Source organism: Salvelinus namaycush, chromosome 16 (genome assembly GCF_016432855.1).
Source record: "Salvelinus namaycush isolate Seneca chromosome 16, SaNama_1.0, whole genome shotgun sequence".
NCBI lineage: Eukaryota > Metazoa > Chordata > Actinopteri > Salmoniformes > Salmonidae > Salvelinus > Salvelinus namaycush.
Window position 1 is genome coordinate 6,957,474 of NC_052322.1, and position 121,896 is coordinate 7,079,369.

Genomic DNA, 121,896 nt, shown 5'->3' on the forward strand with positions numbered 1-121,896 from the left:
TTCAATTGTGAAAGTGTCTGACAGGCCATTCAAATGATGGCCATGCAAACACACACTTCACACTCTCAAACACACATAGACACACACACTTCACACGTTTCACACACACGCGGACACGCACCACACACACACATATGTAGTCTACACACACACTTGCATATACACAGCTTTGAAAAGCAGTACCTAAATAGAAAGATAATCTCTTTGCTTTGGGGCAAGTGCAGTGCAGTGCAGCCAAGCACAAAATGTAGATAGGAGCTGAGATACGCGACCAAGCTTAGGTAATGGAGAAACAAACACATTAACTTTTTATGGCTGCAGGGGCAGTATTGAGTAGCTCTGATTAAAGGTGCCCATTTCAAACGGCCTCGTACTCAATTCTTGCTCGTACAATATGCATATTATTATTACTATTGGATAGAAAACACTCTCTAGTTTCTAAAACCGTTTGAATTATATCTGTGAGTCAAACAGAACTCATTTGGCACAAACTTCCTGACCAGGAAGTGGAAAGTCTGAAATCGAGGCTCTGTTCTTCTTCCTGCCTATACATGGGCATGATACGTAAGAGTCTACGTGCACTTCATAGACCTTCCCCTGGATGTCAAGAGGCTGTGAGAGAAGAAATTTAGTGTTTATCTTGGTCTGAAGTGGAATACAAGCTCTTTGTATGACGTGTCCCTCATTTCCGGTACTCTTGGGAGCGTGAGGTGGACAGTGGGATTGCCTTCTGTTTAGCTGCCGTTATGGACGACTACTATCTCCGGCTTTGATTTTATTTGATACATGTGACCATATCATCGTAAAGTATGTTTTTTCAATATAGTTTAATCAGATTATTGAAATTTTTTCGGGAGTTTTGCCGTGTTCCGTTCTCTGACTTTGTTGACGATGGAGAGATCCGTGGCACTTGGCTAGTGCGCGTGCTAAATGAAGAGGGAAAGTTGCCATTCTAAATCCAAACAACGACTGTTCTGGACAAAGGACCCCTTGTCCAACATTCTGATGAAAGATCAGCAAAAGTAAGAAACATTTTATGATGCTATTTCATATATCTGTCGTACATGTGAACTAGTCGTGGGCGCCCAACGTTTGGGTACTCTAGCTATACCGAAGCTGGATGTCGTAATGAAGTTATTTTTTAGAATTCTAACACTGCGATTTCATTAAGAACTAATGGATCTATCATTTCCTATACAACATGTATTTTTTAGTTATGTTTATGAATAGCTATTTGGTCAGAATATGTGTGTCAGAAAAAGTGTCAGGAAAAATCCGGACGTAGTGGGAAAAAGTAGCTAAGTTAGCACAATGTGTAACCATTGATTTCAGCTCTAAATATGCACATTTTCGAACAAAACATAAGTGTATGTATAACCTGATGTTATAGGACTGTCATCTGAGGAAGAAAATCAAGGTTAGTCAAAAATTATATATCTTTTGCTTGTTTGTTACGATCGCTTACTTTTGCTACTGGGAAATTGCTTGTGTTTTTGGCTATTGTGGTACGCTAATATAACGCTATATTGTGTTTTCGCTGTAAAACACTTGATAAATCGGAAATATTGTCTGGAATCACAAGATGCCTGTCTTTCAATTGCTGTACACTATGTATTTTTCAGAAATGTTTTATGATGAGTATTTAGTTATTTGGCGTTGGTGTCTGTAATTATTCTGTCTGCTTTCGGTGCAATTTCTGATTGTAGCTGCAATGTAAACTATGATTTATACCTGAAATATGCACATTTTTCTAACAAAACATATGCTATACAATAAATATGTTATCAGACTGTCATCTGATGAAGTTGTTTCTTGGTTAGTGGCTATTTATATCTTTATTTGGTCGAATTTGTGATAGCTACTGATGGAGTAAAAAACTGGTGGAGTAAAAAAAGTGGTGTCTTTTGCTAACGTGGTTAGCTAATAGATTTACATATTGTGTCTTCCCTGTAAAACATTTTAAAAATCGGACATGTTGGCTGGATTCACAAGATGTGTACCTTTCATATGCTGTATTGGACTTGTTAATGTGTGAAAGTTAAATATTTAAAAAATATATATTTTGAATTTCGCGCCCTGCACTTGAGCTGGCTGTTGTCATAAGTGTACCGACGTCGGGCTTGCAGCCATAAGAAGTTTTTAACACCCATAACCACATTTATTTGAACAGAAGTGCTGATTGTCACAAACGCAACACGTACAGAAGAAAATGAATCGTGATCATCATTACTGATCACCATTACTGAATGACTGATGCAGATCGCACAGCTCCAGTATGTACGTGTAGTGGAGGTGATTTGGAATCATGCTGTTCTGATGAGGTAACCCTGCATGAAGTCCTCAGCCAAAGAGGACATTTGGTGTAATGGTTAAGACATTGGATATCCAAGAGGGAGACCAGAGTTCACATCCCACCAGAAACACAGACATAATGTGACAGCATTCTGCTACTTCATTCTGTATTAACAAACAAGTAAGAGTCTTTGGTGTCACACTGTGAAAGCCACCTTACCAGACACACCTCTCTGTCTCTCACTACTTGTACCACAACAGACAACTACCATCATCCCACTTTTTTTGCTGTCTCTTTCCCCCTCTATGCAGTGCAGTGTTTCAGATCCTTAAGGGAACACAAGCCTCTATAAATAACCTTGTTTACCCCTCTGTGCTGTTTTGTGTCTGTCTGTGTCCTGCTGTGACTTACTGTGCCAACCCTCTGTTTTGCTTTGGTGGAGTGTCACACTCTAGAAGAGCACGCCAAGAAACAAAGGAAAGCAAGTTGAGAAAGAGAGACTACAGAAGACGAGGAGGAGAAGAATGGCAAAAAGATGGAGAGGGTAGGAGAATGGAGGTGAGGTGAATCGAAGGGACTGCTGCTCGTGTGAGAGTGGCTGACCTGCATGGTAATGTCATCCCACTCAGTGGCCTGTTAATGACACAGAAGTAAGATGTAGTCACTTTATTACCATGGACTAACATGGCCTGTGCCTTTGCCTGTCCTGCTCCTTCTCTCATCTCTCTACGGTTCGTAACTCACTGACTAATTGATCCTTGAGACAGGCTTTTGTGTCCCTGCCTGGATAGATGAACAACGAGACAAACGAACAGATAGAAACGACTAGAAATTAGAATGTCTGTGAGCCTGGATAACTGTATGGCAGCAGGGCTATAATGGTTTCACAACCCTATTGTCCTGGACAAAAGTCAACTACTTCTCGCTCATGAATTCATTTGTGTGAAAATATAGAATTTAGTTTTGCTTGCGTGCCTGGTGTTATATCAAGGCCTTGACATACTCTTGTCCATATCCACTCGTACTAAACTGAGGGCGTACAGCTGAGGTAGTAACCCATCAATGAAGCTCAAACATCACAGATAACATCTATACTCTAGTGACTGGTGTCCTTCACATCACATCTCCTCTACAACAACATGAATTCATCTGGCTGCCTTTTTCCTGACCACATTCACAATTGACTCTGAGGACAAAAAGCGAGGAGAACGACAAGAGAAACAAGATTTCCGTACACAGCTGATAAAATGGAGAGAAGCTTTGAATAAGAGAGAAGGATGAGAGCCTACATATATACAGTTAATATACAGTACCAGTCAAAAGTTTGGACACACCTACTCATTCAAGGTTTTTTCTTTAATTTGATTGTTTTATACATTGTAGAATAGTATTGAAGACATAAAATGATGAACTAACACACATAGAACAATGTAGTAACCAAATAAGTGCCGCCCTTTGCCTTGATGACAGCTTTGCACACTCTTGGCATTATCTCAACCAGCTTCACCTGGAATGCTTTTCCAACAGTCTATGATTTCATATGTGTTATTTCTTAGTTTTGATGTCTTCTCTATTATTCTACAATGTAGAAAATAGTAAAAAAAATTATAAAAACCGTTGAATGAGTAGGTGTGTCCAAACTTTTAACTGGTACTGTATATGGTGTAACCATGTAACAGAAACAATGATAGCAGAAGATAGAACGAGTGTCTTGTCTCCCAACACCTCTGTCATTGCAGAACACGGTTATGCTATGAGACGCAGGCAGGGGTCAGCGCACCAGCGTGGGTATTCGAATATACCACTACACCAGGGCTATGATAAGAATAGAGCTCTGACTCAGATCTGACTGTACTGTACTGACCTCTTCAACCCCAGTCCTGAGGGGCCGAAACACTTCAGCCCTTTCTTTCTATCTGCTAGGTAACTGCACTCACCTGGTGTCCCAGGTCTGAATCGGTCTCTAATTAGAAGAAGATTATTAAAAAACGTAAATGTTCTAGCCCTCCAGGACTGGAGTTGAAGAGCTCTGCTTGTTGTTTCAATGGATAGGGCATTTCATAGATGAGTAGCTAGAGCAACAGAAAACCATCAAAGCATGATTCAGACTCTTCACAGTTGAATTGTTGAGTCACTGCCATTGGAGGAGTCACACTAATTCAACATTGGCTTCCTTCCTTGTCTCCTTGCCTCCTGTCCTTAGTGGCCATGGAGCTATAGTAGCTAGGTGTTGCAGTCAGTTGGCAAACGGGAGTTAAAATGACTAAAACAATTAGTCTTGTAGCTAACATAGTTATATCAAGCACTGTAAAGGCCATCCAATCATTTGATCGCAGAGTGTTGCATTGCATGGCAATACCTATTGTGTAATACTGTAGTAACCACTTATTGTCAAACCATGACTTTTGAGGAATACAAAGCCACAAAATCACTATTGTAGCTGTAGTGCCACTCTCGAAAACTTTAAGGCTGAATTATTTCAACATCATTCTCTCACAATCTTTTTTCCCACCATTCTGTCATAGCATCCACCATCAGACCACTCACCTTCGCCCAATTCCCCCACTCCTTCCGTCCTCTGTCTCACACAACCACATTTTTGAGATTTTAGAAAAATATCTTTCCACTCCCAGTGGAGAAGCTGCTGTTTTCACCACTGTATCTGATTGATGACATGCAGACACCATCTCACACCCCGATGTCTTTTATAGGCCCCACTGTTAATCGCCGTTCAGCTGCTTTTTATGGCAAATAACAACAAGAGATGTAATGGCTGGCCCCTGTGAGCTCAGAGGCAGTGGTGGTCTGGTCAATGGAGACAAATTGAGGACGGCTGAGAGTCAATCGGTTAGGTCCACCTAAGGTTCACAGCCATTTACTGGATGTAGAAAGAAAACAAAACTGAAATCTCCCCTCATCTCACTCCAGATCACTTAGTACCAACTTATAACATACCAAAATATTCAAAGACCAAGGTAATGGGCAGAAATAGATAAGTAGCTAGGACAAAGGAAATGAGGACTCCCCTCACGTCTAACTTCCCTCCAACTCCCATTAGCAACCAGGGTAAAGGGAGCAAGACCAGACTAACCTCCTTAGGGAGCAGCTCTCCACATGGTTAAACTGCTGTCAAGTTAATCGATACAGGCTTCTACACCAGTGCACGAAGACAGGCTGCTACTGCCTGCTGGCCCTGCTTTAAACACTCCATTCCATGGCCAGATACTGAACTCTCCAATGCGCCAATACGAACCCTCTGTCTTCACAGTTAACCACTTGAAAGAGGCAAGTAGAGGGGATAGGAGCCCTAAAGGCAGCAACTGTGAAGTGAAAGTTGTTACGAGAACAGCAAGGAGGAGATCATTGGACAATGACCATATTAGCCAGCCCACTTTTTGATTTAACCAGCATACAAGTGCAGGGATGAATCGACATTTAATTTCCTTGATTACGCATGTCCTCTGGCCTCCATGGTCAGGTACTTCACCTTCCATCGTTTAGGAGGCATTGTCTCCCGATGACTATCATTCGTCATCATTGACTGACTAGATGCTTGGCCATCTCCACACACAGTAAACAGCCAAATCCCCCCCGATCGATGGAGCCCATTTGATTTCAGCTATTGACTCACGGCCCCTCAACAGACAGAGACGCTGAAAAAATACAAAACACTTAAATGGAGAGGCGGCCTGAAAACTCCGCTTCTCACTAATGATCTTTGCAGAGAGAAAACCCACTGGGCACAAACTGGTTGAATCAACATTGTTTCAACGTAATTTGTCAACAACATATTGTGGCATGGAATCAAAGTGGAAAACACGTTGGATTTGAAAAAAGTCATTTACTGTTGTTTTGAGGGTGGAATTTCAATAACATGAGTATGTCATCTGTTGCAACTTAGTGCTGAAGGTAGTTAGGAGTCCAGCGCAGGAGAGCAGAGATGTCAAAGTAGCGTCTTTAATAGGCAAGTCCACAATGGGTCAGGTACAATACCAATAAACGCCCAAGACATAGGAACACACAGTCACTCCCGGAAGGAGAAAAACACTGCTCCTTACTTATCCTATAACACGGCACACACGTGAATAAACTGAGGACAACCTCAACGAGCAACATGAAAATAATCCCGCACAAACCTAACCGGGAAACAGGGGTGAATATACACACAGAAATAAAGCAAATGAAAACCAGGTGTGAATTAACCAAAGACAAAACAACCCGAAAAAGAAAAATGGATCGGTGGATCTAGTAGGGCCGGCGACGCCGAGCACCGAGCACCGCCCGAACAAGGAGAGGAACCACCTCCGGTGGAAGTCGTGACATCATCATTGTAACCAATTGTCAACATAGACAAACCTTTTGTAAAACATGTTGATTTGTACCTTTGAAACAACAACAGATCTTCAACATTATATCCACTATCAGAAAGAACTATAGGCTGGGAAGCACATCCTACTCGAGAGATGCTCTTTCTACAGCTGTTTCTATGGTCTCAACTTCCAGGGTTTTAAACATGCCCTGCTCAGCTTTGCTGTTCGTCACTGACTACTACCAATGTGTTATCGGGATAATGATTATTGAGAGATCTCTGAATTAAATAAATATTCCATAGAATTAGGAATTAGAATACTAGAATGGACATGAACCTGTTATGATGGGATAAAGGGCAGCCATTTTGGTCAGGGAGTTGGTCAACCATTATTGCCAGTGCTGTAATAAGATATTGTGTAAAATAATTAATTTAAATTAAATGATCTGCACTGTGGGTTTGTTAGCTAGCTAGCCAGACAGTTTTAGATGAATGATTCCATAAATTATTCAAATTATCTGTCAATATGCCAACATTCCGTTCAAACAATGCAGTCAATCAACAGCCACACACTGACTGAAATCAGTTGATGATAGGACTTAGACAAGTTGCAAATGCAACAAGTACTGATGTTGTATCTTATAATAGCACTCACAGTTTTACAAGAAAACTAAAATTGAGACATGATTTGGTCTGTTTCCAGGCTATTATTACAGAAAATTGGTATGCAACCCATATAAACTGTATTTATAATTATATAATATTTTAGGATGACAATATTAAGATTTCGGATATATCACATGCCTTGGTTTTCTTTTCCTTCATAAGTAGAATGAGGAGTATGACTCTACTGCAATTAATTCCAATTAGACTGGTTTGGATTGGCTGCCATTTTCACCCCATTCCGGAATTTTTAGGGTTTATGATTCCCCTCTAAGTGAATTTAATGTTTGATTTGATTTGAGTCCCATTCTATTTTAGTCCTATTCTTTAACCTTGATTTTTGTTTGCAATGGAGACGTGACTCCAACATATCAATTATTATTTTGTAGACAAACTGGATATTGAATTGTGTTTGGTTGTCGATGCAACCAAATATCACCATTTGAAGGAGATGTATCTTCTGTTTGGAAAGTTCCATCTGTGCCACGGACTTAGTCTAGCTTTAATTACACTTTGTCTACAAATGAATAATTGATATGTTACATTCACATCTCCTTCTCAACCAAAAAGAAAAGTTAAAGAATAGGATCAAATCAAACTAGGGTTTATGACATACCCCCGCTAAGTGAATTTAAAGTTAGATTTAGTCCTATTCTTTAACTTTGATTATTGGTTGAGATGAAGACGTGAATCCAACATATCAATTATTAATTTGTAGTCAAACTGGAATTACCACCAGACTAAGTCAGGAGCACAAAAGTTGCGTTGACAACAAAATACAATTCAATATCACTTTTCCAATACAGTAAACAGCTTACAAACTTGTCAACCAGTTAACACATTATATGTTGGATTCACGTCTCCAACTAAACCAAAAATAAAACTTACATAATAGGATTAACCCAGTGGCTCAGAAGAAAATATCCAAGCATTAGATATACTGTACTTTAAATGTTGATATTTGGTTGCATTGTCAAGATCTTCACAAGTTCTATAATAATCTTTTCAGAATATTGAACAGCATTGATCACTTGCACTAAGTACTTTTAACTTCTTGAGGGCAGGGGGCAGCTTTTTCACTTTCGGGAAAAATAGCATGCCAAAATTCAACTGCTTGCTACTCATCCCCAGAATATTGCTGTCCCCAGTCCACCTGGCCTTGCTGCTGTCCCAGTTTCAACTGTTCTGCCTGCGGTTATGGAACCCCTACCTGTCCCAGACCTGCTGTTTTCAACTCTTAATTATCGGCTATGAAAAGCCAACTGACATTTATTCCTGATTATTATTTGACCATGCTTGTCATTTATGAACATTTTGAACATTTTGGCCATGTTCTGTTATAATCTCCACCCGGCACAGCCAGAAGAGGACTGGCCACCCCTCATAGCCTGGTTCCTCTCTAGGTTTCTTCCTAGGTTTTGGCCTTTCTAGGGAGTTTTTCCTAGCCACCGTGCTTCTACACCTGCATTGCTTGCTGTTTGGGGTTTTAGGCTGGGTTTCTGTACAGCACTTCGAGATATTAGCTGATGTACGAAGGGCTATATAAAATAAACTTGATTGAATATAAGATATGCATATTATTAGTAGATTTGGATAGAAAACACTCTGAAGTTTCTAAAACTGTTTGAATCATGTCTGTGAGAATAACATAACTTATGTAGCAGGCAAAACCCTGAGGACAAACCATTCAGAATTTGTATTTCTTTGATGTTTTTTGATTTTTTTCAATTAGGTTTTTTAGAGACACCAGATTTCTAATGGACTTGCTTTCAGTTCCTACCGCTTCCACTGGATGTCACCAGTCCTTGGAAATCGGTTGAGGTTATTCCTTTGTGTAGTGAAGAAGTAGGGCTATCGTAAATGAGGGTCACATTAAGTACATTTTTGGAGAGAGTCACGTTATGAAAAAAGTTGCGTCAGTTTGGTTTGGTTTTGTATTGAACACAGATCATCCCGTCTTCAAATTGATCGATTACTAACGTTTAAAAATACCTAACGTTGTATGACAAAAGTAGTTTGAAATGTTTTGGTAAATTTACATGTAACTTTTGATATATTCTGTATTGACTTGGTGAAAGTTGGAAGCTGTGTTTTTCTGGATGAAACGGTCCAAATAAATTGACATTTTGGATATATATCGACGTAATTAATCGAACAAAAGGACCATTTGTGATGTTTATGGGACATATTGGAGTGCCAACAAAATAATTTTGTCAAAGGTAAGGCATGATTTATATTTTATTTCTGCGTTTTGTGTCGTGCTTGCAGTGTTGAAATATGCTACTCTGTTTGTTTACTGATGTGCTATCATCAGATAATAGCATCTTATGCTTTCGCCGAAAAGCTTTTTTGAAATCTGACATGCTGGCTGGATCCCTTTACACTTGTGTGTATAAGGTAGTAGTTGTGGAATTGTTAGGTTAGATTACTTGTTGGTTATTACTGCATTGTCGGAACTAGAAGCACAAGCAATTCGCTACACTCGCATTAACATCTGCTAACCATGTGTATGTGACAAATAAAAGTTGATTTGATTTGATGATTTGATTTGATTCACAACGAGTGTAGCTTTAATTTGGTATCTTACATGTGTGATTTAATGAAAGTTTGATTTTTATATCATGTTATTTGAATATGGCTCGCTGTATTTTCCCTGGCTATTGGCCGGTGGGACGTTTGCGTCCCACCTGCCCCAGAGAAGTTAATGTAATCTCAACTGCAATCCAGGTCATTTGGTTGTGCTATTAGATGAAACACATTAAGTTGTTGTATAAATACAAAATACCTGACATTGTATTCTCATTTGAACTTTGTTGTGCTTTTAGATGGTTGAAAGTGCAGTGAAAACACATTTAGATGGTTGAAAGTGCAGTGAAAACACATTTAGATGGTTGAAAGTGCAGTGAAAACACATTTAGATGGTTGAAAGTGCAGTGAAAACACATTTAGATGGTTGAAAGTGCAGTGAAAACACATTTAGATGACCAGTAAAGGAAACATCTGACAATGATTTTCCATTGGAATTTGGTTGTGCTTTTAGATGGTTGAAAGCAGTGATAACACATTGGAAATTCAACAAACTTTCGGCTGTTTTTTTGGAGTCGGTGAATAAGGGTTGAAATCTCATATTTAACTAGGCATTGATCAACCTCTCAAACAAATGTTACCCAAATGTCCACGTTGAAATGACGTGGTGTGCCCAATGGGAAGGAGAGAGAGAACACAGAAGAGGAATCGAACACCGCAAGCAGAAAATCTAGGGCTCTGCCCCAATGTGCAAATGGGTGACATTGCAAGGGTGGTACACCAGGGAAGAGATCAATCGGCTGCTTTTTGTTGTTCTGTAATGCATAACTATCTATAGGTAATCAACCTTTAGAGTAGAACCAGGGAATGAATTAATAAAAAAGAGAGAAAGAGAGAAACGCCACACCTGATCTTCATGAGTGCTTGTTTCCTTTGAAATGTGGTCTGTTTGACTAGACTAAAATGAACAGCTTTGTATGAGTTAAAAACACATGGCATTCTAGCTCTACCCTGGTGGTGCAGTGAACTAATTATATGGATAGAGAACAGAAGATCATAGTTTTGAATCTCACTGACGCTGTGCTACAATTAAAAAAAATATGTTTGCATGGATAATGCCGAAGCAAATGAATTTCCATGTGTCCTATCTGTGCTTGGAGTTCAAAACAGTTAACCCATACTAAGCTAGCAGTGTTATTAAAATGATTCTCAGAAAGTTAATTAAACCTCCCAGGAAAACTTTCAGGAAACCATAGTAAAAAGTTCTCAATCCCTGCAACCTAAAAATGAACGTTCCCAGAACAGGCAGAATTTTCACTTCCGTTCTCAGAACGGTAAAATATAACTTTTTTTAAACGGTCAGGAAACGTTTGACTTCGTTCCCAGATCCAATGGGAAACCAAAAACATACATTACCACAATTTCTAAGGAACCAAATTATATACAGTATACAGTATTATACGGTATTACAGTATTATATACAGTATTACAGTATACAGTATTATATACGGTGTTAGTATACAGTATTATATACAGTATTACAGCATACAGTATTATATACGGTATTACAGTATACAGTATTATATATGGTATTACAGCATACAGTATTATATACAGTATTACTTGTATTACAGTATACAGTATTATATACAGTATTACTTGTATTACATTATACAGTATTATATACAGTATTGCAGTGTACAGTATTATATACAGTATTACATCATACAGTATTATATACAGTATTACAGTATACCGTATTATATACAGTATTACAGTATACAGTATTATATACCGTATTACTTGTATTACAGTATACAGTATTATATACAGTATTACACTATACCATATTCTATACAGTATTACAGTATGCAGTATTATATAGAGTATTACTTGCATACCTTTTCATTTTAGAATCCCTCCTCACGTCAGCTCTAAAAATGTTTTACTGTTAGAACAGTTTCTGCAGAGGTGCTCCTCATATGGACAGAGCTGGAGTGCCATCTGTAGGTGGGATTGCTTCACTGTTCTCCTGAAGATTCTGCACATGCATAGTAGCACATAATTCAAAGGCAATGACCGTCTAAGTCCACAAACATGAATAGCAATATATATTCAGACAATGTTACAGAGCACAAGACACTTACCAATAGATCTTTACACAATATATTGGCATAGAAAAATGCTTACATTATTATCACGATCTTAAATCAAATACCCCCATTCAATAATGTTTAAGTCAGTAAAAGGCATGGAGTATGTTATTCATATAATATTCATACAGTCACATTAACACCCAATAATACAACGGACTAGTGAGCTCTATGTAGCACATTCTCCAGTTTTAACTTAGAATGCATTCGCATTATGGCAATGACAACAACATAATGGGCAGCACTTCCTCTTACAGCCAGTGCCTTGAGCAATAAGCACCAGCAAATAACCAGGCTGTTACCTTAGCTGTTAACTTTACATGGTAATACATTCTGGGATTTAATGCTTAATGAGTCATTACTGAGAACTAAAGATTTCATTATCGGAGGCTTCTTCTTTACTTTTTTTGTTTTAAATCAACGCTTCTGAGTTCAGTTGCTCAATCTTTGAATATACACATATCAGTGAACCAAATTAGAAGCACTTTAGCTAAGTCAATGTAAAACGCTTGACACTAATGTCAGCATGGCATCATTTGATAAAGCGCTTTGGACATTAAACTCCTCCGCCACTTATCAGTCGTGGACCATCTCTCATGACTTCACCATTTAAATACATGCCGGAGTTACTTAGTAAGTTCATGGTTACTCGATAAAAACGGGCTGTGTAAAAGGAAGTGTGGCCACAAGTTGGATCGACAATTGGATCGCCATTGTAGCTCCTCCACCAAAATGCACACCTGGGGATAGAAAAACAGTACAAGCTCAGTGGCCATTGTTTAAAACTTTCCCAACGTAGCCCACCTAAAGTTTTCCCAACTAAAAGACTGGTTTGTAGCCTGGGTGCCCGTCTGATCCTGCTTTAGGCAACTTGTAGTTGTCTTGCCAAACAGCAAGGCAGTGCCAAAGCATTGTTGAATGCAGAATTAGTCGGGCACCCAGGCTAAGCTAATTGATGCTAACGGTAAATTATCATAATATAGGCTAGTGGCAAGGCCCCCAAAGTGTTGAGATACCCCTACCCGAGGTATAACAGGGGGTGTGTAAAAATATATTACTGAAAAAGTGGTTAAATGTATAGATATTGTGACACACCCCCTTAACTCAAACAGTGCAGAAGAATGCCTGGCTCGAAGGGGGGTGGGCAACATAAGCTTGTGTAACCCAATAATGCAAGCTCTGATATTGCAAAAATGTGAAATACAAGTAGTCAATTGTCTGCCCTATATACAGAAACAAGCAACATTCGGATATCTTAAGCATTTTGGAAGTATAGACCTGTAAATAAACCGATACAATAGGCCGAAATGCAGCACCACAGCACTGTGGTGTATGATCCTGCCTGACAAAAATGCATGCATTTTTTAAAATTTTGTGGCCATTGTAATCGTTTCTAAGGAAAACAAGTTGACTCAGACATCGAAATTAAAAATGTTGGGGGTCCACGGCTCCTTAGGATTTTGTATCTTTAGCCCCTAGTCTTGCAATTAAGTAAGGGGGCCTCAAATCTAATATGGCTGCCATAACAACATTCAATGTTATGAATGAAACACAACCAAACAATTAAGAGCACTGATGGTATAGGTGACCTGAAGAAGTGCTATTCTAACATCAGGTGTGCTATTTATTTCTTTATGTACTACTGTAGGTTCACCAGCTGACATCTATCAAGACACCCTTGTTGACTGGATTCCCACAGTGAAGGTGAGCAATGCTTTAGCAGCATCAGTTTCTACTTCTACTACTTTGCCCTTTTCCACGAAAGGAGACATCCCTCAATTACTGTGGCGATATTGGCATATAAATCTTGGTGGTGCATACTCATCCAATCTTTTTGTTGTTTCATGCCAGAAAAGCCATTACACAACACTAAACAATACATTACTTTCACTATAACGGTGACAAACGGTGCCCACAAAATGTTAGAGCCTACATAAAACTGTCCCAACAGCAGTCTCAATACCTTACCACTGCTACAGCTGGCTATCAGCGGAGTCTTGTCTGGCAGCGAAACAGTTCATTCAGGCTCATTTACTGAAAAAAACATAGCTGATATGGCTGACTTGCTAAAAACAAATGTGGTTTCTACTGACAATTGAGATGTACAAACTATGGCATAAGGGGACGATGAACGAGTAAAAGGCAATCCGTAATTTCGATAAAGACATTAATGAGCGAGCTAGGACGGACGTAGTCAATATAACTATTTGTTCAGCTCTTTCAAATGTACAGCGACATAAAGGGGGCATACTGTGCATTCCGAAAGTATTCAGACCCCTTGACTTCAATTTTTTTTTACATTACAGCCTTATTCTAAAATTGATTAAATTGCTTTTTTCCCTCATCAATCTACACACAATACCCCATAAGGAACAAGCAAAAACACATGTTTTTAGACATTTTTTCACATTTATTGAAAATATAAAACTGAAATATAAATATATAAGTATTCAGTACTTTGTTGAAGCACCTTCGGCAGCGATTACAGCCTTGAGTTTTCTTGGGTATGACGCGACAAGCTTGGGACACCTATGTTTGGGGAGTTTCTCCCATTCTTCTCTGCCATTCTTCTCTGTTAGGTTGGATGCCCAGCTATTTTCAGGTATCTCCAGAGATGTTCGATCGGGTTCAAATCCGGGCTCTGGCTGGGCAACTCAAGGATATTTAGAGACGTGTCCCGAAGCCACTCCTGCGTTGTCTTGGCTGTGTGCTTAGGGTCGTTGTCCCAGTCCCTGCCGCTGAAATAAATTGCCACAGCATGATGCTGCCATGCTTCAGCATAGGGATGGTGCCAGGTTTCCTCCATTCGTGACGCTTGGCTTTCAGGCCAAAGAGTTCAATCTTGGTTTCATCAGACCAGAGAATCTTGTTTTTCATGGTCTGAGAGTCCTTTAGAAGCCTTTCGGCAAACTCCAAGCGGGCTGTCATGTGCCTATTACAGGCTTCAGTCTGGCCACTAAGTCCTGATTGGTGGAGTGCTGCAGAGATGGTTGTCCTTCTGGAAGGTTCTCCCATCTCCACAGAGGAACAGACCATTGGGTTCCTGGTCACCTCCCTGACCAAGGCCCATACACTACCCACCACTGCAACCTGTAAGCTCTCGTTGGTTGGCCCTCGCTTCATACTTGTCGCCAAACCCACTGGCTACAGGTTATCTACAAGTCTCTGCTAGGTAAAGCCCTGCCTTATCTCAGCTCACTGGTCACCATAGCACCACCCACTCGTAGCACGCGCTCCAGCAGGTATATCTCACTGGTCACCCCCAAATCCAATTCCTCCTTTGGTCGCCTTTCCTTCCAGTTCTCTGCTGCCAATGACTGGAATGAACTGCAAAAATCACTGAAGCTGGAGACTCATATCTTCCTTTACTAGCTTTAAGCACCAGCTGTCAGAGCAGCTCACAGATAACTGCACCTGTACATAGCTCATCTGTAAACAGCCCATCTATCTACCTCATCCCCTTACTGTATTTATTTTATTTATCTTGCTCCTTTGCACCCCAGTATCTCTACTTGCACATTCATCTTCTGCACATCTACCATTCCAGTGTTTAATTGCTATATTGTAATTACTTCGCCACCATGGCCTATTTATTGCCTTGTCTCCCTTATCTTACCTCATTTGCACTCACTGTATATAGACTTTTTGTTTTCTTTTTTTCTACTGTATTATTGACTGTATGTTTAGTTTATAGTTTGAACCATTTAACATGCAACGGATGAGAAACAGGTACAGGGAGTGAACCATTTAACATGCAACGGATGAGAAACAGGTACAGGGAGTGAACCATTTAACATGCAACGGATGAGAAACAGGTACAGGGAGTGAACCATTTAACATGCAACGGATGAGAAACAGGTACAGGGAGTGAACCATTTAACATGCAACGGGTGAGAAACAGGTACAGAGAATGAACCATTTAACATGCAACGGGTGAGAAACAGGTACAGGGAGTGAACCATTTAACATGCAACGGATGAGGAACAGCGTCTGGACATAAACACGACAAACAATGCTACTACAGGGAACAACACAGAGGAGGAGACATGCAGTTGAAGTCGGAAGTTTACATACACCTTAGCCAAATACATTTAAACCCAGTTTTTCACAATTCCTGACATTTAATCATAGTAGAAATTCCCTGTCTTATGTCAGTTAGGATCACCATTTTATTTTAAGAATGTGAAATGTCAGAATAATAGTAGAGAGAATGATTACTTTCAGCTTTTATTTCCTTCATCACATTCCCAGTGGGTCAGAAGTTTACATACACTCAATTAGTATTTGGTAGCATTGTCTTTAAATTGTTTAACTTGGGTCAAACGTTTCGGGTAGCCTTCCACAAGCATCCCACAATAAGTTGGGTGAATTTTGGCCCCTTCCTCCTGACAAAGCTGGTGTAACTGAGCCAGGTTTGTAGGCCTCCTTGCTCGCACACTCTTTTTCAGTTCTGTCCACACATTTTCTATAGGATTGAGGTCAGGGCTTTGTGATGGTCACTCCAATACCTTGACTTTGTTGTCCTTAAGCCCTTTTGCTACAACTTTGGAAGTATGCTTGGTGTCATTGTCCATTTAAAAGACCCATTTGCGACCAAGCTTTAACTTCCTGACTGATGTCTTGAGATGTTGCTTCAATATATCCACATAATATTCTTTCCTTACGATGCCATCTATTTTGTCAAGTGCACCAGTCCCTCCTCCAGCAAAGCACCCCACAACATGATGCTGCCAACCCCGTCCTTCACGGTTGGGATGGTGTTCTTCGACTTGCAAGCCTCCCCCTTTTTCCTCCAAACATAACAATGGTCATTATGGCCAAACAGTTCTATTTTTGTTTCATCAGACCAGAGGACATTTCTCCAAAAAGTATGAGCTTTGTCCCCATGTGCAGTTGCAAACCGTAGTTTCTTTAGATTTTCCCATGATGTACAAAAAAAAAAGGCACTTCCCACTTTTCCCATTTAGAGCTGGGACACCAAGTGTATGCAATTAATGACCAGGTAGAACAGAAAACCAGCAGGCTCCGAACATCGTAGGTTAAGAGTTGAATACCCCTGTACTAGCGTATCTTAGCATATGATAGCATATGATAGCATTTATAATTACATGTGTAGTGAAAGACTTACCCGTCAGTTTGTCTTGTACTCTGTTGATAATCCGGATAGCCTTTTTGTTCAGGGCCTCAGGCTACACAGTGCCATCTCCAACTAATGGGAAAGGAACACAGAGTGATGACTTAGTGCCAACATTGAGGCAATATTTGGGCCAACAACAAGGAAAGATAGTACTTCCACATACTGATATCCTCCACAACCCTTGGTTGAGGAAAGAGAAAGCTATACAGTAGAATCTCCAACTTACAATAGCATGCCACTTAGCTTGTTAACTTGTTTTAACAAACAAAAGTACCATAGAAACTACTAAGAATGTTAGCCTTAACTAATGCATTTTTACAGTTTTGGCTTGAGCCAAAGACTCATGGATTCAGGCATGTGGTTCCTGGTTTCTATTGTGTGGTCTATCCCCTCCAGTTCTTTTGCAGTGGACAACAAACGCAGTACAGAAAGATACATTTAGTCGGACACACTCAAAATGTTGTTAGTGGCACAAAACGGCCATCTTGTTTCACACTTACCGACTGATTCTCCAGCAGAGTCACAGTTAGTGTTAGCTGTGGATCACAAAAGAGAGCGGGTTCAATTGGTAGCTGGGTCATTGTTCACTTTTTGTTTGAATGTTTTTTTGGCTGAAATGTAGATGTATGGGAGTGTCATGACTACACTTGAGAATCCAGCGGCTCAGATCAGCTTGGCACTGGTTGACAAATTACCAGGCCCTCTCTCACCCACTGAAGGGGGGAGGTGGGTGCTGTGCCGCTCTTTGACTCCTCCACACACTGGTGGTATATTTTATGCAGCAGAGGACTCTCTGGCTCTCTAGTATTGAAATCGGAATGTCTTTGTCCCCAGAAGACTTCCACCAGCCCACAACTCTCACGTCCAAAAAGCAACAATATTTCTAACATCCGAATGTGGGAAATGCTCAATGAGGAGACGTATAAAACTAATGTCTTATTGCTTTTCATTTTGTGATGTTATTAAAAACTGTATAAATCAAATACTGTAACTTAGGAAGGTTCCTCCTGTTACCTGTCAAGTTCCCATCCAATATGTTGTCTATGTAATATGAAATTGGATGAAACTATTTTTGTTAAGGTAGGAATGTGATTTTAGTTTTCTAACGAGATCATCGTTTTTGATGATGCTTTGCACCAGTAGGTAGCCATGCCTGAGGGAGCTCAGAGAGCGTATCAGCATGACGGAAACACCCCCTTTTTACCAGAGTGTATAAGGGATGAGTTGAGAATGAACATATCAGACTAGAAAAGTGTGGAGCGTTAGCTACATGTGGGTTTGCGCTTAGTGGGACTATCATTTGTTTTTCTACCGGACAACGACCCAAAACACACCTCCAGGCTGTGTTAGGGATATTTGACCAAGAAGGAGAGTGATGGAGTGCTGCATCAGATGACCTGGCCTCCACAATCACCCGACCTCAACCCAATTGAGATGGTTTGGGATGAGTTGGACCGCAGAGTGAAGGAAAAACAGCCAACAAGTGCTGAGCATATGTGGGACTGTTGGAAAAGCATTCCTCATGAAGCTGGTTGAGAGAATGCCAAGTGTGCAAAGCTGTCATCAAGGCAAAGGGTGGCTACTTTGAAGAATCTAAAATCTAAAATATATTTTGCTTTGTTTAACACTTCTTTGGTTACTACATGATTCCATATGTGTTATTTAATAAATAGTAAAAAAAAATATGAAAAACCCTGGAATGAGTAGCTGTGTCCAAACTTTTGACTGGTACTGTATATAGCTGTACTGTGAGGTGGAGTATTGTGCACTGACGAGCATCACATACCATGATGGGTTGCTGGACCGGGGTGTTGCAGTTCTCACACATGTTCTCGAGGATCCTGTTAGCAGCGTTGTGGCGGGCAGTGGTGGTAGACTTGGAGGCCACGGTCAACGGATAGCTCAAAGACTAGAAGAAAAGAGGGAGAGATAGAACATGGCACGATCATTCAATGAAGTTGGAAAGAGAGCAGAAATAGGCTTTCCATCAAGGCTAGCTAGCTCCAGCAGCAGTATGTCAATCGTTACCTGGGGGTGTTACCGTATAATGTCAGTGTGCAGCTGGTGGATGAGGCGGCCCACAAGAGCGCGGGGAGTGTCAATGTGGGCAATCCCCTACGGGCAAGGGGGCAAGAGGGAGACATAACATAGTTCTCCCCCCTTGGAAATGCAATGTGGCTTTCCTATTCTGTTACTGTCCTATGAGACTTTGTTGAATGACTGTTATGGGTGATTCATGGCCCAAAACCAACCTTGCCCATGGGAATAATTCCGTTTCTAGTACTTTTATCACAATGGACATAACAATAAAATAAAATTGAAAATGAGCATGTGAGATCCAGGTGTCCATCTGAATGGTTTTGATGCCCTCCACCAGTGCCTTGTTGACTTCAGGCCAGTGCCCGTAGTCAAACCAGAGGGTCAGCACCCTGGAGAAAATTAACAAGAGCATCAAGTCTTGTGCCCATTGCATATTTATTGACAGGTTCACACACAACAACAAAAAGGTTTCCCTGAAAAGCTGAATTTCAACACACATTCAAACCAAAGCAAATCGACACCAAGGCATCAAGTCCATGAAGCAGCACAAATGATTCTCTCTGCCACCAGAGGGCTCCCTCTCAACATATTTCAATCCGGGGTCTATCAATGTTGTCCGTTTGGGCTTTCAGAGTTCTGGGCATCTCAGAGTAGGATAGCTGATCTAGGTTCAGGTCTCCCCCATCCTTATAATCTTATTAATTTTGATCGAAAAGAAAATAATTATCCTAGATCAGCACTCCTACTCGAAGACTTTTTGTGACTACTGGCCCTGGCCCCGTGTGGAGACTCACCTGAGGGTGTCCTGGAAGGTGTTCCCCCTGGAGAGGGAGTGGAAGAAACCCTGGACAGCAGGAACCACATAGAGAAGTAACGTTGTGGAGAGGTCCTGTGCTTGCCAAACAATAGGGAGAATGAAGGAGAGAAAGAATTGTGATTGATTGTACTTTGAATTCAGTGAGGCATTCATTCATAGACAGAAGACCTAAATTGCTCCCTTTGAAATTAATAGATTTGTCTGAATTATCTTACCACAAACAAACAAACAGTTTGTTGTTAACAGTGTGGAGGGAAAGCTTAATCTACTGCTTGCACAATAGGTTTTTTCTGTCACTCTTTCGCCACCTCTTTTTTGGTGTGATATCAAGTTGTCACATCAGCCTCACTTGTCCTTCAACTCAAATTCTCTCCTTGTCTCTCATTGACATCAACATGTGATTTAGGCAACGTTTCAAGTTACACATAGGTCTGTCAAATTAGTTTGGATTTGTCCAATAGTGAAGATTGAAAGGGCAGGTTAGCGTTTGTGGATGGAGGAGGAAGAAGGGTTCAAGATGGCTGCCGCCCTTGCCTTGTTGGCCTTCTTCTGGCCCGGCAAGGGCACTGGGCTGTGCTCTGTGCTGTCCAGCTCGCTGTTGCTGGCCTCACTGTTGGCGCTGGCGCCACAGGCGTGGTCCTTCTTTTCTTCTTGTCCCGTCCCTGGTTCTGGTTCTTGCAGTGCAGCACCGCCTCAAAGTTCATCACTGCCCATGCGTGCCAGGCCTGCAAAAAAAGAAATACACCAGGTGAGCAATGTTTTAATTTTATTAAGGGTTATAGAATGACAGGTGTACATGTTTAAACATACGTTTGAACTCATGTTATCACATCAACTTCTAGTGTGTTTGCCAATATGAAAGATATGTGAGATGTCCCAGAGGAGTAGGGCCTCTGGGAAATGTTTTGGGTCTAAACAGATCATGTTCTTGATTTGTTATGTTGTTATGTAATGGAGCTATTGAGAGATAGAGGATGGCACTCAAGAAAATACAAAAGTGGCATTTCTTGTCTGCAGTGTGGGCATGGGCATATAAAACCAACGGTGTCCTTGGTTCCTTTCAAATCAACTCATAACAACATACAAACCCTTATGTTTAGGACAGTGGTTCCTCCTTAAAAAGTTGCAAGCTTACACCGCGGGACTTAGAGGTACACAGCGTCATGGCTTCATTACTCCAGACCACCACAAGGGGGAGTTAGAGCTCTCATTATGCATTTGGGTCCCAAGGTTTTTATATGACCAATCATATCGAGTGGTTCCAATGATGAATTCGACGCGAGCCACCCGTCCATGGTGACTCTCTTCAGCAAAGATGGCTGACAAAACATTACAGTGGAAGCAAATGTAAGTAGTTATAACATCATAATGAGTCAAGCAAGAAATGTACAATTGAGAGGAATATGTTAGTTAATGTAGAGACAAACGTTTGTGCATATTTTTTGGTCATAAAGTTAATTTACAAAAATCGCTATTTAGCAAGTTAGCTGACGAGCTAACATTCGCCAGCTAGCTAGCTAGTGTTATGACATGAGAATTCATTTGTAATTCGTGTTGTTAATGTTTTATGGACTCCTGAGAAAACCAGAAAACCAGGCTGTCGTCTTGTGAAACAGTGGATGTAAAGAATCTAGCTAGCTAAAGCATTTACTGCAAATTGAATGTACAATTGTGTTAGCTTGAATTGCTTATATTTGCCATGCAATACAGTTGAAGTAACATAGATAGCTAACTATTTATTTGCTTATTGTGTAGTGGAGGACAAAAATAACTGTATGCCTTTGGATGTGTAGCTAGCTACAGTATGTAGCCGATCTGTGTATGGACTCTAAAACGTTAGGTTCTGAACTAATATTCATACCAATCTATGAACCTCAACTATCATAGTTGTTGTATCGACTTCAAGTCTGAATGGCATTAATGAAGCCTATGGATTGAGTAGAATATAATAACTTTATTGTGCCAAGGATGCAAGTCCTATATAAATGTACTGTAGTTATTACCACGCATGAGTTCCCCCACATTGTAGCCTGTCCATTGAATATATTCACTGATCATGTAGTCTTCCTTGGCAAATAAAGGTGCAGTTCAGGTATGAATCTCTGTGAGACATTATTTTTCAATCATATCCAATACCAGATATATCAAACTCCATTAATTGAATGATGCTGTGTCTGCATGTATGTATTACAATTATACACTTCAACAGTGTTTACCACTCCTGCTCCTGGGACATCAATGGTTACCCATTGTAACTATACAATAGACTAGAAACATGATTTAAGTAAAGGCTGATTTGTAATTCATATATACAGAAATACACCCATGCATATCTAACTCCTTCATCTGCATTAATCTGAGGACACAGGATAGGTGTAGTATTCCATTGAGATACTTAATTTGAAACAGTGGAGAATGTGAAACGCTTTATTGAAAGTTCATTATCCAGGTGTTATATATACATAATACATACCCTAGTATTCTCTCAGTACATCACAATTACAGTGTTTCTTGTGGTGTCTCCTAACCAGGCTCCTAGTCGGCCCTCAGGTTATCTTAAGAGCGGGTGAGGTGGCGTTGACGGGACTGGCACCCTCTCTCACATCAAAACATACCTGCAGACGAATGACAGATGGATAGAGATATAATAAAAAAACTAAGCTTAATCATGCTAACATGTCAGTCATCATAATCATCAGGAGGTGAAATGCAAAACTGACCTTGGATCATTAACTCTGGGACTACTACATCTCTATCTGTATTTCAAGGTAAAGCATCTCTTTAATAATACTTCCTGTATAATATAGGTATAATATCCCTTATAACAAATCATGATAACATTAGATAGATAGATACATGTGCATGTGTAGCATGTGACAATAGCAGGATCATATCAAGGATAGAGTCACAAATGAATACATAAATACCACTTGAAGCTTGATGATGAGTTGATCATTTGAATCAGCTGTGCAGTGCTAAGGCAAAAACAGAAATGTGCACCCCTTTGAGTCCCCAGGACCAGGACTGAGAACCACTGCTCTTCATTGGGACCTCTTCATATGTAGACAGGCTTTCACAGCTCTCTGTATCTGAGGCCAGAAAACCTCACAAGAAATGTACTTCATTATAGTCAAATTACAGAGAGTCAAATTGCACCTAAAAAGGCTGGAGACTCATAACTAATAGAAGAGCATGCATGTATATGTCCTGACTAAAAGATGAGTAGTCAGTGGTAGGGTTCTCTGTTACACTGTCATGAAATATGATTATATATCGACTATGAAACAAATAGGACATGGCCTGCTTATGAGTTGCCATGAAAGAACGTTAGATGAATTCAACTGAAAATGGCGAGAACAGGAGTTCGTAGCTGAATGCTTTTGGTTATCTTGAGAATAATAATTGCATGATTTATCATTCTACGCTATGTATGTATGTAATATAGTAGAATGTTATGAACCGACACTGAATCGTAGGAGCTAACTACTAGCTATGTAACGTTAGAAGTTGGACGGAAGAACGCCCAGTGCTGCTTACCTGAGATCTTTTGTTCTCTAAATCTTTTTGGGGAATAAAATGCATAACATTTTGCGCTGTATTACAAAATATTTGATTGCGATTTTTTTTTTTACTTTGAAGCCTCGTTTTTGCTTTCAGAACAATTATTTTGGATTGAAAAAAAATAAAATAATTTGCTCTCGACAAAAAATCTAATCAAATCAAGTTTATTTTATATAGCCCTTCGTACATCAGCTAATATCTCGAAGTGCTGTACAGAAACCCAGCCTAAAACCCCAAACAGCAAGCAATGCAGGTGTAGAAGCACGGCGGCTAGGAAAAACTCCCTAGAAAGGCCAAAACCTAGGAAGAAACCTAGAGAGGAACCAGGCTATGAGGGGTGGCCAGTCCTCTTCTGGCTGTGCCGGGTGGAGATTATAACAGAACATGGCCAAGATGTTCAATGTTCATAAATGACCAGCATGGTCAAATAATAATCAGGAGTAAATGTCAGTTGGCTTTTCATAGCCGATCATTAAGACATAAAAAGACATCAATTTGTTGCAAGTTGGGGAGGAGGGCTAATAGCTGAGCTGAACAATAGACTTTTACTAAAGAATAGTCTAATAGCCGAGCTAGGTGTGAAACCCCCCGTCCTATCACAGACCAGATTTGCCCTAACGACCAAGGGGGAGTTAGAGCACTGATTATGCTTTTGTGTCCCAATGCACTACTGTGTCTCTAACTGACTATGAATGGGCAATATAAACCAAAGAATAAACTGATAATTGTGCACGACTTCAAATGAAACAAGCAGGAAGCAGGTTTCGAACCCTCAACCTTCTTGCCCGAAGTCCAGCGCGCTATCGACTGTGCACCAAAAACATGCTCAAGCCACAGAGTTGAAAGAGCGCATCCTCGCGGTAGCTTGCTACTCATGTAATAAAGTAATGACTTTTCAAATAAGTTACCTTACACATTATGTTGGCTGACAATTTGCTAGCTACGCTGTCCTTAAGAACCACATAGCATATCATTACAGCAGTATGTACCGGTATGTTAGCTAACTACCTAACGTTAGTAGTTATACATCAAACTTGACAGTATATTAAAACTTCTTGTCAATAGGGGGGCACTGTTTTCACTTTGGAAAAAATTGTGCCCAAATGAAACGGCCTCGTACTCTTTTCTAGATCATACAATATGCATATTATTATTACTATTGGATAGAAAACACTCAGAAGTTTCTAAAACTGTTTGAATTATGTCTGTGAGTAAAACAGAACTCATTTTGCAGCAAACTTCCATGCAGGAAGTGAAAAATCTGAAAACGAGGCTCTGTTTCAGGGCCTGCCTATTCAATTGCCTTATATTTATCGATATGCATGCACTTCATACGCCTTCCACTAGATGTCAACAGGCAGTGGAAGGTGGAATGGGGTGTCTAGTTTGATCTGAGGCCGAACAAGAGCTTTTGGAGTGGCAGGTCAGGAATTTTCTTTGTCTACCAAGGCGCGCCGCGGAGCTCGACATTGGCTTCTGAAAAGTGTTACGTATACACGCCGAATATCTCCGGCTCTGATTTTATTTGATACATGTGATAATAACATCATAAAGTAGGTTTTTTCAACCGAGTTTTATCAGTTTATTCAACGTTTATTGGGACTTTTGGAATTTTCCGTTCTTTGCGCCAAGAGTTGATGGGCATGTTCGCGCCACATGGCTAGCCAAGGTTGCTAATTCGACAGAAGAAATTGACATTCTAAAACCAAACAACGATTTATTCTGGACCAAGGACTCCTTGTACAACATTCTGATGGAAGCTCAACAAAAGTAAGAAAATGTTGAGTCCTATTCTCCGTCGTTTTGGTGAGCGCTGTCTCGCAATAACGCAAGCTGTATGTTATGGTAAAGTTATTTTTAAAAATCTAACACAGCGGTTGCATTAAGAACCAGTGTATCTTTCATTTGCCATACAACAAGTATTTTTATGTAAAGTTTATGATGAGTTCTTTGGTCAGATTAGGTGAGTGTCCAAAATATCTCTGGAGATTCTGGTGAATCGATGCTACGTATTCACAATGTATAATCAGGATTTGTAGCTCTAAATATGCACATTTTCGAACAAAACATAATTGTATTGTATAACATGATGTTATAAGACTGTCATCTGATGAATTTGTTCAAGGTTAGTGATTAATTTTATATCTTTTGCTGGTTTTTGCGAAAGCTACCTTTTGCGGTGAATAAATGCGTTTGTGTGTTTGGCTATTGTGGTAAGCTAATATAATTCTATATTGTGTTTTCGCTGTAAAACACTTAAAAAATCGGAAATGATGGCTGGATTCACAAGCTGTTTATCTTTCATTTGCTGTATTGGACTTGTGATTTCATGAAAATTATATTATATGATATCCCTGTCCCGTTAGGCTAGGCTATGCTAGTCAGCTTTTTTGATGAGGAGGATCCCTGTGGTAGAGATTAACTATAGGCTATCTAACTACCCAACGTTTATTGACTTGATAATTCCCATCATTCTTAGCTTAGCTAAATGGTATAGTCGTTGTGTGTTCTCAATGAACATTCGGGTGCTTTCATAAATTCGCTCTGGCTATCTACTCCGATTTCAGAGCACTCTTGTCTGAGTGTACCAGGGCGCAGAATAATGAATTTAGGGCGAGTAAAATAGTCAGAGAGGTCCATTTGTTTCTGGAAGTAGCTAGCAAGCTAGCCAACGTTAGCTTGTGTGCTTGACTGCCAGAACACTCAAATCAGCCCTATGTCCAGTGTGCGCTCCGAGAGTGAAAGGGTTTTTCGTTTTACATGGAATAGAAACACCATAATATTAATCAAATTAATTAAGCACGTACCAGTCAAAAGTTTGGACACACCTACGCATTCCAGGGTTTTTCTTTATTTTTACTATTTTCTACATTACAGAATAATAGTAAAGACATCACAACTATGAAATAACACATATGGAATCAGTTAAGAACTAATTCTTATTTTCAAGGACAGCCTACTCCTCCCTCCCGGTCGGGGAATTGAACCCCGGTCTCCCGCTTGCCTGCAATATGGAAGACTATCGAATGCTTCTCAAAGATGCCCTCTGCTGGTCAAACTAGCACTTGCATTAACAGAAAAAATGGCTCACAATTAAATGACGTGGCACAGAATGCAACCCAGCAAGGTGTGCCACAACTGTTTAAGGAGAAACCACTGTACATGGAGGACTCAACATGAGGTGCTCAACATGAATGACTGATGGGAGTGACAGGGGTTAGAGGTGAAAGGTGAGGGAGGTGACAGACCTTGTATAAGTTGCAGCTTCGTGGAGTGGCTGTAGTACTGCAGCTCTTTGGGGATGGTGCTATCGTTGATGCCCTGCAGACTGAGCTGCCACTCACCTAGCCCCAGGAAGCACCTAGAGAGGGATGGAGGGAGAGAGAGAGACAGTCTTGGTCACAAGATGGATCATCAGCAGAATACATCCTACGCTCCAGGGCTTGTTTTCACAAAGTCTCTCAGAGTAGGAGTGCTGATCTAGGATCAAGTCCCCATCTTGTTCATAATTATTTAGAAGCCAAATAATTCTAGATCAACACTCATACTGTGATACATTTCATGAATACGGGCCAAGGGTTGCATCGAGGTCCGATTAATCTGAAGAGCCTTGGCAAGCTTGTGTCAACAGCTAAGGGCTGGTATGTGATATGAAGCTCTTACAGTAAGTCAGGCTTTTTCATTTAAACCTGCTTGTTAGTATGATGAATGCTTTCCACGTGGTATTTCCTGGCAGTCAATCTACCCTCTCTACAGAGAAGATGCCACAGAGGAGGCGCGTCCACACACTCCTCTCTACCCCTTATTGCTTTGTTTGGCCACTGACATGGCCTTAGGCCCAGATCTGTGGTAAACTCGGGAGTAAAATTGAATTCACTGAATCCACTATTTACTTGACTATGAGAAAAGTCTGTTCGGTTGTTACGATTTCTTAAATATGTTGGTAAAGTTATAATTTATACACTGTGCTCACTGTCACCACAAGTTGTCTGGGGGAGTTGGCAATGATGTCCAACACAGTACAAGTGCAGTCCATTAATTAAAAGGAAGGAGAATGATAGGAAGAGTTGTAATTACAAATCACAAGTGATTCTAAGACCTTTCCGGAGCTAAAGTAATGCGCCGCTGCTTTTGGTAACGATGCCTGAGTTGGATAAACGTCTTTTCGCGACATCAATCTTCTTTCTCTTTTTAATATTGCCAAGCGTGCGATTGGTTTATAACACGTCTCACCAGGAACTGGCGAGTGCTGCACAGCGATCCACCCCTCAGCTCCTAACTGTGTGGAGCACTATTTCCAGAGAGAACTTCTAATAAATTATCCATCAGCATTACCTAATCCTGCTGAGTGCTTTTCCATGTGAAAATACACTACCGGTTCAGTTTGTCTCTGACAAACCGCTTCTCCTTAAGAAAAAACACAGAAAAGCGGTCCGCATCGGAGAAAAACAAGTGCCAGTAGTGCTTCTGTGTTACCACGAGAACTCAGACAGAAGATTCCAAGGCTGCAGGTCTTATCATGGTAATTGCCTTGTAAAGTGTCCCGTTTTCAAATAAATAGCTCTAAAATTACAATGAATTATTTTGGGGAGATGGAGTGTGTGTGGTTTGCACGGACCAGGTGTGCACCATTTCAATGCCGACCTGTTTTCGGGAAAGTGTGTCAGCACGTCTGGAAGAAAATGGTGCTAACCAAGTTACACAGGTGTTTTCCCGAAACAACATTCCACAGACAATGAGAATCCCTGTCAGGAAGTGCAATGGCAGGTATGAAACATTCCTTTCCTGGTGTCATGTTCGCTTGTTGCCTCAGTAGAATCACAGGGTGTGTTTGTAGAGTGGCTAGTGAAAGTCTGCATGCCCCTTGAAAGGTGAAGACTGTGCAATGCCTTAAAATGTAATCTTATCCTACATACATTTGAAGTTGGAGGTTTACATACACCTTAGCCAAATACATTTAAACTCGGTTTTTCACAATTCCTGACATTTAATCCTAGTAAAAATTCCCTGTCTTAGGTCAGTTAGGATCACCACTTTATTCTAAGAATGTGAAATGTCCAAATAATAGTAGAGAGAATGATTTATTTAAACTTTAATTAGAATATTACTGTCCATCAATGATTCCCAACCAAAATTGAGCATGAGCGATTCTGGCAAAACAATGGGCATATGTTGCCCTAAGAGTTGTACAAAGTTGGCGGAGTATTATTCATAATGATTCGCAGATGTAATGGTTTCCACCAAGAGTTACCTCTGGGGTGTGAAGACATGCAATCAAGACATCTTCATTTTTTATATTTATTTTATTTATTTATTGCACTTTGAATTTTTGGAGTAGGTTGTGTAGATACATAATAATATATATATACACAGTGAAGTCTGAAGTTTACAAACACTTATGTGTAACGGGCGTCTAAGTCGTTCTCCTCCTCGGATGAGGAGGAGCAAGGATCGGACCAAAATGCAGCGGGTGATGAATACATGATGAATTTATTAGACAAGACGAAAACACGAAGTACACTTGAATAAATTACAAAATAACAAAAACGACGTAGACCGACCTGAACATGAGAACTTACGTAAAACGAAGAACGCACGAACAAGAACAGACTAGACAAACGAAACAGTCCCGTGTGGTACAAACACTGACACGGAAGACAATCACCCACAAACAAACAGCGAGAACAGCCTACCTTAATATGGTTCTGTCAGAGGAAACGTCAAACACCTGCCCCTGATTGAGAACCATATAAGGCTAATTAACCATGAACCTAAACAAGAAACAAATAACATAGACTGCCCACCCCAACTCACGCCCTGACCATACTAAACAAATACAAAAACAACGGAAAACAGGTCAGGAACGTGACATTAAGTTGGAGTCATAAAACTCGCTTTTCAACCACAAATCTCTTGTTAACAAACTAAAGTTTGGCAAGTCAGTTAGGACATCTACTTTGTGCATGACACAAGTCATTTTTCCAACAATTGTTTACAGACAGATTTCCCTTATAATTCACTGTATCACAATTCCAGTGTGTCAGAAGTTTACATACACTAAGTTGGCTGTGCCTGTAAACAGAATGGAAAATTCCAGAAAATGATGTCATGGCTTTAGAAGCTGAGAGGCTAATTGACATCATTTGAGTCAATTGGAGGTGTACCTGTGGATGTATTTCAAGGCCTACCTTCAAACTCAGTGCCTCTTTGCTTGACATCATGGGAAAATCAAAAGAAATCAGCCAAGACCTCAGAAAAAAAATTGTAGACCTCCACAAGTCTGGTTCATCCTTTGGGGCAATTTCCAAACGCCTGAAGGTACCACGTTCATCTGTACAAACAATAGTACGCAAGTATAAACACCATGGGATTACACAGCCGTCATACTGCTCAGGAAGGAAATGCGTTCTGTCTCCTAGAGATGAACATACTTTGGTGTGAAAAGTGCAAATCAATCTCAGAACAAGAGCAAAGGGTCTTGTGAAGATGCTAGAGGAAACAGGTACAAAAATGTCTATATCCACAGTAAAACGAGTCCTATATCGAAAGGCCACTCAGCAAGGAAGAAGCCACTGCTCCAAAACCGCCATACAAAAACCAGACTACGGTTTGCAACTGCACATGGGGACAAAGATCGTACTTTTTGGAGAAATGTCCTCTGGTCTGATGAAACAAAAATAGAACTGTTTGGCCATAAAGACCATTGTTATGTTTGGAAGAAAAAGGGGGAGGCTTGCAAGCTGAAGAACACCATCCCAACCGTGAAGCACGGGGGTGGCAGCATCATGTTGTGGGGGTGCTTTGCTGCAGGAGGGACTGGTGCACTTCACAAAATAGATGGCATCGTAAGGAAAGACTATTATGTGGATATATTGAAGCAACATCTCAAGACATCAGTCAGGAAGTTAAGGACAACAAAGTCAAGGTATTGGAGTGACCATCACAAAGCCCTGACCTGAATCCTATAGAACATTTGTTGGCAGAACTGAAAAAGTGTGTGCGAGCAAGGAGGCCTACAAACCTGGCTCAGTTACACCAGCTTTGTCAGGAGGAATGGGCCAACATTCACACACATTACTGTGGGAAGCTTGTGGAAGGCTACCCAAAACGTTTGACCCAAGTTAAACAATTTAAAGGCAATGCTACCAAATACTAATTGAGTGTATGTAAACTTCTGACTCATTGGGAATGTGATGAAAGAAATATAAGCTGAAATAAATCATTCTCTCTACTATTATTCCGACATTTCACATTCTTAAAATAAAGCGGTGATTCTAACTGACCTAACGCAGGGAATTTCTACTATGATTAAATGTCAGGAATTTTAAAAAACCGAGTATGAATGTATTTGGCTAAGGTGTATGTAAACTTCCGACTTCAACTGTATCTCCCTGGCATATTACATCATTTATGCAGCAGCATACAAGACATTTTTGGACTCACCTTGTTGTGCTGTTTTCACAACAGGAAGTTGGCGCAGCTATCCTTTTTGTGGGAAAATGTTGTCATCACATTCCGCCATTCTCTGGATTTATGGTGCATTCAGGACAACTGGGAACTCGGAAAAAAACAAAGTCGAATCACGATATCAGTGATCTTCAGGCCAGAGCCCTAGAAAGAAGCCAGAGTTCCCGACTTGAAATTCTGTTGGATGACCGTTCAAAACGTATTTTCCCCAGTCAGAGCTTTTTTCATTCCAGAGTTCCCAGTTGTCTTGAACTTACCAAAGTCTGAAATGTCCCAGTTCCGAGTTTCCAGTTGTTGTGAACGCGGCAGAAGTAATGCTGGATTGATAGCATGGCCAATGTATTTAACCTTTTCTGGCTCATGGCATGTGAATGTTTATCCTTTTAAGCTTGGAAAAGAGATCCTTAAACCCAGACTTGCACCACACACCCACTCCACTGAATAGCAGGCTAGTGATTGCTTTGCAATGCCTGCAGTTATCCACTGATTCCTTCCAAACCCCTCATTGTTGAATTTGAAATTTCCAGCTTGTTGTGCAATGTTTATGTTCAATGGCCAATGAGCACCGATACGTTTTATCTATAATTTCTCTTCATATGACAAGAATATAGAATAATTTTCTAGTAGATTGGTTCCCAAACTTTTTATATTCCCGTACCTCTTCAAACATTCAACCTCCAGCTGCATACCACCTCTAGCACCATGGTCAGTGCACTCTCAAATGTTGTTTTTTGCCATCATTGTAAGCCACACACACACTATACGATCATTTATTAAACATAAGAACGGTGTGAATTGTTGTCACAATCCGGCTCGTGGGAAGTGACAGAGCTCTAATAGGACCATGATATTCAACAGTATTTTTCTTTATATCTAAATTTGTTTCAAAACGTTTCTCTTAATTGCTCCCACAGTTGATTTCTTCAAACCAAGCTGCTTACCTATTGCAGATTCAGTCTTCCCAGCCTGGTGCAGGTCTACAATTTTGTTTCTGGTGTCCTTTGACAGCTCTTTGGTCTTGGCCATAGTGGAGTTTGGAGTGTGACTGTTTGAGGTTGTGGACAGGTGTCTTTTATACTGATAACAAGTTCAAACAGGTGCCATTAATACAGGTAACGAGTGGAGGACAGAGGAGCCTCTTAAACAAGAAGTTACAGGTCTGTGAGAGCCAGAAATCTTGCTTGTTTGTAGGTGACCAAATAATTATTTTCCACCATAATTTGCAAATAAATTCATTAAAAATCCTACAATGTGATTTTCTGGATTTTTTTTCTCATTTTGTCTGTCATAGTTGAAGTGTACCTATGATGAAAATTACAGGCCTCTCTCATCTTTTTAAGTGGGAGAACTTGCACAATTGGTGGCTGACTAAATACTTTTTTCCCCCACTGTATATACTATCTACTACACTATCTATTCTAAATTATCTATTGCATCTTAGCCGCTCTGGCACTGCTCATCCATATAAACTCAGCAAAAAAAATTAACATCCCTTTTTCAGGACCCTGTCTTTCAAAGATCAATCGTAAAAAAAAAAATAACTTCACAGATATTCATTGTAAAGGGTTTAATAAACACTGTTTCCCATGCTTGTCCAATGAACCGTAAACAATTAATGAACATGCACCTGTGGAACGGTCGTTAACACACTAACAGCTTACAGACGGTAGGCAATTAAGGTCACAGTTATGAAAACTTAGGACACTAAAGAGACCTTTCTACTGACTCTGAAAAACACCAAAAGAAAGATGCCCAGGGTCCCTGCTCATCTGCATGAACGTGCCTTAGGCAAGCTGCAAGGAAGCATGAGGACTGCAGATGTGGCCAGGGCAAAAAATTGCAATGTCCGTACTGTGAGACGCCTAAGACAACGCTACATGGAGACAGGGCGGACAGCTGATCGTCTTCGCAGTGCCAGACCACGTGTAACAACACCTGCAGAGGATCGGTACATCCAAACATCACACCTGCGGGACAGGTACAGGATGGCAACAACAACTGCCCGAGTTACACCAGGAACGCACAATCCCTCCATCAGTGCTCAGACTGTCCGCAATAGGCTGAGAGAGGCTGGGCTGAGGGCTTGTAGGCCTGTTGTAAGGCAGGTCCTCACCAGACATCACCGTCAACAACGTCGCCTATGGGCACAAACCCACCGTCGCTGGACCAGACAGGACTGGTAAAAAGCGCTCTTCACTGATGAGTCGCAGTTTTGTCTCACCAGGGTGATGGTCTGATTCACGTTAATCGTTGAAGGAATGAGCGTTACACCAAGGCCTGTACTCTGGAGGGGATCGATTTGGAGGTGGAGGGTCCGTCCTGGTCTGGGGCGGTGTGTCACAGCATCATCGGACTGAGCTTGTTGTCATTGCAGGCAATTTCAATGCTGTGCGTTACATGGAAGACATCCTCCTCCCTCATGTGGTACCCTTCCTGCAGTCTCATCCTGACGTGACCCTCCAGCATGACAATGCCACCAGCCATACTGCTCGTTCTGTGTGTGATTTCCTGCAAGACAAGAATGTCAGTGTTCTGCCATGGCCAGCGAAGAGCACAGATCTCAATCCCCTTGAGCACATCTGTGACCTGTGGGATCGGAGGGTGAGGGCTAGGGCCAGTCCCCCCAGAAATGTCCGGGAACTTGCAGGTGCCTTGGTGGAAGAGTGGGTTAACATCTCACAGCAAGAACGGGCAAATCTGGTGCAGTCCATAAGGAGGAGATGCACTGCAGTACTTAATGCAGCTGGTGGACACACCAGATACTGACAGTTACTTTTGAATTTGACCCCCCCTTTGTTCAGGGACACATTATTACATTTCCGTTAGTCACATGTCTGTGGAACTTGTTCAGTTTATGTCTCAGTTGTTGAATCATGTTATGTTCATACAAATATTTACACATGTTAAGTTTGCTGAAAATGAACGCAGTTGACAGTGAGAGGATGTTTCTTTTTTGCTGAGTTTATTTTATATTTATATATTCTTATCCCATTCCTTTACTAGATTGTGTGTACACAGGTTTTGTTGTGGAATTGTTAGATATTAAGTTTTGTTGTGGAATTGTTAGATATTAAGTTTTGTTGTGGAATTGTTAGATATTAAGTTTTGTTGTGGAATTGTTAGATATTAAGTTTTGTTGTGTAATTTGTTAGATATTAAGTTTTGTTGTGGAATTGTTAGATATTAGGTTTTGTTGTGGAATTGTTAGATATTAAGTTTTGTTGTGGAATTGTTAGATATTAAGTTTTGTTGTGGAATTGTTAGATATTAAGTTTTGTTGTGGAATTATTAGATATTAAGTTTTGTTGTGGAATTGTTAGATATATCCTGTCGGATCTAGAAGCATAAGCATTTCCTCTACACTCGCAATAACATCTGCTAATGATCTGTATGTGACCAACACAATTTGATTTGAGTTTACTTTGTATTTCTACCACCATTTCTCAGATAATACATTTTAAAGACACAAAGAGATCCCAGATCCCACCTTGTCTAGCATATTTTGTTTTGTCGATATTTGAAAGGTTTACAGGCAAATGTTCTGTTTCCATCAGGCCTGTCGTGACATTTTCTATCCAACATGTACTTTTACTCACATAAAAAGGTGGAATGGAAACCTGATTACTGCTGCACTTTTTTCCTGTATTGTTGATGCTTTTTATGTTGGTTGATTCCCTACACACAATAGTCAAAAATATTTCATTAGCCCCACCAAGATTTCACATTTTGTCCCCTGCATTTCCTTACCCTTACATTAGAACACATTGATAGAACAACTACCTTTTCCTTTAGTTCTGCTCCTCTTTACAGAGAAAACCTTTTCAACAATGGCATTGCTACTATACCTTGGGTTGGCGCTTCCACATGTACTTCATGTAGGCGTAAGTGACGTGGGGGTGGTCCAGTTGTTTGGAGGGGTCCAGCCCGAGAAGAAGGACCAGTGTCTTGTGTGTCAAGGACTGGGAAAGAAGAGAGAATCATTTCTTTACGGACAATGACATTGATAATGTTGCTGTTCCAATACAAACATACTGTACAGACAAGGCTCGGAGCTGCAAAGTGTCAGCCACAGAGCAGCGCCAAAGTGGACCAAAGTGTCAAAAGGGTTTAACAGTCTCTGGAGGCTCTGGAGCAACGCACCGCCCTTGCTGTCTCTGCCTGGCCGGTTCCCCTCTCTCCGCTGGGATTCTCTGCCTCTAACCCTATTACAGTGTCTGAGTCACTGGCTTACTGGTGCTCTTCCATGCCGTCCCTAGGAGGGGTGCGTCACTTGAGTGGGTTGAGTCTCTGACGTGATCTTCCTGCCTGGGTTGGCGCCCCCCCCCCCCCCCCCCTTGGGTTGTGCTGTGGCGGAGATCTTTGTGGGCTATACTCGGCCTTGTCTCAGGATGGTAATTGTAATTTGGTGCTTGAAGATATCCCTCTAATGGTGTGGGGGCTGTGTTTTGGCAAAGTGGGTGGGGTTATATCCTACCTGTTTGGCCCTGTCCGGGGGTATCATCGGATGGGGCCACAGTGTCTCCTGACACCTCCTGTCTCAGCCTCCAGTATTTATGCTGCAGTAGTTTATGTATCGGGGGGCTAGGGTCAGTCTGTTATATCTGGAGTTCTCCTGTCTTATCCGGTGACCTGTGTGAATTTAAGTATGCTCTCTCTCATTCTCTCTTTCTCTCTTTCTTTCTTTCTCTCTCTCGGAGGACCTGAGCCCTAGGACCATGCCTCAGGACTACCTGGCCTGATGACGCCTTGCTGTCCCCAGTCCACCTGGCCGTGCTGCTGCTCCAGTTTCAACTGTTCTGCCTGCGGCTATGGAACCCTGACCTGTTCACCGGACGTGCTACCTGTCCCAGACCTGCTGTTTTCAACTCTCTAGAGACAGCAGGAGCGGTAGAGATACTCTTAATGATCGGCTATGAAAAGCCAACTGACATTTACTCCTGAGGTGCTGACTTGTTGCACCCTCGACAACTACTGTGATTATTATTATTTGACCATGCTGGTCATTTATGAACATTTGAACATCTTGGCCATGTTCTGTTATAATCTCCACCCCGCACAGCCAGAAGAGGACTGGTCACCCCTCATAGCCTGGTTCCTCTCTAGATTTCTTTCTAGGTTTTGGCCTTTCTATGGAGTTTTTCCTAGCCAACGTGCTTCTACACCTGCATTGCTTGCTGTTTGGGGTTTTAGGCTGGGTTTCTGTACAGCACTTTGAGATATCAGCTGATGTAAGAAGGGCTATATAAATACATTTGATTTGATTTGAAGAGTCGAGCCTTGAGTTCGGTCCCATGACCCAGAGGTTCTCGAAACCTCTCGCCGGGGACCCCCAGCCGTTCAATTTATTTGATCTATTCCAGAGATAGCACACCTAATTCAACTTTTCAACGAATCATCAAGACCTTGACTAAACGAATCAGGTGTGCTATTTCAAGGCTACAACTAAATTGTGAAAGTCTGGGGGTCCCCAAGGTTTGAGAACCACTGCCCTACTTTCCCCTTCCATGGATGTACAGATGTACACAGACCCCCAGATTTCCTTGTTTGAAGCTCTTGCTAAATAAACAACTCAAGTATACCACACAACTGTGGAGGGCGTAAAGCTAACCATGATCCCTCGCAGAGGGGCCCGCCTTTTACAACAGGGCCTTCTTTCAGACATGTGCTCCTCGTTTGCCCATAATCACATTATTCTCTCGATGTTCGCTCGACTGAATGCGCAAACCACCGCATTTAACCAAGGCAAGGTGACTGGGAACATGGACGTGTACAAACAGACCAGCTATGCCCTCTGTAAGGCAATCAAAGTGCCAAAACGCCAGAATAGAGTGGACTTGTAATTCAACATCTCAGACATGAGACAATTTGCATACAGCCCCACAGACGATGCAATCACCATTGCACTGCACACTGCCCTATCCCATCTGGACAAGATGAACACCTATGTAAGAATGCAGTCCATTGACTACAGCTCAGCCTTCAACACCATATTGCCCTCCAAGCTCATCCCCAAGCTCGGGGCCTGGGTCTGAACCCCTCCCTGTGCAACTGGGTCCTAGCCACTAAATAGCACTGGAATAGCACACATGTAGGTACGCACCCCAGGGGGTTGGTGGCACCTTAATTGGGGAGGACGGGCTCGTGGTAATGACTGGAGTGGAATCAGTGGAATGGTATCAAATACATCAGACACATTGGTTTCAAGGTGTTTGATGCCATCTCATTTGCTCTGTCCCGGACATCATTTTGAGCCGTTCTCCCCTCAGCAGCTTCGACTGGAACACACACACACACACACACACACAATGGCATCAACTGGGCAATGGAGAGTGTAGAGCTTTATATATTGGCATTGTAAATTATCGTTCTAAGGGAAAGCAACACTGTTGTGTCTACGAAAACAATGTAGTAACAGACCAATCACTTCAGCTGATTTACAAGATAGACGTATGACTTCTCAGGCAGATGCACGCTCTCAACCTCCCAGTACACGCCTCTCCTACCCCAAAGAAAGCCACAGAGTACAATGGTCTGGAATCAAATGATTACCAAGCATATCCAGAAGACACAACGGAGTTCATGTTGACATTTGGGCTGTTACCCTTTCCCCCATCATTCAGCCTCATTCAATGAGAATAGGCTCGTCTTTTATTATTCACCTTTCTCCCTTTCAGCGGAGGGAAACCTATAGGCCACACATGGAGTTAATCTAAGAATTAGAGAAGGGACGCAGGGTGCATGTCTCTGGGTGTTAGGGTTAGAGAGTGACGGGCGGGATGGGTTGACAGGGCCCAGAGGAACAGGTTGGTGTCAGTGGTCGATCCAGACCATGTCAGACACCTCCCTGGCATTTGGCCTGGACGACTCCACATCGAGAGACCATCAGCTCATCTCGGACTCCATCGCTCATCCCAGAATGAAACACAGCTTATGGGACAGACATTGTTGATACCTCACTCAGTTTGCTCCGAGGTGAAAGTTACATTTATGAGTGGGAGTTACATAATGTTTCCACACCAAGGAGTGCCACATTGTTAAATACAAAGCTGTTGGATGAAAGGAAGAATTGAACAAATGGGATTCTTGCTTGATCACTTGTAAGATCATCGATACCGTATTTAACATTAAGACTGTAAAATGATTAGCAATGTTAAAGTTCTAAAAGGATAAACAAATCATCCTTTTCACACCTTGCTATGAAATCTTCAAAAGTGTCAGGACAGTATCATTTAAGACAATGTAAAACCTACAGAAAAACGGCTACTCTTGGGTTAGCATATGTCAAGCATGTTTCCCTTACCGTGACCTTTGTTACCCACACCCAAACAATCGTGCCCCTATTGATTTCAATTGAATATATTGGTGTTTGAATCACTTTCGTGTTACTTCGGGGGGCCTTTGTACCTTGCCAAGGAAAATAATTTAGGGAATCCTGATGCTGATGTAGAAGGCTCCATCGTGTGTGACCCTGGGAATCATGCACGTATACTCCTCCATGCTGTCCCAGTGGCCTGCACACACACACACACGCACACACGCACACACGCACACACGCACACACGCACACACGCACACACACACACACACACACACACACACACACACACACACACACACACACACACACACACACAAAATCCTTTCTATGCTTAATGTATGATTTTAGCTGTGTGCTTTGTACCACCTCACCATGAAATTAAAGCTGAATGTAATATACATTTTTATTTTACATATTTATACATCCTAATATCGTCCAGATATGGAAAGAATCAAATAAATCCAATAAGCAGACTTATTATTATTTAATGTGTACGTTTTCTCAATGTACAAACTAAAAGACTGCAGTCATTGTCTGGGCGTGAATGGGGTATATGGAGATCAGTGGCTACACACTGTGCTGGGGTTACGGATCAGGTTCTAAGGTAATGAAGCCATAGGCCACCTGGAATTGATAAGCAGTAAGTGTGGTCTTGCACATTATGATCTCTGTGGCCGACGTCAGTAAGAAATTTAAGCCTATTAACCCTTGCAAGGCTGCCGGCCCAGATGGCATCCCAAGCCGCTTCCTCAGAGCATGTTCAGACCAGCTGGCTGGAGTGTTAAAGGACATATTCAAACCTTCCCTTTCCCAGTCTGTTGTTCCCACTTGCTTCAAGATGTCAACCATTGTTCCTGTACCCAAGAAAGCGAAGGTGATTGAACTAAATGACTATCGCCCAGTAGCATTCACTTCTGTCACCATAAAGCGCTTTGAAAGGCTAGTTAAGGATCATATCACCTCCACCTTACCCGAAATCATAGACCCACCACAATTTATATACCGCACCAACAGATCCACAGACGATGAACTGCACACTGTCCTATCCCACCTGGACAAGATGAACACCTATGTAAGAATGCAGTCCATTGACTACAGCTCAGCCTTCAACACCATAGTACCCTCCAAGCTCATCCCCAAGCTCAGGGACCTGGGTCTGAACTCCTCACTGTGCAACTGGATTCTAGACTTCCTGACGAGCCAACCCCAGGTAGTGAAGGTAGGGAACAACACATCAGCCACGCTGATCCTCAACACGGGGCCCCACAGGGGTGCGTGCTCAGCCCCCTGCTGTACTTGCTGTTCACCCATGACAGCGTGGCCACACAAGTCTCCAACTCAATCATCAAGTTTGCTGATGACACAACAGTGGTAGGCCTGATTACCAACAACGACGAGACAACCTACAGGGAAGAAGTGTGAGAGCCCTGGCAGAGTAGTGCCAGGAAAAAAACTCTCCCACAACGTCAACAAAACAAAGGAGCTGATCGTGGACTACAGGAGACAGCAGATAGGGGCACAACCACATCCAGATCTACAGGGCCGCAGTGGAAAGGTGTCGTGGTAATTTCCTGTATTACTAAATGAGGAGAGTTTACAAACCACACACCAGTCAGAGTTATACTTAAACTTCATCTTTAATTATATGAGCTTCACCATAGCCCGTTGACTCTCAGATCAATTCAGTGTCTATAAATAAATTCTGAGAGTGCCTATAAGAAAATACCAAGATCTTTTATAGCCAAGATACACCCCTCTCAACTTACATGAAGAACCACAGATCTTAGGAACAGTTCACAAAGTTCTTCAGTTCTTCCCTTTTACTTGAGAGAGGAGTATCCCATAGCCAGATAGCATTAGCTTTCAGTTTGGTCTCCAAGACGAGGTTCTAATCTCGTTCTTGGTACTTCATAGTACCAAAACATTACCTCATCCAATGGCATATATCAATTGTCAACTCTAGACACTCCCATCTCAAATACACCCCCTCTTCTCCCCACTCCTGGACAAGCTCACTGAGGGGAGTGACTTGCGCACAGACATTGTGGAGCCAAGAGATAATTGGTTCCCCCTTAATCATCCCTTCACATGGTTTAACAGATACATTCACATATGAAGACAATGTTCCATTCTGTCCTCCTCCCCTTCTGATATTCTGCATAGCACCAGACATGTAAAAGACAAGCCTAACCTCTACCCTCTCTGGGCCCCAAGTGACTTTTTCCTAGCAGAGAAGGGAAAAGTGCAACTGCCAACAGTATAGTCCAAAAGGAGACATTCTAATGACAAGTATCTCACATAAGCATATTATGAAGATAAATAAAACATCTTATTTATCTATGTTACCCAACTAATTTCTGTTTCATCCCCAACAAAGGGTCAAAAGATTAAAGTTCCTCGGCGTGCACATCCCTTAAGACCTTAAATACGTGATGACACCACATGAGGCTGCAGAAATTTGGCTTGGCCCATAAGACCCTCATGAACTTCTAGAGATTCACAATCGAGAGCATCCTGTTGGGCTGTATTACAGTGTGTTTTACCGACTGATGAACAGCTTCTATCTCCAGGCCATCAGATGGTTAAACAGTCACCACTAGCCGGCCTCCGCCTAGCTCCTTGCCCTGAACCTCTGACACTGTGGCTAGCCGGCTACCACACGATACTCTATCCTGCACCTTAGAGACTGCTGCCCTATGTTCATAGTCATTGAACACTGGTCACTGTAATCATGTTTACATACAGTTTTACCCCCTTTATACAGTATGTATATACTGTCTTCTAGTCACAGCTCATCCTATATAACTACTATAACACACCTTTTCTATTCACATACTGTCTAAACACACCGTTCACATACGATACATATAGATTTATATTCCGCACTCTGGTCTGGAAGCTAATTTCCTGCAATACTATCCATTTTGCCATGGGGTTTTGTACTGTGTATTTAAATACCAATACGTTAACACTTTACTTGACACCCAGCGTCATAACGTCTTGCGACAGTCATTCATAATCATGTCATAACAGCTGAACCTATGGTCATAACACTGTCAAATTTAGACCTGTTGTGACATATATTGTGTTATTTTATGGCTGGTTATGACACCTACATAAGAGTGTCAAAACCAACAAAACCTACCACGGTAGTTATTTATGGCTGGTTATGACACCTACATAAGAGTGTCAAAACCAACAAAACCTACCACAGTAGTTATTTATGGCTGGTTATGACACATACAAAAGAGTGTCAAAACCCACAAAACCTACCACGGTAGTTATTTATGGCTGGTTATGACACCTACATAAGAAAACCCACAAAACCTACCACGGTAGTTATTTATGGCTGGTTATGACACCTACATAAGAGTAAAAACCCACAAATCCTACCACGGTAGTTATTTATGGCTGGTTATGACACCGACATAAGAGTGTCAAAACCCACTAAACTTACCACACAAGGCAAAACATTCCATTACACCATAAACATACTGTTGACACGTATGCCATGTTCAAATTTTTTCATGTTTTTTTATTGACCATAAATTAAAACTGTAATTGCACACTCACTGATGTCAGACATGCACCTGCCCCAATGCTCGGTTGCTGATGACTGGGATGAATGCAGGAGCAGATTTCAGGAGCAGGATAAGACACCCTCTATTTGACTGATGTCTGATATAAGGGCATGTACGTGATAGGCCTATCTGGCTTACATGATTAGGATGGTCTAATGCTTCTTGACAGAGTCATAAAGTGTATGTAATACAGATGATTTAATATGATGAAAAAAACATTACTAAAGAATTCATTAAAATAACAACAAACAATTTAAGAAACAGGAAACTAAAGGAAACTTCCCAGCAAGGAAAAAAATAATTTGAATAAATGTGGGTATTGACACTCTTATGTAGGTGTCATAACCAGCCATAAAACACCACAATATGCAGTACCAGTCCAAAGTTTGGACACACCTACTCATTCAAGGGTTTTTCTTTTCTTTTTAAAATATTTTTGTCACGTGTGCTCCCTCTCCGGCCTCTAGGTCACCGGGCTGCTCGTTATGACGCACACCTGTCACCATCGTTGTCATCAGACTCACCTGGACTCCATCACTTCCCTGATTGCCTTCCCTATATATGTCACTCCCTTTGGTTCCTTCCCTATGCGTCATTGTTTCTGTTTCAGTTTCCTGTCTGTGTGTTGTTTGTGTTTCTTGTTTTGTATTATGTTTCATTTATTAAATGATTCACTCGATGAACTTTCTTCCTGACTCCCAGCGCACACGTTACAGATGGCGTATTGCTGCAGAATGCTGTGGTAGCCATGCTGGTTAAGTGTGCCTTGAATTCTAAATAAATCACAGACAATGTCACCAGCACAGCACCCCCACACCATCACACCTCCTCCTCCATGCTTCACCATGGGAACCACACATGCAGAGATCATCTGTTCACCCACTCTGAGTCTCACAGACACGGCGGATGCAAGCAAAAATCTAAAATTTGGGCTCATCAGACCAAAGGACAGATTTCCACAGGTCTAATGTCGATTATTCATGGTTTTGGCCCAAGCAAGTGTTTTCTTCTTATTGGTGTCATTTAGTAGTGGTTTCTTTGCAGCAATTTGTCCTGATTCATGCAGGCTCCTTTGAACAGTTGATGTTGACTGTCTGTTACTTTATTTGGGCTGCAATTTCTGAGGCTGGTAACTCTAATGAGCTTATCCTATGCAGCAGAGGTAAATCTGGGTCTTCATTTCCTGTGGCGGTCCTCATGAGAGCCAGTTTCATCATAACTCTTGATGGTTTTTGCGACTGCACTTGAAGAAACTTTCAAAGTTCTTGACATTTTCCCAGATTGACTGACCTTCCTGTCTTAAAGCAATGATGGATCTCTTTGCTTATTTGAGCTGTTCTTGCCATAATATGGACTTGGTATTTCACCAAAATAGGGCTATCTTCTGTATACCACCCCTACCTTGTCACAACACAACTGACATTGACACATTCAATACCACCTTGCACAATCTTGCCTGCATCTAGCTAATCTAGGGTGTAATCATTAGTCCAACAGTTGCAAATGAGAGTTTTATATTGGACAAATTCAGGTATGTTTATCCACATTTCGTTCCGTTTGCTTTCATTTAACAAACGTTCTCCAACAGAATTGGCGGAACGAATACGCCCCTGATCACACACAAACACAGTTCACTTTCATAGCAGCAGTGCTTAATTTGAGCCCAATCATCACCTCTCCATTTTGGACTGTTTTGTTCCGGGACATTTTTGGCCGGATCTGGTACCTTTTCATGGCATAACAAATAATAATCACTTTTGGCAATGTAAAAATTTGAATAAACGCAATCAAAGTCCATTTGAGTTGCCTCTTCCTTAATTCTCCTGCCCGCCCCCCCCCCCCCTGTATCTGTCACAGAACTAGAATGAGATTCACTTTCTGTGATCTCTCTCCCTCTGCTCTGATAGACATGAGCCTGCAACTCTCATGGCACTTCATCATTTATTTCCTTATACAACCATAGCCACGTGAAGTGTTCTGCAGCACACACAAGAAATTGAAATACATTTGCCAAATTGCTGTCTGTTCAAAAATTAATTAAATAATTCAGAATAGCCAACTACACTATTAGAAAGCCTAAACTTTTGACACAGAGGATAAATGGCTTATTGTAATAGCCTAGCTGTGGAGTGTAGCCCAATACAAGGCATAGCCTACAGTCTGGAATCCACAGCAAATATGTCAGTGAACAAACAGCATGCAGACAAAACTGGCCTTTTGCAATATTCCAAATAGCCTACAATCGCGGGAAAACACAGGCTGGAAAGCAAATGGCTCCTGCTGAAAAGAGAAGACTCTAATATGTCAGCTGTTGGCTACCAAAATATTTGATCAACTTCCAAATATTGTTTGTTTTACAAAGTAAAACAAGAGAGGCTTTTGGCACAAGCGCATAGGCCAAAGAGCTGCACAGCTTTGGGTGAGTAAGTGAAACTGGAAAGCATTTTTAGGACTATAATTTCCTCCTCATATTGTAGCCTACAAAATGTGTCTCCACACAACTAGACCTAGGCTATAGATGGATTCAAGACACGGTCGTTTTCATTGATCTCAGATTCTCCGTTTGTCAGTGTCAAAGTAGTCTGTCATTTGATGATTTGTGCTTTGAAGATGACTGGAAACACTGAAAAAAACGTCAGTGATCTTCAGGTCAGAAAGATGGAGCTCTAGAAAGTGGCCAGAGTTCCCCACTTGGAATTCCTAGTAGGATGACCGTTCAAATTGAATTCTCCAAGTCGGAGCTCGTTTTTTCCTGATTTCCCAGTTGTCTTGAACGCACTGAAGTCGGAAGTCGGAGATTTCCCAACTCCAAGTTCCCAGTTGTCTTGAACGTGGCATTAAAAAAGATTATGCCAAAGTCTCCAGTCATGTAAAATTACGTAGAATTGCATGAAATGCGTTTATAAAAGGCCAAACATTTCCTGCACCCTAGGCCACAAAAAAGGTTTCCCATGTGTGCAACTTCTGTTAGTGCCCCTTGTCTACTGCTCTATTCCACTACGTAAATGTGATGCTATGCATCCAATGCTTTATTATAAAGGGGAGATTTTTTTCTCATGCGTTCCGGTACCTCAGAGCTCCTCAGGTCACCCCCTCTCGATTTGACTTCTTGTTCCTGCTCCTCCCGATTTATAAATTAAGCACTGCATAGCAGCCACAAACCAACAGCATGATCCTTTTGATTGTTGTATAATTCTTTATCACATTTACGTGCTCTCCTCCTCTCACATTTTCAATTTGCTTATGGACTTCAGTGCAAAACACATCAGCTGTCTGTGGCCAGGCGAAAAAAAGTCTTCCACGCCAAATGTTCATATCATAATCGCCAACCGCTACACACAGCCTACATCACTGTCACCATATTAGCTAACGTCATAATCAGCATAGCTGCTAGAACTAACGTGTTAGTAAACTCGCTACAATCACACAGGCCAAGGTGGCAATACATTTATAAAACCAAAAGCCTAGCTTTCCTTGGAAGAGTTCCAGTGTTGGATAGCAATAGCCAGCTAGCGAACATAGCATCCCTCTCTGTTTGAGACAGGTGTTTGAGTAGGCTAAACTAGCTAGATGAATTAGCTTGCTAAGAAAGGAATTTGTTCAAAACTGTTTAACTATTGCCTTTCTCTCTCTTTGAGTCAACTACTCACTACATTTTAAGCACTGCAGTGCTAGCTAACTGTAGCTTATGCTTTCAGTACTAGATTCATTCTCTGATCCTTTGATTGGGTGGACAAAATGTCAGTTCATGCTGCAAGAGCTCTGATAGGTTGGAGGACGTTCTCCGGAAGTTGTCATAATTACTGTGTAAATCCATGGAAGGGGGGGGTAAAATCCACACACCTCCTAGGTTTTGTATTGGAGTTAATGTACCGAGGGGGACGGAAACTAGCTGTCCACCGGCGACACCATGGTGACCATGGTGAACAGAGTGCTGTTGAGGCTACTGTAGATCTTCATTGCAAAAAAGTGTGTTTTAATCAATTATTTGGTGACTTTAATATATGTAGTATAGTTTTATCTAAAAAGTATATATTTAATGTTTCACTATTTATATTTTTCTGATATTCACTGAGGATGATGGTCCTCCACTTCCTCCTCTGAGGACCCTCCACTGACACGTGTAGATTGCATTTTGGATTCGTTGCGACATTTGTTGATCTCATGTTGTTTTCTTTTTAAAATTATTATTTGTGTACTCATTTGACACTATACTGCATTGTTAGGAGCTATTAACATAGCCAAACACTATAACATCTGTTAAACTGTGTACGCGATCAATAAACGTTTATTTGATTTTTATTTGCTATGGATACATACGGGTGGATGCCAACGCCCATCTAGACGGTCGAGCTGTGGCTGTTATCATCACTGTTTGGCTTCAGTTCCAGCCAGTCTGTCACGGCCGATGCTGGAAGTGGACCAAAGCGCAGCGTGGTGAGCGTACATATTCCTTTATTTTAGAAATGACGCCGACAAAAACAATAAACAATACAAAACAACCGTGAAGCTTAAGGGCTATGTGCCACAAACAAAGTTAACTTCCCACACTGAAAGGAGGGAAAAGGGCTACCTAAGTATGGTTCCCAATCAGAGACAACGATACACAGCTGTCCGTGATTGAGAACCACACCCTGACCAAACCAAATAGACAAAAAAAGGCTCTCTAAGGTCAGGGCGTGACAGTACCCCCCCCCCCCCCCCCCCCCCCCCCCTCCCAAAGGTGCGGACTCCGGCAGGAAAAACCAGAACCTATAGGCGAGGGTCTGGGTGGAAATCTATCCGGCGGCTCAGGTGCGGGACGCAGACCCCGTTCCACCACTGGCTCACCCAACTTTGGTGGCATCTCTGGTGCGGGGACCCTCGGGCCCCGGACTGGGCACTCTCGCTGCGGGCCCCGGACTGAGCACCCTCGCTGCGGGCCTCGGAATGGGCACCCTCGTTGCGGGCCCCGGATTGGGCACCCTCGTTGCGGGCCCCGGACAGGGGACCGTCCCTGGAGGCTACGGACCAGAGCCCGTCGCTGGAGGCTCCGGACCGGAAACCGTCGCTGGAGGCTCCAGACCGGAGAACGTAGCTGGAGGAGGCTCCGGACCGGAGAACGTCGCTGGAGGCTCCGGACCGGAGGCCATCGTTGGAGGCTTCGTGCCGGAGGCCGTTGTTGGAGGCTTCGTGCCATCAAATCAAATCAAATCAAGTTTATTTTATATAGCCCTTCGTACATCAGCTAATATCTCGAAGTGCTGTACAGAAACCCAGCCTAAAACCCCAAACAGCAAGCAATGCAGGTGTAGAAGCACGGTGGCTAGGAAAAACTCCCTAGAAAGGCCAAAACCTAGGAAGAAACCTAGAGAGGAACCAGGCTATGAGGGGTGGCCAGTCCTCTTCTGGCTGTGCCGGGTGGAGATTATAACAGAACATGGCCAAGATGTTCAAAATGTTCATAAGTGACAAGCATGGTCAAATAATAATCAGGAATAAATGTCAGTTGGCTTTTCATAGCCGATCATTAAGAGTTGAAAACAGCAGGTCTGGGACAGGTAGGGGTTCCATAACCGCAGGCAGAACAGTTGAAACTGGAATAGCAGCAAGGCCAGGTGGACTGGGGACAGCAAGGAGTCATCATGCCCGGTAGTCCTGACGTATGGTCCTAGGGCTCAGGTTCTCCGAGAGAGAGAAAGAAAGAGAGAAGGAGAGAATTAGAGAGAGCATACTTAAATTCACACAGGACACCGGATAAGACAGGAGAAGTACTCCAGATATAACCAACTGACCCTAGCCCCCCGACACATAAACTACTGAAGCATAAATACTGGAGGCTGAGACAGGAGGGGTCAGGAGACACTGTGGCCCCATCCGATGATACCCCCGGACAGGGCCAAACAGGAAGGATATAACCCCACCCACTTTGCCAAAGCACAGCCCCCACACCACTAGAGGGATATCTTCAACCACCAACTTACAATCCTGAGACAAGGCCGAGTATAGCCCACAAAGATCTCCACCAGAGCACAAACCAAGGGGGGGCGCCAACCCAGACAGGAAGATCACGTCAGTAACTCAACCCACTCAAGTGACGCACCCCTCCTAGGGACGGCATGAAAGTGCCATGTCTCACCCCTGGAGGCTTCTTACCATGGATCATCACTGGAGGCTTCTTGCCATGGATCATCACTGTAGGCTTCGTGCCAGGGATCATCACTGGATGCTTCTTGCCATGGATCATCACTGGAGGCTTCGTGCCATGGATCATAACTGGAGGCTTCGTGCCATGGATCACCACTGGAGGCTTCGTGCCATGGATCATCACTGGAGGCTTCTTGCCATGGATCATCACTGGAGGCTTTGTGCCATGGATCATCACTGGAGGCTTCGTAACATGGATCACCACTGGAGGCTTCCTGCCATGTATAATCACTGGAGGCTTCGTGCCATGGATCATCACTGGAGGCTTCGTGCCATGGATCATCACTGGAGGCTTCCTGCCATGGATCATTACTGGAGGCTTCGTGCCATGGATCACCACTGGAGGCTTCTTGCCATGGATCACCACTGGAGGCTTCTTGCCATGGATCATCACTGGAGGCTTCGTGCCATGGATCACCACTGGAGGCTTCTTGCCATGGATCATCACTGGAGTGGAGAGACACACAGGAAGCCTGGCTCTGGGAGCAGGCACAGGACTCACCAGGCTGGGGAGACATGCAGGAGGGTTAGTTCTTAGCACAGGCACAGGACTCACCAGGCTGGGGAGACATGCAGGAGGCCATGTCCTTGGCCGAGGCACCGGATACACTGGGCCATGGAGGCGCACTGGAGGTCTCAAGCTAAGAGCCTGTACAACCCGTCCTGGCTGAAAGTTGACTTTGGCCCTGCACGTGCGGGGCGTAGGCACAGGACGCACTGGGCTGTGCAGACGCACTGGAGACATAGTGTGCAGAGCCGGCACAGGATATCCTGGGCCGTAGAGACGTCCTGGAGGTCTGGAGAGCAGGGCTGGCACAATCCTTCCTGGCTGGATGCTCACCCTAGCCCGGCAGATGCGGGGAGCTGGGATGTAGCGCACCGGGCTAAGAACGCATACTGGAGACACCGTGCGCTCCACCGCATAACACGGTGCCTGACCAGTACGACGCCCGCGATGGTAAGCACGGGGAGTTGGCTCAGGTCTCCAACCTCACTCAGCAACACTCCCCGTGTACCCCCCCCCCCCCCCCCCCCCCTCTCAGGCTTCCTTGCCAGCTGTGTTCCCTCATAACGCCGGTTCCCTTTACCTGCTGCCTCCGCTATCCTGGCTGCCTCCACCTGTTCCCATGGGAGGCGATCCCTTCCAGCCAGGATCTCCTCCCATGTGTAGGATCCCTTGCCGTCCAGGATGTCCTCCCATGTCCAGTCCTCTCTTCCTCGCTGCTTGGTCCTTTGGTGGTGGGTAGTTCTGTCACGTTCGTCGTATTGCGAAGACCAAGGCGCAGCGGGATATGAATACATTCTACTTTTAATAACGGAAGAACACTGAACAAACTAACAAAGTAACAAAAATGAACGTGAAGCTAAATAGAACGAGTGCTGACATGCAACTCCACATAGACAACTACCCACCCTCGTCACACCCTGACCTGACCAAAATAATACAGAAAATATAGAACTAAGGTCAGGGCGTGACAGGAGGGTTTACGTAATGTGTGTGTGTGGACAGAGCAGGGTAAGGGCTTCCAATGCATGTCCTTTGTTTCGAAAATGTTATTTCATATCTGGAGCTGATCCCTCTGGAGAATATCAAACACTTTGAGGAATAACAGAAGGGGTAATACATACCGCAGTTAAAATAAGAGAGGAGCTTCTGAAAATCGGTAATGAAGAGAAATAGACCTTGGCCAAGAATCTTACAAAACATAACAAAATAGTTCATATTGATATGATATACCTCCGCCCCAAATGTGAAAAAGTGCCAATTAGCAGGCTTTCCACTTGGCAGGTGAAGCAATCCCACATGGACATGAGAAAATAGTGTGTATATTACGCCTACGGTAAGGGATTTTAGTATGGTTTTTGGTATGCATTTTATAATTTCGAGAAAGGAGAAATTGTAGAAATAAAAGTATCAGGTATGTGACTTTGACAAATTTAAGTCTTCCCATAAACTATAGGAGAAAAATACCAATATATCTACCCATGCACACAGTGCTATTGACAATGGAAGTAGACCTCCTCTCGCCACGAGTTGAAGAGTGAGCACAGGAAATCCCCGTGAACCATGTTTCAAATGGTGCTCATCCTGTTGTTAAGGGATGAGTTTCGAGGTAGGAGATAAGGAGACACTTTCTAGGGACAATTTAAAGTGTATGTACAATAGAGATGGATGGAGAACAGTGAAGTCAGTGAAGTCACTTACCAGTTCACCAAAGTGCTTCATGGCATACTCCAGGACCCCAGATGCTGCCTCTGGCTGCTGCAGTTTGTTATTGATGCTGGAACGAGACGGACAGAAGCAAAGAGACAGCTTTTAGGCAATATCCATACCCAATCTGGCAACCGACTCTCAGGAGCTCTCCTGAGTCGAATTAAGCATTCTCTGGGTGATGGATAGCGTCTGAGGTCCCACACACATAAATATATACAACAATCAGAAGTTATGAAATGGAAGGAATGGGAGCCAGGCAATGCTGTCACTGTATGCCTGATTGCACTGAACAACCCTGGTTGAGAGCCATGTCTGCTGAGAGAAAGCATGTTTGGAGAGTGGGTCTAATTTATGAATCATCAGTAGAGTACATCCAATTTGTTTTCTGAAAAGTAGTCCACCTATGTGTGCTTATGTTTGATCAAATGGGTGCAATCCATTCGTAAGTCATCACACACGGTTTCTAACCTACAGCACGTCCTGAAAGGGCAAACGTGATGAATCCAAAAGTGCAGCTGAATTTACTGTGACTTTAAACATGCATTTGCATTAAATTAGATTTGTGAAGTTAGGGCCAATGACCTTGCCTGGCTACCCAAACTCCTTGCTCCTGCCAAACGCTATGCCACGTCCACGGACGTTAGTTCTTCTCCGCAATGAGTCTGGATCTGAGTACCTCCCCGACGATTTCCAGAATGGAAATGTATTCTAGACCATATGATTGGTCCCAGAATACCGATGGGTTGGGCCAGAGCCAGAACATATGTGGGTATAGCGGCTTTCTAGACATTCTGTCTTTGATACTCTGATTAGTTAGCGATGATACTATCGCTGATGACTTTGTTATGTACAACACACTTCATGTTGACGTCACCAGAAACAACTTCAATAAATGGCAGCCTCGGACTGAAGTATGTAGCGAACAATACAGCAGCTGAAGAATTCAGTTTGAGGCGTCAGGCAACCAATGACCTCCTACGAACACGAAAGGCTGGGAAAAAACAAACCAATAACAATGCCACTGGTGAGTGACAAAGCAGGGGTCCTGTTGACACATAGGGGATACTGTTGTCATAAAGTCGCCCTTAAATCTGAGAGTAGCCCCCTGGACTCCTTTTATGATCATTGCTAATTTGCTATCATGAACAAGCCAATTGCCGACTGGAGTGTTCACTCACTGGCTTTTGTGTGTTAAACATGTTGTTTTTTTTCACCCAAAAAAGGTGTATATTGTGAAAGGTAAATGTGCTGGCCCAGCCTATCGGCATGTGTCACATTTAGGAGATAAATTACGTGTCATCCGCTTTTCGGTCTTGACAATGATCCCCCAGCTGTCTAATGTGTGTTTAAGAACCTCGTACATCTGGAAGAACTAATCTGAAACACAATTCTGTAGTATTTCCTCAACTATGGAAAGCCACGCTTGCAGTGCCAATACATCTGTTAAAATGTAGCATTTGAAGGAAGGGGGGTCCTGAGGACAGCAGGCGAGAGAATTGAAAGACATTGGAGCCTATATGTCAGGAATCCCAGAGTCCCCTGGGGTCAGGGCCAGACTATTGAGTTGGCTGGACCCAGGGAGTGGTCATCTGCACACAAACACTGCTGTTGCTAACCATATGTATTTTTCTAATACAAAATTGGGCATATCAAACATTAAATATGCGGTAGGTAATAAGTAAAACAGAGTCCACATTTTCTAGAACCAAGACAACTGGGAATTCAGAAACAAAACAAGCTCAGACTGGGAAAAATCGTGACGTCGGTGATGTTAAGGTCGGAGAAGTCAGAGCTCTAGGATGATGACGAGTTTCTGACTTGTAATACCGAGTTGGATGACCGGAAAGAGAATATTTTCCCAGTCAGAGGCCCACAAAAAATCTAAGTTCCCGGTTGTCTTGCTGCACCCAGTTACGGCTTCATATGAACCGTAAAATAACCTTTGTAGCCCCACCCAGTGACCTTTCGAGTTGTTTTGGGCCAACGACATACACTACATTACCAAAAGTATGTGGACACCTGCTCGTCGAACATCTCATTCCAAAATCATGGGCATTAATATGGAGTTGATCCCCCTTTGATGCTATAACAGCCTCCACTCTTCTGGGAAGGCTTTCCACTAGATGTTGGAACATTGCTGCATGGACTTGCATCCATTCATCCACAAGAGTATTAGTAAGGTCGGGCACAGATGTTGGGCGATTAGGCCTGGCTCACACTCGGCGTTCCAATTCATCCCAAAGGTGCTCGATGGGGTTGAGGTCAGGGCTCTGTGCAGGCCAGTCAAGTTTGACCACACCGATCTCGTCAAACCATTTCTGTATGGACCTCGCCTTGTGCATGGGAGCATTGTCATGCTGAAACAAGAAAGGGCCTTCCCCAAACTGTTGCCACAAAGTTGGAAGTACAGAATTGTCTAGATTGTCATTGTATGCTGTAGCGTTAATATTTCCCTCTACTGGAACTAAGGGACATAGACCAAACCATGAAAAACAGCCCAGACCATTATTCCTCCTCCACCAAACTTTACAGTTGGCACTATGCATTGGGGCAGGCAGCGTTCACCTGGCATCCACCAAACCCAGATTCGTCCATCGGATTGCCAGATGGTGAAGTGTGATTCATCCCTCCAGATAACGAGTATCCACTGCTCCAGTGGCTTTGGGACTCCCAATCACGGCAGGCACTCATTTCCTTGAGTCATTTTTATTCATCCCCTAATTACAACCTCTAGGGGTTAGGGTTAATCATCAAATACCTTGAAGGACAAATCAAAAACAAAGAAAAACTAAATCACACACACACACACACACACACACACACACACACACACACACACACACACACAGGCGCGCACACAGCGCTAAAGCTCCCCAGATGAGGTCTATTGACGAATTGGAATAAGTAACAGTGTCCCTCAGTCATAGCCATAGCCGCAGCTTTAAACACAACTCTAAACACAACCAGATGACAGGGCTCACATAATATGCTCCATGGTGAGGTCTCCGACAACACAGCCAGCAGCCACCTTACAAGACAACCATCCAGCCAAGCCACTTCTTTGCTGGAAATATGGCCCAGAGTCATTAACAGGCTGAAGTTCCCCTCTGTTTTACCCCTGTGAGGCATTACCCCAGCCACCAAAAAGTTACTGGAAAAAAGCTGTGACTGTACTGAGTGGCTGTAGCTAGCTACCCCTGTTGTGACTGACTGCCCCTTGAAGTCATAGGAACTGTGAGCTCTTTCCGTACTGGCTATAGATTGGGCTCAAGCATCTTTTTCTGATTCCCCTGGACATTTCCCCGCTCAGACCCAGAATTTGAGGTTGTTTCCTGGCCGCCACTGTTACCATAGCTTTGGTTTATAAGAGACCAGGGGCTTTAGCCTTTTGTTAAGTGCTTTGAGACACAGGGCTTAGTAGAAAGCACAATGAAAATCAAATGTAATCGTACTGCAGAGACCAAATCCTTTTTTTTTCACTAAACCTGCAGAGCCCATCTAATTTGACCACACATTTCCAGATAGTCCCAAAAGACAGAGCTCAGCCCTTTGTTATTGTAATATTTGTGTTGTGGAGAAATGACCAGGCAGGAGACGGGAGTACAGTTCGTTTTCGTTTCGTCAAAACCCCTCGTGCTCTACAGCCCCCGGGCACAATAGTGCGCATGTGTATTTCCTATTGGGTGTAGTAACGTAACACTGCCGTAATTCATCACCGCTTAGTAACAGCATAGTAACTAATATAAACAGATGTAGATCACCCATACTACATATTACAAAAAAACAGAGTCTTTGGTCCTATTGTCGTTTATCATGTCAGAAAAGAACAAATAATACAGTTAAATTAAACCGTTGGCGGGCAACCATTCAATATTTCTAGTCATGGTGAAAGTATTCAGTTACCTGGGCTAATCAGAAACATTGACTAAGTGTTGCCTCTTGGCTCTCATGATTAATATAACGAAGGTAGAACCCCTGTAATTGAACACTGGGGGGAAATCACTCTACACTCAAGGAGGTTTTAAAGAGTGACATAAATCATGGTCGAAAATATAGGTGAATCATCTTGAGGGTCAGTCTATATTGTGTGATAAAAAATTATGTAGAAATTACAGTTGCTTTGATTTGATACATTTGCTTTACCAATTTAAACGTGTATTATACATTCAAGTATTGAGAGACTTAACTTTTACGAAAGCAAGACATGCTGAACTCTCTGGTCGATTAAAGCCTCCACATAGAGAAACAAAACACTCTATTCTCACGCAATTGTCCTGTTTTTTCTATACCATTGAGTAGATTGGCTTTTGGTTTTAACGAGACAGAATATAATCTTCAAGAAAAATGTTGCCAATTCTGCCACAGACCATAAAGTATGTGTGAAGGAGAGAGAGACAGAATTACTGAACCTAATCTGCAGCAATCAGGAAAGTATCCTCTTAGGACTAATAGTGGCAAACGTTTGACAGAAAAACCTGTAAAAAAATTACACCACATTGCGCTTTTGTTAGAGTTATATTAAAAATCAGTTTTGGGAAATTAGGGATCAGGTTCCATTGAATTGAGGTGCAGTATTTCAGATTGAGTATTGCGCACATATTTTTCAGATTGAGTATTTCTTCAATGTGCTTTACATAATCATGGTGGAAACTGTACACACACGCAGTGGATGCTTTTCAGTTCAACACTCAAAATAGGTTTATTGACAAAGAAGTGCCCTGGAGCTCTTTCAGCTTGAGGAATCACTGGAACTTCCCACCCTGATGATACGACCACTTCGCCCCATTATAATTGATCATGCTGTTTTGTTCATCTGCAGCTTGGCTTGGTTTTCCTGCAGTATCGGCTTCACCTTGTCTGTAATGTATCGGCTTCACCTTCGATAATGACCCCTTACAAAAAAACTGGAACGTAACAGTGCATTCTACGCTAGTGGGCGATTTTGTCTAGACTTTTCACCAAGGTTCAGGGCGAGAGCCAAGAAATGCACGTGTAAGCCACGCCTGAATCAGGAGGAGCAGCATGTGAGGAGAGGAAAAGTTATTTGAAGTGGTCTTTAAAGAGACTTCAAGCAATGGGCAGTGTCGGCTTCCCTGATGGGGGAGGAATGGGGGGGGGCGACCTGATCCATCTGCCAGAAAGAGAAAACAAAGCCCCCACAATGCACTCCTCCAAAATATGCTGAAGAAAATATACGGTGACAGAGATATTTTCTGTTGAAGAAAGTTGTTTGAGTCCAACGACACTGTGCCCTTTCGCCCCTCTGAAATTGCAGTGTTATTGGGGGAAGCTATGGTAAGCACTGGTTGATGGCTATATGGCAGGGCTGGAGTCAGATAAGGCAATCCCTCTAGTGAGGCTAGAAGAATACAGACTGAATCCCTAGATCGTGAGTCCACAAACTAACATTGGGTTTCTTAATATAATGGTTGCCTTTTGGTGTTAGACTCCTTGACTCTGTTAACCCTATCAGTTCCAGGACCAAAAATCGGAATTTCATTTATCTTATTTCTATCTGCATGTCCAGCATTTATATTTAGCCTCACAATTAAGTGTTTTACCGTTTTATTTTCAGGACAACCCGGGTTACAAGTAGAACACAAAACAATGTGATATAAACAGTTGCATTCATGAGATTTATTGATAAATGTCAATGAAAAAAAGATCCGCCAAAGCAAAAACCGGATAAAAATGTATTTATATGAGTGCTGTAAGTACAGAAATTACTTGTTCAGTGGGAAATTAATATCCAAATAGTCAGTGACAATTGTGTGGAGTTTGTGACAGTAACCATGGGAGCTTATTACAGTATTATAGATACTGTCCTTGGATTTCCTATTGTCCTCTATGTAGAAGAGCCCCTTGCTTTCTAACGACTCTTGTATAGCTTGTGAGCGTCATAGAGCAACATTTTTTCCATGTGTGTGTTTGTGTGAGTCGCAGCTTTTCATAGATAGTAATTTAATAAGCCATTCGGACTCTACAGATATTTTTGCAAAAAGACCTGGCCTCGGGCCCTTTCGGGATCCGCCTTTGGCTCACAAACACCACTCTACTCAGCCCCCACTAATCGCAGAAGAAACAGACAAATCCAATGGTACAACCCAAAATTCTGTAGCTCAAACACACGTTTAAAAGAGGTTAGAAGTGCAAATCGGTGGGACTTATTTGGGTTAAGGCTTTCAAAATGTTCCAAGAGTATGGAAAGTGGAAAAGTGACAGCTGTTTGACATGTCTCTGGCCGTGGTGCATATTCATATACATTTATGGTTAGATCAGAATATCCATCATAATCATTGGCCTCTTCAGAGAATTAAGTCAAAACCACAAGTCCAAATCCAATCTCCATCGATGGCTTAGAAAAGGGCAGATTTAGCAAGCTAGCTACTGCAGGACATCGCCACAAGCAGACAACCTACATGTTTCTTTGAAAATGACGTTTTGCAAAGGAAGTGATTTGATTGGTCTGAAGCCAAATCTAAACTGGCCTCTCTTGGGGGGCGTTTTCCTGCACTGACCTACTTGATGACTTACTTGGTGTGTGAACTGCTGCCTGCTCATAACTTACAGATTGTTGTTGACACATCAACCAGGATCAAGATGCAGGGACATTTGTGACTTGTTTTGGTAATCAGTGACTGTATTGGAGGGGGAGTGGTTTCATCTCTTTTCTGAATGTTTACAGTATGTTTATGATCTGTGTATTAATATTATTCGTTTCAGAAATCCATTCGCAGTGCTAGTTATAGCCTACTGTTAGCTAGCTAGCTAGGATATAGGCCAAGGACTAGATAAACTGCATTTTTAAGTTAAGTTTTTTCCTCATTGTAGGCTACTACTTTAAACGACTTTTAGTCTTGAAATCTTTGTTTTTTTACTATACCACCTTACTCACTCTGTTTAGCACATGGCCTCACATGAATCCTTAAAGAGATGGGTGGGGCTAAGACCTAAGAGGGTGTGAACGATGCTGAATAGGTGTAGACAAGAAGAGCTCTCCAGTAGGTGTACCAAAACATTTTCTCAAACCTTTATCAACTTTCATAGCAGAATTACTTCCCCACTGTTTCTCAACTGCAATGTATGATATACCGTTTTGTAGCGCTGAGTCTCTACCTATATCCAATGTAAAAAACACAACAACATTTGTTGTTTACATGAGATCGAATGGAGTAGGTCGGTCACATATGTGTGTTGTTGACTGTGATAAAGGGATCATAGGCAGCGAGTGAGTTTCAAGTTAGTGGAAAATAATTTGCTGTATAAAAATTGACCTTTTATAGTAAAGCTTTCCATGCATCATCGCATTTGATACTTACGTAAGAGCTGTTCCTTGCGTGGCTGAGTGCATATAGCATAGAGTACAGTACAGTACTTAGTAGTTTAGTACTTTTACAGTACTAAACTACAGCCTACGTTTTTCCTTTCTTTGCATGGAAAAAATGTGTCTTTCTATTAACACGTTTCATGTATATTTATATGACTGGAGGCATAAGCAGAATATTTGTTTTACAATTTTTTTTAAATGTAACCTTTATTTATCTAGGAAAGTCAGATAAGAACAAATTTGTGTTTACAATGACGGCCAACCCCAGCCAGACCCGAACGACGCTGGGCCAATTGTGCGCCACCCAATGGGACTCCCAATCACGGCCGGTTGTGATACAGACTGGAATCGAACCAGGGTCTGTAATGATGCCTCTTGCAATGTCAGAGCGGCATAGACTAAGATACAGTAGAATAGTAGAATAGAATACCGGTCAAAAGTTTTAGAACACCTACTCATTCAAGGGTTTTGCTTTATTTTTACTATTTTCTACATTGTAGAATAATAGTGAAGACATCAAACTATGAAATAACCCATATGGAATCATATAGTAACCAAAAAAGTGTTAAACAAATCAAAATATGTTTTATATTAGAGATTCTTCAAATAGCCACCATTTGCCTTGATGACAGCTTTGCACACTCTTGGCATTCTCTCAACCAGCTTCATGAGGAAGTCACCTAGAATGCATTTCAATTACAGGTGTGCCTTGTTAAAAGTTAATTTGTGTATCACCACCTGGTACAGCAACTGCACCGCCCACAACTGCAAAGCTCTTCAGAGGGTTGTGTGGTCTGCCAAACGCATTACCGGGGGAAAACTTCCCGCCCTCCTGAACACCTCCAGCACCCGTTGCCATAGGAAGGCCAAAAAGATCATCAAATACATCCACAGGTACACATTTAATTGACTCAAATGATGTCAATTAGCCTAACAGAAGCTTCTAAAGCCATGACATCATTTTATGGAATTTTCCAAACTGTTTAAAGGCACAGTCAACTTAGTGTATGTAAACTCCTGACCCACTGGAATTGTGATACAGTGAATTATAAGTGAAATAATCTGTCTGTATACAATTGTTGGAAAAATTACTTGTGTCATGCACAAAGTAGATGTCCTTACCGACTTTCAAAACTATAGTTTGTTAACAAGAAATTTGTGGAATGATTGAAAAACTAGTTTTAATGACTCCAACCTAAGTGTATTTAAACTTGTAAACTTCCGACTTCAACAGCATTTATTTATTTTCTTCTTGGGGGGGAATGTGGGAGGGGTCTTGGATGTTTGAGGGACAGCTATTGGGGAACTGTGGGGGGGATCTTGGAGGGTTCTGGTTCACTTTTATTGGCCTGGTGGTAGATCGGTCAGCATGCCTTTGAGCAGGGCATTAACCCTGGATGCTTCTGTGTGTCGCTCTGAATGGGAGTCTGTTGGATGACTGGTGTGGTGTAGTTGTTGAGTGGCTTCACTGCAAGTATATTGTACGTTTCGGATATTCAATAAAAAAATAAACATTTATACACCTCACCTTGTGTTCCTTATTCCTGTAAAGAAGAAGATTTGTCTTATCCTTGTGAGATCATCCTTGATTTTGTGGGAGTGTTGGAGAAGAGAAAATGTCACAAAACATGTCACAAAACATGCTCCCGACTCGTTTATTCCACCTTTCCTTCCCAACCATTGCTGGCAGCAGTGCAGCTGCATTGTGAATTCACGTGGAATTTCATGAAAATTTCATATTGTTTATTTTTATACCTTTTCCCCTCCTTTTTCTCCCCAATTTCGTGATATCCAATTACGATCTTGTCTCATCGCTGCATCTCCCCAACAGGCTCAGGTGAGGCGAAGGTTGAGTCATGTGTCCTCCGAAACATGACCCGCCAAACCGCGCTCTTTAACACCCACCCGCTTAACCGCACCAATGTGTCGGAGGAAACACCGTTCAACTGATGATCGAAGTCAGCCTGCAGGCGCCCAGCCCACCACAAGGACTCGCTAGAGCACGATGAGTCAAGTAAAGCCCCCCCCCCCCCTGGCCAAACCCTCCCCTGATCCGGACGATGGTGGGCCAATTCTGCACCGCTCTTTGGGACTCCCGGTCACGGCCGGTTGTGACACAGCCTGGGAACCCGGGTCTGTAGTGACGCCTCAAGCACTGCGATGCAGTGCCTTAGACCACTGCGCCACTCGGGAGTGGCTCGGCAACCAAAATACAAATGGGATTGGAGAAAAGAGTATGATTTTAGAAGAAATTTAATCAGGGCCTTTTTGCAAATGCACCCACATCGACTACAATTTAGTTCAGAGAGATCAGGGAGAACCCACAACTATGGAACCAGATTTAATTGTAATTTACCAGAAGTCACAAAAGTCGGGATGACTTCTCTTTCCCCGGCACATTTTCACGCACCATGTCTTTGAAGAAAAGCGGTAGACCGCCGTTCGTTGAGATAAGAAAACAGGGGGCTCAGACGAGGATAGAGAATAATGTATTTTTTTCTTCTCCCTGTACCCTCTGTTCTGTTGCGTCTACCGTTTTAAAACTGGGTGGTGACTTGGCGGTAAGTACCTGGCTCCTGTCCACCATGCTCTAATCCACACCACCTGGAAGCCATGGCAGTGTGAGCCACCAGACCCGCCAGTGGCATGCAAGGCCTTGAGCTCTTCCGCTCAGACACTTGGTGGATGCCCAGGCGCATAGAGGCACTCATTGTAGTGGAATATGGAACCGTTTATTGCACTGCAAGGCAATTCTGGCTATCTAGATTTTAGTGGGTCAGGCCACGTTATTCACATTTAACAAAAAAAATGTGCATAATATTGAACAGCATCCTCACATCGGGCATTCTGTACATCCTGTTCCTTCATGCTTCATTTTAATAAATGATAAAACTGTAAGCACCAATAATGAATGCAAATAGCCCTCGGAGATAAAAAAAAAAAGATCTCAGTGTATTTGAAAAACACAAGTATAGTATATTAAACACTATATTAATACATTTCCAAATGGATCGATACATTTATAAAGTATATACCTACACTTTCAGCTTATCAATACACTGTCGATAAATTTCTACACTGCCTCCACTACCACCTGGCAGTTAGGTTGATATTGATCTGGAAGAGAGAATAAACAGTAACTACAAACTCCCTGTTTGCAATTCAAATAAATAGCTACCCCTATTTATTTTAGCTAACGATGTTATCCAAGTTTCTAGAAATCTTTCATCCATATAGCTACAGTATGGACCACATATCTGCTTGTCATTGGCTCAGTACAAACCAAAAGAGAATTAGAGAAACATTCACATCACCACCAAATTGATGGAAATCATAGCAAAGGCAGAATGTAAGGGACAGGTAATTTAGTATTTATTTTATACCGAATAAAAACATAAATGCAACAATTTCTTTGATTCTACTGAGTTACAGTTCATATGAGGGAAATCAGTCGATTTAAATAAATGAATTAGGTCCTAATCTAAGGATTTCATGACAGGAATACAGATATGCATCTACTGGTCACAGATACATTACAAAATGGACCTCACAATGGGCCCCAGGATCTCGTCACGGTATTTTTGTGCATTCAAATTGCCATTGATAAAATGCAATTGTGTTTGTTGACAGTTCAGGAGTAAAAATGTGCTTTATATTATTCACATAATAAGTGAAGAAGCCGGATGTGGAGGTCCTGGGCTGGCGTGGTTACATGTGGTCTATAGTTGTGATGCAAGTTGGACGTACTGCCAAATTCTCTAAAATGATGTTGGAGGCGGCTTATGGTAGATATTGTATTATGGTGCATATTGTACTGGTAGAAAAAGCAAAAACAAATGTTTTCATTTGTACATCTGATTCCAGCAATTTAAGAAATGTTCTATGATTTAAAAAGATGGTAATCTGTGCCAAGGCACTTGACTTTAGGTGAAAGACTAACATAACAAAATGTGGGAAAAGTCAAGGGGTCTGAATGCTTTCCGAAGGCACTGTAGATATATTAGGTCTAGCCTGTAGAGAGCTGATGGGATCCTCCTAATTTAGTAGAGGCCATCACTCTGTTTTCTCCCGCAATTGCATAGCCTACATAAATGTTGCGCAACATGGGCTCATGGGCTTTCATGAAGTGTTTGATTTAGATTTTTGAATACATTTGCATTGATGTCAGAGTGATTAGAGGGACAATAGAGCGCTGTGTACCAGGCAGTTAGCAAGTTTGGTAGGCTACTAATGACCATCAGCATCAGAGCTTGGAGAAGCCTAATTACCGTGACTAAATGGTCACATGGAATTTGACTGCCGTCATGACTCGTGACCGCCGGTGTGACGGTAATACGGTCACCGTAACAGCCATAGGTATAGATACCGAGGGAGGGTGCAGGCTGACTACATGCTGACTGCAGGAATGTCCAACAGAGCTGTTGCCAGATCATTTAATTTCTCTACCAATGTAATTTTAGAGAATTAGTCAGTATGACCAACTGGCTTCAAACGCAGACCACGTGTAACCACGCCAGCCCAGGACCTCCACATCCGGCTTCTTCACTTATTATGTGACTTATTAAGCACATTTTTACTACTGACCTGATTTAGACTAGCCATAACAACAGGGTTGAATACTTATTGACGAGACATTTAAGCTTTTGATGTTGTATTCATTTGTAAAAATGTCAAAAAACATCCTTCCACTTTGACGTTATGGGGTATCGTGTGTAGGTCTCAATTGAGATGTTGCGTCACTGATTTAGGCCGTAACAACAACATGTGACAAATCAAGGGTTGTGAATACTTTCTGAAGGCACTGTATTTTCATGAAATAAACACACAGTGATTTAGACATACACTCACCACCCAGCTTATTAGGTACACCAACCCGTTCACAAAAAATGGATCGCTCCTACAGACAGTGAGTCACGCCAGATCCAGTTTCTCAGAAACGGCTGCCCTCCTAGGCTTTCCAGAGAATAGTGCGACAAACAAAAAAACAACCAGTCAGCGGCAGTCCTGTGGGCGAAAACAGCTCGTTGCTGTGAGAGGTCGAAGGAGAATGGCAAGAGAATCGTGCAAGCTAACAGGCAAGCTAACTGGCGGCAATGGGGGGTCCGACCCGGTAATAGATGGGTGTACCTAATAAACTGACCAGTGAGTGATGATTTAAAAATGTAAAATACTGGATGGGGGCTTTAACCAATCCCTTTGGCATGTAAAGAGGCTGCTGTTATGGATGAAACTTTCCCCCGAAGGAGCTACACAGCTATCATTAACAAGGACAAGTACCGTCATGTGTGAAGGCGAAACCCGAAGATAAATTGTACACATACTCCTACTTTAAGCAGTTAAATCTAAGCTTGACGCAAGTATCAAAATTCATTAGCAAGGTGTGCCTCTGTATAAAGCTGAGTCATTGGGAATGAGAGGCTGTTGGTGATATTCCACTGGATATTACCACATGTGAAGTGTGAGCTCTTTCAGACAGGAGCCTTTGTCCTTCGCTCTTCCAGACTGGGCGAAAAAACTGTGTCCCTCTGAAACGTTCAAAGAAACAAGGCACAGGGCAGAACCAACAAGAGTGAGCGAAAGTGTGTGTGTGAGAGTGAGGTGAGTGAGTGAGGTGTGTGTGTGTGGGGGGGGGGCAGTGGTGGGAAAGGCTCCTCCACCCAGAGCGTTGGAGGTTGAAGGCGGGTCAGTAACTGTGAGCACAACCAAAAAAGGGAAGGGCACACATGTATAGATATTTAAGATCCCCAGCCACAGCTTTACTGAGGAGCAAAGAGCCCGAGAAAGCAGTTGGCTAAAGGAAGCTTCACTTCAACCAGTCAGATTCCTCACTCAACTTATCCAATCCTGTTCTCTCAGTTTCTTCAAGACCTCTGGCACCGCTAAAGAATCAGCCTTGACCAGGACAGCTTGCATTCAACCCGAGCAAGACAAGAAAACTAATTTTAATATAGACAATTGTAAAGATGTCTTTGCTGACAGTGGCTCTGAGTTTTACCTTCCTCCTGCTGGTGCTGACAGAAGCGTGGGCGCAAAACCCAAGGAAGAGGCTGGCGCCACCCAAGCCTCCAAAGGCGCAGTGCTGCGATGAAGTGCGCTCCCTGAAGGTGCAGGTGGCCAACCTGACCAGCCTACTGGAGGAGCTGGGCCGCAAGCAGGAGACAGACTTGATGAACGTAGTAAGGCAGATGATCGAGCTGGACAAGCAGAATCGACAGCAGGAGTCCCGTGTCACTGAGGCCGAGAGCAAGTACTCTGAGATCAATAACCGGGTGGAAATCATGCAGCTGCAAGCCGCCCAGTCCGTCACTCAAACCACATCAGGTAAGAACCTAAGTTGTGGATATTTTAACATTTCTACAAACTTCAAAGTGTTTTCTTTCCAATGGTACCAACTCTATGCATATCCTGACTTCAGGGCCTGAGCTACAGGCAGTTTACTTTGGGCACGTCATTCAGGCAGAAATGGCGGAAAAAAGGGGCCTATCCCTAAGAAGTTTAAACCCCTTTGATTTGTTCATTGCTCCTCAGCAACAAAATAACATAGGAACAAAACACTACTTTACTGTGAATAAAACATTTAGTGTTGTTTTCCTTCATTTCATTTTCATTTATTTGCATTGTGAAAGTTTCAACTTCAGTGAATGTGATTCTCTAACCTTTTTTTAAATTGACTAATGAGGCTAGTAGGGGTAAAACACATGTTTTTTTGTGTGCAAATAACAGCCTATGAGTAGTAGAATGCAGTAGTACAGTACAGTAGTGACTGTGACAAATGGCCAGAGGGGAAATCTGGCCCGCTCCACATGACAAACCCAGGTCAGTTTAGACCGAGACGATACTCCCTTTCTGTAGATTGTTCAGCATCTGCTTCCAGACACTCTCCACAGGTGTAAGAAATCATATCACTAGCTGCCATACATAAAAAACTGCCATAAATACTCATAGCACACACCTGCCACTTTATATAATGTTTACATACCCTACATTACTCATCTCATATGTATATACTGTACTCTACACCATCTACTGCATCTTGCCTGTGCCGTTCGGCCATCGCTCATTCATATATTTTTATGTACATATTCTTATTCATTCCTTTACACTTGTGTGTATAAGGTAGTTGTTGTGAAATGGTTAGGTTAGATTACTTGTTAGATATTACTGCATGGTCAGAACTAGAAGCACAAGCATTTCGCTACACTCGCATTAACATCTGCTAACCATGTGTATGTGAGAAATAAAATTTGATTTGATTTAATGTCAGACACACAGGAAATGTGGTTGGTAAAAAAAATGATCCTCTTTATGATCACATCAGTCAGTCTGCAGTCAGAAAACAGAAAATCTACTTTAAAAAAGCCCCTCACAGAAATATTAGCCTACAGTTTCAGACGACTATTATTGAACAAACAACCAAAAAGGTTCAATTCTATTTGTATGTAGGCCATTATTCTTTGTTTAAAAAAATTACTATAATTATCAGTGGGCGTTCCCGAATCTTCGGCATCAGACAGCTGCCATCATTTGGTGAAAATGGAGCCTATAGTGTGCAAACTTGTCTGGGTGTCTCGTGAAAAGCCAAAAGCCATCGTTTGAACTCTAAGTGTCCCTTCTGCACGAAGTCTGCCAATAAAGACCACCTCTATCAAAGCCAATTGTTTCCATCCGTCATCTGAACTTAACCAAACTATTAATCACAGTGGGGAGATTTAACCAGGCAGTGGGGAGATTTAACCAGGCAGTGGGGAGATTTAACCAGGCATGTCGCAGTGTATATTTTAATACCCTATTAGCAGTAGTACATTTATGATGCTGCCACAGTGAACAGAGAAGCGCTTTATAATGACTGCAAATTATACAGACACTGTGCAGACAGGTAAGCAGAGCAGGAAGAAAAGCAAAGATTAGAGTGGCGTTTCCACTCCAGCCTCTAGCCATGAAAACACTTGATCCCTTTTTTATGCATTGGATCCATTACTCCCCAGTGATCTCAAAGCACCACAAATGGCATCACCATACCATCACAGAAACAATAGAGAGAACTATGCAAAGAAATGTAACCATGCTGTGTATAATATCCTTCTATCCAAAATTCTTTGACTTCTCTGGCAGACATCTATTCCCATGATACCGTTTGTCAATTAGCATTTTTAAAACCCGCCATGAAACAGCATCTGGTTTGGCCATCTCTAATGACAAAGCCTTTTCTTTTCTAGATGCCATCTACGACTGTGCATCCCTGTACACCAAGAACTACAAGATCTCTGGGGAGTACAAACTGCCTGCAGATGACTTCCTGAATACCCCTGAGATCAACGTAAGTGATAACCCTGGAACTACAAAAAAAGTTTTACATTCACAGATCCCTGCTACATTGTAGTCTCTGTATAATGGCAGGTCTTCTGTGACATGGAGAGCAATGGTGGTGGCTGGACGCTCATCCAGAGACGCAAGGTGGGCCTGACCTCCTTCAACCGCGACTGGAAGCAGTACAAAAATGGCTTTGGCACCATCCGCGGAGACTTCTGGCTAGGCAATGAAAACATCTTCCGTCTGACAAGGCAGCCCAGCATACTAAGGATAGAGATGGAGGTACAAAGGGTGGGGGTGGGAAACACAAAACAGGCTAGCTGCCCGAGAGCAGTAAATAGATAACAGCATGACTCTGACACACCCCACTCCTGAGGTAACTGATGATAGTGGCGGGAGGTTTTATCCAGAGCCAGGAGACTAAAGATACAAACACAGTAAAAACCTCTTGCTCCACCAAAAGTTATAACATTAGTTCAATATTCTCAGTTTCATAGTTTTACCACAAGATGTGCAGCAAACATCTAAATCGTGTATTGTTTCTGTTTTTCTGTTCTCCAGGACTGGGAAGGCCAGACCCGCTATGCAGAGTACAGTTACTTCACAGTGAACAACGAGTTGAACAGCTACAAACTCTTCATCGCCAACTACAGTGGAAACGCCGGGGACTCTCTGCGCTACCACAACAACACCAACTTCAGCACCAAGGGCAAGGACAACGACAAATGTGTGGACGACTGCGCTTCACTACGCAAAGGTACAAGAGGGACAAAATACTTAACTCTGGTTTAACTCACTGAATTAACACCTTCAAATTTCTTTCCAATGACTGCATTTTCACCTTTTTTTCCCTACAGGTGGTTACTGGTACAACTGTTGCACTGACTCCAACCTGAACGGCGTGTTCTATCGTTATGGCGACCACAGCAAGAGCACAGATGGAATTAGTTGGTACGGCTGGCACGGGCCCAACTACTCCCTGAAGAGAGTGGAGATGAAGATCCGGCCACAGAATTTTCAACCATAAACTCTTCTAACTTCACACTCTGGATGAAGCACATGCTTCAGATTTAACCAAACCTGAGCAACCAAATTGTCTTTCCCCTTTGTTATTGTCTGGAATATTTCTGTGGGTTGAATGTGTTATGTGTTTAAACATGTTTTATTGTAAATTGTAGTTCATTTTGTATTTATCATTTAAATATTTTATTTTCTTAAAAGCCTGAGCGAAGCCTCTTTACCACCGCTCCGTTAGGGTAAGTGAATGTTGCTTCCCGCCATCTTGTCTCATAGCAATAGGGTTTATTTATCAGTCATAACTCAAGCTGTAGTTAGGTTGATTACACGTGTCGGGCAGGTATGACAATGGGAAGAAAATAAAAAAAATATATATACAGAGATCCATCAAGTGTTGCAATGTACCTTTGTGAGTTACTGGAATGCGAACAACCACCCAAAGTACTTCCATCAGAAGTACCTGACAGATTTTATTGTAAGAAAACAAACACATATTTTGGAAATGTGTCCTTTGTAAAATGTGTACAGCTCTATAGTATGTTGTTTTGTGGGATAGGAAATAAACATGTATTTTTAAGAAAAGGTGTGTTGCTGATGGTAGTCAACGTGGTTTATTTGTCTAGCTGTCTGTCTTAGTTCAATATCATCAAATGATCCATGTAGTCATCACAAGACATCAGTGGTTAGTAGGTTTGAGAAGCTGCCAGTTGATCGCCCTCGTGTCTCTGATCAACCAATAACCATGCCTTTGCCTTCAGCCACCACTGAGCTCGGACTCACAGGTCACACTGACATTCATGCCACTGGGCAAAGGTCACATAGCCAAACTCCAGGGAACAAGACCACACACACACACACACACACGTTTCCCACGATTGCCCAGCATCATGTCAATGGCTTCTACAGCCACTCTGATAGGTCTTTACCACATTCAAAAACAATGACTTTGCAACTACCACTGAAATGGCACGTTAATGTAAGAGGTGAGGCAGTATGCCCATGGCATACCTTAATCAAGCTGGGTACACTGTCTGTGTATGTCCTTTTAAACAGGTGCCAAGGGCAGGATAGAGGAGATTCCAGATAAATAGTGGGTGCTTCCATTTGTGGCAGATGAGCGACATTCTAAAAAGTAAGTCCGTGGGAGCTTCGGGACGGTGATCAATGCTGAGAATAATTTAGGATAGATGACAAATTACAGAGCCATTCTATTGTATCTGCGGAGCTTGTTCGCTCCACCAGTCCAAAAAGGTTTCCACCGGAAGCTGCGGAGTGAAGCTTGGGGTCCCAAGGAGAATGTGAGGTCCCAGTCGGAGTCCTCATTAGTCTAGGAACCCTGTGCCCTGGTGTAACCTCTCGGGTGTGTATTTGGAATGCTCCTGTGCTAATGGCTGACACGCTTCATTTCTTCCAGCCATTCACTGCGAGGTCTGCCGGGGACATTTTAGAGTTCATTTACAGGGTAGCCTAACTTTCTCAAAGTGTTCTGCCGAAGCCTCAGCTATTTACAGTATATCAAGATAAGTACTGAAGGAGAATGTGTTTTAGTGCCTCTTTTTCAGCGCCAGCAAAGGGACCAATCTCTAGGTCCCGTGTAGCTCAGTTGGTAGAGCATGGTGCTTATAACGCCAGGTTTGTGGGTTTGATTACCACGGGGGACCAGTATGTAAATGTATGCAATCACTACTACAAGTCTGTTTAAGAGTGTCTGCTAAATGACAGAAATGTCAAAGTATCTTAAAAGTCAAATGAAGGAAATTACTAAATCAATATGCAGTCAAATACATTTTTTTTGACTCCTTCAGATGTAGCTTAGCAGAAACTAGGCCTATGTATTCAGAAAGTGTAAAAAACAAAAGAATATACAGTATAAGGCCGGAAAGCATAAATGATAGTAAGTGCTTTTACTGTCAACACAACATTTCAGAGTGTAGGCATATTGCATATGGATGACGTCAAACATTGCATTCCGCTAGCATTTACTGGCAATAAGTAATGCATAGGGCAGCAAGAGCTTATTTACATGGCAAATCAACAAAAGACTTCACAGAAAAGCATGTGTTTCATCAAGTGCTAAGGGATAGATACATCAAACCTGCATCAGTATCGGTTGTAAAGTATTTAGTGTTGAACCAACACACCAGTATCTCCACCATTGGTTCTATGTTGATATGCTTCATTCAGAGATAAAACAGTGTTGGTGGGTAATAATATAACTTGTTTCAGTACCAAGAAAACCTTTAGGTTCAACAAGTAAATGTTCTAAAATCATCTGGAATGTGAGAAACCAATGACCTCAACTGACTTCCATCAAAATAAAATTGCTTTAATCCTCGAGTTGTATTAATTTATTGAGCGGAGTGATCAGCTACCAGACAGCAAAGGCGACAAGGAAAAAGACGTAGGCTCTTTTGAAAAGGGTAAGAAGGAAGGAAGGAAGGACTCATTTTTAAGTATTTGAGCAGGGCCTTTGGCTTACCTAATGGTAAGTAATGGTCTAGACTAGTGGATTAACCCCAGATTGAGGTGCCTAAATAATTTTAGCAGACTCAAAATCCCTCATGCCTTAAGCCCCCCACATAACGTACGATTTTAGTAGTTTTATGCCACAATTTTGCCATCCCAGACAAAAGTTTGCAGAATGTGACAGAATTGCAGCAAATCGTACAATCTGGCCAGGTTGATATCAAGATTTTAATTGGGTAACACCGCACAGTGTGATGTAATAATCGTAAAAGACTGAATCCGACGTACAGTCTGCAAAATACTTAATAGTGTAAAGCCCCCGCATCTAGGCGGCTGTGGAGCATCAAAGTCGCCTTTAATTCCTAGGACGACGTGGATAATCGTTTTCGTGTCGGTAAATGCCTTCCACATATCCGCAATGCCTTAATGCTAAATAAATGAAGACCCAACTTTTTGAGATAACTTTTTGGCTTACAAATGCCACAATCAAGGTTTCATTGCTAGGCCCACCAGCAACTGAGTTACTGAATTTAATATATATTTTTTGTGTGAATAGGGAAGGTGACAAGAAATGGGAAAATATCTTCAAAATGTCCTGACTTAAGTGTATAATGCAATGGCCCCAGAAATCTACTACTTCTACACCAAAGTGTTGGAATAGAACAGGCTACGTGGTGCACAGGAGTCATTTTATGGGAAATCTTGGAGAGGTGAGAACCAGATGGAGAGATTGAAAACACTGAGCTGCTGGCTCCCGTCATTCATCATCATCAAGGCGGGGAGAAATTGAAAACAGGCCACTGAGAGAACGCTATTCCAGACCCCTCGGTGCACGAAAGGGGGCAAACGCACAATTGAATGGCTGGAAAACAATGGCTGGAAATACAACACTAGCGTAAAAGACAAGGGCGAGAGGAGGGATGGAAAGGTTCTGAGACAGAAACGAGATGGGTGGGGCTAAAGCTTAAGAGGATGTGAACGATGCTGAATGGGTGTAGACAAAGAAGAGCTTTTCACTACATACCAAAACAATTCTCAAAAGTGAGTTTCCAAGTTGATCAACTTTCAAAGCAGAATTACTTTCCCATTGTTCCTCAACAATGCAGTGTATGATATACCATTTTGTAGCTCTGAGTCTCTACTTTCAGGTGGCGAGTCACATTTAATATCAAAAGGAGGTATTCTTATTTCAGGGGAATGTACTTACTGTACTTAAAACCTCTTGACACTAGGGGGGCGCCATTTCGACTTTGTAAAAATTCGTTCCCAAATTAAACTGCCTCGTACTCAATTCTTGCTCGTACAATATGCATATTATTATTACTATTGGATAGAAAACACTCTCTAGTTTCTAAAACCGTTTGAATTATTTCTCTGAGTGAAACAGAACTCATTCTGCAGCACATTTCCTGTCAGGGAGTGAGATTTCAGAAATCGAGGTCCCTGTTCTGAGGTCAGTTTATAAGTCCCCATGTAAGCCATCGGGCTACATGCACTGCATACGCCTTCCTCTAGATGTCAGTAAGCGGGGAGAATTTGAATGGAGTGGATTGCGCAATCTGGGGCCCTATATAAGACTGTGGAACGGAAGTACCGTTCTTTTCAACGGGGCGCCTGGCGCAGCAGGGACATCACAATGGCCTCCTGCAAAGCTTTCGTTTTAGCAGTTCTATATCTCCGGTCATGTTTTTATTCGTTATAGTTGTTAAAGACATCATAAGGTAGTTAATTTAAACCGACTTATAGCAGTTTATATCAGTTTATTGCGATTTTCCTGGATTCCTTTGTGATGCGCTTTCACGAGTTGGATACCTCTCCAGTGGGTGGCTATCGTTAGCTGCTATTTCTACAGGAGAAGAGGACATCTTTCAACCAAAAGACGATTGTTCTGGAGAAAGGACACCTTGCCCAAGATTCTGATGGAAGCTCGGCAAATAGTAAGCAATCTTTATGTTGTTAATTCGTATTTATGTTGTCAAATAATAATTCCGCCATGAATTTCGGTGCGGTCTCGCTTTAGCGCACGCTGTATGCTGAAGTAACGTTAATTTTAAAAATGTAACACAGCGATTGCATTAAGAACTAATTTGTCTTTCATTTGCTGTCCAACTTGTATTTTTTTGTCAAGTTTATGAATAGTTTTCGATTAGAATAGGTGCCTCTCCAAGATGGCGCCGGACAGATTGCTTGAAGTTTTGGCCACTAATCACATTGTATAACCACGATTTGTGCCGCTAAATATGCACATTTTCGAACAAACTCTATATGCATTGTGTAATATGATGTTATAGGACTGTCATCTGAAGAATTCTGAGAAGGTTAGTGAAAAAATTTATATATTTTGGTGGTTTATACGTTATCGCTATTTTTGGCTTGAATCAATGCTGTTGTGATGTTTGCTATTGTGGTAAGCTAATATAACGCTATATTGTGTTTTCGCTGTAAAACACTTAGAAAATCTGAAATATTGGCTGGATTCACAAGATCTGTGTCTTTCATTTGCTGTACGCTGTGTATTTTTAAGAAATGTTTTATGATGAGTAATTAGGTAATACACGATGGTCTCTGTAGTTATTCTAGTCGCTTTGGTGAGAGTTGTGATGGTGGCTGCAATGGTAAACTATGATTTATACCTGAAATATGCACATTTTTCTAACAAAACATATGCTATACAATAAATATATTATCAGACTGTCATCTGATGAAGTTGTTTCTTGGTTAGTGGCTATTTATATCTTTATTTGGTCGAATTTGTGATAGCTACTGATGCAGTAAAAAAATGGTGGAGTAAGAAAAGTGGTGTCTTTTGCTAACGTGGTTAGCTAATAGATTTACATATTGTGTCTTCCCTGTAAAACATTTTAAAAATCAGAAATGATGGCTGGATTCACAAGATGTGTATCTTTCATCTGGTGTCTTGGACTTGTGATTTAATGATATTTAGATGCTAGTATTTACTTGTGATGCTATGCTAGGCTATGCTAGTCAGCTTTTTTACTGATGGGGGTGCTCCCGGATCCGGGTTTGGGAGGAATTAGAGGATAACCTGCGGTTTCTCTCTCTCTGTTTACACTTTGTCACCAAGGCAAGTGACAGATACTTTGAACTACTGGACATCTGACATCTCTTTTCCCCAACCATGTGCCACCACACGCATTCCACCAATACTGACACGGGGGAGCCAAAGAAAATGGACATTAAAAGCATTCTAGCAATTTTGTGGTTAGGCTTCACAAAGTAAAAGTGCAGTAAAACCTGTGTGAACCAACAAAAGCAAGATTTCTATAATCCAAGGGGAATTTGAAACATTCCAGCCATACAGTAGCCACACTGCCTCAGTAGCTACCCGTAGAATGTCTCAACAATTGATGTTGGCCATAGTCAAGTCTGGGAAGCACAGGAAATGTACAGCATGCACCCGCCAAACACTCCCCTATTCACTCAAAATGGGTTCTGCTGATCATTGTGTTCTCTTATTGAGGTTCCTACCTGATGAGGGACTCTAGAATGAGATGAGAGGCACCCTTCTGGAAAACCAGCTCTTTTCAGTGGAGGGCCTTGGCATATGCACGGCATTTGGCAGCCCTTTCGCCAAGCAGAACAATGTCATTGTCTCTCAGGGGAAGAGGAACCTGAAAAAACACAGCACATTCCTTAGATGGGTGGATTGATGATGTGGCATTGCTCTATATTAGGGTTCTCCAACTACGGGGCGAGCTACGGGGTGTGCAGGCCTATATTCCAGTTTATCACCACACCTGATTCAGCTAATAAGGGCCCAGATTGAGGATATTGATGAGTTTATTATTTTAATTAGGTGTGTTACTGCAGGGCTAGAACGAAAGCCTGCACACAAAGTAGCTCTATCCAGGACCGGAGCTTAAGACCCATTCTATAGGGCCCTGCTCATGATTGTGAACCCACCTTATCGCTGTGCTCCATGAACATGGTCAGATTGAGCAGGGTCTGGGTGAACTCGACGATGTCCTGGGAGCTGAGCTCAGCTCGATGCTGCGGATCAACTCATCCTGCTGGTCCTCACTCAGCTCCAACCAGCACGACAGGGAGGCTGTAATGAACAGATCACGAACGATGGATGGGAGAATAAACATCCATTAGATCAGATCACAATCAGTATGGTGGATTCTGGGGGTGAATGTTTCATCGTAATAGTGATACGTTTCATTCATTAAGCATTTTTTGGGCTCAAATCACAGAAATAATGTTTTTTCTAATTGGTTGCTTTGTGTATTTCGGTTAGATAGTTATGAACTTTTAAAAGAAAAGTCAAGCAATGCTGTTGTTTATGCATCTTTAGTCAATTGTAAGTCACAGTGAATTGCAAGTCTCTTTGAATTGTAAATCTGCTGAATGGCCACATCATATTGGCTAGGCTTCAGAAACGAAAAACAGCCTGTGGATGCAACACCAGTCAAGATATGTCAGCAAAACAAAATATTATTTGGTTTAAGAGTGGAAATGAGGACCTCTGTTGAAAAATGGGCGACTGCCTGGTGCTCTGAAGTGTGGTGGAGGGAGGGAGGGAGGGAGGGAAAGAGAATAGCTATACCTGGCCAGGGGAATGTAGGTTTGGGCCAGCGACCAGCACGAGCGCAGGGTCGTTAAGCAGGACCACGCTCAGGCGCCTCAGCCACAGAAATCACATTAATGCGCTTCATATGGAGTCAGTTGGGTGAGGGAAGATGGAAGAAATCAGCACATCTGACAGGTCAGTGTCTCGCACCGTTTTGAAATGATTAGACGTGCTGAAACAAAGGTGCTTCAAAATCATTGTGCATTGGTGTCTTATTGGGAGGGAAATGTGGATGACAACATTTTTACATTTACATTTTAGTCATTTAGCAGACGCTCTTATCCAGAGCGACTTACAGTAGAGTGCATACATTTTATTACATTTTTACATACTGAGACAAGGATATCCCTACCGGCCAAACCCTCCCTAACCCGGACAACTGAGCAGATTGTCAAATATGTGTTTTATATATCCACCACAAACCGACTACTTGAAAAAGTACTTATCAACTCTGATCATGAAGTGATTTGATCATCTAAAACCAAAAGCACTACCTGTTTGAGGACAAAAAAAACTATTAGTTGAAATGGAAGCATAATACAAGACACAGTCCAGGAATGGAAATGACATGTTATTTCTCCTGACCTTCTGCAGGGCCGCGGTGCTGACGTGGCGCTTCTTCATTGGCCCCGCCTCTGCTGTGTCGCTCAGGTTACTGCGCAGCTGGAAGATCAGAGGGTCCTCTTCCTGCTCTGCCAAAGTGTACCCCTGAGATAAACACGGTTACCATGAGGATACACACACACACACACACACACACACACTCAGTGAGCCCAGGGCTTCTAAACATCTGTTCTGCCCACAAGTTTCATTTCCTTCCTGAAGTAAAAAAACACACTGTAAGCAACGCGCCTCAATTAATCCTGTTCTATTACACTGTCTGCTTGGAATCATAATTGTTCAAACTTGCCTCGTGCGTTTCTCACAGATTGCCTCCTCGCTATTCTCGAACACATTTCACAACACGTGGTGTCCAAAAAAGGTGAGACCAGAAACTGACCTTGACGATCCGACAGATGAGCACATCACAGCGCTGGTGTTTGATCCTGTGCTTCAACATCACTTTGTTCACCATGGGGATGAAGATCTGGTACTAAAGCAGGGAAGTGGAGGAATAGAGGAGAGATAAGAGACACCCATGACAGACTGGCGATGCTTTTGATGGTTTGATCAAAAGCTGCTGCGGGGCCAGACTTCCCTGCATGTGGTGGGGTTGGATTTCTAAGGGAGGGGTGACATCATCGACTCTTAAAGAGTAACACTCCCTACTGCCGCTGTGGCACCTTGAGATGGCACAGGAGTCGATTGAAGGGGTGTGCGCGCACTATGGGTGAATGATGTGCAAGCCGAGGATTCCAGTGACTCTGAAACATGGATAAACAACACCCCAAACACAGCTCTGCTACCAAAGTGCACTGGGAGAGAGAGTGTGGATAAGCTGAGAGGAACATCGAAATGGGAGCACTTCTGCCCTAAGCCCACCCATCAAGAGGTTCCTGTGCTTGGCCCTCCTATGTTGAACATAGTAAATGGCTCCCTATCCACGGATGTGTACCAAACTCACTAAAAGTAGCAGCAATAAAGTCTCTCTTGAAAAAGCCAAACCTTGACCCAGAAAATATTAAAAACTATTGGCCTATATCGAATCTCCCATTCCTCACAACATTTTTAGAAACAGCTGTTGCGCAGCAACTCACTGCCTTCCTGAAGACAAACAATGTACACAAAATGCTTCAGTCTGGTTTTAGACCCCATCATAGCACTGAGACTGCACTCGTGAAGGTGGTAAATGACCTTTTAATGGCGTCAGACCAAGGCTCTGCATCTGTTCTCTTGCTCCTAGACCTTAGTGCTGCTTTTGACACCATCAATCATGACATTCTTTTGGAGAGATTGGAAACCCTAATTGGTCTACATGGACAAGTTTTGGCCTGGTTTAGATCGTATCTGTCGAAAAGATATCAGTTTGTCTATGTGGATGATTACAAATCAACTGAAAATGTCGGTGTTCCTCAAGGTTCCATTTTAGGACCACTATTGTTTTCACTATATATTTTACCTCTTGGTGATGTCTTTCTGAAACATAATGTTAACTTTCACTGCTATGCAGACGATACAAAGCTGTAAATTTCGATGAAACATGGTGAAGGCCCAAAATTGCCCTCCCTGGAAGCATGTGTTTCAGACATAAGGAAGTGGATGGAGGCAAATGTTTTACTTTTAAACTCGGACAAAACCGAGATGCTAGTTCTAGGTCCCAAGAAACAAAGAGATCTTCTGTTGGATCTGACAATTAATCTTGATGGTTGTACAGTCGTCTCAAATAAAACTGTGAAGGACCTCGGTGTTACTCTGCACACTGATCTCTCTTTTGACGTAACATTGCAAAAATCAGAAGCTTTCTGTCCAAAAATGATGCAGAAAAGTTCATCCATGCTTTTGTCACTCCTAGATTAGACTACTACAATGCTCTACTTTCCGGCAACCACGATAAAGCCCTAAATAAACTTCAGTGAGTGCTAAACACGGCTGCTAGAATCTTGACTAGAACCAAAAATGTTTATCATATTACTCTGGCTTCCTGTTAAGGCTAGGGCTGATTTCAAGGTTTTACTGCTAACCTACAAAGCATTACATGTGCTTGCTCCTACCTATCTCTCCGATTTGGTCCTGCCGTACATACCTACACGAACGCTACGGTCACAAGACGCAGGCCTCCTTATTGTCCCTAGAATTTCTAAGCAAACATCTGAAGGCAGGGCTTTCTCCTATAGAGCTCCATTTTTATGGAATGGTCTGCCTATCCATGTGAGAGACGCAGACTCGGTCTTGCCCTTTAAGTCTTTACTGAAGACTCATCTCTTCAGTAGGTCCTATGATTGAGTGTAGTCTGGCCCAGGGGTGTCAAGGTGAATGGAAAGGCACTGGAGCAACAAACCACTCTTGCTGTCTCTGCCTGGCCAATGCCTCTCTCTCCCCCGGGATTCTCTGCCTCTAACCCTATTACGGGGGCTGAGTCACTGGCTTATTGGTGCTCTTCCATGCTGTCCCTAGGAGGGTTGCATCATTTGAGTGGGTTGAGTCACTGACGGGATCTTCCTGTCCGGGTTTGGCGCCCCCCTCGGGTTCATGCCGTGGGGGGTGATCTTCGTGGGCTATACTCAGCCTTGTCTCAGGGTAGGAGGTTGGTAGTTTGAAGATATCCCTCTAGTGGTGTGGGGGCTGTGCTTTGGCAAAGTGGGTGGGGTTATATCCTGCCTGGTTGGCCCTTTCCCTGAGTATCGTCGGACAGGGCCACAGTGTCTCCCAACCCCTCCTGTCTCAGCCTCCAGTATTTATACTGCAATAGTTAATGTGTCGGGGGCTAGGGTCATTCTTATGTCTGGAGTATTTCTCCTGTCTTATCCGGCGTCCTGTGTGAATTTAAGTATGCTCCCTCTAATTCTCTCTCTCCCTCGCCCTCCCCTCCCGGAGGACCTGAGCCCTGGGATCATGCCTCAGGACTACCTGGCCTGATGACTCCTTGCTGTCCCCAGTCCATTTGGTTGTGCTGCTGCTCCAGTTTCAGCTGTTCTGCCTGCGACTATGGAACCCTGACCTGTTCACCGGACGTGCTACCCTGTCCCGGACCTGCTGTTTTCGACTCTCTCTAGTGCACCTGCTGTCTCTAACACTGAATGCTCGGCTATGAAAAGCCAACTGACATATACTCATGAGGTGCTGACCTGTTACACCCTCTACAACCACTATGATTGTTATTTGACCCTCCTGGTCATCTATGAACGTTTGAACATTTTGGCCATGTACTGTTATAATCTCAACCCGGTACAGCCAGAAGAGGACTGGCAACCCCTCAGAGCCTGGTTCCTCTCTAGGTTTCTTCCTAGGTTCCTGCCTTTCTAGGGAGTTTTTTGTAGCCACCATGCTTCTACATCTGTATTGCTTGCTGTTTGGGGTTTTAGGCTGGGTTTCTGTATTGCACTTTGACATCGGCTGATGTAAAAAGGGCTTTATAAATACATTTGATTGATTGATTTTTATGAACACATTTCCTCCATCCAGTCCAGATGGGTAATGAACAGAGTGTGACAAAAAAACGTAAGACCCTGGCACTTTGTATGTCAGAAAGTGGGCCCCATTTCTTCGGTACAGTAAATTCTATAGTACAAATTGATAAGAGGTGGGAAAGAAAATTGAACGTGGGAGTGAAAATACTCATGTGAATAAGAGCTGTGTGCCAATTTATTTTAAAAAAACTAAAAAAAATGGACTTTACAGTACATGTCCCCTACTACCAATTGTATGGGAGATTGGTGGTATACTGACTTGCGGGCCAGTAGGGGTACGTCCGGTGCAACAAACAGCTTGACGATGGGAGGTAGCAACAGGTGGAGCTGGTCGTCCAGGTTGGCACCTAACAGTTGAATTGCACTGAGGAGCTGAAGACACTATAGAGCCAATAGAGTTACAACGGGCAATCTAAGGACCAGATAGTCCTTATGGTACACCTAGTGGGAGCGACTGGTATAGGTAGCACACTATGCATCCATACACTGGTATGATGGTCAAGAAATATAACAGGACATGAGGTACCAAACAACTTGTTTTGCTTCAGCAATGTCAGTCGGATGTTTGTATTTATAAGGCGTACAGATGCAACCTGTACGGTAAATGATTTCCTATGCCAACATTCTCATCTTCCAAAAGGGGTTCTTGTTCATTGCGAGCTAAGTCTACAGGACAGTGGTCTTTTCGATATTGCTAACCCTCCTGCTTCCTTCATAACAGTACAATGGTTCCAACACCACCATCTAGCCACGGATTTTAGTACATCTGGTCAAGTGGGTAGATCATTTCTGTGGAACTAACTGATGTTCCTGTACACGGTTTCTCAATGGGATGGGGCGGACAGCTCCCGCAAATGATGGAGTTCCGTTTCCTGTTCTCTACTTGGACTAGGAAGGTAACCTGATTCTTTCTGGCTCTGCCATGACCCTCTGGTGATACGTATCGAGGTTAGACCTGCATCCCAAATGGCACCCAATTCCCTATATAGTGTACTACTTTTTACCAGAGCCCCCTTATTGACTCTGGGGAAAAAGTATAGCACTGTATAGGATATAGGGTGCTATTTGGGACTAAACCCAGAATTCGGGTTCTATAGACCATTCCCAGACATAGTGTAGGGGGTTGAAACTAGTATGCTTCTGGTTAGCTAATATTCATCGCTGGCTTATAGAAACAAGACAAGCGCTACAACGGAGCGTTGAATAACTGTGGTGGGTTAGAGTGCGATGTTAACCCTATGGTCTATTTTCACCGCCAAGATTTGCTGTTTGAGGAAAACCTGTATTGTTGTCATTGCTAAGTCGGTGAAATAGGAGAGTGCCAGCTATGCTTCATTGGCTGGGTTGTTGTAACGATGGTGCTTTGGCTAGATTCAAAGAGTAATGGGGGAGTTTTGATGGCAACCGGAAGAACAGGAAGTAAACTGGTCTGTGATGGAGAGCTGTTGTGGCAGGCGTGAAGTAGATAAATAATTCATCAGTTTTGTAAAATCATTACATTTATGTAATGTTTCCTCAAATCCTCAGAATGTATATTTCACTAACCATGACTGCCGCTGTACAATTACAATGTGTGTTGATGTAGTCATCATTGGTTACAGGAAAAACACGTTTTCAGAACAAATATTAACGAGCGCATTACCTCTATGTGGTGCTGGGAAAATAAAGCACACTACATAGTCCAACGTGATAAGAGACTCCCGCACTCAAATGTAACTCTGCATGTCTATGTCGGACCAGACATTTATGTCATTGCTGGCTGAGGCAATGGGATAAATGAGCGGGCAATGACGTAAGTGGACCGATTTACACATCCAGAGGTAAATGTCATTTCAACCAGTTCTGCCCGCTGACAACTTCTTGGAAAAGGTCCAACTCTGACCAAAAGGTGGGCAAGCAAACCCCCAGAAGTAAATCTGTGTGGAGGTAAGTCCTGAGAAAAGATGACGTTATCCTCATGACCTTACCTTGATGGTCACACGGCGGCCCGTGCTCATGTGGTGCATGAAGACGTACAGCAGTGAGGAAGGAGCTGCAGCAGGCAGAGTTTGAACTCGTCCCCTAGGGCCACCACAATTTGCTCAATCAGATATACAGTGCATTCGGAAAGTATTCAGACCCCTTGACTTTTTCCACGTTTTGTTACATTATAGCCTTATTTTACAATTGATTGAATAGTTGTTTTCCCTCAATCTACACACAATACCCCATAAGGACCAAGCATTATGGGGTATTGTTTTTTAGAAATATTAGCAATTGTATTCAAAATAAAAACTGAAATCACATTTACATAAGTATTCAGACCCTTCACTCAGCACTTTGTTGAAGCACCTTTGGCAGCAATTACAGCCTAGAGTCTTCTTGTGATGATGTCTCCCCCTAGGTTTTCCTCTAGGGTTTTGCTTGTGCTTAGCTCCAATCCGTACATTTTTTATCCTGAAAAACGTCCCAGTCCTTAAAAATTACAAGCATACCCATAACATGATACAGCCACCACTATGCTTTGACAATAAGGAGAGTGGTACTCAGTAATGTGTTGTATTGGATTTGCCCCAAACATAGTGGTTGTTCCTTTAAAAGTTTGGAGCTTATGCCAGCATTTGTGGTAGATGGTGGCAGATTTTGGTGAATTGCATCATTCTGGCAACAATGGCTGACACGTTGCCATAAAATTCTGCGGCACCCCGCAAGCTGTGCTTCAGTGCACAGCAACTTTTAAAGGAAGAACCACTGTGAAATAACATTTTATACATTTTTAATTCAGGCTGTAGCAATAAAATATAGAAAAAGTCAAGTGGTGTGAATAGTTTCTGAAGGCACTGTATGTGAAAGTACAGCACCTGTACACCAGCATAAGAAACAATGGTTGACTTGTTCGAATCATAGTTGCACACCTCACATAGCCTAGCCCGTAGGCCTATATGTTTTAATAAAGTTTGTCACAACTAAAGTGGCCAAATAACTTTAAGCACATTAATCTGCTTTACAAGGGGTATAGAGCCTAGCTTTTCGTTAGGCCAAATAAGTTTAACTTCTTCTGGCTGCAAGCCCGAGGCCGGCCACAATATGACAACAGCCACTTCAAGTGCAGGGCGCGAAATTCAAAATATATTTTTTAGAAATATTTAACTTTCACACATTAACAAGTCCAATACAGCAAATGAAAGGTACACATCTTGTGAATCCAGCCAACATGTCCGATTTTTAAAATGTTTTACAGCAAAAACAGCACGTATATTTATGTTAGCTCACCACCAAATACAAAAAAGGACAGACATTTTTCACAGCACAGGTAGCATGCACAAAGCCAACCTAACTAACCAAGAACCAACCAAACTAACCAACAAACAACTTCATCAGATGACAGTCTTATAACATGTTATTCAATAAATCTATGTTTTGTTCGAAAAATTTGCATATTTCAGGTATAAATCATAGTTTACATTGCAGCTACAATCAGAAATTGCACCGAAAGCAGCCAGAATAATTACAGACACCAACGTCAAATACCTAAATACTCATCATAAAACATTTCTGAAAAATACATAGTGTACAGCAAATGAAAGACAAGCATCTTGTGAATCCAGCCAATATTTCCGATTTCTTAAGTGTTTTACAGAGAAAACACAATATAGCGTTATATTAGCTTACCACAATAGCCAGAAACACAAGCCATTCCCCAGTAGCAAAAGTTAGCGATCGTAACAAAACAGCAAAAGATATATAATTTTTGACTAACCTTGATAAGCTTCATCAGATGACAGTCCTATAACATCAGGTTATACATACACTTATGTTTTGTTCGAAAATGTGCATATTTAGAGCTGAAATCAGTGGTTATACATTGTGCTAACGTAGCATCTTTTTCCCACAACGTCCGGATATTTTTCTGACACTTTTTCTGACACACATATTCTGACCAAATAACTATTCATAAACATAACTAAAAAATACATGTTGTATAGGAAATGATAGATACACTAGTTCTTAATGCAATCGCTGTGTTAGAATTCTAAAAATAACTTCATTACGACATCCAGCTTAGGTATAGCGAGAGAGTAGCCAAAAGCTGGGCGCAAACGACTAGCACAACATGTTCGACAGATATATGAAATAGCATCATAAAATGGGTCCTACTTTTGCTGATCTTTCATCAGAATGTTGTACAAGGGGTCCTTTGTCGGGAACAATCGTTGTTTGGATTTAGAACGGCCTTTTTCCCTCTCGATTTAGCAAGCACACTTGCCAAGTGGCGCGAATCTCTCCATCGTCAACAAACTCAGAGAACGGAACACGGCAAAACTCCCGAAAAAATTTCAATAATCTGATTAAACTATATTGAAAAAACATACTTTACGATGATATTGTCACATGTATCAAATAAAATCAAAGCCGGAGATATTAGTCGTCCATAACGACAGCTTATCAGAAGGCAAATCCAGGTCCCTTGACGCGCTCTCCAGAAAACAGGAAACTGGTGACACGTCATACAAAGAGCATTTATTCGAGCCCAGATCAAGTTACACACTCCGTTTCTTCTCTCACTGCTTGTCGACATCTAGTGGAAGACGTATGAAGTGCATCTAAACGAATAAATATCAAGGACTTTAATAGGCAGGCCCTAGAAGAGAGCATCGATTTCAGATTTTTCACTTCCTGTCAGGAAGTTTGCTGCAAAAGGAGTTCTGTTTTACTCACAGATATAATTCAAATGGTTTTAGAAACTAGAGAGTGTTTTCTATCCAATAGTAATAATAATATGCATATTGTACGAGCAAGAATTGAGTACGAGGCCGTTTGAAATGGGCACCTTTTATCAGGCTACTCAATACTGCCCCTGCAGCCCAAACAGGTTAAGCACATAAATCTGCTGTACAAGGGGTATAGAGCCTAGCTGTTCGTAAGGCCTACTCATCTTGTTGGTTGACAAAAAGTCATGTGAACAGTTCTTCCAGTATCTTCAATTTGCAACCTGGAATTGGATAAGGACACAAGTAGTTGCGTCCCCGATGTGTCAGTCTTCACTTGTAGCCTGTGAGAAAGACGCTTCGGATTGGGCAGCACACTCAGGGAGAAGGGTACAAGGCAGCACTCTGGGCCACAATAGGCATGGATTTTTTTAGGGTGCATTACGGCCACAAAGGGGATGCCGCCGTGAAATTTGAGGCATTATCAAGTGCTTCTCAATTTGTGAATGAGAGGCTATTGGAGTGTGTACAGCCTGCGCAAATTGTATGCCTTCCCAAGCAACTTTTTTCAAATCATTATTAGAGTCTCATCATGCAGTCTTACAATATATAAAAAAATCATTACATATAGCCTGAAGTTTGTAAAAACAACTAGTTACACTGATAACTCTAAACTAAGCATATAGGAGTACCTATTTATTTGTTAACCGCTCAACACAGAATAGTTGCATGTGTACACTCCCTAAAATCATTGAAAAAACATTTTTATTCAGCTTTATTCAAATGTATTCTTCATATTATAAAATACTGCCACAGAATGATAAGCAAATCTTGTCTGCTAAATGAACTAGATTATCCCACAGGACCTATTCTTTTCTTCTTAAATAGTCTACATTTTCTTCATATCATGCTTCTTTAGACCTACAGTGGATCCTCCTTTAAAAGTTGCTTCTGGAGGTATACCAATTTTTTTTCTGAGGTATTTGGCTGATTTCTTTTGATTTTCCCATGATGTCAAGCAAAGAGGCACTGAGTTTAAAGGTAGGCCTTGAAATACATCCACATGTACACCTCCAATTGACTCAAATGATGTAAATTAGCCTATCAGAAGCTTCTAAAGCCATGACATCATTTTCTGGAATTTTCCAAGCTGTTTAATGAATTGCAGTGCTACCCTAATTATCTCTCAGTTCATCACAAATGTGGCGTCTCCTAACCAGACGAGAGACAGATGGATAGAGAGCATGATTAAGCCTTGTTTTTTTTATTCTAACACAGTCAGTCATCATAATCATCAGGAGGTGAAATGCAAAACCTATCTATCTCTATTTCAATGTAAATCATCTCTTTAAAAATACTTTGTGTTGACCCGACCAAGTGACCTCTCACTTACGATCATGCTGTGCCCTCTGTCAGCCAGTTCAGATGAGGGAGGGGTTTACCAAAACAGCTGATATAACCTAGAGGATTTAGGGAGAAGGGGGAGAGAGATGAAGTGAAGAAGAGATTGTGTGTGTGTGTTCTCACCTGGTGTCCACACTAAGTGGCTACAGAGTACTTTATGCTTGAAAAACAGACACAAGGACAAACAATAGAAGATATGTCAATAGAAGATACTGTATGTGACGCAGAAACCTATCGGAGTGTACCTGAAACATTTAAATAGAGGGCAATGAGTCTCACCACTTGGTTATTGCAAGGCTAACCCCCAGGGAAATCATGACTTGGCAGCAACAGATGAACACAGCTATTTTCACTGGACTATGTGGTGTAAATCTGAAAATTGGCAGCTGACATCTTAAGTTTTTTAAATTTAATGCATGTGAGACAGGTTCCATGTACAACAAGACCGGCAGAGATGGAGAGAAAAAGAACATAGAACAGTTTAATTACCTCTGGATATGGACACTTGCCAGGAATAAAGCTTCCACGGCCTGTTCCTCGGACAGTGAACATCCGGCAATATCTACATTTTCGGCCCCTTGATCAGCTCGCTCTCTGAAAGTAAAGAAAACAGCTTATTTTTTGTAGATATGAAAACAATAACTGAGATGAACGTTCAATCTAAAGCAGCAGATGTCATTTTCAGGATACGTCAATACAGCACAGAAAGCTTAACACCAGACTGGTATTGTGGGTGTTCATTAGGTGATGGGAAATATGCAATGATACCGGCCCCATCTACACGCTGCAAAGACTACCTAACTCTTCGTGACAGACATTGTGTTCTTTCATCCTTCTGTAAACAAAGCTAACCGTTACACTGTCATGAAATATGATTATATATCGACTATGAAACAAATAGGACATGGCCTGCTTATGAGTTGCCATGAAAGGAAGTTAAATGAATTGAACAAAAAATGGCGAGAACAGGCTTTTGCAGCTAAATGCTTTTGGTTATCTTGAGAATAATAATTGCATGATTTATCATTCTGTGGTGTGTATGTATGTATGTATGTATGTATGTATGTATGTATGTATGTATGTATGTATGTATGTATGTATGTATGTATGTGTATATATGTGTTGGAACAGGGCATGTGTATGTATGTATGTATGTATGTATGTATGTATGTATGTATGTATGTATGTATGTATGTATGTATGTATGTATGTATGTATGTATGTAATATAGTAGAATGTTATGAACCGACACTGAATCGTAGGAGCTAACTACTAGCTATGTAACGTTAGAAGTTGGATTGAAGAACGCCCAGTGCTGCTTACCTGAGAAGCCATCATCACACAGTCCTTCTTTGTAGTGTCCGCTATGACTTCCTTTGTGTCGGAGAAAAGTTGCTTTCAGAACAATTCTTTTTGATTGAAAATAAATAAAGGTTTTGCTCTCGACAAAAACACACAAATGTACCTCCATAGCATGTAACATTTTGCCTGTGAATAACCACACCTTCATACAAATGTGCTACTGTATGCAGAATTATTGATGCACAACCGAAGATGCTGCCATATCCTGCCAGCACGCCCACAAGCGAGCCGCAGATTGATGACACGTGGAAGAGGGAAAGGAACAAAAACAGTTTGTTGCAAGTTGGGGAGGAGGGCTAATAACTGAACAATAGACTATTCAACCTTTACTTAAAGAATAGTCTAATAACCGAGCTAGGTGTGAAAACCGCCCCTCCTATCACAGACCAGATTTGCCCTAATGACCAAGGGGTAGCTTGCAACTAAATGTAATAAAGTAATGACTTTTCAAATAAGTTACCTTACACGTTATGTTGGCTGACAATTTGTTAGCTACGCTGTCCTTAAGAACCACATACCGGTACATACTGCTGTAATGATATGCTATGTTAGCTATCTAATTACCCAACGTTTATTGACTTGGTTATTCCTGTCATTCTTAGCTTAGCTAAATGGTATAGTCGTTGTGCGTTCTCAATGGACATTCGGGTGCTTTCATAAATTCGCTCTGGCTATTTACTCCGATTTCAGAGCACTCTCGTCTGAGTGTACCAGAGCGCAGAATAATGAATTTACGAGCGTTTAACACCCGTTGAATATGGCCAGTGTCAGTAAAAAAATAAAAAAATAATTATTGACACAAACTGCCTAACCAGCTCTGCTAGGGCAAGTAAAATGGTCAGAGTGGTCTAATTTGTGTCTGGAAGTATCTAGCAAGCTAGCCAACGTTAGCTTGGGTGCTTGACTGCCGTTGTAAGACCAGAACACTCAAACCAACCCTACTCCTCGGCCCGAACGTCCAGTGTGCGCTCCGAGCACGAAACGGTCTGAATTTACAAACTGACAATGCTCTGAATTTATGAGCTTCACGTTGTACACGTTCCATCCTAACGGAAACCCAGAGGGTTTTTCAATTATCATGGAATTGAATCACCATAATATTAATCAAAGTAATTAAGCAAGTACCAGTCAAAAGTTAACACACCTACTCATTTCAGGATTTTTCTATATTTTGGCTATTTTCTACATTGTAGAATAGTGAAGACATCACAACTATGAAATAACACATTTTTCCCACAGTAAAACATGAAGGAGGTGGTGTTACTGTGACACTGTCTGATTTATTTAGAATTAAAAAAGGCACACTTAACCAGCATGGCTACCACAGCACTCTGCAGCGATACGCCATCCCATCTGGTTTGGGCTTAGTGGGACTATCATTTGTTTTTCAAGAAGGCAATTACCCAAGACACACCTCCAGGCTATGTAAGAGCTATTTTACCAAGAATGAGAGTGATGGAGTGCTGCATCAGATGACCTGGTTGCTACAATCCCGACCTCAACCAAATTGAGATTGTTTGGATGAGTCGGACCGAAGAGTGAAGGAAACGCAGCCAACAAGTGTTCAGCATGTGTGTGAACTCCTTCAAGACTGTTGGAAAAGCATTCCAGGTGAAGTTGGTTGAGAGAATGCCAAGAGTGTGCAAAGCTGTGATCAAGGTGTGGTGTGTCACCCCCACACCATAACACCTCCATGCTTTACAAATGCAGAGATCATTCATTCACCCACACCGCTTCTCACAAAGACACGGCAGTTGGAACCAAAAATCTCCAATTTGGACTTTTAGGTCTCAAAGTAAAGTAATGATGGACAAGTGCTCAGCATTTGTGGGAACTCCTTCAAGACGCTGGTTGAGAGAATGCCAAGAGTGTGCAAAGCTGGCCTCCCGAGTGGAGCAGCGGTCTAAGGTACTGCGTCGCAGTGGTTAAGGCGTCACTACAGACCTGTCGTTCAAACCCAGGCTGCGTTACAGCCGGCCCGAGAGACCCATGAGGCAGCGCACAATTGGCCCAGCGTCATCCGGTTTAGGGGAGGGTTTGGCCGGCCGGGATTTCCTTGTCCAATCAGGCTCTAGCGACTCCTTGTGGCGGGCTGGGCGCCTGCAAGCTGATTCCGGTCGCCAGCTAGTCAGTGTTTCCTCCGACATATTGGTGTGGTTGGCTTCTGCGTTAAGCGAGCAGTGTGTCAAGAAGCAGTGCGGTTTGGGAGGGTCGTGTTTCGGTGACGCACGGCTCTCGACCGTCGCCTCTCCCGAGTCCGTAGGTGAGTTGCAGTGAGGGGACAAGACTATCCACCAATTGGGGAGAAAAAGCGGTAAAAAGTACCAAAAAAAGGTCATAACATTGTTTAATAAGTGTGCAAAGCTGTCAAGGCAAAGGGTGGCTAACACTTTTTTGGTTACTACATGATTCCATGTGTTATTTCATAGTTGATGTCTTTACTATTATTCTACAATGTAGAAAATAGTAAACATAAAGAAACCCTGAAAATGAGTAGGTATTCTAAAACCTTTGACTGGTAGTGTAGGTTTGGAAAGGGATCTGCGCTTGTTTTATTTGGAGCTTTGCTAATTTCCCTCGGCAGTCTGAGTCAAAACAAAGATATTTAATTCTGTTCTCTTACCGTTTGGATCACGGACATCTCTCCGACTGTCCCTTTGTTTTCAATGCTGCGACATCCTTCTGTAAGTCTTAGTGGGTGGATATGGGGCTTACACATCCTTAAACACACATTCACATGCACACACACACACAAAAGGTATATGGTAAACACACCAAATCATAGCCACACACTTTCATAAAACCAACACACACACACTGACACATACAGTATCTATTCATGCAACACCGCACATACACCCTTATGAAAAAATAGACACTTCCTTGTGTCCTCTCTCCCAGTGCCCTCCACCTTCCTCTCTCTCTCTCAGAGGGAGTGTGAGCTGACAGTGTGCTACAGTGTGCTGGGGGGTGAAGAACAGGAGAGAGGAGCAGCAGTGTGAACATCCACTGTACGCCCACCTGTTCCTGTCAATACCTGATCCATGGCCAATCGCTTCCCCAGTCAATAGGGTGCTCAACCCCCCCCCCCCTTCTTTCTCTCCTGTCCCCTAGCAGAGAGGGCTTCCAGGCAGGGACCTGCGCGTGTGGCTTGATTGAAAACCGGCCCTTGTGCGGAGACAGGGAGTTATATAATGTTGTGATGAAGAAGAGCATAACAGCTTTTAAATGGATGACTGTGGGTGGCTCTGCTGTTCCAGTGGGGGGAGCAGAGAGACAGGCTGAATGGACGTTGCCCCAAGCTAAGCATCTCCTAGATTGAGCTGTCTGTCTCGGGGAAATGCGTCTGAGTTAACACCTCGCCATCGCCCAACGCTCTGCGACAGACAAGACTGGACTTCCTTCTCTTCTCTCTTCTGGATCATTCTAATTATCCAGGAATGGATGGTGGCGTTGGACTGACCAGACACAGACTTCAAGAGACATACACACACTAAGACACACATACGCACACAATTTCTATCACGCACACAAACTCATACACACACAATCATTTTATTATATTTTGCCTAATCATACAGGTATCTTACTGCCTGCCCTGAGTGACTAAAGTGAAATAATTTTATAATACCGTTGGATAGCCTATTTCTTTCAGCATTGAAAATGAGAACAGTCTTATTTTTAGCTTATCATTCATATAGGGCCTTTCTGTTGGGCTACTTAGATACCTTTTCAAATTCTACAAGTTTGACTAATTGCTCGTGTAGAACCAACATTTGATACTTCTTGATTTGATAAACTAATATTTTATATAAGGGGCATGATAGAATGCATTCTGAAAATATTCCGACCCCTTGACTTTTTCCACATTGTTACGATACATCTTTATTCTAATATTGCTTAAATAAAAACAAATTCTCAAAAGCGAAAACCGGTTTAGAAATGTTTATGTAAGAATTCAGACCGTTTGCTATGAGACTCAAATTGAGCTCAGGTGCATCCTGTTTCCATTGATCATCCTTGAGATGTTTCTTCAAGTTGGAGTCCACCTGTGGTAAATTCAATTGATTGGACATGATTTGGAAAGGCAGACACCTGTCTATTTAAGGTCCCACACTTGACAGTGCATGTCAGAGCAAAATCCCAGACTTGAGGTCGAAGGAGTTGTCTGCAAAGCTCTGAGACAGGCTTGTGTCGAGGCACAGATCTGGAGAAGGGTACCAAAACATTTCTGCAGCATTGAAGGTTCCCAACACAGTGACCTCCATTGTTAAATGGAATAAGTTTGGAACCACCAAGCCTCTTCCTAGAGCTGGCTGCCCAGCCAAACTGAGCAATTGGGGAGAAAGGCCTTGGTCTGGGAGGTGACCAAGACCTCTATGGCACTCTGATGGAGCTCCAGAGTTGCGGAGATGGGAGAACCTTCCAGAAGGACAACCATCTCTGCAGTACTCCACCGATCACGCCTTTATGCTAGACTGGCCAGACGGAAGCCACTCCTCAGTAAAAGGCACATGACAGCCCGCTTGGATTTTGCCAAAAGTCACCAAAAGACTGAGAAACAAGATTCTCTGGTCTGATGAAACCAATATTGAACTCTTTGGCCTGAATGCCAAGTGTCACATCTGGAGGAAACCTGGCACGGTGAAGCATGGTGGTGGCAGTATCATGCTGTGCCGATGTTTTTCAGTGGCAGGGACTGGGAGACTAGTCAGGAGGGAAAGCTAAACAGAGCAAAGTACAGAGACATCCTTGATGAAGACCTGCTCCAGAGCACTCAGGACCTCAGACTGGGGCGCAGGTTCACCTTCCAACAGGACAACAACCCTAAGCACACAGCCAAGACAACACAGGAGTGGCTTCGGGCAAATCTCTGAATGTCCTCGAGTGGCCCAGCCAGAGCCCGCACTTGAACATCTCTGGCGAGGCCTGAAAATAGCATTGCTCCCCATACAACCTGACAGAGCTTGAGGATTTGCAGTGAATAATGGAAGAAACTCCCCAAATACAGGTGTGCAAAGCTTGTAGCATCATACCCAAGAATACCAGAGGCTGTAGTCGCTGCCAAAGGCGCTACAACAAAGTACTGAGTAAAGGGTCTGAATACTTATGTAAATTCTGTTTTTATACATTTGCAAAGAGTTCTAATCCGGCTTTTGCTTTGTCATTATGGGGTATTGTTTGTCGATTGAGGCAAAATAAAAACATTGAATACGTTTTAGTGCTAGTGCAGTGCTAGAGGCCTCACTACAGATCCAGGTTTGATCCCGGGCTGTGTTGCAGCCAGCCACAACCGGGTGACCCATGAGGCGGCGCACAATTGGCCCAGCGTCATCCGGTTTAGGGGAGGGTTTGGCCGGCTGGGATGTCCTTGTCCCATCAGGCTCTAGCGACTCCTTGTGACGGTCCAGGCGCATGAACACTGACTTTGGTCGCCAGGTGCACAGTGTTTCCTCTGAAAAATTGGTGTGGCTGGCTTCCGGGTTAAGCGAGCAGTGTGTCAAGAAGCAGTGCGGCTTGGCAGGGTCATGTGTCGGTGACGCATGGCTCACAACTGTCACCTCTCCCGAGTCCGTACAGGAGTTGCAGCGATGGGACAAGACTAACTACCAATTGGATATCATGAAAATTGGGGAGGGAAAAAAAGGGCTAAAAAGTACCGAAAAAAAATTAAGCAATAAGGCTGTTATGTAACCAAATGTGGAAGAAGTCAAGGGGTCCTAATACTTTCCGAAAGCACTGCATCTCTTTAATTTGACTAATAAGTAGACAAAAAGTTGGAAATATGTTTGATAAAAAATAAAGCATTTTCCAAGCCAAAACTCTTTGCATCAGCCACAAGAACAGCCCTGTCTGCTGCAGTGAGCAGGGTTTGGTTTTACAGGCGAGTCGAGGAAACAGATGTCTGATATTCAACGATTAATTGCCCAGTGAAGGAGTTGAGTTTCAACCCCTAACGCAAGTCCCAGTCTTTATAAATTGCCCCTCCCTTTACACTCTAGTTTAGAAGCCAAACGCAATAGAAGGGCACTTGGGCAGAGCGCCCGTGTTCCTTTGGACAGGCAAGTATTTCTATCGCCTTGTTTTATTTTAACTAGGCAAATCAGTTAAGAACAAGTTATTATTTTATAATGACGGCCTAACCCAGACAATTGGCCAATTGTGCGCCGCCCTATTGGACTCCCGATCACGGCCGGTTATGATATAGCCCGGGATCGAACCAGGGTCTGTAGTGTACACCTCTAGCACCGAGATGCAGTGCTTTAGACCGCTGCACCATTCGGGAGCGGTATATGGGGCCTTTACTAGGCCCTACACAACATGGAGATTAATGGAGACGCCAACAACATCAGGATCTAGGCCAAGGTGGAGAAGATGGCCAAAGACCACTTTTGCTGAGCCAGAGCAATGGGGATGAGTGAGTGTTACTCCCCTAGTCTAGACTGACAGTCTTTAGGTGACACAATTGCATAGTGGTGTCATATCTGTAAATTCTCAGATTACCGCTGCACTGTACACTGTGGATAGTAGCTGGTCAAAGTTATGATGTCTCCTTCATGCAGTGGTGTAAAGTACTTAAAGTATTTTTACTTAAAGTACTACATTTGTAGAGAAAATAATGTACTAAACTCCAAAAGCAGGAAAATTGTCAAATTCACACTAAAAGAGAACATCCCTGGTCATCCCTATTGCCTTTGATCTGGCGGACTCACTAAAAAAAGGCTGTGGTTGTAAATTTTGTCTGAGTGTTGAGTGTTCACCTAGCTATAAGTACAGTTTAATTAAAATGGTGCCATCTGGGTCGCTCAATGCAACGGATTTGAAATCATTTATACTTTTAGTTTTGAAACTTAGGTATATTTTCCGCAATTACATTTCCTTTTGATATTTAAAACCAAACACTTTTACTCAAGTAGTATTTTACAGAGTGACTTAATTTTACTTGAGTCATTTTCTATTAAGGTATCTTTACTTTGACAATTGGGTATGACCATTTTTCACCAATGCCTTCATGGGACATTAAGTGTTGTCACCCCCCGAACACATATCTAGGTTAGTGTAAGTTACATGGCGTCAGAACATGCAGAGTTGTTGGAACTGGAGCATTTTATCAGATCTCTGAGCAAGCTGTAACATTATACCATTATCATTCTTGAGGCCTTGGTGTCTAACTCTTGGTTATTGTATTCACTGGGGTGGTGGTTGAGGTTAAGTGGTGCACCTAGCCAAGGACTTCCTACCACAAAGGGGCAGCTATGGGGCCACATGCAGATCTGCAGCCACAAGTTGACATAGCCAATTGATTTCCAGCACTGAAGCGGGACGTGCAGGATCCCCAGTGCACAGCAGCAGCCAGCTGCCATAGACTATAGCTGCTCCAGACACTGACCTTGATGTAACCATATCCTCCATTGGAGAGCCTCAATTCCAAACTGAGCCCTTTTAGCAGGCCTGCTAAAACTATTACTGTCCACAGAGCCCAAAGTCACAGCGCATCTGTGTGTTAGTGACGCATACACTAGTTCAAAATTTTGGGGTCCCTTAAAATGTGCTTTCCTTTCAAAATCAAGGACATGTTTGTCCATTAAAATAACATAAAATTGATTAGAAATACAGTGCAGACATTGTTAAATGTTGTGGATTCGATTACAGGCTCAAAATGGCCAAGAAACAAAGACCTTTCTTCTGAAACTCATCAGTCTATTCTTGTTCTGAGAAATTAAGGCTATTCCATACGAGACATTGCCAAGAAACTGAAGATCTCATACAAAGCTGTGTACTACTCACAGCACAGCGCAAACTGGCTCTAACCAGAATAGAAAGAGGAGTGGGAGGCCCCGGTGCACAACTGAGCAAGAGGACAAGTACATTTGAGTGTCTAGTTTGAGAAACAGCCCTCACAAGTCCTCAACTGGCAGCTTAATTAAATAGTACCGGCAAAATACCAGTCTCAACGTCAACAGTGAAGAGGAGACTCCGGGATGCTGGCCTTCTAGGCAGAGTTGCAAAGAAAAGCCATATCACAGACTGGCCAATAAAAAGTAAAGATTAAGATGGGCAAGAACACAGACACTGGAACTCTGCCTAGAAGGCCAGCATCCCGGAGTCGCCTCTTCACTGTTGACGTTGAGACTGATGTTTTGCAGGTACCATTTAATGAAGCTACCAGTTGAGGACTTGTGAGGCATCCGTTTCTCAAACTAGACACTCAAATGTACTTGTCCTCTTGCTCAGTTGTGCACCGGGGCCTCCCACTCTCTCTATTCTGGTTAAAGCCAGTTTGCGCTGTTCTGTGAAGGGAGTACACAGCATTGTACGAGATTCAGTTTCTCGCATGGAATAGCCTTCATTTCTCAGAACAAGAATAGACTGACAAGTTTCAGAAGAAAGGTCTTTGTTTCTGGCCATTTTGAGCCTGTAATCAAACCAACAAATGTTGATGCTCCAGATACTCAACTAGTCTAAAAGCCAGTTTTATTGCTTCTTCAATCAGCACAACAGTTTTCAGCTGTGCTAACGTAATTGCAAAAGGGTTGTCTAATAATCAGTTAGCCTTTTTAAAATGAAACTTGAATGAGCTAACAAAGTGCCATTGGAACACAGGAGTGATGGTTGCTGATAATGGGCCTCTGTACGCCTATGTAGATATTCCATTAAAAATCTGCCATTTCCAGCTACAAAAGTAATTTATAACAATGTCTACACTGGATTTCTGATCAATTTGATGTTATTTTAAATGGACAAAAAAGTGCAAAAAAACAAGGACATTTCTAAGTGAGCACAAACGTTTGAACGGTAGGGTAGGTCCCGATTGACATTTTCCATGCACTTTCCTTGCAATGCTCCCGGCAAATTGATTCACATATGACAAAACATTTTTTTAAAGTTGCAGATATTTTTTTTTATTTTTTACAAATTGTCATTTTTGCAAGCCGTTTCATCTCTGGACTGAGTAAAAAGATGGCGCCACAGGAGGCTGGATATGTTATTATCTTCGAGGACTGAATACACGTCAGGGGCTCAGTCTAAAACACCGAATCGAGTCACTACCTCCATGAGAAAGATGAGTGATTTGCGGTGTGGGCATAATGCATTAATGTAATCTATACATGAATATGAGTAAAACATTCACTCTCAATCTACAATGGACAGTGTAGCCTAATCCTGTGACCCAAACGACGTCAAGGCGTTGGTCTCACCAGTGCATGGGCCATTAGGAATTTTATATGACCTATAAAATCATTACAAAGCCGTATACATCAGGATTTATGGTAAAAACTCCAAGCCTTGGGTCCAAATATGCGGGTCATTGTTGATCAGATATCCCTCTAACAGCTTCTAAAGAACTTAGCGCGATCACTTTGTCTGAACTGAGGTCAGCCTCCCTGTGTTGGATGTTTTGGTTCGCAATCAGACAAAGTGTGCAGACGTACAAAGACACTTGGGCTCCGACAGGTTGTAAAAGCCAAACCATAAATTCTGTTGACATTGCTAGGCCTCTGCGGTGCCCTGTATGCAGCAGATTCCAGTGATAATAAAGTCAATCAGTGGATATGGCCATTTGTTAGCCCAGCTCATAGCTGCAATTGGGTACTCGTGGCAGCTAGACCCGGGACCTTCGCTAATTGAAAACGCAAATAGCTTTTCTCTAGTGTAAAGTTAACACCACAGGGGGAAAAAAAGAAAAGAAAAAGAAAAAAAAGAGGTGAACTCTACCTACCAACAAAGCTAATGTGCGTATATGTGTATGCGTGTGTGTGAGAGAGAGAAGAAAGAAGTGTTAAAGACAGCGGCCGGAGCTCACCGGTGTCCTGGCTGGACTTGGAATCCGAGAGGCTGACGGCCAAGGCGTCTCGTGACTGGTCGATGTTCACCTTATGCTTGTAGTGGTCCAGGGCTCCAGCAAGCCCAACAGACGAATAGCCTGATGGACAAAGCCACAACATCAGAACATATGATAAACATCTCTATAGACAGAACATTAGACAGATCCGTGGACAAAGCCGGTGTAGTAAAATGTGATACGGTGAAACAAAGAGCATTTTCCACCTCATTCTTAACTAGGAGTGTAATTCTAAGGTGGGATTCAAGGAGTTACCACACCTAGGGTAATGTTAGTGTTGTGAATCTTGACAGCTGCATCTGGCGTCATACGAGACACTTTGTGCTGCCGCTTTGAGTTTAACCATTGCTTCTATGAAACTGTTGGGTGAAACCCAAATGGAGCCACGACGGAGAATGAAGAGAACCCCCTCTCCTTATTCCCTGCTTTTGCTCCATCTTGAGGAAGTTGAGCAGCACCTCCAGAAGAGAGGGGTATTTGTTTCAGGGCTCCACCACGTATCCCGTGCTGGCAACCTGTTCGCCTGAGGCCACAGTGCCACCTGGTGGAAAGGAAAAAGTGTTACCACACCGACAATGTCATCAAATACATCTTAAGCCATAATAGTCCCATAAAATGCCTACTAAAAGTACTGTGTGGAATATGAGCAATACAATAGCATCCTTTTGAAAGCAGGTAAATATAATAATGCCAGATATTACAAGAGATGGTCGGGAGAAAGGCTTGCAATTGAAGATATTGTGAGAAAAAATATGAACTTATGCCTATACAATTGCACATACGTACCTTTCTCTTGGCTAGGAAACAGGATTCCTGGAGCATGTCCATGATGATGGGGAACAGCTCATCCATCCACTTCCTCATCTCCAACCTGTTCACCTGGAGGGCCTTGTGTCAACAACCAAATCAGAACTTGCCTCTCTGGTGCAAAGAGGCCATCTATCCTTGCATAGCTAATTTACAGTAGGCCTACATTGCACCTCACCTATCAGATATACAACTTACTGTATTCAGTCTGTTATTTCATTTTGCTCCACTCGGCCTGTGTTGTTCACAATTCACAAATCCGTGATTGCCAATGCCTTACATAATACAGTGCATAAACAGTACTCTGACGTTTATAATTGTCGTAGCCTGGGGAGAAAACATCTTGAAATGGGTAGACACTGTCTGAACTTGTACAATTAGAAACACACCATTTTCTTCTGTTGCAAACTTGCAAAACATGTGCCCTACTGAACACGACCCTGGCCTGAAATATGAGAATTAACATACTTCTGTTTTATCTTTCTCCTCGATTATGGCTTCTTTGGGGGAACCTGTTGGTCTCTAACTGTCCTGGCACTGAGCACAAATTGTCATCAGCCGTTCTCTCGCATCTCCTGCACTCCCTCTGCGCTGCAGGTCAAGCCCGCCCCTAAAAAAAAGAAAGAAAAAAAGACTCACTTCCTAAACCTTCTGGAGAGTCTAGCAGCTCACCTGAGCTGGGAGAGTGACAATCAAATGAAATCAATTGTGAAAATACAAGGTTGATTCCCACACGGGATCCCAAAGTTAGGTTGGCCACCATTGGCAGACAGTTAAATAATGCAAATAATATAGAACAAACACACAATAGAACACACTGTACACTGAACATGAAAACAATCTATAAACTGAATGTCACTAGAACTACTGCGTTTGCTGGTAGGGCCGGAGGTTGGCAACGTTTCGTACCTGAGCCAGCTCTCCAATGGTGGCCAGGACACAGGATTGAGGTATGGATGTTTCAGCTTTAGAATAAGAGCCTGAAATAAAGAGGAAATGACCTTAGAGCCAACGTCACTTGAATAAGTTGAATGATTTAAACACGTCCAACTTAAAAAGTAACAGCACTAACATATATGTTATGGTGGACTAACAATGATCTTTCAGTGAGGAAAACATTCAGAGGATGTTATAGGGTAGTTAACATATGGGCCAGCACTGATGGCGGTACCTTTAAGATGAAATCTATCCTATATATAGTATGTTACTTTCATTGAGTAAAACATAGGGGACAGTGCTGATGACGGTACAGTATGTACCTTTAGAATGAGCTCCATGTAGGTGTGTTGGAGACCAGGTGACCGAAAATGGGAGCGCCCTGCTCCTTGTTTCTGTCCACGCCACTGTGCTCCAGCTCAGTCGGGATCTGGAACAGGCAGAAGCAAACACACCATCGTTTAGCAGCCATTCTGATGAACGCTTATATTTTTTAATTTAGCTAATAAAACATGGTTTTAATTGTGAGCGAGAGTCACTCCTATTCCCATCAAAACGTAGAATCCCAAAGCATAGTTTAGAATAGTTCAACAGTCTGACATTTGTAATTCAAGCCACATTGTGAAACATTAACTTGGCTACCATCTGCTGGTGTGTTATTGAAATGGCTGGTCCACCACTGACACTCAGGAAGCAATAGCATCTTGGGTACTACACACAGAACTACACCTAAAACAGATCAAAACCTGTTGGTTTCTTCTGAAGCATCTTTTGTCTTTTTGATACATCTTGCACCGAAATACACAAAATACCTGCAGATAAAAGTTGTTTCTGTAAATTAAAATGTGTTCTCAGTCAACTAACCTGGTGAATGGGTTCAAATACTCAAATAAAACAAGGCAAGTTTGCATTAACTGGATGAGCATCTTGCGCAGGGAAGGGCATGACAACGGTGGCGTCCGATGGTGCAGATGGCCAGCTCAAGGATCTCAAGAGACCTCATCATTCAGCATCAGCACCTGCAGGTTCTCCACCTGTGCCAGGTGGACATCGAAGTGCCCGTCCAGAGACAGTAGTGGATGTCTGGGTCTGAGACAGAAAGAGAGTCAGAAAAGGTTGACATTGTCTACACGGTGGGTGATATCATCGGTAATCGCTAGTGTGATTCTGTCTGCCATACAATAAAATGTCTTAATGTTCGGTTTTGTGACAAACAAAGACACTTCCAAAACAGAAGCTAACCCAGGAATGCCTAGTCATTTTGGAAATTTGACCCTAACATGATCATCATCATTCTCATAATTAACACAGCCTCCCTTACTTCCTGGGTTGGTTTGACTGAACAATTACGTTTTGTTGTACTGTAGGCATTGCACAGTTATTTGAATATTAGAATAGCCAACGTTAATATTTTAATACATGTGTGAGTATCAAATCAAATCAAATTGTATTTGTCACATACACATGGTTAGCAGATGTTAATGCGAGTGTAGCGAAATGCTTGAGCTTCTAGTTCCGACAATGCAGTAATAACCAACAAGTAATCTAACCTAACAATTCCACAACTACTACCTTATACACACAAGTGTAAAGGGATAAAGAATATGTACATAAAGATATATGAATGAGTGATGGTACAGAACGGCATAGGCAAGATGCAGTAGATGGTATAGTGTACAGTCTATACATATGAGATGAGTAATGTAGGGTATATAAACATAAAGTGGCATAGTTTAAAGTGGCTAGTGATACATGTATTACATAAAGATGGCAAGATGCAGTAGATGATATAGAGTACAGTATATACATATACATATGAGATGAGTAATGTAGGGTATGTAAACATTTTAAGTGGCATTGTTTAAAGTGGCTAGTGATACATTTTTACATAATTTCCATCAATTCCCATTATTAAAGTGGCTGGAGTTGAGTCAGTATGTTGGCAGCGGCCACTAAATGTTAGTGGTGGCTGTTTAACAGTCTGATGGCCTTGAGATAGAAGCTGTTTTTCAGTCTCTCGGTCCCTGCTTTGATGCACCTGTACTGACCTCGCCTTCTGGATGATAGCGGGGTGAACAGGCAGTGGCTCGGGTGGTTGTTGTCCTTGATGATCTTTATGGCCTTCCTGTGACATCGGGTGGTGTAGGTGTCCTGGAGGGCAGGTAGTTTGCCCCCGGTGATGCATTGTGCAGACCTCACTACCCTCTGGAGAGCCTTACGGTTGTGGGCTGAGCAGTTGCCGTACCAGGCGGTGATACAGCCCAACAGGATGCTCTCGATTGTGCATCTGTAGAAGTTTGTGAGTGCTTTTGGTGACAAGCCGAATTTCTTCAGCCTCCTGAGGTTGAAGAGGCGCTGCTGCGCCTTCTTCACAACGCTGTCTGTGTGGGTGGACCAATTCAGTTTGTCCGTGATGTGTACACCGAGGAACTTAAAAATGTCCACCTTCTCCACTACTGTCCCGTCGATGTGGATAGGGGGGTGCTCCCTCTGCTGTTTCCTGAAGTCCACAATCATCTCCTTTGTTTTGTTGACGTTGAGTGTGAGGTTATTTTCCTGACACCACACTCCGAGGGCCCTCATCTCCTCCCTGTAGGCCGTCTCGTCGTTGTTGGTAATCAAGCCTACCACTGTAGTGTCGTCCGCAAACTTGATGATTGAGTTGGAGGCATGCATGGCCACGCAGTCGTGGGTGAACAGGGAGTACAGGAGAGGGCTCAGAACGCACCCTTGTGGGGCCCCAGTGTTGAGGATCAGCGGGGTGGAGATGTTGTTACCTACCCTCACCACCTGGGGGCGGCCCGTCAGGAAGTCCAGGACCCTGTCATTATACAGTAGGCCTATTTGAATACTGCATTTTTTTCTTCTTAATTAAAATTGTGGTATCATTACATACAAGGACATTTCAAATGATTAATTTAATAAAACCTACTTCTGAAGTACACCCCATAAAAAGACTGGCAGCCTGTAGCCTTCATGTGTGTTGCTTGTTGTTTATGTAGGCCAATCAAAGCAACAAATAGGCTCAATGTGTAGCAAGTGCAGTGACAGTTTACTAATGCAATGCAAGATGGAATAAAATTACAGAATTTACTTTTTTAACAAAATGAGAAGGAGTAGGCTAAAACAGACAACTAACAGATAGGCTGTTTTATCTGGGTTTGGGGAGAAAGTGCAGCATGTAGTCTCAATGACTCTAGCTAGCTATAACTGGCTAGCTTATCTAGCTAGCTTCTCTATGTTACTCCAGTCAAGACAGGCAGTCATATGGGATGACAAATAACATTGTGACTGCTATGTCATGACGTTGGCAAAACATATTTTGGTAATCTGACCAGTTGAACATATGGGTTGGTACTTAATGAATATGATGTCAGTTCGGTTGTCATCTGAGACATTCTCATCAATCATAGGATGACCTAAACTCTACAGTGGAAAGTCTACACATTAGAGTTATCAGATTCACATGGAATTGTTGGGCAATTTAAATGTTTGAATATAAAATGATTGGTGAAAAGATTAAATGTAATTTTAGCTTCCAAATGAGAGATTTGGGTTTTCATAAGGTTAGGGCTCTGCTCAATCAGTGGCCCGCCCCTGTGAAGAGACATGGGTTATAAAACTATTAAGACACACCCTTCTCCCTCCACTATATAAAGCCTTGACGAAAATGTAACCTCCTGTACCGAGGATTTGAGGACGATGGTCCATACGTTAAAAGGACTAACATGTCAACTGTTCCGGGTACATTAGGATGACGAACCGATGTCAGAATGGTTCAGATGTCAACTACAGAACTAAGCCAACCTCAGCGTGAGCTTTGGTTATGAATGGTATGAACTTTGAACTCTTATTCACTACAGAAGTGATACCTCCTAGCCGTTGAGTTAGCAACAGCAGCTGCAAACGTGGGCTAGGAAAGACAGTCAGAGTATCCCGTCTACCACACAACGACGTTACTACAACGTATCCAATTACCAGCAGAGACATTCTTCAAAGGACAAAGGACTCTGTTGGGCAACACGGCCTTCCATCTACCACCAACCTACCGAAGCGCAGCTCAGGGTAAATATTTATTGCATTTTACTTTTCCAAATAGGTGGTAATTTAGAATGCATAAGATACTGTATTTACGATAGCATGGCTTCTCCCTTTGTTCCTCAAGTCTTCCCGCTCTTTCACTCAAACCCAGCCCCCTTTTCTTTTGTGTAACCAGCTGTCATATCTGTTCCGTCCGCTAGGGACGTTTTCCTTTATGACGTAATTTGTAATCAAGGAATGATTCATTCTGTGTATATGTAATTCTGTGTGATTAGTTAGGTATTTAGTAAATAAATAATTAAACCCAATTTTGTATTGCTGATTCAACTTGTTAGCCAGTTATCGTGAAGATAACCAAGAATTTACAACTTTCAGACGAGACTGAAATAAGGTGACGATTAATATTGACTGCTATCGATGTAAAATATTACTAGGTCTTTAAGAGTTTATTTGGAAGATAACAGCTCTATAAATATTCGTTCGTGGTGCCCCGACTTTCTAGTTATGTACATTTACATGATTAGCTCAATCAGGTAATATTAATTACAGAGAAAGGATTTTATAGAATAGCATGTCATATCACTTAATCCGGCATAGCCAAAGACACGACAGCTACAAGGAAGATGGGTCCTCCAGAAGTGTAGTTCTCCTCCATTTTTGCTCAGCTGCCCGCAGCCCTGTTCTGTAAGCTCACAATGAGTCACTCAGCCACGGAGCAGAACAGGAGGGCCAAACGGGCCGGGAGGAAAGGGGACAGTGCTAGTCATAGGATGCGGAAAGGGAGGAGAGTAGGGTCGAAAAGGCAGAATCAGGAGACAGGAGGGAATAGGATTTAGCAGAAGGGAAATATGATAAAATAAAAGAGGAGTAGTGGGAGAGAGGGAGCGAAGATTGTGACAGCGCATTACCATCTGGGTAGGTGCTGAGTGGTTAGGGTTGGAGGCAGAAAAGGAAAACAAAGTAGTGATCAGAGACCTGGAGGGGGGGGGGGTGCAGTGAGATTAGTATGTGAGCAGCCTCTAGTAAAGATTAGGTCAAGTGTATTGCCTGCCTTGTGAGTTGGAGAGGATTGGGAAAGTGTGAGGTCAAAAGAGGCAAGAGAGGAAAGAGAGAGTTGGGAAGGCAGACGTCGGGAAGTTAAGTCACGAAGTACAAAGAGCGGTGTGCCATCATCAGGAAATAAGGTTATCAAGGTGTCAAGCTTATTGAGGAACACTCCAAGGGCACCTGGTGGGCAATAGATGATAATGTTAAGCTTGAGTGGACAAGTGACAGTATGGAATTCAAATGAGGAGATGGACAGTGTCACCACCGCGACGACCAGATGCTCTCAGACTATGAGAGAAAACAGTCGGATGAAAGAGCAGCTGGACTAGCAGTGTTCCCTGGGGTGATCCATCTCCATCAGGGCAAAAAGTCAAGGGAATGAAGGGCAGCATAGGCTGAGATGAACTCAGTGTTCCCTGGGGTGATCCATCTCCATCAGGGCAAAAAGTCAAGGGAATGAAGGGCAGCATAGGCTGAGATTAACTCAGTGTTCCCTGGGGTGATCCATGTCGCCATCAGGGCAAAAAGTCAAGGGACTGAAGGGCAGCATAGACTGAGATTAACTCAGTGTTCCCTGGGGTGATCCATGTCGCCATCAGGGCAAAAAGTCAAGGGACTGAAGGGCAGCATAGGCTGAGATGAACTCAGTGTTCCCTGGGGTGATCCATGTCTCCATCAGGGCAAAAAAGGGACTGAAGGCTGAGATGAACTCTGCGTTCTTGACCGCAGATCGGCAGTTCCAAACGCTGCCAGAGACACGGAATTGGGCACGCAGGCTACACTAAATTAGAAGGTTTGCAGCCAAGGGGTGGGGAGCGTCTGTAAAACCTACAGGGAGAGGAGCGAACTGGGATAGAAAACACACACACACACACACACACAGTTGACAAGAGAGCAAAATGAAATAGATCTAAAATTAATGATGTGTGTAGTTTTAGTCAGAATTAGGGTAAAACATTATATCTGTATAATATATCTTTATAGTAACCCGCCTCACCAATTACAAAAAAAAGTATTATTTACCTCAAATCTGAAAATCCACAATAGAAGCTAGCCAGAAGCTAACCAGAAGCTAGCTAGAAACTAGCCAGAAGCTAGCCAGAATGCTACCCAGAGGTTAACCAGAAGCTAGCCGGAAACTAACCTGAAGCTACCCAGAAGTTAGCCGGTTTGCTGGCTAATGTTGGTGTTTCAGCTAGCCACGTTTTGTGGTCATCAGCTATTCCGATAATCTATCGGCACTTTTGTACAACGCGAATCAGACCAGAACATACCGGACCTATTTTTCTCAATATCCCCGGATTTCAACCGCAAGCTCTGGACATTTACACCTTGATTTCGCAGCTAGCTAGCTGCAAACCGTGTGACTATTGGCTTACGTCGATCCCGGAGCAAACTTAAATTATTCCGGAGCTAGCCAGCTGAAGAGTTCCATCAGCCATTCCTGGGCTACAATCACCTATCCGGACCTGTTTGTTTTTTTTACTACAAATGCGGAGCCCCACCGGGCCTTCACGACTGACTACCGACGTTATCTGCCCGAGGGAGTTATCCAACTGGCACCTCCGACAGTATCTGAACGCTCATCTGGGGCCCACTAATCGTTAGCTGTCTTATCGGCTGCTATCTGAATAAGTATATCGGACAATTTTTCTTGGGTCACTATATCTATTTTGCCAATTGGATTGATCCCCTCTACCACACGGAACCCCACTTATCTACCGACGGAAACGCACGAGGTGACTAAAAAATAGACCTCCATCCTATGCTATCTTGCTACCGATAGCCAACTACCCGGCCAGCTGTCTGGATCGCCGTGACCCCAACCAACCTCTACTCACTGGACCCTTATTGATCACTCGATTAAGCATGCCTCTCCTTAATGTAAATATGCCTTGTCCATTGCTGTTCTGGTTAGTGTTTATTGGCTTATTTCACTGTAGAGCCTCTAGCCCTGCTCACTATACCATATCCAACCTCTCAGTTCCACCACCCACATATGCGATGACATCACCTGGTTTCAATGATGTTTCTAGAGACAATATCTCTCTCATCATCACTCAATACCTAGGTTTACCTCCACTGTATTCACATCCTACCATACCTTTGTCTGTACATTATTCCTTGAAGCTATTTTATCGCCCCCAGAAACTTCCTTTTACTCTCTGTTCTAGACGTTCTAGACGACCAATTCTCATAGCTTTTAGCCGTACCCTTATCCTACTCCTCCTCTGTTCCTCTGGTGATGTAGAGGTGAATCCAGGCCCTGCAGTACCTAGCTCTACTCCTATTCCCCAGGCGCTCTCTTTTGATGACTTCTGTAACCGTAATAGCCTTGGTTTCATGCATGTTAACATTAGAAGCCTCCTCCCTAAGTTTGTTTTGTTCACTGCTTTAGCACACTCTGCCAACCCGGATGTTTTAGCCGTGTCTGAATCCTGGCTTAGGAAGACCACCAAAAATTCTGACATTTTCATCCCTAACTACAAGATTTTCAGACAAGATAGAACGGCCAAAGGGGGCGGTGTTGCAATCTACTGCAAAGATTGCCTGCAGAGTTCTGTTTTACTATCCAGGTCTGTTCCTAAACAATTTGAACTTCTACTTTTAAAAATTCACCTCTCTAAAAACAAGTCTCTCACCGTTGCCGCCTGCTATAGACCACCCTCTGCCCCCAGCTGTGCTCTGGACACCATATGTGAACTGATTGCCCCCCATCTATCTTCAGAGCTCGTGCTGCTAGGCGACCTAAATTGGAACATGCTTAACACCCCAGCCATCCTACAATCTAAGCTTGATGCCCTCAATCTCACACAAATTATCAATGAACCTACCAGGTACCACCCCAATTCCGTAAACACGGGTACCCTCATAGATATCATCCTAACCAACTTGCCCTCCAAATACACCTCTGCTGTTTTCAACCAAGATCTCAGCGATCACTGCCTCATTGCCTGCATCCGTAATGGGTCAGCGGTCAAACGACCTCCACTCATCACTGTCAAACGCTCCCTGAAACACTTCAGCGAGCAGGCCTTTCTAATCGACCTGGCCGAGGTATCCTGGAAGGATATTGATCTCATCCCGTCAGTAGAGGATGCCTGGATATTTTTTTTAAATGCCTTCCTCACCATCTTGAATAAGCATGCCCCATTCAAGAAATTTAGAACCAGGAACAGATATAGCCCTTGGTTCTCTCCTGACCTGACTGCCCTTAACCAACAGAAAAACATCCTATGGCGTTCTGCATTAGCATCGAACAGCCCCCGTGATATGCAACTTTTCAGGGAAGCTAGAAACCAATATACACAGGCAGTTAGAAAAGCCAAGGCTAGTTTTTTCAAGCAGAAATTTGCTTCCTGCAACCCAAACTCAAAAAAAGTTCTGGGACACTGTAAAGTCCATGGAGAATAAGAACACCTCCTCCCAGCTTCCAACTGCACTGAAGATAGGAAACACTGTCACCACCGACAAATCCACTATAATTGAGAATTTCAATAAGCATTTTTCTACGGCTGGCCATGCTTTCCACCTGGCTACCCCTACCCCGGTCAACAGCACTGCCCTCCCCTCTGCTACTCGCCCAAGCCTTCCCCATTTCTCTTTCTCCCAAATACAGTCAGCTGATGTTCTGAAAGAGCTGCAAAATCTGGACCCTTACAAATCACCCGGGCTAGATAATCTGGACCCTTTCTTTCTAAAACTATCTGCTGAAATTGTTGCCACCCCTATTACTAGCCTTTTCAACCTCTCTTTCGTGTCGTCTGAGATTCCCAAAGATTGGAAAGCAGCTGCGGTCATCCCCCTCTTCAAAGGGGGGGACACTCTTGACCCAAACAGCTACAGACCTATATCTATCCTACCCTGCCTTTCTAAGGTCTTCGAAAGCCAAGTCAACAAACAGATTACCGACCATTTCGAATCACACCATACCTTCTCCGCTATGCAATCTGGTTTCAGAGCTGGTCATGGGTGCACCTCAGCCACGCTCAAGGTCATAAACGATATCTTAACCGCAATCGATAAGAAACAATACTGTGCAGCCGTATTCATTGACCTGGCCAAGGCTTTTGACTCTGTCAATCACCACATCCTCATCGGCAGACTCGACAGCCTTGGTTTCTCTAATGATTGCCTCGCCTGGTTCACCAACTACTTCTCTGATCGAGTTCAGTGTGTCAAATCGGAGGGTCTGTTGTCCGGGCCTCTGGCAGTCTCTATGGGGGTGCCACAGGGTTCAATTCTTGGACCGACTCTCTTCTCTGTATACATCAATGATGTCGCTCTTGCTGCTGGTGAGTCTCTGATCCACCTCTACGCAGACGACACTATTCTGTATACTTCTGGCCCTTCTTTTGACACTGTGTTAACAACCCTCCAGGCGAGCTTCAATGCCATACAACTCTCCTTCCGTGGCCTCCAATTGCTCTTAAATACAAGTAAAACTAAATGCATGCTCTTCAACCGATCGCTGCCTGCACCTGCCCGCCTGTCCAACATCACTACTCTGGACGGCTCTGACTTAGAATATGTGGACAACTACAAATACCTAGGTGTCTGGTTAGACTGTAAACTCTCCTTCCAGACTCACATCAAACATCTCCAATCCAAAGTTAAATCTAGAATTGGCTTCCTATTCCGCAACAAAGCATCCTTCACTCATGCTGCCAAACATACCCTTGTAAAACTGACCATCCTACCAATCCTCGACTTCGGTGATGTCATTTACAAAATAGCCTCCAAAACCCTACTCAATAAATTGGATGCAGTCTATCACAGTGCCATCCGTTTTGTCACCAAAGCCCCATATACTACCCACCACTGCGACCTGTACACTCTCGTTGGCTGGCCCTCGCTTCATACTCGTCGCCAAACCCACTGGCTCCAGGTCATCTACAAGACCCTACTAGGTAAAGTCCCCCCTTATCTCAGCTCGCTGGTCACCATAGCAGCACCTACCTGTAGCACATACTGTTTGTGTGGAAGTATGTGCATAGGATACCTACTGTTTGTGTGGAAGTATGTGCGCAGCTATAAAATGGATGTCTTTGTATTGTGGACTTCAGAACGTTCTCGTGAATAAACTGTACTTACCTTTTGCATAAGCTGAGTCTTTGACTAATTATTATTAAACCCAGGGTCTTACAAACCTCGGGGATTGGTCAAAGCTATTGATTGATTGTTATTATCATTGGGATTGAAAATTCTTGTGACACTAACACTAATTGATAATTGCAGAGCAGGAAAGCACAAGTCCCTGTACTAATAGCTGATTGCCTAAGAGAGGTGAAGCCACTCCCCTTCCAATACAACCACTGATTACCAAAACAAGTCACAAATGTCCCTGCATCTTGATCCTGGTTGATGTGTCAACAACTATCTGTAAGTTATGAGCAGTCAGCAGTTCACACACCAAGTAGACCACAAGCATTTGGCCTCCCTTGATAAAACAATTATAAAATAATTAGCCAATCAGCGTTGAGCTGAGCTCAACTGTGGGTTGTCCTGGTGCAGCAAAACGCCCCCCAAGAGAGGCCAGTTTGGTCCGAAACCAAATCCAATCAAATCACTTCCTTTGCATAACTTCATTTTCAGAAAAACGTGTCTGTTTCTGGTCTGATTGTGTTGATGTCCTGCAGTAGCTAGTTTGCTAAATTGACCCTTTCCTAAGCCATGGATGGAGATGGGGATTTAGACTTGTGGTTTTGACCTAATTCGCTGTACAGGCCAATGATTATCACGCCGATTCTGATCTAACCATAAACGAATATGTCGTGCCACTTGCCAGAGACGATTGAAGTTCAATATGTAGCCTAGTAGACTCACATTAACTAGCTAGCTGGCTAACTTAGCTGGTTCATTGTTGCCTATAAATGGAAGTCCGGCTAGCGAGCTTTTAGCTAGGTAGCCTATGACAACAAAAAATTAAAGTGTACTGTATAAAAGAGCCATATACCGTTTTGCTAACATGAAAGAGAGGTGGTTGGCATTGGCGTTCAACTAGTCTACAAGCAGGGTGAGTCAACATTTCTTATTTTACTTATGTAACGGATGTGAAATGGCTAGCTAGTTAGCGGGTACGCGCTAATAGCGTTTCAATCAGTTACGTCACTTGCTCTGAAACCTAGAAGTAGTGGTTCCCCTTGCTCTGCAAGGGCCGCGGCTTTTGTGGAGCGATGGGTAACGATGCTTCGTTGGCGACCGTTGTTGATGTGTGCAGAGGGTCCCTGGTTCGGGCCCGAGGTCGGGGCGAGGGGACGTACTAAAGTTATACTGTTACACTTACTTATATTCTTATGCCTGCACGCACACAAACACACACACACAGAAATCAGTACCATGGACAGCCACATGATATTTGATTGGACCAAATCGTTTTTGGTATCTTTAAGATAATTTTCAGTGTATTAAACTAAGCATACAGTACATAGCCTTGTTGATTTGATGTTGAACTGTTTAAGTTGAAATGGTGCTGGAACAGCAGAGGCAGGGCTCCTGTCGTCTTTGTGCTGACTTGCGGTAACTCCATGGTTCCAGATCAGTAGTTGTTTAGTAAACTGTCGAAAACATGAACTTCCTTGACCATGCTGCAGGTAAAATACAGTAGCTGTTTCTATGCAATATTTGATTTGAGGATTTCACCAGACAGATGTTGCTCTCTGGTTTTGTGATGAAGCAAACATATATGTAGTTGAATTTATTCCGCCACTGGGTGACTGTTCGCCTTTTGTTGTCACGAGCTTATTGTATATGGCGTATGAACGAATGAGTTATAGAGCGAACAATGCAATAATCACAACATAGGTTCTCATATGGCTTTTCTGCTGGCATTTCTTCCTCAGTGATTTTACCCACGCACCGCTACTCCCGTCTCTCTCCCCGCTACTCCCATCTCTCTCCCCGTCTGCTTGCTCCCATTTCACACACATCGGCCCCTCCACAACTGCAGCATTAGAGCGCCAGCCGCTCTCCCTCGCGCAGCAGTGCTCAAGTAAAAAACATGCGTTTAAAAAAACCACATGTATTTCGAATATCCGGATATCAAACAAAAATTCAGAATACTATAGTAAAATGATTTAAAACCGCCATCCCTACTGTACTGTACTGCAATGTAATGTATTCCTACAGTGAGGGGGAAAAGTATTTGATCCCCTGCTGATTTTGTATGTTCGCCCACTGACAAAGAAATTATCAGTCTAATTTTAATGGTAGGTTTATTTGAACAGTGAGAGACAGAATAACAACAAAAAAATCCAGAAAAACGCATGTCAAAAATGTTATAAATGTATTTGCATTTTAATGAGGGAAATAAGTATAAAATAAAATCGGTATTTCCCTTCATGTCTTAGTAGGTATCTTCGAGTTTTGTCGTCTTCTTTTATAATTTTTCTTCACCAATGGTCCCAATGTCCATCCTTCTCTCAACGTCTCTTTCCCTCTCTTTTTTCCCCCCAGACCTCCCGTTAACTAGGTCAACTCCCATTGGCCACAGCTTAACAACCAATTGGTCAACACTTAAACTTAAAAGTAAACCAAACTATTCACTTATACATTAAATAAATATGTCTTCAAAAATAAATGCATTAACAAAATTACAATTTAGGCGCAATTCACCTTTTAAATCTAATACCAATTAATTATAACAAATAAACTCAATACTTGGTTTTAACAAGAATAAGCTCAATACCTAGTTCAAACAAGGGTATTACACTAAGATCGAATCCTACTGCGTTTGTCGGATGTGGCAGGGCTTGCAAACGATCAAAGATTAAAAAGGGAAACCCAGCCCCGAGCTGCCCAGTGACACGAACCTACCAGACTTATCTATGCACAGTTACTACACCCCCACCTACAGTTGAAGTCGGAAGTTTACATACACTTTAGCCAAATACATTTAAACTCAGTTTTTCACAATTCCTGACATTTAATCCTAGTAAAAATTCCCTCTCTTAGGTTAGGATCACCACTTTATTTTAAGACTGTGAAATGTCAGAATAATAGTAGAGATTTATTTCAGTTTTATTTATTTCGTCACATTCCCAGTGGATCAATTAGTATTTGGTAGCATTGCCTTTTAAAAAGTTTAACTTGAGTCAAACATTTCAGGTAGCCTTCCACAAGCTTCCCACAATAAGTTGGGTGAATTTTGGCTCATTCCTCCTGACAGAGCTGGTGTAACTGAGTCAGGTTTGTAGGCCTCCTTGCTCATACACCCTTTCTCAGTTCTGCCCACACATTTTCTATAGGATTGAGGTCAGGGCTTTGTGATGGCCACTATAATACCTTGACTTTGTTGTCCTTAAGCCATTTTGCCACAACTTTGGAAGTATGCTTGGGGTCATTGTCCATTTGGAAGACCCATTTGCGACCAAGCTTTAACTTCCTGACTGATGTCTTGAGATGTTGCTTCAATATATCCACATAATTTTCCTGCCTCATGATTCCATCTATTTTGTGAAGTGCACCAGCCCCTCCTGCAGCAAAGCACACTCACAACATAATGCTGCCACCCCCGTGCTTCACGGTTGGGATGGTGTTCTTCGGGTTGCAAGGCGCCCCCTTTTTCCTCCAAACATAACAATGGTCTTTATGGCCAATCAGTTCTATTTTTGTTTCATCAGACCAGAGGACATTTCTCCAAAAAGTACGATCTTTGTCCCCATGTGCAGTTGCAAACCGTAGTCTGGCTTTTTTATGGCGGTTTTAGAGCAGTGGCTTCTTCCTTGCTGAGCGGCCTTTCAGGTTATGTCGATATATGACTCGTTTTACTGTGGATATAGATACCTTTGTACCTGTACCAGCATCTTCACAAGGTCGTTTGCTGTTGTTCTGGGATTGATTTGCACTTTCGCACCAAAGTACGTTCATCTCTAGGAGACAGAACGTGTCTCCTTCCTGAGCGGTATGATGGCTGCGTGGTCCCATGGTGTTTATACTTGGGTACTATTGTTTGTACAGATGAACTTGGTACCTTCAGGAGTTTGGAAATTGCTCCCAAGGATGAACCAGACTTTTTTCTGAAGTCTTGGCTGATTTCTTTTGATTTTCCCATGATGTCAAGGAAAGAGGCACTGAGTTTGAAGGTAGGCCTTGAAATACATCCACAGGTACACCTCCAATTGACTCAAATTATGTCAATTAGTTTATCAGAAGCTTGTAAAGCCATGATGCCATTTTCTGGAATATTCCAAGCTGTTTAAAGGCACAGTGTCACGCCCTGACTTTAGTTCCTTTTTTATGTCTCTATTTTGGTTTGGTCAGGGCGTGAGTTGGGGTGGGCATACTATGTTTTGTTTTATGTTTTGTATTTCTAGGTGTTTGGCCTGGTGTGGTTCTCAGAGGCAGCTGTCTATCGTTGTCTCTGATTGAGAACCATACTTAGGTATCCTCATTCCCACCTGTGCTTGGTGGGTAGTTGTTTCCTGTTGTGTGTCTGCACCAGCCAGAACTGTTTCGGTCGTTATTCTTTGTTATTTCAGTGTTCATTTAATAAATATGGACACGTACCACGCTGCACCTCGGTCCTCTCCTTCCAACAGCCGTTACACTAAGTTGACTGTGTGTATGTAAACCTCTGACCCACTGGAATTGTGATGCAGTGAAATAATCTGTCTGTAAACAATTGATGGAAAAATTACTTGTGTCATGCACAAAGTAGATGTCCTAACCGACTTGCCAAAACTATAGTTTGTAAACAAGAAATGTATGGAGTAGTTGAAAAATGAGTCTTAATGACTCCAACCTAAGTGTATGTAAACTTCCGACTTCAACTGTACATGTACAAAATACCTCAACTAACCCGTACCCCCACACACTGACTTTGTACCCTGTATATTGTTATTCCTCATTATCGTTATTCTTATTCTGTTACTTTTTATTATTACTTTTTATTTTAGAGAGGAATGGGAGATTCGATATAGGCCGATAGTTTTTTACATTTTCTGGTTCAAGGTTGGGCTTTTTCAGAGAGGCTTTATTACTGCCACTTTTAGTGAGTTTGGTACACGTCCGGTGGATAGAAAGCCGTTTATTATGTTCAACATAGGAGGGCCAAGCACAGGAAGCAGCTCTTTCAGTAGTTTAGTTGGAATAGGGTCCAGTATGCAGCTTGAAGGTTTAGAGGCCATGAGTATTTTCATCATTGTGTGAAGAGATATAGTACTAAAACACTTGTGTCTCCCTTGATCCTAGGTCCTGGCAGAGTTGTGCAGACTCAGGACAACTGAGCTTTGGAGGAATACGCACATTTAAAGAGGAGTCCGTAATTTGCTTTCTAATGATCATGATCATTTCCTCAAAGAAGTTCATGAATTTATTACTGCTTGTCACGCCCTGACCATAGAGAGCTTTTTATTCTCAGTGTTGGTTAGGTCGGGGTGTGACTAGGGTGGGTTATCTAGGTGATTTATATATCTATGTTGGCCTGGTATGGTTCCCAATCAGAGGCAGCTGTTTATCGTTGTCTCTGATTGGGGATCATATTTAGGCAGCCATTTCCCCATTGTGCTTTGTGGGATCTTGACTATGTATAGTTGCCTGTGAGCACTATTGTAGCATCACGTTTCTTTCTCCACTCCTTATAACGATCATGACACTGCTGAAGTGAAAGCCATCCTCTCTTGGGGAATGCTGCTTTTTAGTTAGCTTTGCGACAGTATCAAAAATACTTTTTGGATTGTTCTTATTTTCCTCAATTAATTTGGAACAATAGGATGATCGAGGAGCAGTGAGGGCTCTTCGATACTGCACGGTACTGTCTTTCCAAGCTAGTCGGATGACTTCCAGTTTGGCGTGGCGCCATTTCTGTTCCAATTTTCTGGAAGCTTGCTTCAGAGCTCGGGTATTTTCTGTATACCAGCGAGCTAGTTTCTTATGACAATTCTTTTTAGTTTTTAGGGGTGCGACTGCATCTAGGGTATTGCGCAAGGTTAAATTGAGTTTGTCAGTTAGGTGGTTAACTGATTTTTGTCCTCTGACGTCCTTGGGTAGGCAGAGTGAGTCTGGTGGGGCATCAAGGAATCTTTGGGTTGTCTGAGAATGATCCTTGGTTGGGGACTGAGCAGATTATTTGTTGCGATTGCAAACGTAATAAAATGGTGGTCCGATAGTCCAGGATTATGAGGAAAAACAATAAGATCCACAACATTTATTCCAAGGGACAAAACTAGGTCCAGAGTATGACTGTGGCAATGACTAGGTCCGGAGACATGATGGACAAAACCCACTGAGTCGATGATGGCTCTGAAAGCTTTTTGGAGTGGATCTGTGGATTTTTCCATGTGAATATTAAAGTCACCAAAAATGTGAATATTATCTGCTATGACTACAAGGTCCAATAGGAATTCAGGGAACTCAGTGAGGAACGCTGTATATGGCCCAGGAGGCCTGTAAACAGTAGCTATAAAAAGTTATTGTCACGATCGTCTTAATAAGAGAGGACCAAGGCGCAGCGCGTGAAAAATACATCTTCTTTTAATGAAGGAAAAACAAACACTTACAAAATGAACAAAACAAACGATCGTGAAGCTAAACCTGAACTAAGTGCACACATGCAACATAGAACATAGACATAGACAACTACCCACAAAAGCCTACTGCTTATGGCTGCCTTAAATATGGCTCCCAATCAGAGACAATGAATGACAGCTGTCTCTGATTGAGAACCAATCTAGGCAGCCATAGACATAACTAGACAACTCTACTCTACTCTTCCCCATACACATACAACACCCCATAGACACTACAAAACACATACATTCCCCATGTCACACCCTGACCTAACTAAAAAACATAAAGAAAACAAAGAATACTAAGGCCAGGGCGTGACAGTACCCCCCCCCCCCCCCAAAGGTGCGGACTCCGACCGCACAACCTGAAATAGAAAGGGGAGGGTCCGGGGTGGGCCCCATCATGGCGGCGGCTCGGGTGCGGGACGTGGCCCCCACTCCACCATTGTCAATACCCGCTTTGGTAGCCTCCTCCAAATGGCCACCCTCCAAATTAACCCCACCGGACTAAGGGGCAGCACCGGAATGAGGGGCAGCTCCGGACTGAGGGGCAGCTCCGGACTGGCTGGCGGATCCTGGCTGGCTGGCTCTGGCGGATCCTGGCTGGCTGGCTCTGGCGGATCCTGGCTGGCTGGCTCTGGCGGATCCTGGCTGGCTGGCTCTGGCGGATCCTGGCTGGCTGGCTCTGGCGGATCCCGGCTGGATGACGGCTCATGGCTGGATGACGGCTCTGGCTGGTCATGGCTGGATGACGGCTCTGGCTGGTCATGGCTGGATGACGGCTCTGGCTGGTCATGGCTGGATGACGGCTCTGGCTGGTCATGGCTCGCTGACGGCTCTGGCTGGTCATGGCTCGCTGACGGCTCTGGCTGGTCATGGCTCGCTGACGGCTCTGGCTGGTCATGGCTCGCTGACGGCTCTGGCTGGTCATGGCTCGCTGACGGCTCTGGCTGATCCTGTCTGGCGGAAGGCTCTGGCTGATCCTGTCTGGCGGAAGGCTCTGGCTGATCCTGTCTGGCGGAAGGCTCTGGCTGATCCTGTCTGGCGGAAGGCTCTGGCTGATCCTGTCTGGCGGAAGGCTCTAGCGGCTCCTGTCTGGCGGAAGGCTCTAGCGGCTCCTGTCTGGCGGACGGCTCTGAAGGCTCATGGCAGACGGGCGGCTTTGTAGGCTCATGGCAGACGGGCGGCTTTGAAGGCTCAGTACAGACGGGCAGTTCATGCGGCGCTTGGCAGACGGACAGTTCAGACGGCGTTGGGCAGACGGGCAGTTCAGGCGCCGTTGGGCAGACGGGCAGTTCAGGCGCCGTTGGGCAGACGGGCAGTTCAGGCGCCGCTGGGCAGACGGCAGACTCTGGCCGGCTGAGACGCACTGTAGGCCTGGTGCGTGGTACCGGAACTGGAGGTACCGGGCTAAAGACACGCACCTTCAGGCTAGTGCGGGGAACAACAACAGGGCACACTGGACTCTCATGGCGTACTATAGGCCTGGTGCGTGGTACCGGCACTGGTGGTACCGGGCTGAGGGCACGCACATCAGGGCGAGTACGGGGAGAAGGAACAGTGCGTACAGGGCTCTGGAGACGCACAGGAGGCTTGATGCGTGGTGCCGGGACTGGAGGCACTGGGCTGGAGACACGCACCACAGGGAGAGTGCGTGGAGGAGGAACAGGGCTCTGGAGACGCACTGGAAGCCTGGTGCGTGGTGTAGGCACTGGTGGTACTGGAGCGGGGAGGTGGCGCCGGAAATACCGGACCGTGCAGGCGTACTGGCTCCCTTGAGCACTGAGCCTGCCCAACCTTACCTGGTTGTATGCTCCCCGTCGCCCGACCAGTGCGGGGAGGTGGAATAACCCGCACCGGGCTATGTAGGCGAACCGGGGACACCATGCGTAGGGCTGGTGCCATGTAAGCCGGCCCGAGGAGACGCACTGGTGGCCAGATGCGTTGGGCCGGCTTCATGACATCCGGCTCAACGCTCAATCTAGCCCGGCCGATACGTGGAGCTGGAATGTACCGAACCGGGCTATGCACGCCTACAGGAGACACCATGCGCTCTACTGTAACACGGTGTCTGCCCGTACTCTCGCTCTCCACGGTAAGTACAGGGAGTAGGCGCAGGTCTCCTACCTGACTTCGCCACTCTCCCTTTTAGCCCCCCCCCAAGAATTTTTTGGGGTTTACTCACAGGCTTTTCGGGTTTCCAGCCACGTCTCCTTGCTGCCTCCTCATACCACCGCTCCTGGGCTTTAGCTGCCTCCCTCTCTTCAACAGAGCGGCGATATTCCCCTGTCTGAGCCCAGGGTCCTTTTCCGTCCAATATTTCCTCCCATGTCCACGAGTCCTGGTTTCTTTGCCGCTGTTGTTGGTTCCTCTCACGCTGCTTGATCCATGGTTGGTGGGTAGTTCTGTCACGATCGTCTTGATAAGAGAGAGAGGACCAAGGCGCAGCGCGTGAAAAATACATCTTCTTTTAATGAAGGAAAAACAAACACTTACAAAATGAACAAAACAAACGTGAAGCTAAACCTGAACTAAGTGCACACATGCAACATAGAACATAGACATAGACAACTACCCACAAAAGCCTACTGCCTATGGCTGCCTTAAATATGGCTCCCAATCAGAGACAATGAATGACAGCTGTCTCTGATTGAGAACCAATCTAGGCAGCCATAGACATAACTAGACAACTCTACTCTACTCTGCCCCATACACATACAACACCCCATAGACACTACAAAACACATACATTCCCCATGTCACACCCTGACCTAACTAAAAAACATAAAGAAAACAAAGAATACTAAGGCCAGGGCGTGACAGTTATTGAGTAGGCTGCATAGATTTCATGACTAAAGCTCAAAAGACGAAAACGTCTGTGTTTTTTTTGTAAATTGAAATTTGCTATCGTAAATGTTAGCAACACCTCCGCCTTTGTAGGATGCGCGGGGGATATGGTCACTAGTGTAACCAGGAGGTGAGGCCTCATTTAACACAGTAAATTCATAAGGCTTAAGCCATGTTTCAGTCAGGCCAATCACATCAAGATTATGATCAGTGATTAGTTTACTGACTATAACTGCCTTGGAAGCGAGGGATCTAACATTAAGTAGCCCTATTTTGAGATGTGAGGTATCACAATCTCTTTCAATAATGGCAGGAATGGAGGTCTTTATTCTAGTGAGATTTCTAAGGCGAACACCACCATGTTTAGTTTTGCCCAACCTAGGTTGAGGCACAGACATGGTCTCAATGGGGATAGCTGAGCTGACTACACTGACTGTGCTAGTGGCAGACTCCACTAAGCTGGCAGGCTGGCTAACAGCCTGCTCCCTGGCCTGAACCCTATTTCATTGTGGAGCTAGGGGAGTTAGAGCCCTGTCTATGTTCGTAGATAAGATGAGAGCACCCCTCCAGCTAGGATGGAGTCAAGTCACTCCTCAACAGGCCAGGCTTGGTCCTGTTTGTGGGTGAGTCCCAGAAAGAGGGCCAATTATCTACAAATTCTATCTTTTGGGAGGGGCAGAAAACAGTTTTCAACCAGCGATTGAGTTGTGACACTGCTGTAGAGCTCATCACTCCCCCTAACTTGGGGGGGGGGGGGGGGGGGGCAGAGACAATTACTCGATGCCGACATCTTTCTAGCTGATTTACACGCTGAAGCTATGTTGCGCTTGGTGACCTCTGACTGTTTCATCCAAACATTGTTGGTGCCGACGTGGATAACAATATCCCTATACTCTCTACACTCGCCAGTTTTAGCTTTAGCCAGCACCATCTTCAGATTAGCCTTAACGTCGGTAGCCCTGCCCCCTAGTAAACAGTGTATGATTGCTGGATGATTCGTTTTAAGTCTAATACTGCGGGTAATGGAGTCGCCAATGACTAGGGTTTTCAATTTGTCAGAGCTAATGGTGGGAGGCTTCGGCGGCTCAGACCCCGTAACGGGAGGAGTAGAGACCAGAGGAGGCTCGGCCTCTGACTCCAACTTGCTGCTTAATGGGGAGAACCGGTTGAAAGTTTCTGTCAGCTGAATGAGCGACACCGGTTGAGCATTCCTACAGCATTTCCCTCCAGAAGCCATGAGAATGTTGTCCGTCTGCGGGGACCGTGCGAGGGGATTTATACTAACGTTACTATCTGTACTTACTGGTGGCACAGACGCTGTTTCATCCTTTCCTGCACTGAAATTACCCTTGCCTAACGATTGCGTCTGACGCTGGGCTAGCAGCACAGCTATCCTCGCCGTAAGGCGATCGTTCTCCTGTATATTATGAGTACAGAGACTGCAATTAGAAGGCATCATGTTAATGTTACTTCTTAGCTTCGGCTGGTGGAGGTCCTGACGAACCACGTCCAAATAAAGTGTCAGGAGTGAAAAAGTTGAATGAAAAAAAAGTTTAGTGAGGGGAAAAACTAAAAATATAAACGGTAATTAAAAAGTAAAAACCGTAAAGTTGTCAGGTAGCAAAGTAAGGTTAGCAACAAAACGCACAGCAGCACGTAAACAAGTCTGCAAGTTGTGACCGGAAATGACGGTTGCAATGAAGATAGGCTTACTGTCTTGTTCTACGTCCGAATAAATGTCTGACTCCCCGTACCTGCTTCTCCTGTCCAGCTTCACATACCAGTGTGAGCCACTGTGGGTGGGCCAGGGTCACCATGCTGCCGGAGTCCAGCAGAGTGCTGGTGTAGATGCCATCGATCCGTACAGTAACCATCGGAGGGGCCGTCTCGGTGTGCGCCCAACAGGAGGTGACATAACTCGCCATCCGGGTTACCCCAGAGCTGGGGGATGCAGAGGGTATGGCCTCCTCCCGGCCGGGACAGCTCCACGCGAGGTGCCCCGGCTCACCGCACTCATAGCAGTGTCGCTGATCTGGGTCCAGCAGCCGCCGCCGTCGTCGGTTTGGGTCACCCTCCCGCTTCACAGTCTCGGCTGGTTCCGTCAGGGCCCCCTTCAGCCCCTCGCCTCTCTTTGTGTTGTTCGTCCCCCTTGCCGCGTCTCCTCTCTGGAGGGCCCGAAGGTATTTATCCAGGACGAGCCTGTCGAGCATCGGGAGGGACGGTACTTCCGTCAGTAGCCAGCCCTTGGTCAGGTGCACCAGGTCGCTCATCTGAGCACGGGGGGAAAGGGTGGGGTCAAAGGCCCAGTCGTGGACCAGTTGTGCACGGCGTGCGAGATTGAACCCATAACGGCTCAGTATCTCCCGTTTGAGTCCCTCATAATTCGCAGCCTGGTCAGTGTTCAAATTAAAGTCGGCCTCCTGGGCCTTCCCAGAGAGGTAGGGTGCCAACAGGCTGGCCCACTTGGGCTTGGTCCATCCTTCCTCCTGTGGCGTCCTCTCGAAGGTGCACAAATACGACTCCACGTCATCTTCCTCCCTTAACTGAACCAGGAACTGATTCGGGCCAGATTCCTGAGCCCTCCCAACCTTCAACTGGGCTACCTCCGCTACCTGTCTGAGTTTTTTTTGGTTCTGCTCCTCCAGTGCTTGCTCCTGGAGAGCCTGTTGCTTCTGCTGGCTCCCCTCTATTACCATCCCCCGAGGTAAACCTGGGATACCACACTAGTTTAGCATACTGAAACATCCTGCTCAAACAGAGGGATGCTATGTTAGCTAGCTGGCTATGACTTTCCAACACAAAACTGGAACTCTCCCAAGTCAAGGTAAGCTTTTAGTCTTACTCATTTTTTGCCACCCGGGCCCGCCGGTGTAACTGTTTATTGATGGTACGCTAATGTTAGTGCATGATTGTAGCGGGTCTACTAACGCGTTAGTTCTATTAGCTATGCTGACTATGATGTTACTTTAGCTAATATGGTGACAACGATGTGGGATGTGTGTAGTGGTTTGGTATGGAAAGGTTATTTCGCCTGGTCACATACAGCTGATGTGTTGTGCATTGAACTCCATAAGCGAAGGGAAGAGGTGAGAGGAGGAGAGCACATAGATGGGAGAAGGAATACAACGTGGCTTTTATGAAAGTGAACTGTGTTTACGTGTGATCAGGGGTGTATTCATTCCACTGATTCTGTTGAAAAAGTTTCTTAAAAGCAACAAAACGGGGATAAACAATATCTGAATTTGTTCAATTGATATTCTTGTTTGCAACTGTTGGACTAATGATTATGCCCTATATCAGCTAGATGCAGGCACGAGTGTGCAAGGCGGTACTGAATGTCACTGTCTGTCCATGTGTCATTATCTGTCACCTCAAATTTGTCTCTCGACCTGTGTGCACCTACGCTGTAAACTTTCATTCATAGGCTAGGTTGTAGCAACCTCATGATGGGTATAGGGAAAATTAGAGTATCATGTAGTAGCCTAAACCTATCGCTGTTACATTGAACTAGGTGCATGGAATATGAATGAGAATCATCCAATGCGCTGTAATAGAAATAAGGCCATGCTCTTGAAAAATAAAATTGTCCTCCCTCATCTTAAACAGCACTGAACGCCACTGGTATATAGCCACGTTATAGTTACTCATTGTATAATATTCCTTGTGTTATTATATTTCAATTGTTTTTTACATTTTTCTCTCTGTATTATTGGGAAGGGCCCGTAAGTAAGCATTTCACTGTTAGTCTAAACCTGTTGTTTACAAAGCATGTGACAAATACAAATTGATTAGATATGTATTTGATAAATCGGTGTCGGAGTCAGACAACTATCTGAGGGAATGGTCAGCAACATCCCACGACTGGTTCCCCTTCACTGACCTCAGATTGAGAACCACTCTGCCTAATACCCTTCACTGACCTCAGATTGAGAACCACTCTGCCTAATACCCTTCACTGACCTCAGATTGAGAACCACTCTGCCTAATACCCTTCACTGACCTCAGATTGAGAACCACTCTGCCTAATACCCTTCACTGACCTCAGATTGAGAACCACTCTGCCTAATACCCTTTATGTCAAGCTTGGATTCAACCTTCAAAGTGTCCTCTTCACTGGGAAGTCAAACACTAAATGGCACCTGGTCAAAGCGCTCCTCCATGAGCTTGCGGCAATAGCGGCTCTCTACCAGAGTCCTCATCTTGTGCTGGTTTACATTTGAAATGAAAGCTTGTTGTTGACAAAAAAAAGCAAAAAAAGTTTTATTAAAATGCCATACTATAGAACCTTGGAAAACAGCTGTACTAACCGTGTTACTACTACTCTTTTCACCGTCACTAATGATATTAGTGATTTAGTTTAGCTAAAAGCCCCTCGTCTAAGCCAGTCCCTAAAGCAAAGCAGTGGCCTGTGTCACACTCACTGCAACATGGTGCCTATCGGAGTCAAGCCACTCCAGTATGGAATGCTGTTTGGGTCTTAAAGCACCTGGTCAAAGCGCAATATTTTTTATGTTGCGTTAGTAATGTAAGCAGGTGCAGGCACTAAATTAACGTGTGCACGCATCAAATAAGCGCGTGCGAATGTGGTAAATAAACGGCTGCAAGAGGTCCCCCAAACCCCACAGCTGCTAAATATACACCTACACACGCTAACTTAACGCGTTCTTTAATATGCAAATTTTTACCAGCCAATTTCCCTAGCTCCTCCTTTCATTAAATCGGTGTACAGTCAGTTTGATGCAACATCACAATTGAAGATGGCGAGAAGGAACTTCCATATCCGCTGCAAACAGACCCTAAATGGCTGCACTCGGCTTCTGCTCGCCGATAATCCTGGACTTGATGCCCTTCGGTCCACGTTAACAAGGTTGATTCTTTTTAAATACTATTATTACTTAATCATAAAGTTGATCTGCTAGCTAACACAGAGGACGGGTCTGTGTATGGCTTTGTTGGAGGCTCAGACAGACAGCAGTGCAAGTAACTTAGGCCTATGTGTCGCTGATTAGTCTGATTAGGCCAAGGGAGTATTTTATATTTAGCTAGTATATGTAGTATATATATTTTGTTGTAATGAATGCTGGTATGTAAATGGCTGGATTGTTAAATGAGTTACTAGTTCGCTTTTTAACGTTCTAGTTCGCTTTTTAACCCCGGCCATAGCCACAGTGAACGGCGCCGTCTTGTAATATTTTTACAGCCCTGCTAGTTACATAAAGGTGACTTATTATCGAGGAGTACTGACGTCAAACATGTTTTTGTATTTTTAGGCAAAACAACAACTGAAGGTCTAAAACTTCAGCCAGGCTGGCAGGCTAGCTATAATTGCAATGCTACGTAGCCTTAGCCGCACTAGCTCGCGATTA

The 121,896-nt window shown here is 43.1% G+C and overlaps 1 protein-coding gene and 1 pseudogene across 1 annotated transcript; one reads left to right on the plus strand and one right to left on the minus strand.

The window, feature by feature from the left end:
• Positions 1–17,120: 17,120 nt before the first annotated feature.
• LOC120060866 lies at positions 17,121–119,226 on the minus strand (annotated as a pseudogene).
• LOC120060592 (angiopoietin-related protein 7-like) lies at positions 63,557–66,930 on the plus strand. The gene is made up of 5 exons (XM_039009967.1): positions 63,557–63,914; positions 65,810–65,910; positions 65,991–66,185; positions 66,465–66,660; positions 66,761–66,930. Exons 1-5 carry the CDS (start codon positions 63,557–63,559, stop codon positions 66,928–66,930), a joined length of 1,020 nt encoding a protein of 339 aa, XP_038865895.1.
• Positions 119,227–121,896: the final 2,670 nt, after the last annotated feature.

What these genes read in the sequence shown, in the direction of transcription:
- LOC120060592 (XM_039009967.1), top strand. Translation starts at nt 63,557, where the DNA reads ATGTCTTTGCTGACAGTGGCTCTGAGTTTTACCTTCCTCCTGCTGGTG. An exon ending in TACTAAGGATAGAGATGGAG is followed by an intron (nt 66,186 to 66,464) that starts GTACAAAGGGTG and finishes TCTGTTCTCCAG; the next exon opens with GACTGGGAAGGCCAGACCCG. An exon ending in CTGCGCTTCACTACGCAAAG is followed by an intron (nt 66,661 to 66,760) that starts GTACAAGAGGGA and finishes TTTTCCCTACAG; the next exon opens with GTGGTTACTGGTACAACTGT.